The 144,179-nt window shown below is 44.0% G+C and overlaps 1 protein-coding gene across 1 annotated transcript; it reads left to right on the top strand.

Moving 5' to 3' along the window:
- The first annotated feature begins 66,159 nt into the window (after nt 1-66,159).
- On the top strand, nt 66,160-134,818 carry hs2st1b (heparan sulfate 2-O-sulfotransferase 1b). Its single transcript, XM_084307284.1, has 7 exons — nt 66,160-66,681; nt 83,559-83,806; nt 102,893-102,978; nt 115,077-115,215; nt 115,812-115,909; nt 116,855-117,012; nt 132,193-134,818. The coding sequence occupies exons 1-7, from the start codon at nt 66,558-66,560 to the stop codon at nt 132,417-132,419; spliced, it is 1,080 nt and encodes a 359-aa protein (XP_084163410.1). The 5' UTR covers nt 66,160-66,557; the 3' UTR covers nt 132,420-134,818.
- The last annotated feature ends 9,361 nt before the right edge of the window (nt 134,819-144,179 follow it).

Raw genomic sequence — 144,179 nt, 5'->3', positions numbered from 1 at the left:
CGCAGCATATCATGCATGATCCGGTTAAATCTCTCGCAATGGCCGTTCCCCTGGGGGTGGTAGGGCGTAGTACGGCTCTTGGAGATCCCGTAGAGTCTACAGAGTTCTTTGATGACGCCAGATTCCAAATTTCGACCTTGGTCGGCATGGAGTCGAGCAGGGCAGCCGTAGTACACAAACCAATGCCGGATGAGTGCGGCGGCGGTGGTCTTGGCGGTCTGATCTTTGGTCGGGATAGCGATCGTGAATCGGGTAAACATATCGGTCAACACCAGGATGTTCTCATAGCCGACCGTTGACATCTCCAACATGGTAAAGTCCATGGCTAGGACTTCCATGGGCGCAGTCACGTTGGTGCAGGTCATCGGGGCCTGGGACTTAGGGAATACGTCCCGGGCAAGCGCACACTGTTTGCACTGTTGCACCCAGCCATTCACCTCTGCTACCATCCCTATCCAGAAGTAACTTCGCCTCATCAGGTCTATGGTCCCCCATCTACCGAAGTGTCCCCAATAGTTGTGTTGGGTCTCATATATGTGTTGCCACAGTGCCATCGGCACCACCAGTTGCAGGACCTCCTCCGCATCTCGGGGGTCGCTAACGCGTCGAAACAGTACTTGGTTGTGTAGACGGAAACGCTCCCACTGCCCGCATAACTTGCGGAGGCATGGGTTCACTTCCTGTAACAATGCTTTAGTGGGTGGGGTCCCACGGGTCACCGCCTGCCATACCGGTCCCAGTTCGGGATCTTCCGCCTGGAATTGTCGTAGTTCGTCCCAGCTATATCCGCTGTTTCCCTTCTGCGCCACTATTTGCCTTGTGACGATGGCCGGGACCCCCGGCGGGTCGGTCCGGTCCTCAGGGCCTAGGCGAGCCCGGACTTCTTCCGCCGGGATCACTACGAAGCCTTCGCTTTGGCTCACCTAGTCGGTTGGCCTTGCGCCTAGAGCGGGGGCCCGCGACGGGCCGGTCCGCACCTCGGGGCTCAGGCGAGCACGGACTCCTTCCGCCGGGGCCACCTGGCCTGGTTGCCTCGGGCCGATTGCTGAGACTTCCGGCGGCTCAGTCCATTCCTCGGGGCCCAGCCGAGTATGAACGCCTTCCGCTGTGATCGCTAGAAAGTCCTTTCTGTGTCCACTACTTTTGGTTCTTGCCTCATCGGGATGCGTGACAAGGCGTCGGCATTTTGGTTGAGCCGGCCTGGCTTGTAATGTACTACAAAGTCGTATTCGGCCAGCTGGGCGACCCAGCGCTGCTCCACCGCCCCCAGATTGGCCGTGTCTAGGTACCGCAAAGGGTCGGTGACCACGGTGAATTTGGAGTAGAGCAGGAGGTCTCGGAACTTCTCTGTGAACGTGCTGTAATTCCGGTCGTTTCTTTCGGACCCTCGTAGGCCCCTGCTCTCGAAGGCGATGACGCGCTCTACGCCCTCTTGCTTCTGGCTCAGCACGGCTCCCAGCCCCAAGTAGCTTCCGTCCGTGGTCACTACGAAGGGGAGTTGGAGGTCCGGATATGCCAACACCGGTGGCGTCATTAGGCACCTCCGCAGATGATCGAAGGCCTCCTGACACTTTGGAGTCTATTGGAAGGCCTCGGTCCGGCCTGTAGCGAACCCTTTCTTTTCTTTTCCCATGAGGGCATGCAGTGGTTGCGCCACTTGGGCGAAGTGGAACACGAATCGCCGGTAGTACGACATGAATCCGATCACTTGTCGCACTTCTTTCGCCGAGCGTGGTGCCGGCCCATCCTCCAGGGCCCTTACTTTGTCGGTGTCGACTTGGACCTTGGCCGCAGAGACAATGTGTCCCAGGAATTTTACTTCCGCCTTGAGGAGGAAACACTTCCGGGGCTTGAGTTTGAGGCCATGTTCGCGGAGGCGTCCGAACACCAGGTCCAGCTTCTGACAGTGGCTCTCGAAGTCCCGTGAGAACACCAACACATCGTCCAGGTAGACCAACAGGACATCGAAAGCCAGGTCCCCTAACACCGCGGTCATCAACCGCTGGAACGTTGCTGGCGCATTGCACAGCCCGAAGGGCATACGGGTCCACTGATAGAGGCCGAAGGGCGTCGTGGCGGCCGTCTTTTCTTGATCCTCCTCCTTCACCGCCACCTGGAAGTAGCCAGCCGTGAGGTCGAGGGATGAGAAGATTTTGGCCTGTCCAAGGGCATCTAGGGACTCCTCTATGCGGGGTAGAGGATACGCATCTCGGTGCATCACATTGTTTAGTCGACGGTAGTCGCAACAGAATCGCACAGAGCTGTCTTTCTTCATCACTATCACTGCGGGCGACACCCATGGGCTACAGCTCTCCACTAGGACGCCCTGAGTGACCAGGTCCTGCACGTGTCGTTTCACCTCCTGAAAGCTGTGAGGCGGTATCCGCCGGTGCCGTTGTTTGATGGGGTGCGCGTCCCCGGTGGGGATGTAGTGAGTGATCGTGGTAGTGTATCCATAGTCTCCGTCGTCGAGGGAGAACACCGTCTTGTGTTTCTCCAATACTTGGTTTAGTCGGCCCACTTGCCCCTGGGTGAGATCTTGGAGGTTCGCTTGTACGGGCACGGCTAGTCGTCGGGCATTCCCGTCGGCGGCCGCCGGGGTCGGGTTGTCTCCGGCTTCAATCGCTGTCACCCTCAATCCTCCGGCAACTTCTTCTACGGTCACCCTCTCCTTGGGCAGTATTTGACGAGGGCGGTGGAGTTCCGCCAGTCGGGACCGGGGCCAGAGCACGATGGCTGTGTCGGTCGGGTTTAACAGCCGCACGGGCACCCTCCCATTTAGGGCGTGGGTCACTACATTGGCCACCAGTAGGCCGGGGGGTAGGTTGGCACTCGGAGTACTCTCGAGCATTACGGGGCGTTGTATCTTCGCCGACGTCTCGCAGCGGCCACTTCACTGCGGGGGGGAATGACCACCGGGTCTCGGCCGGCCACTTTCACGTACCCCCTTCTCCCCAGGGCGGTGCACCCCTGTTCCTCGTGAGCAACGGCAGCGATGATGCGGCACAGGGCAGCGCTCCCGGCGTCGGAGTGATGGCAACCTGTTGGGCGTATCCCCTCCATTCCGGCGAAGAGGTCGTACACCCCGCTGAGTATGTTCATCCCCAGGAGGCCCGGGACGGCTTTTCCCGCAGAGCTGCAGTGGGGGTCGTCTTTTACTATGAACACACATTTTCCGGGGAACTTCATCCCTAGACACTCCACATCAGCGAAGAGGCACCCCACCACAGGGACTTCTAAGCCGTTGGCGGCCGTGAGGGTGACCCAGGTGGCGGAGGACAGTCTCTTCTTCTGGAATTGCTGCTTGAAATGGGTTTCGGTCATGGTGGTAACCTCGGTTCCGGTGTCTAAGAGGCAGCAGGTCTTGACGCCGTCTATCTGCACATCTAGGGTGTAACAGCCCCCGTATACATCTTGGGTCTCTGGGCCCGCGGCTACCGAGTCGACGGCTCCTGCCGCAATGGCGTCGATCGCCCCTCGTGTTCTAGATAGGTGTCCCGGTGGGCCCGGAGCTTCGGGCGCGGGGGAACGTGCTGGGCATGCTCCGCCGGCCTGGAGTCTACTGATATGTCCCGGCTGCTGACAGGCGTAACAGATCAGTCTTCCATCTTCGCTCCAGCGGGGTAGTCTACGCGGGGTAGCGGGCATGTCTCCCCTGGGTCTGCGTCCAGTGAAGCTTCGTTGGGGCACGTCTCGCTCTGACTGCAGGGCCCGGAGTAGCAGTTCTTGGCCCGCGACCAGCTTTTGGATGGATTCCTGTTGTGCGGACACGTTAAAAGGGGGTTCGTGTCGCTCCGTGGCGGCGGCGTGTATCGTGCCCCGGGCGGAACTCTTAGCGGTGGACAGTACCTCCTCCTCTTCGGACCAGTCGATCGTGGCCAGCATTAATTCGAGGAACGTCAGCGTCCCTTTCTCCCTTTGGTACCGTCTCATCTCTCGTCGCAGTGCGTCGTCTCTCAGGCCTAGGACGAATTGCTCCTGTAGCAAGATGACGGTGTCTGGGACCCGTGTGGGGGCCCGCCGCTGTAGACACCGAAGCATCTCTTGTAAATTATACGCAAATTGTCTCACGGTCTCACCGGCTACCTGCTTGCGGTCGTAGAACACGCCCAGACGGACGCTGACAGGGGCTTTGTCCCTGTAGGTCGCTTCTAGTACCTTGAACAGGGCGTCTGGGTCCGGGAAGGGCTCTTCCATCATGAATCTCACCGTCTGCTTAGCCTCGCCTTTCAGGTGTAGTAATACCTCCACCTGGTCTTCGGCTGGCACTTTGCTAGCTCGGAAGTGCGACTTCATCGCCCGGATCCAGTCCTCTACCGACAGCTCTCCCCTCTCTTTTCCCCCTCCGAACTCGCTGCATTTTCGGTCCCGTTGGACATACACAGTCGAGGGGGTCGCTTGGGGGTCGCGGGCGTGTCTCTCGAGGACGGACTTGGCCAAGGCGAGGGCTTCTCGCTGGTCGCTCTGGGCCTGCTCCATGTACACCGCCTGTCGGTCCAGGAGGCCTGCTTGGTCGTGGAATCAGTCCTTCATAGCCTCCACTTGTGCGGCCAAGTCCCTCATCGCTTCGGTTTCTTCTTCTTTTACCTCGGGGGAGGCGTGCCGGGCACGTTGTTGCTCCAGTAGCACCGCCTGGGCCTTGCACTCTCCTTGAAGCGCCTCATTCTTCGCCGCCGTTTCCGGCACGGGTCTGTTCCTCGGACATCTTTAGTCTCTCTCCAGGTCAAGTCAAGGAAGCGGGTTAGGATGTTGATCCTGTTTGTGGCGCCAAATGTAGAAGGGTGGATTATCCCTACTTTATGAGAGTAGATGTGCACTGTCACCAGGTAGTGGGAACACAGGAGATCTGGGTCCGGCTGAGTCCCCGACTGTAGTGTAGGGGTATTAGAATTGGGATTTAACAGAGAGAGCGGATGGGGCCTAGGGTTTACTAACCTAGGGGTGATGCGCTGGTCCTTCTTGCCCTCCAGGGCGACTTACAGTAATTCCCCAAACACCCACACTTCCCCTAATACCTCCCACACCCTCCCACACCCGGTGGCAGTAGTGATAGATGATATCATTTCTCCCCAAAGCAGTACCTTTCCTTGTTGACGAATGGAGACCTGTCCCAATAGGCCGTGGGTAGGAAGGGGTTAAACAATAATGTACATTAACCGAAAGGAAGGGGTTAAACAAGAATGCACATTAATGGACACGCACACAGTGATCCCATTTGTACGCCTCTCTTTTTATATAGATTAGCATAATCAATACAAGGCACGATGCATAGCACTTAGATCTTACAGGTAGAAGGGTTCATATGCTTTACACTCGTCCGCAGGGAGAGAGAGAGAGGGTACTGGCGAGCTCCGCGAGCTACTCAATGGGATTTATTATTATTAAACACACGTGCCGTCTGCACACCTTAACCACATAACCCATGTAACCAAAAATACAGTGGGCCCACAATTGAAACAAAAGTTATAGTATCTATTCTCTTCGCCCTTAGAGGGCACGCTCTCGAAAAGGAGAATGTTCGCCGATAAAGTTCCAGTGCTCGGAGCGCTAACTGTACCTGGTGAAGGAAACGGGTGCTTTTGGGTGTTTTTCAATGTATGTGATGTATAGATTGGGGGGAGAGGGTAGCATCTAAAGGTGCCAGGTCAGAGAGGTCGAAATGTGCTTGGCTTAGAAGACGGTGATAGAACGGTGGTTCAGGATAGCAGCACACTGCCAGCGAGGGAATGTTGACATTCCTTGTAAGAACAAAGATAACGGAGCGGTACAGAGCGAGGGAGAGGGGTGACATCTTTAATGCAACAGTACTGAAACGTTTTGAAATGTGTGAAAGGTTATTAGCCGTTGTCATGACAGCACGTCGCATGACAACCAGAAGGCGGGGCCGTCGTTGTTACGACGAAGATCTATAAGTCGAACGGTGTTTCCGGGTGTAAGGCAGACCAAAGAAACGAATCCCACAGGAGGGAAGAGACCAAGAGACTCTCTCCTCTCATCACAGAGGGGGCGGGGGGGGGAGGAAGGATGCCACATCATCATTAGCTTCGGCTACCACGAGGATGGTCTTGGCTGACGACCAGGCCTGACCACCAGTGGACTGAATAGCAAAAGGACAATAGACTGAACACACCGAAAGATCATTAGAATAGACTCTTCAAGGACAATACAATCTGTTAACATCTGAGCTGAGGTTTCTGTTTATATCAATAAACAACGCTTTTCCTCATAAGGTATTACGCTGTGTCGAAGTGACGAATTCTTACGGAGGTGGAGAATTATTATGGTTTGCGGATCGTACTAACGGGGAGAGATAAGGATTATATTCAGCCAGTATATGAGACGCCAGGACCATTAAAATTACACAACGCAGAGGAATTGGATGGAGAGAGGATAACACAAGAAGACGTGATACTGGCCAGATTGATCAGGATCTAACAGTTGGTTGCCGATGACAGCCGGATTTGCAAGAGATAAGAACAACGGAAAAAGACTTTTTCAAGGGTCCTACTAATCACCCCAAAGTACCAGAAAATACCAGAAAATACCAGAAACTACCCCAAAATACCCCAAAGTATACCCCAAAATACCAGAAACTACCCCAAAATACCCCAAAGTATACCCCAAAATACCAGAAACTACCCCAAAATACCAGAAACTACCCCAAAGTATACCCCAAAATACCAGAAACTACCCCAAAATACCAGAAAATACCAGAAAATACCAGAAACTACCCCAAAATACCCCAAAGTATACCCCAAAATACCAGAAACTACCCCAAAATACCCCAAAGTATACCCCAAAATACCAGAAACTACCCCAAAATACCCCAAAATACCAGAAAATACCAGAAACTACACCAAAATACCCCAAAGTATACACCAACATACCAGAAACTACCCCAAAATACCCCAAAATACCAGAAAATACCAGAAACTACCCCAAAATACCCCAAAGTATACCCCAAAATACCAGTACCTACCCCAAAATACCAGAAAATACCAGAAACTACCCCAAAATACCCCAAAGTATACCCCAAAATACCAGAAACTACCCCAAAATACCATAACATACCCCAAAGTATACCCGAAAGTACCAGAAAATACCAGAAAATACCCCAAAATACCCCAAAGTACCCCAAAATACCCCAAAGTATACCCCAAAGTACCAGAAAATACCCCAAAATACCCCAAAGTATACCCCAAAGTACCAGAAAATACCTCAAAGTACCCCAAATAGTGTGTAATAGTGTAATAGTGTAATAGTAGTAATAGTGTGTAATAGTGTGTAATAGTGTAATAGTGTGATAGTGTAATAGTGTGTAATAGTGTAATAGTGTGTAATAGTGTAATAGTGTAATAGTGTGTAATAGTGTAATAGTGTAATAGTGTGTAATAGTGTAATAGTGTGTAATAGTGTAATAGTGTAATAGTGTGTAATAGTGTAATAGTGTGTAATAGTGTGCTAGTGTAATAGTGTAATATTGTGTAATAGTGTGATAGTGTAATAGTGTGTAATAGTGTGATAGTGTAATAGTGTGTAATAGTGTAATAGTGTAATAGTGTGTAATAGTGTAATAGTGTGTAATAGTGTAATAGTGTAATAGTGTGTAATAGTGTAATAGTGTGTAATAGTGTGCGTGTGTGTGTGTGCGTGTGTGTGTGTGTGTGTGCGCGCATGTGCGTGTGCGTGTGTGTGTGTGTGTCTCCACATTATGGCTGTAGTGACTGAGGCACTCTGTACTCTGGCTGCATCCAGGAAGGGATTAACGCAGTAAAGGTTTAGTGAGACAAAGAGTGAGACATAAAAAACGTAGAGGGCTCAGGAGGTAGAGCCGAGCGCTCGTCTGGTTAATCAGAAGATTCCCGGTTCGATTCCGGCTCCTCCCGGCGGCGTGTCCGAGTGTCCTTGAGCAAGACACTTAAGCCCTGCTCCTCCCGGTGAGCAGATTGCCACTTGGCATGGTCGCCTCCGCCGTCGGTGTGTGAGTGAATGTGAGGCATAAATTGTAAAGCGCTTTGGATAAAAGAGCTATATAAATAGCTCCTTCTCCCCCTCTTCTCCCTCTCTCTCTCTCTCTATCCATCTTTCTCTCTCCCTCCCTCCCTCTCTCTCCCTTCTTCTCTCTCTTGCTATCTCTCCCCCTTCTCTCTCTCTCTCTCCATCTCCCCCCTCTCTCTCTCTCTCCATCTCCCTCTATCCCCCTTCTCTCTCTCCATCTCCCCCCCCCCCCTCTCTCTCTCTCTCTCTCTCTCTCTCTCTCTCTCTCTCCCTCTCTCTCCCCCCCTGGTTGGTTTCCCTTGTTCCACAGCTCCTCCATCAAGATGCCATACAAGTTGGAATCCATCTTGATCAGGATCTAACAGTTGGTTGCCGATGACAGCCGGATTTGCAAGAGATAAGAACAACGGAAAAAGACTTTTTCAAGGGTCCTACTAATCACCCCAAAGTACCAGAAAATACCAGAAAATACCAGAAACTACCCCAAAATACCCCAAAGTATACCCCAAAATACCAGAAACTACCCCAAAATACCCCAAAGTATACCCCAAAATACCAGAAACTACCCCAAAATACCAGAAACTACCCCAAAGTATACCCCAAAATACCAGAAACTACCCCAAAATACCAGAAAATACCAGAAAATACCAGAAACTACCCCAAAATACCCCAAAGTATACCCCAAAATACCAGAAACTACCCCAAAATACCCCAAAGTATACCCCAAAATACCAGAAACTACCCCAAAATACCCCAAAATACCAGAAAATACCAGAAACTACACCAAAATACCCCAAAGTATACACCAACATACCAGAAACTACCCCAAAATACCCCAAAATACCAGAAAATACCAGAAACTACCCCAAAATACCCCAAAGTATACCCCAAAATACCAGTACCTACCCCAAAATACCAGAAAATACCAGAAACTACCCCAAAATACCCCAAAGTATACCCCAAAATACCAGAAACTACCCCAAAATACCATAACATACCCCAAAGTATACCCGAAAGTACCAGAAAATACCAGAAAATACCCCAAAATACCCCAAAGTACCCCAAAATACCCCAAAGTATACCCCAAAGTACCAGAAAATACCCCAAAATACCCCAAAGTATACCCCAAAGTACCAGAAAATACCTCAAAGTACCCCAAATAGTGTGTAATAGTGTAATAGTGTAATAGTAGTAATAGTGTGTAATAGTGTGTAATAGTGTAATAGTGTGATAGTGTAATAATGTGTAATAGTGTAATAGTGTGTAATAGTGTAATAGTGTAATAGTGTGTAATAGTGTAATAGTGTAATAGTGTGTAATAGTGTGTAATAGTGTAATAGTGTGTAATAGTGTAATAGTGTAATAGTGTGTAATAGTGTAATAGTGTGTAATAGTGTGCTAGTGTAATAGTGTAATAGTGTGTAATAGTGTGATAGTGTAATAGTGTGTAATAGTGTGATAGTGTAATAGTGTGTAATAGTGTAATAGTGTAATAGTGTGTAATAGTGTAATAGTGTGTAATAGTGTAATAGTGTAATAGTGTGTAATAGTGTAATAGTGTGTAATAGTGTGCGTGTGTGTGTGTGCGTGTGTGTGTGTGTGTGTGCGCGCATGTGCGTGTGCGTGTGTGTGTGTGTGTCTCCACATTATGGCTGTAGTGACTGAGGCACTCTGTACTCTGGCTGCATCCAGGAAGGGATTAACGCAGTAAAGGTTTAGTGAGACAAAGAGTGAGACATAAAAAACGTAGAGGGCTCAGGAGGTAGAGCCGAGCGCTCGTCTGGTTAATCAGAAGATTCCCGGTTCGATTCCGGCTCCTCCCGGCGGCGTGTCCGAGTGTCCTTGAGCAAGACACTTAAGCCCTGCTCCTCCCGGTGAGCAGATTGCCACTTGGCATGGTCGCCTCCGCCGTCGGTGTGTGAGTGAATGTGAGGCATAAATTGTAAAGCGCTTTGGATAAAAGAGCTATATAAATAGCTCCTTCTCCCCCTCTTCTCCCTCTCTCTCTCTCTCTATCCATCTTTCTCTCTCCCTCCCTCCCTCTCTCTCCCTTCTTCTCTCTCTTGCTATCTCTCCCCCTTCTCTCTCTCTCTCTCCATCTCCCCCCTCTCTCTCTCTCTCCATCTCCCTCTATCCCCCTTCTCTCTCTCCATCTCCCCCCCCCCCCCTCTCTCTCTCTCTCTCTCTCTCTCTCTCTCTCTCTCTCTCTCTCTCTCTCTCTCTCTCTCTCTCTCTCTCCCCCTCTCTCTCCCCCCCTGGTTGGTTTCCCTTGTTCCACAGCTCCTCCATCAAGATGCCATACAAGTTGGAATCCATCTTGAGTGCTAGAGACCCACACACACACACACACACACACGTACACACACACACACACACACGCACACGTACACGCACACACACACATACACACGCACACACACACACACGCACACTATTACACACTATTACACTATTACACTATTACACACTATTACACTATTACACACTATTACACTATTACACACTATTACACTATTACACTAGCACACTATTACACACTATTACACTATTACACACTATTACACTATTACACTATTACACACTATTACACTATTACACACTATTACACTATTACACTATTACACACTATTACACAAAATTACACACGCACACACGCACACACACATACACACGCACACTATTACACACTATTACACTATTACACACTATTACACTATTACACTATTACACTATTACACACTATTACACTATTACACACTATTACACTATTACACACTATCACACTATTACACTATTACACACTATTACACTATTACACACTATTACTACTATTACACTATTACACTATTACACACTATTACTACTATCACACTATTACACTATTCATTATATAGTGTAATCATTATATGATATTCTGTTCCCGCAAAAAGCCAAAGCAAAAGGCTGGCTGTCACAAAATGGTCACATCTAGAGACTATTCATTATATAGTGTAATTGTTGTGAAGGGCCAGATTAAACCGAATATATATATTTATTTATATATATATATTTAATTGTATTTGTATATTCTCTAATATTCCCTGATATCCCTTGTATATTCCTTGTACAATATGCATTGAATATCCATTCTAGCCTACTGAACATCCCATAATAGTCTCCATTCTACTATTGGTCGAGACCTTGGTGCCAGGCTGCCATACCCCTCAGACCCAGTTCAAACGTACCGCTCCACATGTACGAACAAGTCCTAGTTCCGCGTAGGAATCTAGCTACCGCACCACTAATGGGACTATTTGTTCATAGTGCGTATATATACTGCGCTACTAAAGTAGGACTTCCTTTTCAGTCCAGTTTCTTACCCTCCAATAGAGTCACAGACGTAAAGCCTCCCCGCGACGCCACGTGTGGGAGTAAGGCCAAGTTCGCCTACCATCGGTATTGAGACATCGTGTATATTAATATTTGAATAGTCATATTTGGCACTATATCGTCGAGTTGGACGTAGTCTATTAAGCTAATAATAGTCTGTTAATATAGTGCTTTGTGCGGTGAGAATACTACCGTAGTCAGTACCCCATCGTTTCGGGCAGAGAACTGGCTGCTTACCCAGGGTGGTTGACCCCACGTGAAGCTGCACCCGAGGAGCCCCAGAGCCGACGAGCGAGTGGACCTGTATACCGGATTATTCTACCGACGACAGCCCGCCTTCCCAGGCACGGATTATGCTTTGTATACTTTGATTATTCCATGGATAAAGACCCCCGACACTGCCGTGTGTTGGAACCCCCCCCCCTGGAGAGGACGCAAGGTGAGGAGACGCTCTGCAAGACGAGGTCGCTTCACGTCTCTCCCCCGTGGACCGGAGAGAGCCGGCCCACAAAGAGTCCATCTGCTTTCATCTGTGGTCCAAGGATCGCCGGCGCATTGAACGGCACTACAGTGGGTTCACCTGGGATACCCTTGGCCGGATGAGGCAGCCGGATTCTACCCCCCCCCCTTCCTACTCCTGTCGGCTTACAAGCGACCGGATTAACCCCCCCTAGTGTATCCAGTATATAATCATTAAAGTATCATTGCTGTTATTCCTTAAACTATTCCAGGTCGTATATGTACCACCTGCGCCTTCAGAGATTGGACATTCTCTATTGATATACCGACGAATACTCTTGCCATAAAAGTGCATACTAATTTCCATTCATAAATGTGATTGATTTGATTAAGTGCTTGCTCTACACACCATCGCTGTGTAGAAATAAAGACCTATTTCTAATTCGTACATTTGTGTTGGATCCGTTTCATCTACGTGACAGTGTTCATCATAATATATTTATGCCGTGTACTGGGTGGCCGAATATTAAGTACAAAGGTAGTGGTAGTAAGTATCATATCTAGTAATACAGTCAGGGAATTGTACCCCTCAGTTACAATTGGTCCTTCGAGCCGGAGGGTAATTAGTGTAATATTAATATAGTGTTATTAATATTGAAATGGCCTATGATGAACACTCCACGAAACGATCCTCCTAACCAACGCCCGCAGCGCGAACGACGGCTCCCTCAGTATTTAGAGGCCTACGCTGTCAGTCAACAACCTAGTCTTCTACTAACAGTAAACGCGGTAAAACTAGAAAGTAAAAGTATGTCTAACCCCAACGCCCAGACTACCCCGACCATAGAGGCCCCTACGGGCTCTAATGTAACTGACCAAGTTCACGGTGGGGACCAGTGGGAACCAGACATGACTTCACACCCCGCCAGTACTGAAGAAGTAGTCCCCGATGAGTCCCGGGAGGAATACAACGCTACCAAGAGAGAACTCGGCACGGAAGAAGACGGGGAGAGCACCGTGGAGATAGAGCTCCAAGGCTCCGCAAGGAGTACCCCGATGGAAGGCTCCCCTATACAACCGCCTTCTCCCAGCGAGGCAGAGAGGACCCTACAGCAGGCCTTCCTCATCAGCCTGAACGCCGCTGCTGAACGCGACCGACTGCAGATCCAGCAGCGGAGCGAAGAAGAGCATATACGTCTAGAACTAAGACGCATTCAGAGAGAAGAGAATGTGGCCCGAGACCGAGCAGACAGCCAGCGAGCAGCTGCTGGTGCTCTACGGGACGCAGAGCGCGACAGACAGCAAGCGCAACTAATAGAACAGCTGATCAGACGGACAACACCCTCTCCCTCCGCCAGAGGCTCCAGGAACTCGTCTAGACACACCTCCAGGGCGGCATCCCCTAGCCGAGTAAACAACCCTGAACTTGACCAACAGACGAGGTCTATACCCCCCACAGACCACCTCCCCCCACCGGTCCAAGCGAGACCTAGCAACCGGGAAGGAGCAGCATATCCTGTGGAGAGGCTAAACCAGAGACTACAAGCACTGGATGACCTAACTGAAGACGAAGAGGAAGAGGAGGAGAACCACGCCCGACGACAGCACAGTACTCTACCGGACCAGGAGGTCCGGTACAGCCCAGGCTATACTCCCGCGGAGCTGCGCTACAGACCCCCGACTCTATACACGGGTGAGCACGACGCACGACCCGCACCGAGGAACAGCACCTGGACAAGCGGGCCATGGTACACTGCCGGTACCAGCCCATACCAAGGAGCGGGAGGAGACTCGCCTAGGAGGCCTCTCCCCCAACGCTCGCCGATGTATCCACAGTCAGCGTCATACATTGGCACGCCTATGGTACCCGACTTCACCCAAGAGAACCGGGCCCAGTATACAGAACTCCGCATGTGTCTGGAGACCATGTTGGTGGATGTATTGGATGAACGCCATAAATACGCCATCCTACTGAAGCACTTAAAGGTGCCCCGCGCACATAATATAGCGCTCGCCTACGCGACTTCCACCACCCCATACACAGCAGCGCTGGTAGCATTGGACCAGAGGTATGGGCGCATATGGGATTACGTGATCCAGGAGATCCGACACATCGACCGCTTCCATCAGAGTGCAGTCCCTGGTAGGGATGTTGGGAGCGCAGAGAGAGAAGGGGAGGCATGAACTTTACGCCAACTCAAATGTGGAAAGGATCTTGGAGAAGCGACAGAGGGACCACCGAGACCCGAATGGCCCCGAACCGAACCTCCTCGATCTAGCAGACTTCCTGGCGAGAGAAGTCAGCAGCCTACGGCTAGATACATTCGGACGGAGCACCCCTGGCTCCAGAGAAGGAACCAGACGACTAAATGATGGAAGAAGATCGGTGACTGTGATGCACCAATCGGAGTCAGTACCGAGCAGCAGGAGCCACAGTACCCCCTCCAGAACGGAGAAGTGGAAGATAGTGTGCCCCTACTGTGAGAAAGAACACTGGCTAGCGCAATGTGACTCCTTCCCCAAGCTGAACGCGGAGGAAGCAAGTCAATGGATAAAGTCCAACAAGCGCTGTTTTCGCTGTGCGCGCTCACACATGGCAGCCGAATGCCGCTTAAAGAAAAGGTGCACCAAGTGCGATGGAGCCCATCTGGACATACTTCACGACAGTAACAGACGGCGCCCTTCACCCGCACCATCCAGCCGCAAAGCGAGCGTCATGTACATCGATCCCGCCAGCAGCAGTGGAGCCCGAGTACTCCTAAAAGTAGTGAGTGTGACACTAAGCTACCAGAATAAAGTCCTGGACACTTACGCCGTCCTCGATGACGGGTCAGAGAAGACCCTGCTGCTCGCCTCCGCTGCGGCCCAGCTAGGGCTGCGGGGAAGCGAAACCCAAATGACAATTCGGACAATAAGACGAGATTTGAAGACGATAAAGGGCGAGAATGTCTCATTCTCTATCGCAGCAAGCGGCCAGCCTGAGCGACGGTACCAGATTACAGACGCTTTCACCAGCCAAGAAATAGGACTGTCGCGGTACACATACCCCGTCGCCAAGCTGATGGAGAAATATGCACATCTGCGCAAGTTACCGATCCCGCTCATAGACAATGCTATGCCGACCCTGTTGATAGGCTCCGACCATGCAGACCTCATTGTCCCGATAGACCGGGTTCATACGGGACCCCGAGGCTGTCCTGCAGCAGTCGAGACCCGTTTGGGATGGACTCTCCAAGGCCCGCTCGCCAAATCTCTCAACCGAAGTACAGCCACTAGATGTCTCCACTCCCGAGTCACAGAGGGAGAAACCGCACTCCTGCAACACGTAGAGCGGCTATGGACCTTGGAACAAATGCCCTTTAAGAACGGAAAGAAAGACATTCGCTCTAAAGATGACATTTACGCCATTCACCTCCTCGAGACAGGGACCAAGAGAGTCCCGGTCAACGGCGTGTTGAGATACGCCACGCCACTCCTGCGGCGAGAAGGAATGCCTACTTTCCACGCCAAGACAGACGCCACAGAACGGTACCTGCTGAACACGGAGCGGTGCTTAGCCAAGAACCCCGCCCAAGAGAGTGTATACCGCGCTGAGATTGAGAAGCTCATCACAGCGGGACACGTCACAAAGATGGACATTAAAGAGGCTGACCAGACCACTGAATCGTGGTACGTGCCTCACCACAAGGTCCATCACAACGGTAAAGACCGCATAGTATTTAACTGCAGCTACCAGATCGGATCCCAAAATCTGAATAAAGAGTTACTGCCCGGTCCCACACTCGGCCCCTCCCTACTCGGCGTTCTGCTCCGCTTCCGCCAGGAAAAGGTGGCCATCAGCGGGGACATTAAAGGAATGTTCCTGCAGGTGAGACTAGTAGAGGCGGACAAGCCCCTGTTACGGTTCCTATGGAGAGAGAAGCCAGGAGATGAGCACCCAGCCATCTACCAATGGGAAGTCCTCCCCTTCGGAACGACGTGCAGCCCCTGCTGTGCTACATTTGGACTACAGAAACATGTAGCAGAGGACCCAGCAGCGGACGAAGAGGTCCGACACAGCGTAAAGAACAGCTTCTACGTAGACAACTGTCTACAAAGCCTTTCAACCCAGGAAGAAGCCGAGGCTCTCCTGATTAAACTCCGCGCCTCATTGATCAAAGGCGGCTTTGATCTCAGGCAGTGGGCCAGCAGCGATCCGCAAGTACTGCGCAGCCTCTCCTCCGAGGACAAGGCAGCCAGCAGCGAGACCTGGATGGCTACAATCCCGGGAGAAGCCCAGGAGATGACCCTGGGATTGGTGTGGCGATTCAAAACAGATTCGCTTCACTACAGACACAAGCCCCTGACTACGGAGCAGGGAAGGCCGGCGGCGGCGCCGACCACCAGACGGAGTGTGTACACAACACTCGCCCGACAATATGACCCGCTAGGATGTATTCTACCGTACACCACCAGGGCAAAAATGATTGTACGAGCATTGTGGGACAAGGACCAGGGCTGGGACGACCCCATTCCCGCACACCTTGCATCCACCTGGAGAGAGTGGGAGATGGAGCTCCACTCACTCCCAGGCGTTAATATGCGCCGAAGCTACTTCCCACCCACGGTGAGGCCAGAGACATGTAAAATGGACTTACACGTCTTCAGTGACGCCTCAGAGGTCGCATACGGATCAGTAGCCTACTTGCGGGCCCAAGAGAAGGGGGGAGAGATCTACACAGCATTTGTCCTCGCCCGCTCGAGAATAGCCCCACGCAAGCAACAATCTATCCCACGCCTAGAGCTCTGCGCAGCCCTAGCCGGAGCGCACCTAGCCACGCTCATCCAACGTGAGCTCACCATACCGGTGTCTAGAACAATCCTGTGGTCAGATTCCACGACAGTACTCGCCTGGATCAAATCGGACTCATGCAAGTACAAAGTCTTCGTGGGAGTCAGAGTCACCGAGATTCAAGACTTAACCGAAGAGTTAACCGGAGAAACAGAGTGGCGCTACGTTGATACAAAACAGAACCCAGCTGACGTCATCACCCGGGGGATGCCCCTGGATGACCTCACCCGTCGCAATGTCTACAGTGACGGCCCAGCACTCCTGGAGCTCCCGGAGGAAGAGTGGCCCACGCCTGTCCCGAGGGAGGCCGGTCAGGAGGAGGCTGAGAATAAGAGGCCTGTGTTCTGTGGATTGAGCACTGTTATCTCCACCGACCCTAACATAGACGATTGCACGTCCATAGAGAGTGCACAACAAAGAACATTCCTGCGGTACCACCCGGAGTGCAAGTCCCCCGCTGATATGTCAGCAGCTAACTACGAGGAAGCAGAATTGCTTCTACTGCAGCGAGCCCAGAGAGACAATTTGACAGAAGGAACAGTCGTCATGATTATTGATCAATCACTGCCCAGAGCTATGTGGCCGGCCGGCCGCGTAAGCAAAGTGATCACCGGTGCCGACGGCAAGGTCCGAGCAGCTGAAGTGCTCGTCCAGGGTCGCACTTACACCCGTCCCGTGGCGAGGCTCATAGAACTGCCTCGACTCCCAGACACAATCGATGATGACCATGACCCTATAACCCTATGACTTTGTGAAGTTGACTGACCCCTACAGCAAACCCTTATGTGTTAATAGACAACACGATTAATCTGTCTCTGTTTAACTGATTAGGTCTGGGACCAATCAGGGGGTGGCTGTTGTGAAGGGCCAGATTAAACCGAATATATATATTTATTTATATATATATATTTAATTGTATTTGTATATTCTCTAATATTCCCTGATATCCCTTGTATATTCCTTGTACAATATGCATTGAATATCCATTCTAGCCTACTGAACATCCCATAATAGTCTCCATTCTACTATTGGTCGAGACCTTGGTGCCAGGCTGCCATACCCCTCAGACCCAGTTCAAACGTACCGCTCCACATGTACGAACAAGTCCTAGTTCCGCGTAGGAATCTAGCTACCGCACCACTAATGGGACTATTTGTTCATAGTGCGTATATATACTGCGCTACTAAAGTAGGACTTCCTTTTCAGTCCAGTTTCTTACCCTCCAATAGAGTCACAGACGTAAAGCCTCCCCGCGACGCCACGTGTGGGAGTAAGGCCAAGTTCGCCTACCATCGGTATTGAGACATCGTGTATATTAATATTTGAATAGTCATATTTGGCACTATATCGTCGAGTTGGACGTAGTCTATTAAGCTAATAATAGTCTGTTAATATAGTGCTTCGTGCGGTGAGAATACTACCGTAGTCAGTACCCCATCGTTTCGGGCAGAGAACTGGCTGCTTACCCAGGGTGGTTGACCCCACGTGAAGCTGCACCCGAGGAGCCCCAGAGCCGACGAGCGAGTGGACCTGTATACCGGATTATTCTACCGACGACAGCCCGCCTTCCCAGGCACGGATTATGCTTTGTATACTTTGATTATTCCATGGATAAAGACCCCCGACACTGCCGTGTGTTGGAACCCCCCCCCCTGGAGAGGACGCAAGGTGAGGAGACGCTCTGCAAGACGAGGTCGCTTCACGTCTCTCCCCCGTGGACCGGAGAGAGCCGGCCCACAAAGAGTCCATCTGCTTTCATCTGTGGTCCAAGGATCGCCGGCGCATTGAACGGCACTACAGTGGGTTCACCTGGGATACCCTTGGCCGGATGAGGCAGCCGGATTCTACCCCCCCCCCCTTCCTACTCCTGTCGGCTTACAAGCGACCGGATTAACCCCCCCTAGTGTATCCAGTATATAATCATTAAAGTATCATTGCTGTTATTCCTTAAACTATTCCAGGTCGTATATGTACCACCTGCGCCTTCAGAGATTGGACATTCTCTATTGATATACCGACGAATACTCTTGCCATAAAAGTGCATACTAATTTCCATTCATAAATGTGATTGATTTGATTAAGTGCTTGCTCTACACACCATCGCTGTGTAGAAATAAAGACCTATTTCTAATTCGTACATTTGTGTTGGATCCGTTTCATCTACGTGACAGTGTTCATCATAATATATTTATGCCGTGTACTGGGTGGCCGAATATTAAGTACAAAGGTAGTGGTAGTAAGTATCATATCTAGTAATACAGTCAGGGAATTGTACCCCTCAGTTACAGTAATCATTATATGATATTCTGTTCCCGCAAAAAGCCAAAGCAAAAGGCTGGCTGTCACAAAATGGTCACATCTAGAGACCTCAAAACGTACTCTAGCGAGGCCTTTAACCTTGAACTGAAGAGTCTGGACTGGTCAGATGAACTCAATGGTACACTGGTTGAAGAAACCTGGCTTGGCTTCAAAACCAAATTCTCAACAATACTAAACAACATGGCCCCCCTAAGAACCACCAGGGTAAAAAATCGCGCTGAGCCGTGGATGCACACTGAAATACTGACCGCTATGAAAGCCAGAGACAAAAAATGCTCTGAATTTCATAAAAGTCAGTCAAAGCTTACCAAAAGCACGAGCAGTGAACTCCAAGCCCACGTGACTGAACTCAAACTAGAAAGAAACAGACTAAGAAATGACGTAAACTCCATGATAAAAACTGCAAAAAAAAATGCATCAATGACAAAACTGAGGAAAATAAACCACGTGAACTTTGGAAATTACTCAATAATCAACTAGGCTGCAGTAAAAAACTTAAAACCAGGTTCTCAAACATAAACATAAAGACGGACAACACGCTCATCACAGACAAACTGGATGTAGCCAATTACTTAAACACTTTCTTCACAAACATAGCCACAACACTGGTAAACAAACTACCCTCCCACTCAGGGCAGTATGGGGTAGATCACATAGTAGCATACTACAAGAACCTAGGCGTCCACAAAGACGATTTCAAACTGGAAATGGTAACTACAGATGAGGTACTCAATAAACTGAGCGCCCTCCAACCGAACAAGGCCACTGGCCATGACAACATCCCCTCCAAATTCCTCAGAGACTCAGCAGCCGCCATCACCCCAGTCATCACACACATAATAAACCTCTCCATAAAACAGGGACACGTCCCCAAGGACTTCAAAATAGCGAGAGTAACACCCCTGCACAAAAAGGGCAGCAAATTAGACCCAGGCAACTACCGCCCTGTTTCTATCCTTACATCCATCTCGAAAGTCATGGAAAAAATAGTATACGAACAGGTCGAAAAGTACCTTACGGATAAAAATCTAATCTACGAATTCCAATATGGCTTCAGAACATCCCACTCCACTGACACATGCCTTCTCTATTTGAACGACCACATCAAGCAAGAGGTGGACGCGGGCAAATACTGCGGCATGGTCATGCTAGACCTACAAAAGGCCTTCGACACTGTCAATCACACCATTCTGATTGACAAGCTAAAAGCAATTGGTTTTGATAGTTTATCAGTGAGCTGGATACAATCCTACCTGGAGGGGAGAGAACAGATGGTGGAGGTAAACGGTACCCTATCCCCCCCCCTCACAGTGAACTGTGGTGTTCCACAAGGAAGCATACTAGGACCACTACTGTTCCTAATTTATGCAAATGACATGTCGTCAGCTTGTGACTGCAACTTGTTCCTGTTTGCGGACGACTCAGCCCTGCTGGTCTCTGACAAGAACAAGTTACAGGTTGAAAAAACCCTCAGCTCGGAACTAGGCAAAATCTGCATATGGCTCGCCGACAACAAACTATCATTACACATGGGCAAAACAGAGTCCATTCTCTTCGGTTCAAATAACAAACTCAGCAAAACAGACGGCTTCTCAGTTACAGTGGGTGACAATATTGTCACAAGGAAAGATGAAATTACCTACCTGGGTTCCATCCTAGAGGCTAATCTTTCCTGTGACAAAATGGCATCCAATGTAATAAAAAAAGTCAATCAACGAACTCGATTCTTGTACCGGATCTCCTCCCTGGTAAACAAGAATACCCTGAAGACTCTGGCAGGAGCACTCATTCAAGGGTACTACGACTATGCTTGCACCTCATGGTACCAAAGCACCTCAAAGGCACTAAAAACCAAATTACAAACATCTCAAAACAAACTAGTCAGACTACTGCTTGACCTGACTCCTAGAACCCACCTCACCCCTGCACACTTTGCCAACCTAGGATGGCTTAGAGTAGACAACAGAGTACAGCAACTTGCAATGGGCCTGGTCTACAAGATACACTACACGACCAAGGTACCCATGTACATGTCAAAATACTTCCCAAAGGTCAGTGAATACCACGATCACAACACCAGAGGGAGCTCCACAAATCATGTAAAACCCAGATTCGGCTCAAACAAGGGACTAAACACGTTTCGCAATTATGCCACAACAATGTGGAACGCCCTACCCAAAGCTGTAAAGGAATGTAAATCACTACCCACCTTCAAAAACACTCTCAAAGAACACCTACGGGAGACTGCAATTCAAAACTGGCCCCTACAAATGTCCTAACCCAGTTGTACAATAAAGACCAAGCATGGCTTTGTCAGTATTCCAATGTACAGCCCCACCCAACCCCACCCCACCTACCCAACCTCCTCCAATGTACAGTTTCCATGTCAAATGTATGTCAGTATTCCAATGTACAGTGTCCCGTCCCCCCCTACCCAACCCCCCCCCCCCCCCCCCCACCTCCAATGTACAGCCCCACCCCACCTACCCAACCTCCCCCAATGCACAGTTTCTATGTCAAATGTATATACTCTTCTTCTGGATTTTTTTAGTATCACAAACAGTACTGTATTTGAAAATCTGGTATGTCATAAATGTATAGATGTAGCAGTACTGTCTATCTGTATGTCATGTGTGTCATATGATGAATTGAAAATGGGGGACCCTGATGGAAACAAGACGAAAGTCTTTCTCAGGTCTGCATCCTCTTAACAATTGTATGTATTGAGCTGTACTGTACTGTACCCATTCTGCAATCTGTTAATAAACTTTTCAATCAATCAATCAAAACACACTATTACACTATTACACTAGCACACTATTACACTATTACACACTATTACACACTATTACACACCATTACACTATTACACTATTACACACTATTACACTATTACACTATTACACACTATTACACTATTACACACTATTACACTATTACACACTATTACACTATTACACTATTACACACTATTACACTATTACACACTATTACACTATTACACTATTACACTATTACACACTATTACACTATTACACACTATTACACACTACACACTATTACACTATTACACTAGCACACTATTACACTTTTACACACTATTACACACTATTACACACTATTACACTATTACACACTATTACACTATTACACTAGCACACTATTACACTTTTACACACTATTACACACTTACACACTATTATACTATTACACACTATTACACTATTACACGATTACACACTATTACACTATTACACTATTACACACTATTACACTATTACACACTATCACACTATTACACTATTACACTATTACACACTATTACACTATTACACACTATTACTACTATTACACTATTACACTATTACACACTATTTGGGGTACTTTGGGGGTATTTTGGGGTATTTTCTGGTACTTTGGGGTATACTTTGGGGTATTTTGGGGTACTTTGGGGTATTTTGGGGTATTTTCTGGTATTTTCTGGTACTTTGGGGTATACTTTGGGGTATTTTAGGGTATTTTGGGGTAGTTTCTGGTATTTTGGGGTATACTTTGGGGTATTTTGGCGTAGTTTCTGGTATTTTCTGGTATTTTGGGCTATTTTGGGGTCGTTTCTGGTATTTTGGGGTATACTTTGGGCTATTTTGGGGTAGTTTCTGGTAGTTTCTGGTATTTTGGGGTATTTTGGGGTAGTTTCTGGTATTTTGGGGTATACTTTGGGGTATTTTGGGGTAGTTTCTGGTAGTTTCTGGTATTTTCTGGTATTTTGGGGTATTTTGTGGTAGTTTCTGGTATTTTGGGGTATACTTTGGGGTATTTTGGGGTATTTTCTGGAATTTTCTGGTATTTTCTGGTATTTTGGGGTAGTTTCTGGTATTTTGGGGTATTTTGGGGTAGTTTCTGGTATTTTGGGGTATACTTTGGGGTATTTTGGGGTAGTTTCTGGTATTTTGGGGTATTTTGGGGTAGTTTCTAGTATTTTGGGGTATACTTTGGGGTATTTTGGGGTCGTTTCTGGTATTTTGGGGTATACTTTGGGGTATTTTGGGGTAGTTTCTGGTATTTTCTGGTATTATCTGGTATTTTGGGGTATTTTGGGGTAGTTTCTGGTATTTTGGGGTATACTTTGGGGTATTTTGGGGTAGTTTCTGGTATTTTCTGGTATTTTCTGGTATTTTGGGGTATTTTGGGGTAGTTTCTGGTATTTTGGGGTATACTTTGGGGTATTTTGGGGTAGTTTCTGGTATTTTGGGGTATACTTTGGGGTATTTTGGGGTAGTTTCTGGTATTTTCTGGTATTATCTGGTATTTTGGGGTATTTTGGGGTAGTTTCTGGTATTTTGGGGTATACTTTGGGGTATTTTGGGGTAGTTTCTGGTATTTTCTGGTATTTTCTGGTATTTTGGGGTAGTTTCTGGTATTTTGGGGTATACTTTGGGGTATTTTGGGGTAGTTTCTGGTATTTTCTGGTATTTTGGGGTATTTTGGGGTAGTTTCTGGTATTTTGGGGTATACTTTGGGGTATTTTGGGGTAGTTTCTGGTATTTTCTGGTATTTTCTGGTACGTTGGGGTGATTAGTAGGACCCCTTTTTCAATAATGGGCTCACAGTGAACAACAGTCATCGTGTGTGGGAGAATCATGATCGAGCAAGGCCGGCCAGCCCTGGGAGAGAGCGGCGAGTCGAGCGGTCAGGAGGCGAACCAGCGCTGTAGGAGAAACAGCGCTCCGGAGAAAGATGTGAGTTCATTGTGCACACACGGTTGTTGTGATCTTTTAAGCCAAATAAAAACGAACAGATAGTGCATCCGTAAATAAGTAGCGACAGAGAATGCCAGCTGTAATAGTGTGTTTTGGGACAGAGCAGAGCGGCACGGTTTTTGTTTTGAAAATCAAGGGTTTTATCTACAGAGAAGGAAAACAAAATGGGGCCGGTGCAGAAGGAGTGCTGGCAAGAGAGAGGCAGGCTGCAGGGTTTTTGGTTTTGGGAGTGTAAATGCGAGATGAGGAGTGGGGGGGATGCTGAACCAGACTGAAATTTGTTATGGCGGGATTGTTATGACAAGACTCTCGCCTGAGACGGCCCACCTTAAACTGGTCGCTGTGGTCTCAAGACGGCCGGAATTTGTCGTGGCGGGAGGAAAGTCGAAATCGGGGGTTTACCTTAAACTGTGTATTATGTCCGATAAGCAAGAGTTTAGTCCGGGAGAAGCGTCCCCTGATAGGGATAGGAAAGAGAGAAAAACAGCGGCGTTTTTAGGCCTTGGAAGGAAGGGCAGCGGCCGTTTGTTTGAGAGAGTAGCCATTATGAGCGAGACAAGATGGCCGCAAGGAGCCACGAGGAGGATGAGACAAGATGGCAAAGAGCCACGAGGAGATAACAACAGATAAGAACCAGGAAGTGACACGTCAACTAAAACACCATAGAGGAGGAGTAGGTCGCCACCTAGTGGCGGAGGGGGGGTAGTGCTGGGGAGTTTTCATTACCCATAGGGGAATATTTAGATATAGGTCTGTACTACCATCTAGTGGCGGATTGGGGGAGTGATTCAAGTTAGAGAATAATGAGCACAGAGAGTAGATCTATTATAATATTGATATACAGGTTAATTAAATAGAGTTTAATTATACAATGGGTTAAATAAGAATTGCACAGAGAGATGCGGTGCAGCTAATTAAGTTTAATTATGATATAAGAGGGAGTTTGATCTCCAGTGGGGCCTTCTCACACCTGATAGATAGGCAGGGTCTTCAGAAGACACGTCACCAGAAGAACTGGCGCGCGCTGGGGGTCAACCTGGGATGAACAGATAGGGCGACGGAAGTGGGAATCGGTTAGCTGCGGGTGTCACGCCGGAAGACAACAAACAGGGAACAGCCCTGTAGGACAGATTATGGGTGTGGAGAAGGTGGTAGACTAATAGCAAAACAAGGGAAGTCGAATGTACAGACGACTGCTGGTGTTGTGTTTCTGCTTTCAGTGGGGGGATACACCGACAGCGGTGGAGACGACCAGGAGACAGACTGGAGGAGGAGGAAGCAGCAGGGGCCAGGCACCGCAGCCTGGTACACAGATCATCCACGACGAGAGAGAGGAGACGGCGGCGGTGGAGGAGCAGACCAGATGAGAAATTTTTGCCTAGGGGACCGCGCCCTGGAATGGGGACCAGCTCAGGAAAGGAGCCGTCACTGAAAGGGGCCCTTGCCCTAGAAGACGGGACCGGCCCAAGATGGGAGGTGTACTGTAAGAGGGAAGGGAGCGCTCTGATTTGGACGTGGGGTGTACCTAATAGGGGGGCCGAAGGGTTTAGGTGTGTTGTCTGAAAAGTTGCAATCTGTGTTTTTCTCTGTCTCTCTCTCTCTCTCTCTCCTCCCGGACCGTTGTTTATCCTTTCTGGTTTAGGTGTGATGTGTGTCATGGAAAACCATAAGGCAAAACAGCAGACGGAGGGGCCCTAATTGTTATGAGTCTATTTTTGGGTATAATTAATTGAAAAACCAAGTAGTCTGTTGATTCTGAAGGTTGATTAAGAATCAAAGGGGGGAATGAAGGAAACGGGTGCTTTTGGGTGTTTTTCAATGTATGTGATGTATAGATTGGGGGGAGAGGGTAGCATCTAAAGGTGCCAGGTCAGAGAGGTCGAAATGTGCTTGGCTTAGAAGACGGTGATAGAACGGTGGTTCAGGATAGCAGCACACTGCCAGCGAGAGAATGTTGACATTCCTTGTAAGAACAAAGATAACGGAGCGGTACAGAGCGAGGGAGAGGGGTGACATCTTTAATGCAACAGTACTGAAACGTTTTGAAATGTGTGAAAGGTTATTAGCCATTGTCATGACAGCACGTCGCATGACAACCAGAAGGCGGGGCTGTCGTTGTTACGATGAAGATCTATAAGTCGAACGGTGTTTCCGGGTGTAAGGCAGACCAAAGAAACGAATCCCACAGGAGGGAAGAGACCAAGAGACTCTCTCCTCTCATCACAGAGGGGGGGGGGGGGGAGGAAGGATGCCACATCATCATTAGCTTCGGCTACCACGAGGATGGTCTTGGCTGACGACCAGGCCTGACCACCAGTGGACTGAATAGCAAAAGGACAATAGACTGAACACACCGAAAGATCATTAGAATAGACTCTTCAAGGACAATACAATCTGTTAACATCTGAGCTGAGGTTTCTGTTTATATCAATAAACAACGCTTTTCCTCATAAGGTATTACGCTGTGTCGAAGTGTCGAATTCTTACGGAGGTGGAGAATTATTATGGTTTGCGGATCATACTAACGGGGAGAGATAAGGATTATATTCAGCCAGTATCTGAGACGTCAGGACCATTAAAATTACACAACGCAGAGGAATTGGATGGAGAGAGGATAACACAAGAAGAAGTGATACTGGCCAGATTGATCAGGATCTAACACTGGCTTGAGTGTACCAACCGAGTGCTGGCCTGCTCCCGCAACGAATGTTCGTGTTGCGAGATGGCCGTCGAACGGTCCCGTGGTTGTCACCTGTGATAGCAAGGGGCTGGCGGGGCGGATGTTTAGGCAGGCGACAGCTGGACCGGCTGTCGGCTAGGCGAATGCTGGAGGCGGGTGCGGTCCGGCGACGTCTGTTGCGGTGTCTTCTGGGGCGCTGGGAGACGGTGGAGCGATGCGCAAGCTAACTGTGCTACTAGGCCTATACTGGAAGCTAAGCTGTGGGTCAATGCAACCCCCTAGCCTTCCGCCTATACTTTAGCTAAAACGCAGCGCGTGCAATATCCACAGCGCTCTCCGGCAGTAGGACGTCTTCTTGTTGGTTCAAACGTACCCTAAGCACTAACTGGGAAGCTAAACTATCGCATACGACATTACAATCCCGCACCGTGACGGGAGTCGTATTCCGCGTGTCTTTAGTGTCGGGAGCTCTCGGTCCACACGTCTGCTTCCTTCAGTGGAAAACGATGAAGAGGTCGTCCCGCTGTAAGAGCTCCACCTTCAGCCAGCCTCTTCTTCACCTGCCGTCACTAGCCCAACGTCGCCCCAGCTCCCCCTGGCGGCAGTCCAGTGCCATGTCCCACTACTAAATGTCAGTATTAGGAGGTGGAGAATCAAGACGGGTCAGCAAGTTACACAACGTTATCATGAACACAGTAGAGTACAAGGAATTAGAGTTAGACACATTGAATTATTGTTAGACTGCAGGTGTCTACATACAGTATAGTCTTTTAGCTTATTTGACACCTGGTAATGGTAATACTGAAAATACCTTGTTTCAAGTTACAGACAGATATGCTTTTATTTAGAAGTTTAAAGGAAATATGCAGCCTATGTTGCAAATTTTCAAACATGAAGTAGTATTGTGCTTGTTGTTGGGGACTTGGTCCGTTGTTTTCTCTGCTATATGTAAAACCTGCAAAAAAAAATCCTCGCCAGCAGGCCTTAATTGAATGACTACAGACCGGTGGCACTCACCTCTGTGGTCATGAAATGTTTTGAGAGGCTGGTCAAGGATTACATTTGTGCCTCCCTCCCCAGTGATATGGACCATTTGCTATTTGCATACAGGTCAAACAGGTCCACTGACGATGCAGTCTCTCAGGTACTACACAACACCCTCTCTCATCTAGACAGCCAGAAGGGGGGCTATGTGGGACTGTTGTTCATTGACTATAGCTCAGTGTTCAACACCATAGTCCACACCAGACTGGTGGACAAGCTGATTGAGCTGGGTCTGAGCTCCGCTCTGAGCGCCTGGATACTGGACTTTCTGAGTGAAAGGCCTCAGGCAGTCAGGGTGGGGGGTCAAACCTCCAACACCATCACCCTGAGTATCGGGTCCCCCCAGGGCTGTGTTCTGAGCCCCCTGCTGTATTCAATCTACACACATGACTGTGTGGCCAGGTTCAGCTCCAACTCCATAGTGAAGTTTACGGACGACACAGTGGTGGTGGGGCTGATCTCTGACAACGACGAGAAGGCCTACCGGGAGGAGGTTGATGTACTGGCACGCTGGTGTCAGGACAACAGCCTGATCCTGAACATTGGTAAAACCAAGGAGCTGATCATGGATTTTAGGAGAACACAGCAGGGGACACACACACCACTGTGGATAAACGGGGCTACCGTGGACAGGGTGAGCAGCTTTAAGTGCCTGAGGGTCCACATCTCAGAGGACCTGACATGGACAACACACATAGACTCAGTCGTAAAAAAAAGGCGAAGCAGCGCCTCTACCACCTGAGACAGTTAAGGAAGTTCAAAGTATCGGGAAGATACTCAAGTCCTTCGACTCCGGAGCTGTAGAGAGCATCTTGACTGGAAACATCACTGCCTGGTATGGAAAGAGCAGGACAAGGCCCTACAGAGAGTGGTGCGCTCAGCTGAGCGTACTACGGGTATTGCACTACCACCCCTGCAGGACTTATATAACAAGAGGTGCAAATCCAGAGCCTGCAGAATAATGAAAGACCCTCACCACCCCAACAACAGCCTGTTCAAGCTGTTGCGGTCAAGCAAACACCTGCAAACGCCTGCACACACCAGCAACTAGGACAGAGAGACTTCGGCTCAGCTTCTTCCCCCAGGCCATCAGAGTCTTGAACACTGAACTCTCCACACACAAGCACACATGAGCACACACACAACACACATACTGTATACGCTCACACACTAACAGTCACTTTAGCATGAACACACACACACACACACATGCTGTACACGCTCACACTAAACGGTCACTTTACCAATGAAAAGGTTACTTACATTTTTTTTTAAATGTAATGTTTTTTAAATTTTTGTATAGAAACAGATGGATATAGCAAGATAGAATAAGGATATATAGTATAACTGTATATTGTATAGTATTGTATAGTAGTGCACATAAGACCCAGTGCCTCATCCGTAGCTTAACACTGTATTGCACTATCACAGGACCTTAGCATGTCTTTTACCATGCATTTTTTAAACTTTATGTACATTATATCTGTTATGTCTTATTCTTATTACTTGTATTATTGCACAATCGCTGCGGGCATGACCACCCGCATTTCACTCTATGCCTTGTATGCCGTGACAAATAAAACTCTTGACTTGACTTGATGAAGGAGAATAAAACAAAGAGTTGAATTATAACCACTACACAACACATACATTACACACAGATACATTATACATTACATACATAATATTATTATCCACCCTGCTCACAAACTACACACATTATAGCCTTGAACCTGTACACACACAATCGCATACACATAGCCTTCACTTGTATCTCAATGTCATGTCCACATCTCTCTTGTAGTCTGTACATCATATCTATAACTCATATCATGCATGTCAGTGCTCCACTTATGTATCTACTGTTGTGTATAGATACTCTGTTATCGACCCAGTCGATAGCGATCCCTGATCCACCCTCTAATCAGGATCCTGTAGTGGTTATCAGGTTATCAAGGAAACGAACACATCATTGCTATGTTCAAATGAATGTGCTCTCGCTATATCTCTCTCTCTCTCATACGCAATTTTTTTTTCTCTCTCTCACACATTTTTTCTCTGTCATCAGTCGAGCAGTATGACTATGATATATGCATGAAAATGATTGCTTTTTCAGCAGATCTATACGTTAAACAGTGTTGTTGTGTTTATGTGAATTATTTTACAAACAATGGACCTCATGATCGAAAGTGTATGTAACTAAATTGTTCTATCTTTGTAAGAACAAATTTACGAAAGATCTCCTCGGGATGCCTGATCAGTCGCAAATTGCGTTCACACTACTGTTGAATCAGTTTGTACACAGTCCTTGCATGCCCTATAAGGAGCTGGTGGTGCGTTTCTGTATGCAAATACCGCTGTACGAGAATTCGCTTTCAGTTTAAAGGAACACGTCAACTTTGGAAGAAATTCACTTATTTGCCATCTACCCCGGATTTAGACAAGCAGATACAACCCCTTTTCTTCTCTGTGCATGCAGTAGGAGTAGGAAGACCCGCACTGTAAGCCTAGCTAGCGTCATTCACTGGAAGTAGGTTACTCCAGCTAGCCTTGTTCCTAGCCTAGTTGTATTTGGCATGAAATACACTCCAAATACAACTCCAAAACGTTCCTGTAAACATGTTTAATGATGAATGAATGAATGAATGAATTTATTCACACACACACTGTTAAAGTTAGAGGTTATATGCAGTGGTGCAGTGGCAAATTGACAGTAGGTCAAACGCTCCACGCGCGTGCGCGTGCGCGCATGCATAGTTTTTTTTGGCTGCTCTCGTCCTGCAGCTGGATACTATTGCCTCACAGCGCGGCCGTCAGCGCGCGGCCCAGAGAGCGCCGCTGGCTCTGCGGCTCTGCAGCTGCATGCTTCTCCGGGAGTCCGGTTGGATAATGCCATGTAAAAAGCGATTGCGCGTACTTCAGCCTCAGTGACCGAGGTATAACGCCGTTATACCGAGTTATACCAGCACTGCACCATTGCAAGTAACTGTCTAACTGTACATAACGGTTTCCACTGACTGTACATAACTGTTTCCACTGGAGGGCGCTATAGGCAGAGCTTTTAATGTTACCGCCAGGTAGAGTATAAAAGCTGATGCCGACTCCCCCTTCTGTCTCTTCCCCATCTACCTCTCACGGAGAGGAGACCTCATGTGCTGCTGTACTATGAACCAATGTAAATAATAAACCAAGCCGATTAAGGACTCAAGGTAGAAACCATGCCTCATGAGTAACACGTCCAATCTTTCGCCGTCGACTAAAGACTCACTTCTTCAACCATTATCTGAATTAAAAAAAAAAAAAAAAAAAAAAAATCTAACCCTAACTAACCATACTGTCATGCACTTGTCCTAATAAACTAACCTACACTGTAGCACTCAACACTTTGATGAACATTGTTACTCAGCTGATAGAGTTGTGCTCTTCCTGATGGCTTGTCGTACAGAACTTGTAAGTCGCTTTGGATAAAAGCGTCAGCTAAATGACTAAATGTAAATGTAAATGTATATTATTGTCGCCCCATAGCCAATTCTGTCAACAGGTTATGGGCCCAGATCACGCAGGGGCGAAATAATAAGGGTAGCAAGTTTAGCTGAAGTATAAGCTAGTTTAGCGCCGGGAGCACCGCGTGACTAAAGGCTATACCAACAAGAGCTAAAGCTACGGCCACCATCAAAAGAGCAACATGGAATCCAACACGACGATCCTGCGCGTCAAGAGGAAGCGGGGCACCGACCCCACCGACGCGCTGCTGCTGGAGTGCAAGCGGACCCGCCCGGAGAGCAGCGCGCAGAGCCCCGGGGAGGCGGCACCGGGGGAGACGGAGCCTGCTGAGCCCAACGGAGGCGAGGGGGAGAACCCCGTCTTCAAACTCGTGGCGACCAAGGGAAGGGGCAAATGGCCCTCATTCAATGGAAAGGCAGAGGACTATGAACTCTGGGAAGAGCGCATGTTATGCTGCATGCACGGTGTGGGACTGAAGACGACGATCTTGACGGCCCCCACGGGAGACCTGACGGCGGAAGCATAAGCCCTGGATGACAAGCGTAATGCAGATGCATACTGTGAGTTAGCACCACTGCTCGACGACACAAGCTTGGGGCTGATATTCCGCGACACTAAAGACAAAGGCAGAGAAAGCCTGGGAGTGTTGAGAGAACATTATATCGGGCAAGGAAGACCCCGAGTCGTGGCCCTCTACATAAGTCAAGTCAAGTCAAGTAAATTTTATTTATATAGCACATTTCCAGGCAGCGGTCAGCTGGCACCAAAGTGCTTCACAGGCAGGTTGATAAAAACAAAATAATGTGATGCAAGATATAAGATTAAAAACATAATAAAGCAATGAAAGTAATAAAAACTAAATAATATGATGCAAGATATAAGATTAAAAACATAGTAAAGCAATGAAAGTAATAAAAACAGGTAGGACACAGTAAAACAAAGAGGATAGAAGGGCCAGGGGTCTAGTGGTGATTAAGTGGGGGGGAAGGCCAAGGAGAACAGGTAAGTTTTTAAAAGTGATTTAAAAGCCTGCACGGTCTGGGCGGTCCGTACGCTGAGGGGGAGGCTGTTCCACAGTCTAGGCGCTGTGGTGGAGAAAGCTCTGTCTCCCCTAGTCTTGAGCCTAGTTCTAGGCACCACCAGTAGCAGCTGGTCAGCTGATCTGAGGGATCGGTGGGGGGTGTGGCGGTGCAGGAGTTCGGACAGATAGGGAGGAGCCGTGCCATTTAGTGATTTAAAAACATTTAGGGCTAATTTAAAATCGATCCTAAAGCGGACAGGCAGCCAGTGGAGCGAGGCCAAAACTGGGCTGATATGTTCATGTTTTTTTGTTTTGGTGAGGAGGTGCGCGGCTGCGTTCTGCACCAGTTGTAGGCGGCGAAGCAAGGATTTGTCGATGCCCGTGTAAAAACACTAACAGCACTGAAGAAGGGGCACACCGAGACTGTGACCGAATACGTCATCAGAGCTGAGCAGATCATGACGGCATTGAAGAGAGCAGGAGAAGCACCAAGCGATGGGCTAGTGATGGCGATGGTGATGAGGGGACTACCGGAGCTGTACAAACCGTTCACACTCCTGGTAACACACGGTTCAGCGGACATGACGCTGGGAAAGTTCAAGGCCAAGTTACGAAATTTCGAGGCCTCAGAAGATATCCACCCAGCCGCCGCGGAGGCGGGAGAGAGGGTGCTGAAGGCCCGAGCGACGCAGAGGGAGAAGACCAGGCCCACGACGGAGCTGGCGTGTTGGCGATGCGGAGAAAAAGGCCATCGGAAAGGTAAGTGCACAAAGACTGTCTGGTGTAGCTTCTGCAAATCCACGAGGCACTCAGACAGAGCGTGCATGAAGAAACGCGACCAGAGCACGCAATACGCGCATGGACAAGATGGCGGCCATGGACAAGATGGCGGCAGTGGACAAGATGGCGGTGACGGTAGACATGAGACGAATCGAGGCCCGGAGAATAGCAGGAAAAGAGGGCTTCACCCTCGGGGCGCAGACAGCGTACGTCACCAGGCCAACGCAGCTGCAGCAGGCCCAAAGGAAGGGACTGATCATGGACACAGGTGCGTTGTCTCACGTCATCAACGACAGCAGTCGGTTCAAGAACTTTGACAACACTTTCCACCCGGAGAGACACAGCATGGAGCTGGCATACGGGAAGCGCACATATGGGTTGGCGCAAGAGAGAGGAGACGCACAGGTATGCCTCACAGACAGTGAGGGGCGCCGGTGTACAGTGACGTTAAAGAATGCTCTCTACGTACCCTCGTTCCCACAAGGACTATTCTCTGTAATAGCTGCTACTGCGAACGGTGCCAAAGTATTCTTCAATGAAGGTAAAAAATGTCTTGTAGAACGGTACACGATTTAACATAGAGGTGTACCAGAGAATGTATTATCTACAAACAGAGTGTAATGACAACGACATATTCAGACATGGCATGAGATTATGGGTCATTGTAATTACGAGGATTTACTGAAACTGCAAGCAGTGACAGAAGGCATGCACATTGAAGGTGAAAAGCGTAGACCTGACAGAGAATGTGTAGTGTGCATAAAGGGGAAGTTTACTCAATCGAGAAACAGAAATCCCACAGAAAAAGTAAAGGTACCACTTGCGCTAGTTAACACAGATCTACCCGGTCCAGTAAGAAACGAGTCCATAGGAGGCTTTAGACATGTACAGTCTTTTACAGATGTGTGCACAGGGGCAGTGTTTGTTTACTTTCTCAAAGCAAAGAGTGACACACTCCAGGCCACGGAGAAATTCCTGGCAGACGTAGCCCCTTATGGTAACATAAGATGCTTGAGGTCCGACAACGGAACCGAGTTCACAAACAGAGAGTTCCAATCACTGTTGAGAAGGAACAAGATAAGACACGAGACGTCATGTCCATATTCCCCACACCAGAACGGAGTGGCAGAGAGGGAATGGCGCACTCTTTTCGAAATGGCTAGGTGTAAGCTAGTAGACAGTAACTTACCTAAGAGTCTATGGCATTATGCGGTGCAAGAAGCCGCTTACACCAGAAACAGGTGCTTTAATAAGCACACAGGCACCACCCCGTATACAGCACTGACAGGAAAGAAGTGTAATCTAGCTAGAATGCACCAATTTGGATCAGTGTTATGCTTACCTGCAGGACAGAGGAAAGCTCGAGTCCAGATGTGAAAAAGGACTCGTTGTAGGGCACGACAAAGGAAGCCCCGCTTTCCTAGTTTATTATCCCAGTAAAGGGGGAGTGCAGAAACACAGGCTAGTCAAGTTTGTCACAAAGACAACATGTGACAACGAGACACAGACAGAAGAGCCAGAGCTGGATCTAGAGCAGGGGTCTCAAACTCAATTTACCTGGGGGCCGCTGGAGGTAGAGTCTGGGTGAGGCTGGGCCGCATCAAATATTCCACAAAAAAATGGTTTCAAGTATTCAAAAGAAAAGTACAACTGATCCAATCTTCTCAATCTTTAGCAATTTCAGAACATGAACAGTTCTTCAGAACATGAACGGTTCTTCAGGCTTCTCAGTGGTGTCAGTGGACTCATCCACAGCTATGGAAATACACTGTGCATTTTTTTTATTCTATCACAAAGCTGTTTATAAAAAAAATAGGTAAAAACCATATTATGCGTTTTCATCAATAAATAAATGCCCCAAATCTTTTTATAGATTGGGGGCCCCACATTTTTTAATAGATTGGGGGCCCACATATTGATTCTTTCATGGGGCCCAGAATCTCCAGCTACGTCCATTCACCTTTGAATTGCAGTCGACTTTTCTTTTACTGACCATCTTTGAAAATGCCATATTTTTCTGCTGGCTGCCTGCTGGCGAAAATAGGCTAATAGCTACATTTATCTCACAGAGATAAAACTGGGAGTGAGTTTACTGTAGATGCGCTTTCAACTCTGCTCCGATTTGAACTGAAAGAGAGAGACGACATGCAGTCCGTGAAGACCCGCCCTACTCCCCTACTCTGCCTCTGATTCGCAGACTGTGGCTGAGGGGGAAAAACGCTGACGGGACGCGTATGTGATTGGACCAGACCCGTACACACAGACAGACATATGTGGCAGTGCAGGCGGACAGCGTGCAGCACTGCTCGCAGAGGAGAGAGAGCGAGGATGCATTTGCTTCCACTTTACTTGATATCATATCACTCCGGAATCACGTTTCAACCAAGTCACTAACATTATGTTGCTGTCATGAGCCTGCGCTATGGTAGCCAGTGGTGCAGTCGTAATATGGCAACTGGTTCAACTGCTCCCGCGCACGCGCATACATGTTCCCTCAGTTGCGCACAGAACAGATGATTATTATGCATAACAATGGAGATCAAGCAGCCCCCCACCTTCTCGTAGGTTCCTATTATTATGCAAAGTCTAGGTGAGAAGTGCCGGCCGCCGGCCGGGTAGCTTTCTACAACGGCCGGGTACTTATCATTGCACGCACTTCTGCCCTGAGTGACTACTAATAACACGCCGTGTAACCGCGTGTGTGCACGACTGCACCCCTGATGGTAGCCTACAAGTGATCAAATAAATAAAACGTCCAACTCTCGCGCAACGACTCGGCAAACAGTAGTGCACGGGCCGCATTAACACTACACTTTGATGTCCAGTAGGGGGCCGCAAAATATCATCCCGCGGGCCGCAATTGGCCCGCGGGCCGCGAGTTTGAGACCCCTGATCTAGAGTAAGGTGTGAAGAAACAGAGACACCTCAGCCTAGTGTACTTAGCACGGTCATGCAGACAGACAGTCAGCAACCCCCAGAGGGCGATGACGAGGAACACCCGAGGGTGACGTCACATGCCCCAAGCAGTGGGAGGTATCCCCCAAGGGAACACAAACCCCCAAAGTATCTGACAGACTATGTCCGGAGAGGAAGTGACGAGGATGACAGTACACTTACCACCATTGATTACTGCTACAGAGTAGTCAGTGGGGTACCTCAGACCTTTAAAGAGGCCATAGTGTCCCCTGAATCAAGTAAATGGGAGAGAGCAATGGATGAGGAGATGAGGTCCCTAGAGGACAAACACACCTTTACTCTAACCAAGTTACCAGAGGGCAGACAGACAGTGGGAGGGAAATGGGTGTACTCAATCAAGGAGGGTATTGAAGGCCACAACAAGTACAAAGCGAGATTTGTAGCTAAAGGTTACAGTCAGAGGGAGGGGATAGACTACGGTGAAACATTCTCCCCCACAGCCAATCTGACCAGTGTAAGGGTAGTGATGCAGAAAGCAGCTGAGGACAATTTGATTCTACATCAGATGGATGTGAAGACAGCCTATCTGCATGCACCAATAGATAGGGAGATATATATGGAACAACCTGAAGGTTACAAAAGGAAAGGAGAGAAGCTAGTGTGCAAGCTAGAAAAATCCATTTACAGCCTGGAACAGCGAAATTGGAACGAGATGCTTCACACATGTCTCATTGAAGATCACTTCCTACAGAACCCAGTAGACCCCTGTGTTTACTCAAGGGAGTCAAAAGAGTCAGGAAAAGTGATAATCGTCATTTGGGTGGATGATTTGATCATCACAGCAGACAACACTAGAAACCTAGAACAGGTGAAAGGTATGCTCTCCACCAGATTCAAAATGAAAGACCATGGCAGGTTAAAGCATTTTCTAGGCATGTACTTTGAACAGTCTGCCAGTTGTGTAAAAATATCCCAGAAGAGATATGTGGAAAAGATCCTGAAACGTTTTGACATGCAAGAATGTAGATCAAGGGAAACACCATGTGATCAAAAACTAGACTACCAGGAGGATGCTCAGAAACCGACAGATGTAAAAATGTACAGAGAAGCTGTGGGTAGCCTCATTTATTTGACAACATGTACTCACCCTGACCTATGTTTTGTAGTGAGTAAATTGTCACAGCATTTTGCTGACCACACAGAGGAGCACTGGATTACAGCAAAACATGTTTTTTGTTATCTCAAAGGTACAGCAGATAAACAGCTTTGTTTCAGAAAGAGCAGCGAGGGCTTAGCGCTTAAAGCCTACAGTGATGCAGACTGGGCAGCTGACACCACAGATAGAAGAAGTACCACAGTCCACAGGATATTGTGTGAGTTTGAGCACAAACAGCTCACTGGTTTCATGGAAAACAAAGAAGCAGCCCACAGTGGCACTATCAACTTGTGAAGCCGAATACATGGCTCTAGCTATGACAATACAGGAATGTATGTATCTAGAACAACTGCTCGAAGGGATGGATACCTATGTATATCAGAAAACTGTTGTTTACGAGGACAACCAGGGAACCATTGCGATTGCTAGAAACCCTGTGTGCCGACAGAGATGTAAACATGTCGATATAAAATATCATTTCATCAGATATGTCATCAGAGAAGAAAGAATGACACTGATTTATTGTCCAACAGACGACATGGTAGCAGACGCTATGACGAAACCTGCTTCCAAACTGAAATTGAAAAGATTTGCAGAGGTCATGTTTGGTGTGTAAATATTGACTGCCGTATTCTTTTTGATGATTCTGAACTGTATTATTTTCTTTGTAAATTGTTTTTGAAGAAGTTATACAGTGTGCTAGAGTCTAGACAACCCTAAGTGGGAGTGTTAAAGTTAGAGGTTATATGTAGGATTGCAAGTAACTGTCTAACTGTACATAACTGTTTCCACTGACTGTACATAACTGTTTCCACTGGAGGGCGCTATAGGCGGAGCTTTTAATGTTACCGCCAGGTAGAGTATAAAAGCTGATGCCGACTCCCCTTTCTGTCTCTTCCCCATCTACCTCTCACGGAGAGGAGACCTCATGTGCTGCTGTACTATGAACCAATGTAAATAATAAACCACGCCGATTAAGGGCTCAAGGTAGAAACCATGCCTCATAGTATATTATTGTCGCCCGATAGCCAATTCTGTCAACACACACACGATACATTACATGTAAATATCCTCATGTGATACAACAATGTCGCAATTGTGTGCATGTGCCAGGTCTCCCAAGAAGCTATTTAAAGCTTTTGGAGGGAGCCTGAACACAAATATAGACAGAATATAAACAACAAAACAATAAACAAAAACAAAACATACAACGTGGGTAGGTTTACACACCTACCTACTAACTGACATATAACATAGATACATAATACAGACAATTTATATACCTAAGTTATAATTTTAATTAGAGATATGATTTAAGCAGTTCCTCTTTCAGTGATTTTTTCAATGTTTTAAAGGATTTAGACATTTTCAGATTCTCGTCAAGCTTGTTCCAGATCTGTGGGCCCCTGCATGCTAGCTTAGGCTAGCACATTTGAGCCTTCTCCTCTTGCCAAATATATGATGCCTATTTCTTGTGTTATGGATGTGCAGTGGTTGGCAGACTGGGACAAGCTCAGACAGTCTGTGATTCATGTTGTTGACAACTTGATACACAATTGATGCGTTTTGATGAATGTTAAATTCAGCGAGCCTCAGGAGACCAAAGCGATGGAAGAGAGGTTGTGAGGTCGCTTTATACCCGGACCATGATAGTACTCGTAGTATTTTTTTTTTGTAAGCTTTCAAGTTTCTTGAGATGGCTGGGGTAAGTGTTGCACCATATGACATTACAGTAATTAATGAGGGGTTCATACAAGGTTTTATATAGAGTGAGAAGGGCAGGCAAGGGAAGAAAATGACGTATTTAGCAGAATAAGCCAACATATTTGGACAGTTTTGTTTGTAGATATTTCATGTGGCATTTGAAATTGAGTGACTCATCAATGACGACCCCAGGAATTTTGTGGACACCACTCTTGACAGCTCCTTTCCATTTATTTTTATGCACATGTGATGTGTGCACATCCAATTTGAGTGGAAGACAATAAAGTTTGTTTTGCTGAGATTAAGTGATAATTTGTTGCATTTAAACCAGGTGTCCACTTTTTGTAGTTCTGTGTTGAGTAGATCTTGTAGCTCGAGTGGATTTTTATGTGACAGAAACAAATTAGTGTCATCAGCGAATATTACTTTGTGCAGAAGTTCAGATGAGTTGACAAAGTCATTTATATATAGAATAAATAGTAAAGGCCCTAGAATTGACCCCTGGGGGACCCCATATTTGATGTCCATTTTTATTGATTTGTGATTGTTTATATCGACATACTGTTGCCTACCATGTAAATAGCTACTGAACCAGTTGAGAGCCAGACCCGGCTTATGCCATAATGGTGCAGTTTCCCAAGTAGAATAGTGAAGTCAATGGTGTCAAAGGCCTTTGATAAGTCCAAGAAAACGCCCACCCCACAATCGCCCTGATCAATGGCATTATTTATTTTTTCAATGAGGTCTAATATTGCCATGTATGTTGTTCTCTTTTTCCTTTTTTTTTTGAACAAATGTTTTTAATTTTCCCTTTTTTTTTCTTCATAAAACTAGACACACAATACATTAACAGTAGAAATCCACAATAAATCACAGGACTATGACCGACATAATAATAACAATAATGACAGTCCAGTACTTAAATCAAAATAAATGTAGATTAAAAGATATACACATAATAAATACAATACAATACATATTCTTGCTTGTTCTCTTTTTCCTAAAGCCGTATTGAGAACTGGTGAGTATATTTAGCTTGGTAGTGTATTCGCTTAATCTGTTATACACAACTCTCTCATACACTTTGGATAGAGCTGGTAACACGGATATTGGACGGTAATTATTAATACTATTTTTGTCACCTGATTTATATATGGGTATTATTCTCCCAATTTTGATGTTTATTGGCACCACACCATGTAGTAAGGACAAATTAATACAGTGTGGCCAGTAATTAAAGTACATAACTAAGTAGTGGTTTAATAATACCATACTCTCAATACAGTCAGGGAATTGTACCCCTCAGTTACAATTGGTCCTTCGAGCCGGAGAGTATCTGTTACAAAGGGTCAGATTAAACCGAATATATATATTTATTGCTTGAGATCCCTTGTATAATATTTGTATATCGTTTGATATCCCTTGTATATTCTTTGTATATATACACGGAATATCCCTTTACCTGGGTACAAACCAGACCATAATATTCGTTCTCCTATTGGACAGCGACCCCTAGGCGCCAACGGCCATACCCCCAATGGCAAGTTCAAAGGCAACGCCAAGGCATGTCTCAACATGTCCAGGTTTGCGCAGTAATACGAGACAGAACTGAGGTTGGCACTAGATTATTCACCTTACGTATAAATACGTCGCAGGTGGATACAGCAGTGGTCTTATCCTAAACGTTGAAGCCTTCACCACGAGACAACGTGCCGTGAAGTGGGCCTCTTTGCCCCTGAATAGAGCCTTGAGAACCGCGTGCGAATATATAGCTAAAGTGTCAGAGTTTAACGCAGTATCGTTGAGTTCGACTTATTCTAATGTGAAGTAATAGTCTATCATTTATAGTGTATCGTGCGGCTACCGTTCTTCAGTGACCAGCATTACCACCGGTTCGTCGTACCTATAGCTAGTGCACTTATCCAGGCTGGGCGGCCTAAACTCGTGCCACCACCCGAGGAGTCCTAGATGAGAACCGTTGGATATGTACACCGGAGAACCTACACCGGCGAATGCAGAGCCTTTTCTGGCTGGATTATATTGCTTTGGTACCGTGACTGCTGGAGCAGAGAACCGTCTACCCCACTATCGTGTGGGATCTACCCCTGTGAGGAGCACCCTCGAGCCCGCCTCTAGGACCAGAGGCTGGCTAGCTTTCATCCATGCTGTCGGGCATACTGGATTATAGCTGTTGCTTTGTCTGCGGACCAAGGGAGTACTGCACTGGCTCCTGTATCTGGAGCCTCGTTATTCCGCGTTGACCCAGACTTTGCACCCGAACATTCCTCTACCCTGCCGGCTTACAACCGGAGGGAACCCCCCAGTGTCTCCAGCTGACTACTAGTGTGCCTTATGTAATTGCTATGCTACAGGTGGCGTCAATTATACCCATCTTACTATTCTCATGGACTTACGCTCTTGACCTACTTTAAGTGTTCTTCGCCTTACAAGCGCAAGTATAATTCTCAATCTGTAACCTACCGTTGCTTGCTCTAAGGATAATAAATCCCTCTAACTAGAACTTTATGTGTCATTGCCGTATTCTTGTGTGGGTGTTCACCAGATATATTCATGTACTGTATGGCCAGTAATTAAAGTACATAACTAAGTAGTGGTTTAATAATACCATACTCTCAATACAGTCAGGGAATTGTACCCCTCAGTTACAATTGGTCCTTCGAGCCGGAGAGTATCAGTGTAATATCTAATATAATATTGATATTAACCATGGCCAGCGGTGAACACTCCCCAAGCGGCTCTCCCAAGCTAGAACGCCCGCAGCGCAGACGTCAGCCACCTCCCTATCTAGAGGAATACGCTGTCAGTCTAATACCTAGCTTTATACAGACGTTAAATGCGGATAAAGCGGATAGTCAAAGCATGTCAAATCCTACCGACCAGGCGACCCTGCCAGTAGAGACCCTAGTGGGTTCTAACGTAACTGACCAAGCTCACGGGGGGGACCAGGGGGGACATGACATGACTATACCCCCAGACAACGTCAACGGGACGGCCCCCGGAGAGCTCCAGGATAAAGAAAGCGCTCCAGGGACAGAACCCGACACACTACCAGAAGAGAAGCGCGCCCAGGAGATAGACCTCGGGGCGCGCCAAGAGAACAGATCTCCAACGAGCACTGTCAGAAGCCGATCACCTCCGTCAGTGTCTTCCCCCAGCGAAGCGGACCAGATGCTGGCGCAGGCATTCATCGCCACCCTGGCAGCCTCCACTGAACGCGATCGACTCCAAGCACAGACGCTTAGTGAGCGCGAACATTCTTCCATGGAACAAGAGCGCCTCCGGGCGCAACAACTAAGTGAGCGCGAACACTCTACCATGGAAAGAGAACGCCTGCAGGCTCAACAGACGAGTGAGCGTGAACAATCTGCAGACCAACGAGAGCGCCTTCACGCGCAACTCCAAGTGCAAGCCCTTAGTGAACGCGAACACTCTGCAACCCAGCGAGATCGTTTCCAGGCGCAGCAAAGGAGTGAAGACGACCGCATACGACTGGAGACCAGACGCCTCCAGACGGAAGAGAACATTGAAAGAGACCGCGCCGATGCACAGCGCGCAGCCGCCAATGCACAGCGCGACGCCGCCAATGCCCAGCGCGACGCACAGCGCGACACCGCCGATGCACAGCGCGCCGCCGCCAATGCACAGCGCGACGCAGCCCAGGCCCAGCGCAAAGCAGAGCGCGACATCGCCCACGTCCAGCGCGAAGCAGAGCGCGACCGGCTACAGGCGCAGATAATGGAACAATTGATTGCCAGGGCGACACCCCCTCTCTCCGCACGGAGCTCCAGGGCATCATCACGACAAAGGTCTAGGGCACCTTCCCCTACCCGACCAAGTGACCCGGAACCCGGCCAACAGAAGGATCCTATCTACGTCTCCGAACCCCCTCCCCGACCGGTCCATACGAGACCCAGCAACCGGGAAGAACCGGCCTATGCCGCCGAGAGACTGAATAGAAGACTTCAAGACCTAGAAGACCTAGCAGAGGAAGAGGAAGAGGAGGAAGGTCAAGCCCACCAGCAGCAACGTACTCCACAGGACCAGGAGGCCCAGTACAGCCCAGACTTCACCCCCGAGTCACTGCGCTACAAACCCCCGACTCAACTCAAGGGTGAGTTTGACGCACAGCCAGCACCGAGGAACAGCACCTGGGTACCCGGCCTCTGGTACCCACCAAGTACCAGCCCACGACAACACGTACAGGGAGACTCGCCCAGGAGGCCTCTTCCCCAACGCTCACCAATGTGCCAGCCATCCATGGCATCGTACCTTGGCACACCGACGTTCCCGGACTTTACGCACGAGGACAGAGCACAGTACACGGAATTACGGATGTGCTTAGAGACTATGATGTCCGACGTCCCTGATGAGTCGTACAAATATGCTATCCTCCTCAAGCATCTCAAGATGCCCAGAGCGCATAATATAGCGCTGGCATATTACAACTCAAGCACCCCATACTCCGCGGCTCTAGTGGCCCTCGACCAGCGTTATGGACGCATATGGGACTACGTGATACAAGAAATAAGGAATATTGACCGTCTCCCCCCAGCCACAGACAATAGAGCATTGGATGACCTCTCTATCAAGGTACAATCCCTGGTAGGGATGCTGGGGTCCCAAAAGGAAAAAGGGAGAAATGAACTATATGCTAACTCTAATGTAGAACGAATACTAGAGAAGCTCCCTCCAGCCCGCCAAGAGCGCTTTCGGCGGCAGAGAGACCACCGTGATCCCGACGGTCCCGAGCCATCCCTCCTAGACCTGGCCGACTTCCTCGCGAGAGAAGTCAGCAGCCTACGACTGGATACGTTCGTGCGGAGTGGACCAAGCCCAAAAGATGGACCTCGGAGATCTAATGATAACCGCCGGTCGGTGACTGTTATGCACCAAGCCGAATCAGTACCGCGGCACAAGAACCACAACACCCCCTCGACGAAAGAGAAGTGGAAGATTGTATGCCAGTACTGCGAGAAAGAACATTGGCTGTCTCAATGTGACACTTTCAAGAAGATGACCGCTGACGAGGTGAGTCAGTGGATCAAAGCCAACCGCCGCTGCTTCCGCTGCGCGCGCAGCCATATGGCAGCCGAGTGCCGCTTAAAGAAGAAATGCAGCAAGTGTGACGGCGCCCACTTGGATGTCTTGCATGACAGCAACAGGAAGAAACTCGCACCCCCAAGTAGCTCGAGAGTGAACGTCATGTATATCGACCCCGCCAGCAGCGGGAGCTCCCGAGTGCTCTTGAAAGTGGTCCGAGTGATATTAAGCTACGAGGACATGGTCATGGACACTTACGCCGTCCTTGACGATGGGTCAGAAAAGACTCTCCTCCTCGCATCCGCTGCAGCCCGGCTGGGTCTGCGGGGGAGCGAAGAAACAATGACAATTCGTACTATAAGAAGAGACCTGAAGACCATAAAGGGTGAAAATGTCTCCTTCACTATCGCAGCAATCGGGCAGCCCGAGAAGCAGTATAGGATTACTAACGCTTTCACCAGCCAAGACATAGGCCTGTCACAGTACACCTACCCCATCCCCAAGCTGATGGAAAAATACGTGCACCTACGTCAACTACCTATACCGCTCATCGACGGCGCCACCCCGACCCTGCTCATAGGATCCGACCACGCACACCTCATCGTCCCAACGGACCGGGTCCACATCTGGCCCAGAGGCTGTCCAGCAGCAGTCGAGACCCGCCTAGGATGGACACTACAAGGCCCCCTCTCCAGGTCTCCCAACCGACCAGCAGCCACTCGCTGCCTCCACTCCAGCATAACAGAAAAAGACACCACCCTCTTACAGCACGTCGAGAGGCTATGGACATTAGACACAATGCCCTTTAAGAATGAAAAGAAACTTGTTCGTTCAAAGGAAGACACTTATGCCATAACCCTCCTCGAGCAGAGGACAAAGAGAGTCGAGGTCAATGGAGTGATGAGATACGCAACTCCACTCTTGAGGCAAGAGGGTATGCCCACCTTCCACGCCTCAAAAGAAGTGACGGAGCGATATCTACTGAACACAGAGCGGCGTCTAGCCAGAGACCCCACTCAAGCCACTGTGTACCGCGCTGAGATTGACAAGCTAATCACAGCGGGACACATAAAGAAAATTGACATTCAAGAGGCCGATCAGACGACCGAATCATGGTACGTGCCCCACCACAAGGTCCACCACAACGGCAAGGATCGTATTGTGTTCAACTGCAGCTACCAGATCGGACTACAGAATCTGAATAAAGAACTCTTGCCCGGCCCAACACTCGGCCCCTCTCTACTAGGCGTGTTGCTACGTTTCCGCCAAGACAAGGTGGCCATCAGCGGCGACATCAAAGGGATGTTCCTGCAGGTGCGACTAGTGGAAGAGGACAAGCCCCTGCTGCGGTTCTTATGGAGAGAGAGGATCGGGGATGAGCAACCATCCATCTACCAATGGGAGGTCCTCCCTTTCGGAACCACATGCAGCCCATGCTGTGCTACGTTCGCACTGCAAAAACATGTCGCAGAGGACCCAGCAGCTGACGAGGAGGTCCGACAAAGTGTAGAGAGGAGTTTCTACATGGACAACTGTCTGCAAAGCGTCTCGACGCCAGAAGAAGCCGAAGCCCTCCTACTCAAGCTCCGCGCCTCCCTGATCAAAGGCGGCTTTGATCTCCGGCAGTGGGCCAGCAGCGACCCTCAAGTACTTCGCAGCCTCTCCCCAGAGAACAAGGCAGCAAGCAGCGAGACCTGGATGGCGACCATCCCAGGTGAAGCCCAAGAAATGACATTAGGACTAGTCTGGCGCTTCAAAACAGACTCGCTCCATTACAGACACACACCCCTGACCAAGGAGCAGGGAAGGTCGATTTCACTACCGACCACCAGACGGAGTGTATACAGAACACTCGCCAGACAATATGACCCGTTGGGATGTATCCTACCTTACACCACCAGGGCAAAAATGATTGTACGAGAGCTGTGGGACAAGGAACAGGGCTGGGACGACCCCATACCCGACCACCTTGCTTCCACATGGAGAGAGTGGGAAAAGGAACTCAACTCGCTCCCAAATGTGAACATACGCCGCAGCTACTTCCCACCCACAGTGCAGTTGGAGACGTGCCAGATGGACCTGCACGTCTTCAGCGACGCCTCAGAAGTAGCCTACGGCTCGGTGGCTTACTTGCGGGCCCGAGAGGAGGGAGGAGAAATACACACCGCCTTCATCCTGGCTCGCTCAAGGATAGCCCCCCGCAAGCAACAATCGATCCCGCGGCTAGAGCTCTGCGCAGCTCTAGTAGGCGCGCAACTCGCCACGTTAATCCAACGTGAACTCACCATCCCGGTGCAAAGAACAATCCTGTGGTCAGACTCCATGACCGTACTCACATGGATCCAGTCCGATTCGTGTAGATACAAGGTCTTCGTGGGAGTCAGAATCACAGAGATCCAAGACTTAACAGAATCAGCATGCTGGAGGTACGTGGACACGAAACAGAACCCAGCAGATGTCATCACACGGGGGATGTCCCTAGATGACCTCACACGTCACAATATCTACAGTGACGGTCCCGAGTTCCTCAAGCTCCCGGAAGAAGAGTGGCCTAACCCCACCCCACGGGAGGCTAGTCAAGAGGAGGCAGAGATGAAGAAATCTATGTTCTGTGGGTTGACGCACACACCAGTCCCCACCGACCCTAACATAGACGACTGCCCCACCCTTGAGAGTGCGCAGTTAAAGACATTCCTGTGGCACCGCCCTGAGGTTCCCTCCACTACTGACATTAATGCAGCTAATTACGAAGAAGCAGAACTCCTTCTGCTACAGCGAGCCCAAAGAGACTCGTTCCCCGACGAGCTAGACTGTCTGCAGGGATCAAAGCCAGTCCCGTCAGACAGCAGACTGCTCCACTTAGCCCCTGAGCGCGACGCCCATGACCTCATCAGAGTGGGTGGTCGTCTGAGACGGGCCCCGGACTTAACGGATGACGTCAAGTTCCCTATAGTCCTCAACAGCCGACACAAGGTCACCGAGCTCATCATAAAGAAATACGACGAGGATGTGCACCACGCTGGGGCAGAGAGAGTCTTCGCTGAGATCCGACGTCGCTATTGGATACTGCAAGGAAGAGAAGCAGTACGACGCTTCCAGCGGACCTGTCTAGACTGTCGCAAGTGGCGAGCACAGCCCAGTATACCCAGGATGGCTGACCTGCCTCCCTGTCGCCTCCGACTTGGCGACAAGCCCTTTCACTCCACCGGCATGGACTGCTTCGGCCCGCTGTACGTGAAGAAAGGAAGAGGGACGGAGAAGAGGTGGGGCATTGTATTCAAATGCATGACCACCCGAGCAATACACATAGAACTCCTTCCGACCATGAGTACGGACTCATTCCTTATGGCCTTCCGGAGATTCACAGCGCGAAAAGGAAAACCGTCTATATTATTGTCTGATCACGGGACAAACTTCAAAGGCGGAGAAAGAGAGCTGAGAGAGAGCTTCCAAGCTATGGGCCCAGAACTTAAGACCCACCTCGCTCCCTCTCAGATTGACTTCCAGTTTAACCCCCCGAACGCCCCTCACTTCGGGGGAACCTGGGAACGAGAAGTACGTTCAATAAAGACAGCCCTGTACGCCGTGCTTGGGGCCCAGACCGTGGCTGAAGAAGTCCTCACGACAGTCCTCACAGAGATCGAGGGAGTATTGAACTCAAAGCCCCTCGGTTACGTCTCAAGTGATGTAGCAGATGTCGACCCAGTCACCCCCAACACTCTCTTGATTGGGCGGCTGGACCCCGCGCTCCCACAGACGGTGTACAGACCTGAAGAAGCGAACGGCCGAAGAATGTGGAGGTACAGTCAAGTATTGGCTGACAAGTTTTGAAACAGTTTCCTCCTCCACTACCTACCGTCTCTACAAACCCGCCAGAAATGGGTAAAAGATAGAGACAACTTGACGGAGGACACAGTCGTCATGATCGTGGACCAGTCACTACCCTGAGCTATGTGGCCGGCCGGCCGCGTAAGCAAAGTGATCACTGGTGCCGACGGAAAGGTCAGAGCGGCAGAAGTTCTTGTCCAGGGACGGACATACACCCGACCCGTGGCGAGGCTGATAGAGTTGCCAAGGCTCCCTGACTCCCTTGATGACGACCATGACCCACTGACTTTGTGAATTGCCCTACTCCCCACAACAGACATTGAGTAGTTGACAAGACGGTTAATCTGTCTTTGCTTATCTAATTAGGTGCGGACTAATTAGGAGGCGGCTGTTACAAAGGGTCAGATTAAACCGAATATATATATTTATTGCTTGAGATCCCTTGTATAATATTTGTATATCGTTTGATATCCCTTGTATATTCTTTGTATATATACACGGAATATCCCTTTACCTGGGTACAAACCAGACCATAATATTCGTTCTCCTATTGGACAGCGACCCCTAGGCGCCAACGGCCATACCCCCAATGGCAAGTTCAAAGGCAACGCCAAGGCATGTCTCAACATGTCCAGGTTTGCGCAGTAATACGAGACAGAACTGAGGTTGGCACTAGATTATTCACCTTACGTATAAATACGTCGCAGGTGGATACAGCAGTGGTCTTATCCTAAACGTTGAAGCCTTCACCACGAGACAACGTGCCGTGAAGTGGGCCTCTTTGCCCCTGAATAGAGCCTTGAGAACCGCGTGCGAATATATAGCTAAAGTGTCAGAGTTTAACGCAGTATCGTTGAGTTCGACTTATTCTAATGTGAAGTAATAGTCTATCATTTATAGTGTATCGTGCGGCTACCGTTCTTCAGTGACCAGCATTACCACCGGTTCGTCGTACCTATAGCTAGTGCACTTATCCAGGCTGGGCGGCCTAAACTCATGCCACCACCCGAGGAGTCCTAGACGAGAACCGTTGGATATGTACACCGGAGAACCTACACCGGCGAATGCAGAGCCTTTTCTGGCTGGATTATATTGCTTTGGTACCGTGACTGCTGGAGCAGAGAATCGTCTACCCCACTATCGTGTGGGATCTACCCCTGTGAGGAGCACCCTCGAGCCCGCCTCTAGGACCAGAGGCTGGCTAGCTTTCATCCATGCTGTCGGGCATACTGGATTATAGCTGTTGCTTTGTCTGCGAACCAAGGGAGTACTGCACTGGCTCCTGTATCTGGAGCCTCGTTATTCCGCGTTGACCCAGACTTTGCACCCGAACATTCCTCTACCCTGCTGGCTTACAACCGCAGGGAACCCCCCAGTGTCTCCAGCTGACTACTAGTGTGCCTTACGTAATTGCTATGCTACAGGTGGCGTCAGTTATACCCATCTTACTATTCTCATGGACTTACGCTCTTGACCTACTTTAAGTGTTCTTCGCCTTACAAGCGCAAGTATAATTCTCAATCTGTAACCTACCGTTGCTTGCTCTAATAATAATAAATCCCTCTAACTAGAACTTTATGTGTCATTGCCGTATTCTTGTGTGGGTGTTCACCAGATATATTCATGTACTGTATGGCCAGTAATTAAAGTACATAACTAAGTAGTGGTTTAATAATACCATACTCTCAATACAGTCAGGGAATTGTACCCCTCAGTTACAGCTATGCTTAGTGACATATGAGTAAAGAATGATTATTTTCTCAGCCTGTAATGACAATGAACAGTGTGTTCACATATTAACAGGTTTACCTGTTTAACTGGCCGTATTAAGGGTAAAGTAGGAGGGTTGTGTTTCCCCCCGGTTCCCTGGGGACTTCTTCATCCTCCTCTCAGACATGTTGTGACACTTTATTGTGTCACTGTGTGGTATGGATACGATGTAACCCTTAGCTTAGTTGTTGGGGTTGTGCTAACCGCTTGAGAAACTTTATTTTCCTACAGAAAAGATTGTTTGGTAACTTTTTCGTGTGTGCTTAGCAAGGCCTGTGGCCGATACTAATCGAGAATTGTGTATTCTCTCATTATGAAAAACGGCGTTCCTCTGTAGAGTGTTTTTGCCATTTTTTGTAGGTGATAATGGGTTGTGTGTCGTGTGACCTACAACTGGGTTGGGCTGGCCACAGAAGCACATGTGTAAGTCTGGTACCGGGGCTCTTGCGAGGGCCCTCTCTGTTCTGTGTTTTTTCCTTAGTAAAAATCAGATAGCAGGTTGGCACATGCGCTGTGTGAAGCTGTTAGACGCTTCATGGGGCTGACTATGACTGCGTCATACTCTTTTTGTCATTACATCGTATCATGGGTGTGGGGTCGTAAAGGGGTGAACTGGTAACCTTTCCTCCCCCTTTTTTTCTGTTGGTCAGGGGTAAACCCACCTGTCCTTCAAGGTTCCTGTCACGTTGCGGTTCGGCACATTACAGGGTGAGGGGGGGGGGGGCGGGGAGGGAGTTTCCTGGTCCCACGCCCTGGAATATTGGGTGTGTGCACCGCAGAAATTCCCCCGCCATAGAGTACGTCACTGTGCGCGTCTCTGTTGGTAGGACTTCCGTGTGCTGTTCAGGTCCATATGATGGATCTGTTTCGGGGGGTGGTCAGGGCTCCTCCTCACGAAGCTCCTATTCGGGCCTTCTGTGAGTTGGGACTCTCCTTCCATGTGAGGGAGCCTCCTCAGAGTACAGAGCCTCCTCCTCAGATTGTCAAGGTGAGTGGAACCTCAAGAAGGAGTCCTACTCTATTGTGTGTGTATTCGATTCAATTCGATTATTGAGTGTGTATGGGTTCAGTGCCTCCTCCCCGGAGAGCCCTAAAACCAAACTTTTACATGGCTCAAGGTGCAATATATTCTTTTCAATCTGTACAGCTCGCGTGGGAAGTCTCTCTGGGGATTTCCGTCTCCTCCCTATGGGAGGGTGGTGGGATGTAAAAATGTGAAAAAAATTTACCTCCGGCTGTGTAGACTGGGATACATACTGTTGGTGCTTCCTTCTTTTCTATTAAGAAGAGTTGGAGTTAGGAAGCATCACACCCCTCTTGTCGTTCCCCTGGGCGCCTTGGGGATTCAATGACAGGTCTAAATAGCCTGTTCATTGATGTGGTTGTGTCCCGACGCACGTATAGTGCTAGCTCGGGGTGTTCTGTAATCAGGCGAATGACTGGCACGCCTTGGTTGCTTGAGGTTAAAACGGCGTTTTTATAAAGCAACTGGGATGGAGGTTTTTCCTCTTCCGATGACCTGTTTTGGTTGTCGACGGATTCTCGTTCATATCTGGGGGATGATGACGGAATGGATCTGAACATATGTAGAGGGGTCTCACGCCCTGGGGGTGGGCCACCGGGCGCGGTTCGCACCGAACGTCTGGGTGGCGCCTTCTTTTCATGTTTAAGATCAACACGCATATCTGCCCCTTCTCCTGGAGTAGGCATGTCGGCGTGGTTAGGGCACGGGACTGGTTCTGGTCACACTGGTCCGGATCAGTTAAACCCGTTGTCCGCCGGGGATGCAGATCTGCTGTTCTGGTACCCTGAGGGACTTGGGCTTTTTCAGGGGGAAAATGCCAGGTCGGTCCGGGTGTCACAGGGTTAAGCGCTAAGGAGACCCTGGTTGGGTACATTTTGTACTCTGCACTGTCGTAATGGCTTACGGCCATGCCAACCTGTACACGCTCGATCTCGTCAGATCTCGGCCGCTACGCAGGTTGGTCCTGGTTAGTACTTGGTTGGGAGACCGCCTGGGAATACCAAGTACGGTGTGCTTGGGGCTGGTTCTCCATTATTTTCGCTCCTCTCTCACGCATGGCGAAGAGGGGCCTGTTGGGGTGGTCTTTGACCTCCTCTGGTGACCCTGTGCTTCCCGTATCGCCGGGCCCGGTCCGAAGTAATGTTCGTCGACCCGTAGGCCTGGGTTAACCCTTTTTTGGAAACTGAAACACTTGTACTGCGGTATAGCCGGTGTATAACCGCAGGTGTGTTTTGGAGTTTTTTCTTGAGGGGTTATAGGAACAACCACCGCATTGGGTAACACCAAGGTGGTTGATTCCCTGGTGTGTTGGAGCAGTGTCAACTCCCGGGTTACCCGGTTGAGGGTGCCCCTGCACGTTCATGACGTCTGCCAATCGTGTCAGCCTTCTCTGCCTCAACCCCTCTGGGTGGGTTTTTTTTTAAATGGAGGCTTGGTCATGCAACAACGCCAGCATACGCCCCTTCCGCCGGGGCGGCTGTTTTCAGCTGGCTCCTTTGGCGCCTGTCTCGTCCGCAGTGCTCCAGGCTCGGGTTACAGCCTGTTGCCTGGTTTTCCCCGGTGCGCTGCTTGCTTCCGTTGGTTAACCTTTTTGTGTGCTTACGGCCATGCTGACTGCCTGTTCTGCAGGGTCAGTGTGCCAGGCGGTGTACTATTGGGGGGGCAGGGCCCGCTCGGCTGAGGGGCCTTTGTCCGAATACGCTGGCGATGTGGGGGGCGGGGTCACTAAGTACCCACCTGGTGGGGTCTTGATGCTGGCATCATGGACTTCTCCGGGCCCCCGTTCCAGGGGGTCCAGTCCCTTTGGTGGGTCTGGGCCTTCCTTCGCGCTCCGCTGCTACGGCCTTGCCACGGGGTTGGGTTTGCCCTTGACCCCGTGATTCTGGGGGCAGTAACGAGGTTGTTCCCTCCGTTCGTTCCCGGGTGGCATGCGGGTTGTGCGTGTGTGTAGTCGTGGGGTCAGGCCACGGTCTGCTCACCCTGTGCGTTGAGTTGCTTGAGTGCCTCTTCGCACGGTCGGGTCCGTCGCCCTCCCGGGAAACCTCCAATAGGGGGGGTGCCCTCCATTAGGGGCGGTCGGGGGGGCTCGGCCCTCCCTGTTCTGATGGTTGTGGGGGGCCTTCAGCGGGGTGTATTTGTCGGCCGGTGGCTCCCGCTCGGCCTCCCTTGTGCATGAGTGACGCCGAGCGGAGCCACTATGAATACAGAACGATAGGTTATGACTATAACCAAGTTCTGTTAATAGTGGTGACGCTCGGCGTCCGACGCCGCTGCAGCCCTTGATCTCACCTTGTGGTGAAAGCTTGGGAAGGAGGCGAGTATGTGGCCCCACCCCTGCTTATGTAGGTAAGCTGATAGGGGTGTGGTCAGACAAATATTGGCATATAAAGGTACATTGTGGTCTTTATTCAGTGCGCGTGCACGTGTGCGAGGACAGTGCATGAGTGACGCCGAGCGTCACCACTATTAACAGAACTTGGTTATAGTCATAACCTATCGTTTTAGGAGTAAGGCCAAGCAGTAGTCTGACCAGTTTGTCTTGTGATGTTTGGAGCCTTGTTTTAGGGCCTTTGAGGTGCTTTGGTACCATGAGGTGCAAGCATAGTCGTAGAAACCTTGAATGAGTGCTCCTGTTAGAGTCTTCAATGTATTCTTATTTACCAGAGAGGAGATCCTGTACAAAAATCTTGTTTGTTGGTTGACTTTTTTGATTACATTGGTTGCCATTTTGTCACAGGAAAGATTTGCCTCTAGGATGGAACCCAGGTAGGTAATTTCATCTTTCCTTGTGACAATATTGTCACCCACTGTAACAGGTAGCCTGAAGCGACCCACTAGACTAGATACTCATCGCTCTCTGCGAATAGGTCCGCATGGTCGCGGTACTGGCGCTCCCTCCTCAGTGCACGATCAGCAATATCTTCCAGCAACGATAGATATGCCATATTTTGTGTGTATGTAGGCCTAGCGCTGAGCGCAGCTGCCCAGGAGCGTGCAGCTCCATGTGCATCCTCCCCAAGTTGCTTGCATCAGGCTGTTGCATGTTGCTAATAAACTATCGATTTCTATGGAATCTGTTAAATGTATCCTTTGTGTCTATTGTAATTTGTGTGGGTTCAACTTATGAACAGTAAAATGAGCAGTGGAGTTTAGTTCTTATTTATTTATTCATTTGCAGTGTTTGTGTAGCTTTTATTTTTGTTTTTATTTTTTTTATTATTTTTTAAACAAACATATAAACAAACATGACAACACACGATAAGATATACAAGCATTAATTACATAAATTACATCCAATGAAATGACCATTTAGTCAAATGTCTTATACAGGATATACCCCTAATACCTGTTATCTAAAAACCTACACACATATGCTCCAGCTCGTACCCCCCCCTCCCGGACCCCCCATTGGATAATCCAACCATTATAACTAGTTCCTAACCAGACACTACCATTATATGCTATGTTTGTGTAGCTTTTATTTATTTTCTGACATCACGATGCCTCATTGAGTAATGACAATAAATGTAAAACGTAATTAATGATACAAATATTGTCATATTTATTATTATTATAATTATTTAGTACGAGGATGTCTGTAGAATCGACGTGAATGCAATCATGATTTCTCCCAAATGAACCCCTTAAGAACACGGACACACACACAGCAGTATGTCCTATCTACGACTGCCTTTCCGCGTTCGTAAATCTTGTTCCTAGCTATGAACGAATCTCCAAAAAGAAACTGTTCGATCATGCCAAAATCGGCCCAAGAAGTTTGTAAGTGGAGTCACTTAGAAATGTGTTCGTAACTTTCTGGTAAGTCCGTTCGAGCATGAGGTCCAATATTGTTAACATCCCCGATTAACTGGGAGAAAATGCATGACCCTCCCCTAGGGGTGGCGTCAGAATGGGTGGGGGGGTATCTACTACAGTGCATGTTGTGGAGGGGAGGCATAGTGCTGTTTAATGAATAAAACAGAATAGAATGGAAAACCATAAAATACAAATATCCATATTGAATATACACAATATGAGCGATAGGTAGGTAAGTAATTACCATTACATAGTTTGGAAACTACATGTGTACTCCATCATTCCACTCCACAACCCTATTAATAATTTACTACAAACGACACACGTAAAAGGCACTTTTAAAGCTATAAATATCACCCCATTACATGCAGAAATCGACACCAACCATTGTGTGTTACACAATGAGTGTACAGCCGCACATTAAAAGAAACATGTGTCTTAGGCCCCGTTTAGACGGAAACGCTAGCAGGTGAATCCGCAAAAATATTTTTGCTGATGTGCCTTTCGTTTCGGAAACGGCGTTTTTACGGGGTGAAACCGCAAAAAAGTGAGACTACCTTCCAGGGTGGAATTCCTAGAAACGCAAAAGCTTTGCGATCTCGTCTAAACTATCAAAACGTATAAATCTGTTAAAACGATGACGAAAGGGTTGTCACGGCTCTGGTCGCGCGTACTGCTTACGTCACAGGTAGCAAGTATGCGCCAGTAGCCGAGACGTAAACAAAGCAAGTATGTCTGACTTATATCAACGGAGATCACCTGAAGGCTACATTGGCAGTACTTTTAACCCTTTCACTGCCACACGACAGAAGGTTAACCCTTACTATCACACAACCGGCTGTCGTGTGGCAGTGAAACGGTTAAATACACAAGAATCTGTCCCGCGGCGTGACTGGACCCTCTGTCTGTGAGTGACTCTGCTTTGGTGCAATCACATTCCCCATCCACAGTCTGCGAATCAGAGGCAGAGTAGGGCGGGTCTTCACAGCACGTCATGTGACATATGCGCCAATCGTGTGACAGTGGGGCTCCGTCGTCCCGAGTCGTTACAGCGTCGTCTGCACGCAGAATTCCATCCCAAAACGCTCGTCTAAACGTAAAATTTTAAGTGAAACCGCAAGATGACTTTTGCGGTTTCTGTTCACAAAACGCTCGTCTAAACGGGGCCTTAGCCTACTTTGTGGTCAGTAAGTGGTGCTGAAAGTCTAGTAGCTTCACATAGCTTTGCTCGTTTTGCTGTGTCTCTCCGTTTGGGTGAAAAGGCGACAAAACATGGTGTTCCCAGTGTGAAGTATCTATTGACCGTTGTTTTTCTGGGTAGTCTCACTCTCCTTCCTGCAGCATCAACCTACTGTGCTGAGCCGTGCGTAATTGACAAGATATTTGCTTGGATCCTGATTGGCGAAGGCTTGACCCCCCCACCTCATCAATACTCATTGTCCAAATGAAGGACAAACGGGGAGTTTGGAGGGGCCATTGTCTTTCGTGCAATTGCATTGAATAACTTATCCCTGTAACTAGTTACTAAGTAACTAGTTACTCTAATCTGATAACTTTTTTCAGTAAATAGTCATCTAACTTGTTACTTTTACAAGCCAGTAATATGATTACAGTTACTTTTCCAAGTGGCTGTGCGTTACTATTTAGTTACTATCTCATAATGCTGATAAGAGAGCCAGGGATACAGTCAGCTACCTCTCCAGAACCCAGACCGGAGATGGGACGTGAGCTTGCGCACGCACGCACACAGCCACACACACGTGAAAGACCCCAGGCGGTCAGGGTGGGGGGTCAGACCTCCAACACCATCACCCTGAGCATCGGGTCCCCCCAGGGCTGTGTTCTGAGCCCCCTGCTGTACTCACTATACACACACGACTGTGTGGCCAAGTTCAGCTCCAACTCCATAGTGAAGTTCGCAGACGACACGGTGGTGGTGTGGCTGATCTCGGACAACGACGAGAAGGCCTACCGGGAGGAGGTGGAGGTACTGGAACGCTGGTGCCAGGACAACAGCCTGCTCCTGAACATTGGTAAAACCAAGGAGCTGATCGTGGATTATAGGAGAGGACAGCAGGAGACACACACACCACTGATGATTAACGGGGCTACCGTGGACAGGGTGAGCAGCTTTAAGTACCTGGGGGTCCACATCTCAGAGGATCTGACATGGTCAACACACATAGACACAGTAGTAAAGAAGGCGAAGCAGCGCCTCTACCACCTGAGACAGTTAAGGAAGTTCAAAGTATCGGGGAAGATACTCCAGTCCTTCTACTCAGGAGCTGTAGAGAGCATCTTGACCGGAAACATCACTGCCTGGTATGGAAACAGCACGGCACAGGACAAGAAGGCCCTACAGAGAGTGGTGCGCTCAGCCGAGCGTACCACGGGTATTGCACTACCTCCCCTGCAGGTTCTATACAACAAGAGGTGCAAATCCAGAGCCTGCAGAATAATGAAAGACCCCCACCACCCCAATAACAGCCTGTTCCAGCTGCTGAGGTCAGGCAGACGCCTGCGAACCCCAGCTACTAGGACAGAGAGGCTTAGGCTCAGCTTCTTCCCCCAGGCCATCAGAGCCTTGAACAATGAACATTGAGTGCCACAGAACACTGGACTATCCACACACAAGCACACATGAGCACACACACGACACGCACGCTGTGCACGCTCACACACTAGCAGCCACTTTAACACTTTAACATGAGCGGGCACACACTCATGCCGCACACACCCACACTTATGGCCAAAAGGAAAGGCCACTTTAAATTAATATAACAACAGTAACAGTGTATTGCACTACCAAAGCTACCTAGCATGTCCTATATGCTCTGTAAATAACTATGTACAGATACCGAGATGTCACACCATGTTACCTGTTACCTGTTTATTGCACAATGTTGTTTTTATTGGATTCTATTATATGTTGTACCACTGTATTGCACATCGTTGCGGGCAAGACCACCCGCATTTCATTGTATACTTGTATGCAGGGACCGAAACTAGAGAGCGCCACCCGCCATTTGCGCTCAGTTTTTACGTTTGGCGCCTCCCACTGAGACGTCTGAGCGCCGTGTGACGGGCAATCAAATAGTCATGTGAAAACCGAAAATCATGATCCAATTCTTTAGCGGAGTTCTCACTCGCTGTCTCAGCAGACATGAAGCGTGCACCGCGCACTGCTGCTGCTACCCCCTCCCCACCTGTTTCTGTATGCCTGCATGTAAACAGAGGCTATTGCCTCCGAGTCACCGTGACGTTAGTTAGCACTGCTGCTCCTACCCCTGTATGCCTGCATGTAAACAGAGGCTATTGCCTCACCGTGACGTTAGTCTAGTCAGTGTGGGACCTTCGTGAGATAACGTTAGCTACCGTTACAAAATGACCCAGTCAACTATTCACTTAGTTTAATACACGAGGCATTGTGTAACGTTATCCAGCCGGCTAGCTACGGATAGCTCCCGACATCAACAAATCCTCCAGCAATAGTCCAGTGCATAATACCTCCGTTGGCTAGGTAACTAGTCACTACGGAATGTCGCAGTAAACTAAATAGTTCACTGAGGCGTTGTCCCAACGCCATCCAGCAGTAGCTACAGATAGCTCTTGGCATCAATGTCCTACAACAACAACATGCGTATTCGAGTCCCTGGTTTACATCGCATGAGTGAGGGCTGCTGACTAGGGTCCAGGTGCAGCGCCGGAGAATTCTTTTGCATGCTGAATGTAGCGTTTAGGGTCCAGCTGCACCCCCGGAGAATCCTTGCTGGAGCTGGAGGCCACTCGAGTATACACACAGACAGTGGAGCTGTTTGCAGACAGCGAGGTGGCGATGTCTCGCAGATAACACAATCACAAGTATGATTATATAATATATATATTTTATTAAAAAAAAATCTATATAAAATAATAATTAAAAAAAATTTATCAAAAAAAGGTTGGCGGGTAAGAAATATGCTTGGCGGGTAGATTCTTCCCATCTACCCGCCACTGGCCGGTGAGTCAAAAAGTTAATTTCGCTCCCTGCTTGTATGCCGTGACAAATAAAACTCTTGACTTGACTTGACATGTTTAGGCTTATAGCTGATTTTAGAATAGCTTCAGCATGAAGTTAAATCAACTATCCAGTTCATTTTATAGTGTAATTTGGCTACTTGAGAGAGAGTGAGAGCGTGAGAGTGAGAGAGATTCCTGTTACGCAGTGCCTGAGCAGTGAACAGCTGCAACCTTATATGGCCTGATGGCTGATGACGTCTCATGATGACCTGTCTGAGCAGCCAATCATGATTTATGACATTATGCACTTTCAATAAAGCATTCTTTAAAAAAAATAACTGTTGTCATTCTTATGTTGTGGCAGCAACAGGGGGGACGGCGACGACTTAGTAACCTAGTTACTGCTGCAAACTGCTGCAGATGTTCTACCAGTCTGTGGTGGTGGGTGCCCTCTGGTCAAAAAAGCAAGCTCTGTGGTGGGAGCGGACCTGGACAGTCTGGAGGTGGTGGCAGAGGGGAGGACGAGGAGGAAGCTGCATGCTATCCTTGAGAACCCCTGCCACCCCCTCTATGATGAGCTGACCGCAATGCGGTCCACGTTTAGCCACAGACTCATCCCCCCCGACATACCACAAAGCGCTTTGGGCAGTCCTTTGTGCCGGTGGCAATCAGGCTCCACAACCAAGCAGGGCCAGGACGGGCTAACTGCTGTGGACTGGAGGAGCTGCGCTGTGGACTGTAACAAATTAATTTAATTATTTAACAACACATTCATGATTGGACTTGTTTCTTTTTCACCACTTTTTTAGCTCTTTTTAGTCCTATTTTAGCTATTTTTATCCCTGTGTACTTGTCCATCTTGTTTTTAACAAATACTAATAAGTGTTATGTATGTTATGTATAAACAGTTTTTTAATTGCTGTTTTTAAATTGCTGTTACGCTGTTTATGCTGTAAAGGACATCTTAATCTCCCCTCGGGGATAAATAAATGTTTTCAATTCAATATATAACACAGTGGCGTGGCTATGCTCCCCCTCGTTCTTTCATACGAAAGGTTTGGCTCATAGGCCCTCCGCAGTTTTGGAAGATAGTTAGTTTAGTTTAGTGATGGCAACACCACCCCCAAAAAAGTCCTTTTCAAGACTCCCCCAGCGCTTGTTTTCCACCGCTCGTCGTGGGGATTCCCTGGACCGGCTGTCATGGCAGTCGGGGGAGCCCTCATGGCGTTCAATGGAGAGTTTGAGCCGCCCGGAGGTTGAGGCGGGTCCCCCTCACGTGGGCCCGCGGAGTCCAGCCTGGGTGCGTGAATATTAAAGGCAACCAACTTGTGTTCGGCTTTTCTCTGATTGGCCGCGCCCCCCCCCCCCCCCCCCGCGCCGGTGGCCTACGCAGGCTGCGTGAATATTAAAGGCAACCAACTTGTGTTCAGCTTTTCGTTCAGCGTTTCTCTGATTGGCCCCACGGCCAATCAATCAATCCACTAGCACACGCCCTTGCGGCAAGAGAGACGCGGCAGAAGCGCTGGTCGAACCAGCAGTGTTCTGTTGTGTGACTGTACTAAACTCTTCCACCACATGACCGACATTTGACATACAGTACACCTCCTATCTATGTTGGGATTATGTTTGGTCATGACAAAACAATAAAAATCGCTACTGTTTGTTAGTAATGCTGCCACCACCCACTTCAATGACAGAGCTCTCATATTTGCGAATGCATAAACTATATCTTAAATTATGGCGATGTGTCTAATATGGCTGTCGCGAAGTCATTGATAAGCGACAGCCATATTAGACACATAGCCATAATTTAAGATATCGTTTATGCATTCGCAAAATATGAGAGCGTGCCGCTGTCATTGAAGGGCTTCTACAACGGAGGAACGGCCGCTGCTGCTGCTGGAGCTGGACCGAGTCAAGCCGTGGGCGGCGCACGGAAGCCGGGGATAAACCACCGCGTCGCCCCGCTGCGCTTCAGGCTCAGCAGCCTCCACGGGCGAAATAACATATAACGTTACAGTTCCACACTGATGTACAGTGAGTGTCTAATATGGCTGTCGCGAAGTCATGCCTCACCCTCTGAAAGCCCATCCACGCTGTGTATCATAGAGACATAGAGCACTGGGTTTTATCACTGGAGATATATTTCTCACTCACCATTGTATTTTGCGCCATCTGACAATATCATAATGATGTGTTTTCTATATTATATCCACAATCATTCATCTAAAAAATTGTATGGGCTTTGATTAAACATGTAACCTACACCTACTGTAACTTACTGTACCTCTGCTTCCTACAGCACAGCAGGTAATGACGTTAATCAATGGAACGCGAAACATAATAACGTTACGCTTTCTAGTTCAGCGCATTTCATAACTGTATGGGCTTTGTTTATACACGAGTGAATCTGGTAGTTGGTTGTTAAAAACGCGAAACATAATAACGTTACGCTTTCTAGTTCAGCGCATTTCATAACTGTATGGGCTTTGTTTATACACGAGTGAATCTGGTAGTTGGTTGTTAAAAACGCGAAACATAATAACGTTACGCTTTCTAGTTCAGCGCATTTCATAGTGCTCCACTGCTACCGCAGCTGAACACAAGTGCGTTGGAACAGCAGCCCAACACAAGTGCGTTGGTACACAAGTTGGTTGCCCGCGCTGCCGCTCGCTTGCTCCTTGGATTTCATTTGGGACGTGGGACGACTGCCGCTTGCCTGCGCGTGGGGGCGCGGCCAATCAGAGAAAAGCCGAACACAAGTCGGCTGCCTTTAATATTCACGCGTCCTGGCGTGGCTGTAGCAGAGCGATGTGAGGGGGTGCGACCCCGGTAAGAGACTGTCTGCACCAGGCAGGAAACGGTCAGCGTCCCACTTCAGACACCAAAGAATGTCATGGATTTTGACTATATCATTGGTTAATAAATGCAGAATAACACAGGACAGGCCTTATGAGCGCATCTAAATGTACAGACCACGATGGTTCTCGGCCGGCATTACAGCAAACAGTAACAAGATCAGACAAGAATCAAGTAATCAAATGAAGCAAGGAGATAAGGCCCTGAATACTCACGATGGTTGGTTTATTTGAAAAAGAAGGCTTACATCCATGGAAGGACTCTCAGTTTGGCAGAGTGTAATCAAGGTACATGAACACAGGTCTGCCAGAGCGAAAGCAAACAAAAGCATAGTGTGTTTCGTTATAAGCATAGCGAATAGAGACGTATCATTGGTGCGTTTTAGTTTTGGGAGGGTCATTTCTGATTGGGTTAGGCTTTATATGGTCATCCGGAAGACAGGTTTCTGAAGAGGTGCAAACGGGCCCCTCGCAGGAACACGCTGACCTTCGACTGTATCAAGCCTTATCAAGCCTGATGAATGGGTGCAGTGTTTTAGCAGAAAATAAGCCTGACTCACAAAGAGAGAATGTGAAATTACACTCACAGATGGTAGATTCAATACACCAAGCTAACTTTACACAGTGTGTAATGATAGATGGTAGATTCAATACACCAATCTAACTGTACAGTGTTTAATGAGATATGGTAGATTCAATACACCAATCTAACTGTAGTACACAGTGTTTAATGAGAGATGGTAGATCCAATACACCAAGCTAACTGTAACAGTGTTTAATGAGAGATGGTAGATTCAATACACCAAGCTAACTTACTGTACACAGTTGAGTGTTTGATGAGAGATAGTGGATTCAATACACCAAGCTAACTTTACACCGTGTTTAATGCGAGATGGTAGATTCAATACAGCAAGCTAACTGTAATAGTGTTTAATGAGAGATGGTAGATTCAATACACCAAGCTAACTTACTGTAGCCTACACAGTTGAGTGTTTAATGAGAGATAGTGGATCCAATAGACCAAGCTAACTGTAACAGTGTTTAATGAGAGATGGTAGATTCAATACACCAAGCTAACTTACTGTACACAGTTGAGTGTTTAATGAGAGATAGTGGATTCAATACACCAAGCTAACTTTACACAGTGTTTAATGAGAGATGGTAGATGCAATACACCAAGCTAACTGTAACATTGTTTAATGAGAGATGGTAGATTCAATACACTAAGCTAACTTACTGTAGTCTACACAGTTGAGTGTTTAATGAGATATAGTGGATCCAATACACCAAGCTAACTGTAACACAGTGTTTAATGAGAGATGGTAGATTCAATACACCAAGCTAACATACTGTACACAGTTGAGTGTTTAATGAGAGATAGTGGATTCAATACACCAAGCTAACTTTACACAGTGTTTAATGAGAGATGGTAGATTCAATACACCAAGCTAACTTTACACAGTGTTTAATGAGAGGGAGCATGTCTATGTTCCCCGGGTCCTATGTTCCCCGATTGATTGATTGATTGAACATTTTAGACCACCAGCCCTGATTCCAAACTCTAACCTTAACCAACTTCGAAAGAGGGCCTAAGCTTAACCAGTTCGAAACAAGGCGGACATTAATAATGAATAAAATAATAAAAATTAATAAAATGTTCAATCAATTAATCAATCAATCGGGGAACATAGGACCCGGGGAAAATAGGGATTGATTGATTGATTGAAAACTTTATTAACAGATTGCAGAATGGGTACAGTACAGCTCAATACATACAATTGTTAACGGGATGCAGACCAGAGAAAGACTTTCGTCTTGTTTACATCAGGGTCCCCCATTTTCAATTCATCATAAATAATAAATATGACATACATGACATACAGATAGACAGTACTGCTACATCTATACATTTATGACATACCAGATTTGCAAATACAGTACTGTTTGTGATACGAAAAGAGTCCAGAAAAGAGAGTATATACATTTGACGTAGAAACTGTACATTGGAGGAGGTTGGGTAGGTGGGGGGGGGACTGTACATTGGAGGTGGTTGGGTGGGTGGGGGGGGGGGGGGTTGGTAGGAGGGGTGGGTGGGGGACACTGTACAAGCAAAACTGTACATTGGAATATTGGTAATTTACTTGGTAATTTACTGTACATTTGAGGGGGTTGTGTTAAGACATTTGCAGGGGCCAGTTTCGGATTGCAGACTCCCGTAGGTGTTTTTTGAGAGTGTTTTTGAAAGTGGGTAGTGATTGACATTCCTTTACAGCTTTGGGTAGGGCGTTCCACATTGATGTGGCATAATTGCTAAACGTGTTTAGTCCCTTGTTTGAGCCGAATCTGGGTTTAACATGATTTGTGGAGCTCCCTCTGGTGTTGTGATCGTGGTATTCACTGACCTTTGGGAAGTATTTTGACATGTACATGGGTACCTTGGTCATGTAGTGTATCTTGTAGACCAGGCCCATTGCAAGTTGCTGTAGTCTACTCTAAGCCATCCTAGGTTGTCAAAGTGGGCAGGGGTGAGGTGGGTTCTAGGAGTAAGGTCAAGCAGTAGTCTGACCAGTTTGTTTTGAGATGTTTGTAATTTTGTTTTTAGCGCCTTTGAGGTGCTTTGGTACCATGAGGTGCAAGCATAGTCGTAGTACCCTTGAATGAGTGCTCCTGCCAGAGTCTTCAGGGTATTCTTGTTTACCAGTGAGGAGATCCGGTACAAGAATCGAGTTCGTTGGTTGACTTTTTTTTATTACATTGGATGCCATTTTGTCACAGGAAAGATTAGTGTATCATAAGTGTCAAATGAACCTTTGGAAATTACTCAATAACCAACTAGGCTGCAGTAAAAAACTTAAAACCAGATTCTCAAACATAAACATAAAGACGGACAACACGCTCATCACAGAAAAGCTGGATGTAGCCAATTACTTAAATAGTTTCTTCACAAACATAGCCACAACACTGGTAAACAAACTACCCTCCCACTCAGGGCATTATGGGGTAGAACACATAGTAGCTTACTACAAAAACCTAGGGGTCCACAAAGACGACTTCAAACTGGAAATGGTAACAACAGATGAGGTACTCAAAAAACTGAGCGCCCTCCAACCTAACAAGGCCACTGGCCATGACAACATCCCCTCCAAATTCCTCAGAGACTCAGCAGCCGCCATCACCCCAGTCATCACACACATAATAAACCTCTCTATAAAACAGGGACACGTCCCCAAGGACTTCAAAATTGCGAGAGTGACCCCTCTGCACAAAAAAGGCAGTAAATTAGACCCAGGCAACTACCGCCCTGTTTCTATCCTTACCTCCATCTCGAAAGTCATGGAAAAAATTGTATACGAACAGGTCGAAAAATACCTTGCGGAAAAAAATCTAATCTACGAATTCCAATCTGGCTTCAGAACATCCCACTCCACTGACACATGCCTTCTCTATTTAAACGACCACATCAAACAAGAGGTGGACGCGGGCAAATACTGCGGCATGGTCATGCTGGACCTACAAAAGGCCTTCGACACTGTCAATCACACCATTCTGATTGACAAGCTAAAAGCAATTGGTTTTGATAGTCTATCAGTGAGCTGGATGCAATCCTACCTAGAGGGGAGAGAGCAGATGGTGGAGGTAAACGGTACCCTATCCCCCCCCTCACAGTAAACTGTGGTGTTCCACAAGGAAGCATACTAGGTCCGCTACTGTTCCTAATTTATGCAAATGACATGTCGTCAGCTTGTGACTGCAACTTGTTCCTGTTTGCGGACGACTCAGCCCTGCTGGTCTCTGACAAGAACAAATTACAGGTTGAAAAAACCCTCAGCTCAGAACTAAGCAAAATCTGCATATGGCTCGCTGATAACAAACTATCATTACACATGGGCAAAACAGAGTCCATTCTCTTCGGTTCAAATAACAAACTCAGCAAGACCGACGGCTTCTCAGTTACAGTGGGTGACAATATTGTCACAAGGAAAGAAGATATTACCTACCTGGGTTCCATCCTAGAGGCAAATCTTTCCTGTGACAAAATGGCATCCAATGTAATAAAAAAAGTCAACCAACGAACTCGTTTCTTGTACCGGATCTCCTCACTGGTAAACAAGAATACCCTGAAGACTCTAGCAGGAGCACTCATTCAAGGGTACTACGACTATGCTTGCACCTCATGGTACCAAAGCACCTCAAAGGCGCTAAAAACAAAATTACAAACATCTCAAAACAAACTGGTCAGACTACTGCTTGACCTTACTCCTAGAACCCACCTCACCCCTGCCCACTTTGACAACCTAGGATGGCTTAGAGTAGACGACAGAGTACAGCAACTTGCAATGGGCCTGGTCTACAAGATACACTACACGACCAAGGTACCCATGTACATGACTAAATACTTCCCAAAGGTCAGTGAATACCACGATCACAACACCAGAGGGAGCTCCACAAATCATGTTAAACCCAGATTCGGCTCAAACAAGGGACTAAACACGTTTCGCAATTATGCCACATCAATGTGGAACGCCCTACCCAAAGCTGTAAAGGAATGTGAATCACTACCCACTTTCAAAAACACTCTCAAAAAACACCTAAGGGAGACTGCAACTCGAAACTGGCCCCTGTAAATGTCCGAACACAACCCCCGCCAATGTACAGTAAATTACCAAGTATGGTCTTGTCAATAAACCAATGTACAGTGTTGTTTGTACAGTTGTACAGTGTCCCCCACCCACCCCTCCTACCCCCCCCCCCCCCACCCCTCCTACCCAACCCCCCCCCCCCAACCACCTCCAATGTACAGTCCCACCCCCACCTACCCAATCCAATGTACAGTTTCTACGCCTAATGTATATACTCTTTTCTTTCTGGACTCTTTTTGTATCACAAATACAGTACTGTAATTGCAAATCTGGTATGTCATAAATGTATAGATGTAGCAGTACTGTCTATCTGTATGTCATATATGTTACGATGAATTGGAAATGGGGGACCCTGGTGTAAACAAGTCGAAAGTCTTTCTCTGGTCTGCATCCCCTTAACAATTGTATGTATTGAGCTGTACTGCACTGTACCCATTCTGCAATCTGTTAATAAAGTTTTCATTCATTCATTCATTCATTCATCCAAAAGGAACAAATCGTTCACGAACCGCACATGATATCGTGTCCAGCGCCACATGTAGTTCTCTCTCGTCTCCAGCTGGAACTGTGTCTCATCGTGTATTCAACACTACACCACATGAGTGGACTCCGGTTACAAAGCAAGACCGAATCATGCTACAGAGTAGGTAGCTATGTATTTTAATGTTAGCAAGCTAGATAGCTTTAGATTAACTAAATAACGTCAGCTATGTATTTGTATGTTAGCAAGCTAGCTAGCTTTAGATGAACTAAGTTAAATAACGTTATTAGCTAGGCAGCGAGGACATAGCATAATGGAACACCCGTTGGCCGTCAACGTCGTTACCTGAATCACGAGTTGATTAACATCGTTAACTATTTAAAGTTTAAACACATTAGCATAGTGTTACCGAATATCGTAAATAACTTAACAGTCGGGCTAGCTAGCTAGCTCACTTACCAAGAAGACACTGGCAGGAGGCGACTGCTTCAATGTTTTGATTGCATTCGCGGCATGACTTGTTATCATCTGGTTGTTTGATGGGGCTCTTACGGATCATGATGCCACCCAAGTTTCAACTATTGGCTCTGTTGACATTCGGAGTGGCCATGGTCTTTATTGAGAACCAAATCCAAAAACTGGAGGAGTCGAGAGCCAAACTGGGTAAGTTTTAGATAAGATAGTGGCTGGTATTAAACAGACGTGTTTTTTTGCCTCATTTGAACTGTAACGTTAACCATACCATGTTTCGCATGCCGATGCTAGTAATATGTCTCCCCGCTTGACGCCATCCTGCCAAGGACCTAGACCTAGCTTTTGCCCCTGGCTTGCACATCGCAGTCACGGAAGGGGACACCAAGGACCATACTTACAGATTGTTGTTTTTTCCCATGTTGATTGTTTTCCCCGTACAAAGCCCCTAATCGAGACAACTGTTTGGCAATGTGGTGGGTGGACGCGTAACGTTTAGTTACAGAGAAAGACGTTTGTCTTGGACCCTGATGTAAACAAGACAAACGTCTTTCTCTGGTCTCCATCCCCTTAACAATTGTGTGTATCGAGCCGTACTGTATTGTACCCATTCTGCAATCAGTTAAATACAGTTTTCATTCATTCATTCATTCATTCATTCATTCATTCATTCATTCATTCATTCATTCATTCATTCATTCAGTCAATACGGCATGGTTGTCTAGATTAGGGGCTACATCATAATTTTCAATCAATCAATCAATTTATGGTGGTAGCAAATGCCTATACAACCTCTGTTCGCAACGGTGACAGTCATGGTCTAGGCCAGGGGTAGGCAACCTTAGGCACGCGTGGGCATTTGCATAGGCACAGGGGGCAGCAGTAAAAATATATATATATATATATATATATATATATATATATATATACTTTTTTTTTTTTTTTTTTTGCTTTGAAATATTATAGTGAAATATTTTGCACTGTTGTCGCATTTATCTTGTTGAAATCCTCCCACAGGTTCTTTTTACTACCACATATTTAATTGAGACCCTTTATTTGTTTATTATTTCAATTTAGCTGGAAATACATTGCTACATCATTCAGTAACATTTGCAGAGCCTTATAACAAAAACATTATTACGGTCACCATTGTGACCAGTGGGATTAATCAACTAATTTTATTATTTATTTTTCTATTTCATTGAACATTGCACATGTTAAAAGCCATATTCTTTACTCAAAATGTGAGTATTACCAAGTCAACTTGTGTTCTTAAAACAATGACAATAAACATAGTTTTATTAGGTTGAAATAATGTGGTTGTGTACTTATTTTTCTGGATTATTATGGATTGAAAACTGAAAACCTTAATGCACAGTAACTGAACTCAATATTTTTAAGTTCTGGTAACTTATTATTATATATTTTTTACAGTGTAGTCTTGCGATCAATCAACTTATTTACACGATATACCTCACATTCACCCTCCATTCACATCCTGGTGTTCTCCTGGTGTTCTCCATTAGGCCTGTAGGTGGAGCTATGACAGCCCACGTACAGTACACACACCGATGGTGTGTGATGTGTCCAAAAATGAATGGGCAAATGTGAGTGAAATGGTCGCACTGTATGCAGCTGTTTGTCTGCATTGCATCCCCCCCCCCCCCAACTCAGATTTAGGGTTGATACAACCATCATAATAATATTGTTAATAATAACGATAATGATGTAATAATGTAAAAATTATCATTAAAAATACCTGATTATGAGAAATATTTACGATGCATGGAATATTGTTGAGGCACACTAGTTACAACTATATTTCAAACAGGCACTCCATGTCAAAAAGGTTGCTGACCCCTGGTCTAGGCAAACAGCCTACTGATCAACTACCAACATAATCAAACTGACTGATATATTATGATATAATCATTAACGCTACATGGCATTTCGTGACTGCGATGTCCATAGGACCTGACCTACTACTTGAAAACACGTTTGCTTTTAGTTGGCAGAGCAGCCTCAATTGTTGCCAAGAAGAATTTACTTGATGATATCCTTTTGTTGTATTGCAACGTCTAAGGAGCACTCTTTCAGTTCACTTAATACTATCAAGTGACACCTTAAGCTGTGCACAAAAGCACAATGTATACATTGGATACTTTACAAATCTCAAATGTTAATAACAGAGGTGTGTGTGTGTTGTATACATCATTGGCCAATATAGAATGAATCCAACACTGCTCAGTATGCAGCTTAATTGTGCATTTCATTAGTAAAAGCCATTTATCTTTTAGCCATAGTAATAATTCATTAGCATCTCCCTGCTGTGTTCATCGTGCTTTGCTCACCAAAAATGTTGGCAGCAATTGTTTTTAGCGTGATGAAATGCAGCATTGAAAGATTGCACCTAATATCTAACTGACAAGCATACGAATACGTCAGCCTGCGATTACGGTGGAGGGATTCAGCCTGTCTCTGAATAGCTTGCCGGGCCCCTCAACCTGTGCTTTCCCATACTGTACTGGGAAGGAGAGAGCCTGCCCATGTCACGTCACATGTATGTTATTATCACATCGGAAAATAATATTTTACAACATTCTGAAATTGAGTTCACAATACTTTGTGCCAATGTCCATGGCCCAATGAAAATGCCTGCATCAATAAGGCCAGAGTAGTCGCTCATCCAGTAGACTGAAGAGCATGCGGGTGATCCTAGTCATAATATTCCTAGGGCACCTCAGTAATCATACGTGACCCCAATTGAGGCAGCTGTTTCTCACAATTATTTCGTTAGTAGTGATTAGCATTTGACCTCGCCCTCTCTGAGATTAATTTATCAAAACCATGCCGGATGAAGCATGTTAGAGCCACAGTCACAGAGTCTTTGAGCTGGTTTCTCCGGCTTTGCTTTGACCATATCCTGTAGGACCAGAACCAGGCAGCCTGTTTAGAATAATGGTTAGAAGCTACGGATGTCCCAATCGGATTGGACAGATCGGAATCAGAACTGATCATCACAGCATATTTTAATTGATCAGTGTTGGGTATATTAAACCCAATCAAATTCAGATTTTTTTTGTTAAATGAATGAAAACTATTAAGGGAAAGCTGTGATGTAGTCCGTTTTTTTCTTTTCTTTTTTAGTCCAAATAGTAAATGGTGCTATAAATACATAGCATTTTTATCCAAAGCGCGTTATTTTGTTCCTCACATTTTACCCATTCACTCAAACATTCACACACCGACAGCAGAGGCAACCATGCAAGGTGCCAACCTGCTCATCGGGAGCAGTTAAGGGTTAAGTTTCTTGCTCAAGGACACTTCAACATGCTGCCCGGGAGGAGCGGGAATCGAACCGGAAACCTACCGAGCCATAGATAATCTAATTATCTATTCAATTACCAAGCACATTTGACCTACATTTAAATTGTTTGACTAACTTTAATATACTTGAAGTGTGCACTGTGCTGCTATATTATCTAGGAAAATACAAATATCAGATCAGGACTCGGTATCGGCAGATACTCAATATTAAATTACTCTGATCGGGATCAGGGGCAGAAAAACTTGGCAGATTCGATTGTTAAAGGTGGAGATTGTTCTTACAAAGTCCTTGTGCCACAATTCAAATGGCGCAGTTTAATTTTCTACCATATTATGCATTTTATAATAAACTACAGTGTAGGTTCGAGACCCGTCTGTGTGATTTTCATAAAGGAATTGCCACTTTCAAAAAGTAGAGTGACCTCAACACCAGTGACATCAGACGGGGAGGAATGAGATGCTAGCCTCTTAGGAAATTAGTCTGGGACCTGTGCCTGGTCTCCAGACAGCGTGTCTTTTCCCCCCTCCAGTATTGGGTTCGAGTGCTGAAATTGGAGTCAGTCTATTATTAAATGGACCCGGCATCGGAACAAAACGATCCTTTCTGTAGTTTTATCCATTTGCAACAGATGGACAGACCATCATATAGACTCAGTCTCCAACCATCTGATGATTGTCCAATCTCTCCTAAATCCATTTGTCTAATCAAGTTAGATAAAGCCATCATTATTTTGCTGATAAATAATCCCTCCTGACAGATGCCTGCATTTGGCATGCTCTTCGATCTGCAGCTGAGATGGAGGTCTAGTCTAATGTGTGAATGAATTGAAAATGGGGGACCCTGATGGAAACAAGACAAACGTCTTTCTCAGGTCTGCATCCCCTTAACAATTGTATGTATTGAGCCGTACTGTATTGTACCCATTCTGCAATCTGTTAAATAAAGTTTTCATTCATTCATTCATTCAAGCAAGATCTAGCGCTCTTTGTGAGCTCACGGAATGTGAAGCGGTAGATGGAACAGATTGTCATTAATTTGCTATCTGCTCTCTGTGCACGCCATGAAAAGCCTAAGTGCATGGGTTTGTCACATGTGCTCTCTGCTCTGTGCCTCTGTGTATTATCTGAATACTTGGCACAGCTACCAGTAATTTCATCCAAATTCAATGGTGTGGCCAAGATTCCTGTTATATCTGTATTTTGACTCTATACCAAAACCAGAGCTCTAGACCAGTGGTTCCCAAACTGTGGTGCGCGAGCGCCCTCTAGGTGGTGCGTGACATGAAAAGGCTAATGGTGGTAAAAAAAAAAAAAAAAGTACAATAAAATTTCATAAAAATCTTAGTCAAACCTTTAGTATTATGGATATTAAACATGCTGGCAGAGTACATGCATCCATGTTGTCGTGAACATTTTAATTAAATAAAGAAATTCCCTATCCATAGTCGCCGTGGGAAGAGATTAAATAAAAAATAAAATCTGTGCACGGAGACCAGCAACAATTTTTTCTAACAGAAACCCATTGGGGGGTGCATCAGCTAGGTCGGGAGGTGACAGGGGGTGCACGGCCAAAAAAGTTTGGGAACCGCTGCTCTAGACTGCTAAACCTTTCAGCTGGTAGTGCTGGTACCACTAACATTTAAAGACTATTTGTTTAACTATTGATTAAGCTTCAAATTCTGACAAAAAGGAAAAACATCATGATTTGGATAAGCTCTTCTAGCTCAGTGGTATAAGTTGTCTTGCTTGTGATTCGCCTACATAAAACATCCAAATCGTCTGAAATTAATTGCTGTTTCATCCTGATAGTATATCACACAGTCTCCCAGAGGGGTTTGAAGAAGATCTGTCTACTCACGCCATATTTCACAGGAGGAACATTATGCAGGAGAGTGTTAGGTAATAAATTCTACTAACACCTAACAAAATAAATGCTTTGGTTCCTGATGCCGACCGACCCTGCCGATTTAGGTGCGACCCAAATTTATTTTATGAGTAAAAAAAAAAGAAAAGAAAAAAACACTTTTTTTTTAGCAATAACGTTTAGTTAAATCTTAGTCAAAAAGTGCAGTCCATGTCAATAATGAGAATATATAAAAAGCAAGTATTTCATAATATTTGCACAGCTCTCTGACGTCAGGATATTTAGTGAGTAGTATTTAGGGGTGGCATTTTTAATACTACTACCTTTGTACATTGTACTTTTGTAGTACAGTGTCTTTGTATTTAAAGTTTTTAACCTTTAGTATTATGGATATTAAACATGCTGGCAGAGTACATGCATCCATGTTGTCGTGAACATTTTAATTAAATAAAGAAATTCCCTATCCATAGTCGCCTTAAAATTTTTTAATAATTACCTACCTAGTACCTACCCATGGCCTTAACACAATGGGGACGAACAACAGATATCTCCCTGTTTCGATTCCACCCGTTGTGGACAGAAGCACGGATATATCCTTGGCAAGTTGTTATTGCTTTTATTCCATTTTAATAACCTATTCAAGGTCGCAGAGCGGCACTGCAGATTGACCCTACTCTTTGAATTCGAGAAGGTGCAATACCGGCCAGATCCTCTTAGGGGCACTATCGCGATAATGTGGCTGAACGGATCATTATTTTTTTTGACTTTCAATGGAGATTTCAGTTAGCAGGATTCTAGATGTGCAGCATGTAGCTTGGATTACGTTTTGGATTGCGGATTTCACTATGCAATAAGGGGATTTATCATCAGCCAATGGACATATCGATCTACCAGATGGCGATCGATAACGGGGAAATGCTCGGGGGGGATCCCACCGGCCCACGGTAAGATCTTTTTCACGTAAAGTACATCCCGATCGGGCCTTGTTTTGATAGCCATCCATCCGATCGGCCTATGTGGCTAGTTAGACGAACACGGTTATTGGTAATCAATAATAAGAAACGACGTTCCCCGCCCCCCCCCCCCCTTTCATGCATACATGCTTGAGGATCGTGCCGATCATATGCAGTTTGAGTTTTAACTGTAGCATTTGTAAAACGGAAATGCCATTGGATATAACGTTAGCAGCTATTAGCCCTATAGCTAGCCTTCCAGAAAATATACTAGACCAAATCCCGTATAACGCTTATATTCACGGCGCTATAAAATGAGACCATATTGACATTTGTTTTTCTTTAAGCCATTTTGAAGGGACGGTTTATGGACTCAAATGAGAATGGACAGATAGCAATACTATAAAGTATAGATTTAGCTCTACAAACAGCCCCACGTCTGTTTACATTTCCCGGTCCTCTTGAGATTAATTAGACTCATCCCAGTGGCCGCCAATGTGTTAACTGACAACCAACGTGAACCAAACAATTTATTTTGTTAGGCCTAATCAAAGTTTGAAGCACTGCAGGGATACTGGCCTGCAGACATGATGGTCCCGCGGGTCCCTCCCTGCCTTTTTCCTATAAGAATGATTATCATCTGCCATTTGGTTTAACAGTTTAATTCAAAGCACCTGCACTACCGCGAGTGCATGCATTTCTTTTTAAGTATGGGTGGACCACCAGTAATCTAACCACGCTCTAGCTAAATGGGAGCGTTTGGCAGAGGGCACTAGGGCACAGTGTTTGACTGTTGTGGCCGGTTTGATTGATGTGGCTGGTTTGACGTTTGTGGCCGGTTTTGACTTTTGTGGCTACATTGTAGGACATATGCGAGCAATATGAGATTTTAAATACTGCCTCTGGAAATTGGAGCGAGACAAAGGGAGAGAGGAGGGCGTGAGACCATTCAATCTGCTGTGAGATGCAGTCTGACAAGCAAACCTCCAGGAGACTATGCCTGCTACCTGACCCCCTGAAGTCAATCCTTTCCCAGAGAGACTGCCAGTCATGGGCTGGATGGGCAGCAGACTGCCAACGCTGCACTCCCCAAGAGATACCCACAGGAGATTATACCCACAGGAGATACTCACAAGAGATACTCACAGGAGATACTCAGAAGATTATACTCACAGGAGATTATACTCGCATGAGATTAGGGATGGGTACCGAACCGAAACACGTCGGTACTACCGAGTATCGATTCAAGTGAGATACAGAAAAAGAAATTACTTTTTTCTTTTCATGACAACGTTCACACGCACATATGCTTACCTAGGATTTGACTTGATTCAACAACAAAGCAGTCGGAGCAATGGCAAGCCGAAAACGGTCGAAATTGTAGTTATTTGAAGTTTGCATTTTTTTTCACGACTGAGGTAGGTAAATAACATTTCTTGAGACTAAAGTACCGAAAAAAGGTACTGTTGGGTACCGGTATCGATTCACAGGTACCGGTACCGTATCGGTTCAAATGTGAAAGGTACCCATCCCTATGAGATACTCACAGGAGATTATACTCACAGGAGATACTCACAGGAGAATGAGGATATACTCACAGGAGATTATACTCACAGGAGATACTCACAGGAGAATGAGGAGATACTCACAGGAGATGCTCACAGGAGATGCTCACAAGAGATGCTCACAGGAGATGTTCACAGGAGATGCTCACAAGAGATGCTCACAAGAGATGCTCACAAGAGATGCTCACAAGAGATGCTCACAGGAGATGCTCACAAGAGATGCTCACAGGAGATGCTCACAGGAGATGCTCACAAGAGATGCTCACAAGAGATGCTCACAGGAGATGCTCACAGGAGATGCTCACAGGAGATGCTCACAAGAGATGCTCACAAGAGATGCTCACAAGAGATGCTCACAGGAGACGCTCACAGGAGACGCTCACAGGAGACGCTCACAGGAGACGCTCACAGGAGACGCTCACAGGAGACGCTCACAGGAGACGCTCACAGGAGATACTCACAAGGCCATAACTGCAATTAGCTCCCTTTAGACCAGGGGTAGGCAACCCAAGGCACGCGTGCCTGCATAGGCACACGGGGGCATTTGCATAGGCACAGGGGGCAGCAGTAAAAAATTTTTTTTTTTTTTTTTTTTTTTTTTTTTGCTTTTAAATATTATAGTGAAATATTTTGTACTGTTGTCACATTTATCTTGTTGAAATCTTCCCACAGGTTCTTTTTACTACCACATATTTAATTGAGACCCTTTATTTGTTTATTATTTCAATTTAGCTGGAAATACATTGCTACATCATTCAGTAACATTTGCAGAGCCTTATAACAAACATTATTACGGTCACCATTGTGACCAGTGGGATTAATCAACACATTTTATTATTTATTTTTCTATTTCATTGAACATTGCACATGTTAAAAGCCATTTTTTTTACTCAAAATGTGAGTATTACCAAGTCAACTTGTGTTCTTAAAACAATGACAATAAACATAGTTTTATTAGGTTGAAATAATGTGGTTGTGTATACTTATTAGTAATGAATAAGCAAATGTGAGTGAAATGGTTGCACTGTATGCAGCTGTTTGTCTACATTGCATCCCCCCCCCAAACTCAGATTTAGGGTTGATACAACCATCATAATAATATTGTTAATAATAACAATAACAATAATGATGTAATAATGTAAAAATGTTCATTAAAAAGACCTGATTATGAGAAAAAAAATTACTATGCATGGAATATTGTTGAGGCACACTAGTTACAACTATATTTCAAACAGGCACTCCATGTCAAAAAGGTTGCTGACCCCTGCTTTAGACGGACAGTGGGAAGAAAAGAGAAACATGGTGTAATGATGCCTTTTCTCCTCAATATTATCATCAAAGGCTTAATCACCTGGAATGGTGTTGGTGTGTGTTGTGAAGCTAATTAAGTTATGCTAACAAGACATTCACTGTCCTAATGCGCCCCCTCCTCCCCATCCCCATCCCTGGTTTATTTTCAGATTTGTTCTCTCCTGTAACAAAGCTTTAATGCACTTGCAATTACTGCATCACTGAGCATCCACACAACCAGAGTCAAGTGAGAACATAGTTGCAGGTGGAGGGTTTTTTTTGTCTGCAAGAACTCCTCCCCCTCAGAGGACAGAGCGATCACTCTGAGATTTTATCACCTCAAACATATTTCCCGTATACACATACACATGAGTAATTGCGATGGCGATGGGGTCACTGGGGATTATTCTTTTTGGAGTACCTTCTGGCTAGGGATGGGTACCTTTCACATTTGAACCGATACCGGTACCTGTGAATCGATACCGGTACCCAACGGTACCTTTTTTCGGTACTTTAGTCTCAAGAAATTTAATTTACCTACCTCAGTCGTAAAAAAAAAATCCAAACTTCAAATAACTACAATTTCGACAGTTTTCGGCTTGTCATTGCTCCGACTGCTTTGTTGTTGAATCAAGTCAAATCCTAGGTAAGCATATATTGTGTGTGTAAACGTTGACATGAAAAGAAAAAAGTAAAAAAAAAAAAAAATAATAAAAAACCTTTATTTTTTTTTATTTTTTTTTCGGTTTCTCACTTGATTCGATACTCGGTAGTACCGACGTGTTTCGGTTCGGTACCTCAAAAGTACCGAATTCGGTACCCATCCCTACTTCTGGCTAAGGTAAGGTCCATTCTATGTCTATTTTACCGAACCTGAAACATGTTTTTGTACCCCCCCCTTGATGATTTTGTGAAGACACATATACATATGTACATGGTATATACCTTTGATTTGGAAGTATTTGGGGTTTCAGGCGAGCAACCCGAACGATGTGGGCATATTGCAACCAAGTGCCCTAAACCATGCGTTCTCGGCTAACGAATTCATTAAATTCTTTACCATGAAAATTGATCTCATAAGAGATGAAATTGTTGGCTTACTCAACAATCAGAGTCCCTCCCAACCTCTGATGGGCTTTCCCCCCGACTTTGAATCCAGCCATATGCTATGCTGCCTTGAAAACGTCTCACTTAGTGCCCTCTCTAAACTGGTTGGCGCGGCTAAACCCTCAACCTGTCTGTTTGACCCTCTTCCAGCAACTCTCATCAAAAAGCTCTTCCCAACTCTAGGCCCTGCCCTACTCAATATCTTCAACACCTCCTTGTCTACTGGCGTGGTGCCCCTGGCTTTTAAATCAGCCATCATTAAACCACTACTTAAAAAACCGAACCTCGACCCATCTCCAATCTTCCGTTCCTATCCAAAATATTAGAACGGATTGTCGCAACGCAACTTACTGACCATCTATCAAACAATAATTTTAATGAATCTTTTCAATCTGGCTTTAGAGCCTTACACTCCACCGAAACGGCGGTTACCAAAGTCACAAATGACTTACTGCTCTCTCTTGACTCAAACCTAACTTCTGTGCTCTTATTGCTTGATCTTAGTGCAGCCTTTGATACTATCGATCATTCGATTCTTCTAGGTCGGCTTGAGAATCATGTTGGCATTCGGGGTCACGCACTTGCTTGGTTTAAATTGTATTTAATTGATAGAACACACTGCGTGGTCTATAATGATTTAACATCTGAGACCCTCCCAGTGCAATGTGGGGTCCCACAAGGCTCTGTCCTGGGCCCTTTTACTATTTTCGATTTACATGCTACCCCTCGGCAATATCAATCATACGCAAATTTGGCATAAACTTTCATTTACGCTGATGACACCCAATTATATATACCTATTAAGCCAAATGATTCCTCCCAATTACAAAATCTTGAGGCTTGCCTGCTTGCCGTCAAAAAGTGGATGTCGCAAAACTTTCTACTCCTTAATGCAGATAAAACTGAGATGTTAATTGTTGGCCCCCCAAACCACAGAGGCTTGTTTCAGGACATCTCCCTCAACTTTGATACTCGTCATGTATCCCAGAGCTCCACCATAAAAAACCTCAGTCATTTTTTATTCCTCCCTCATTTAATGCACATATAAAAAATTTCACAAATTGCCTTCCATCTTCATAATATCGCAAAAATTCGCCCCATTTTAACTCTGGCTGATGCTGAAACCCTAATTCATGCTTTTGTCTCATCACGTCTAGACTACTGTAATGCACTTTTTTCAGGCCTACCTAATTCAAGCATCAAAAATCTTCAACTCGTGCAAAATGCGGCTCCACGGATACTAACTAAAACTAGAAAATGTGATCACATCACACCAGTTGTGTCCGCCCTACACTGGCTTCTTATTCAAGCCCGATCTGACTTTAAAGTGCTACTCCTCACCTACAAAATTTTAAATGGGCTTGCACCGCTCTATCTATCCGATCTCGATACTCGCCCGCTCTTGCTCTGCGCTCACAAAATGCGGGGCTTCTATTGATTCCTAGGGTTAAAAAGAAATCCGCCGGCCACAGAGCCTTTGTCTACCGCACTCCCTACCTGTGGAACAAATTACCTGCCGTCGTCAGCGGCGCCTACTCTGTCGAAACCTTTAAATCCCTGCTTAAGACCCATCTTTTTTCTCTCTCCTTCAACCTACCCTGATCTCACCTGATCGGGGTGCGTCTATGCTTTTACCAACGCGTTTGTGTTTCCGTGTTGCACTCTGATTGGCCACTGACCTACGCTAGTACGCCCCCCTCGCTATGAGCGTAGCAGGACGCTGAAATGCAAATGCGTATCACAGTACTGCCTCCAGGAACCCCTGTTTCCGCGTGACTTTATGTGCGGGCTCGCTCTGAGGGAAGGAGGCCGTTCATATTAATTTCTACATGTTATACATAATATCCCAGCGTTTCAACCAGCTGCACATTATACTCACATTATGTGCTCATTAGAAGAAAAAAATGTACGCATATTGGTCAGGAAATGGCGAAACGCTAATGTTATAAAATACCCTGACATTGGGTAGAAATGTAGCAGGGTTAGTGACCTATTGACGGGTCTGGGAGAGAGATGCGGGGGGGGTGGGCTGCCTCGCGCTGACGCTGCCCGCCTCGAGGTGCACACAAGCGGCCGCACGTCTCACATCACCAGCCACACCTGAACGAATCTATCCCCCCCAAATCGGCAGCCCCTCTCGGCTAGAGACATTCGCCCTATATTGTGTCATGCAGTGTGCACTACCTACTATCTGTTGATACAATTATATAGAAAACGATATATTGTATATAATATATTTTAGGCAGTTTCGTGGCATGAATTGCATTTCGCTGTAGACCGCAGCAGCTGGTGATAGAAATATAGGCTATATTTCTATCACCAGCTGCTGCGGTCTACAGCGAAATGCAGCCGAGAGGGGCTGCCGATTTGGGGGGGATAGATTCGTTCAGGTGTGGCTGGTGATGTGAGACGTGCGGCCGCTTGTGTGCACCTCGAGGCGGGCAGCGTCAGCGTGAGGCAGCCCCCCCCCCGCATCTCTCTCCCAGACCCGTCAATAGGTCACCCTAACCCCGCTACATTTCTACCCAATGTCAGGGTATTTTATAATGTTAGCGTTTAGCCATTTCCTGACTAATATGCGTAAAATTTTTTCTTCTAAGCACATAATGTGAGCATAATGTGCAGCTGGTTGAAACGCTGGGATATTATGTATAAAATGTAGAAATGAATATGAACGTCCTCCTTCCCTCATGCACATAATGTGAGTATAATGTGAAGCTGGTTGAAACGCTGGGATAATTATGTATAAAATGTAGAAATGAATATGAACGGCCTCCTTCCCTCAGAGCGAGCCCGCACATAAAGTCACGCGGAAACAGCTGTTCCTGGAGGCAGTACTGTGATATGCATTCGCATTTCAGCATCCTGCTACGCTCATAGCGAGGGGGGCGTACTAGCGTAGGTCAGTGGCCAATCAGAGCGCAAAACGGGAACTCGGAAACACGAACGCGTTGGTAAAAGCATAGACGCGATCGGGGTCTGACCCTTAGATTAATCTGTCTAGTTTAGTTAGGATGTCTATTTGCTCCCATGTCTGGTAACCCCCTGCTATTGCTAGGTTTTAGTGAGTTTTTCCTTTTCCTTACCTTCGCGTGGGGTATGTCTGGGAAAAAAGACTGGATTATTTTGGAAAGGGGCGATGTTTAGCGTGTAATAGTGCACAAACTACAGTATGTAGAAATTAACTGGTTAGTCAGTGATGGACTATGAACAATGCCTGTCAAATGTCTATTGTCTCCATAGCTATAATACAGAACACACGATGGGTCTGCAAACATCACTAAAATGGTCAATAACGCTGGCGCCATTGAGTAAAGATGGGAAAAGAGCGTGGCGGTCAATGAGTTAATGGAAATTATTTTTTTATTAAATGATTAATTCAATTAAGATTATTAAAGCGTGTGGGAGGAGGTTTTGCCCCCAAATCATTCATAATGTGTGATGTAAAATGTATCCAAACATAAAGCTTGAGTTGGAATTTTATTGTAAAAAGCAGCTCTCCCGTGCTTAGTTGGCTCCTTGAACATTGAGTCACTTGGAAATAGTTCCCTCATACTGTAATTGACCTCCTCCCTCTGGACCTGTGAAGTATTGCAGTCTATATTATGTTATCATAGGCATAACCACTACTTAGTAACTGCTGATTTTATGAGACACATTTTCCATTTAACAAACTATTATTGTATATACAATGTATATACAATAATAGTTTGTTAAATGGAAAATGTATATTATACATACCTAGTCTGTAGATACTATATCTCTATATATCCCATACCTACTCTTATTAGCCTAGTTATACCACTGGCCAGTATGGCTTACTAGTTACTACTACCATAGTGTATTTATACTTGTATCACTGTACATAATAATAATACTTTACATACATTAGATTAGCATATCTACTCAGTAGCTTTAGTTATATATATATATATATATATATATATATATATATAGTCCATATAATTACTGTATATCGTAGGGCTGTCCCAGACCGAAATTTGCCGATAGTCGACTGGTAACATAATTATTTTTTTTATCATTCCATTTGGGCTGTGGGGGGTGCTTAATGTCTGAAGGAGTCGACTGAAGGCTTCTTGTCCTCTGCGAAAGCATGCAATTGGTCCACTGATGGATACATCTTGATATTTGTCTAGTCTAGTGTGTTCATTAGATGGGTGAAATCCTCTTTCAGTGCCTCTGTGCCCGTTTTCTTAGACCGTTAGCATTCCTGGTATGTGCGCCATTAGTGTTAGCCACGCTTCTAGGCCTCTTTGCTTTTGGAAATAATTCAAACAAAATAATAAAAAATATATATTTATGAATGTTTTTTTTTGTTTTTTTTGCATTAGACATAATAAAAGAAAAAATACTAATTTAATCAGATTAATCACTATTTAAATTGAGGATTTAGTTTGAGTATATACAAAAATGTATTAATTAAAAACTAAGGTTCGAACGTCCGTTCGCAAAACCCTGACGAAGTTCGAATCCCAAAAACAGGCTTCGGGGACAGCCTTACCCGACGGTACCTTTTTCCGGTACTTTCGTTATAAGAACATTTTTATTTCTGTTGTAAAACTAAACTAAAGTCTAAACTTCTCAATTTAAACATTGTTATCACACCACACAAACTAAAACCCCTCCCTCTCCCAAACCGTTCCTACAACGATTTTTTTTTTATGTTGCATGATCATGTTATTATGTATTATTTTTGAAGTTTAAATATCAACATTATCTGGCCATCCTCAGTAAATACTAGGGCTGACCTTCAAAGCTTTTTTTGGCAATCGAAGCTTCGGGGCCGAGCTTCGATTTTAATTCGAAGCTTCAAAAAAAATTTATATATATTTTTTTTAATCTTATGTTGTGGGACTTGTACAGCACTTTGGTAAACTTTGTTGTTTTTATGTGCTCTATAAATAAAGTGGATTGGATTAATGAATTAAGTAGCCCCTTTCGTGACTGTGACGCAGCCAAAAAGGTTTCACTCGGCTGCGCTGCCTGGGTGCAGTGGGGCTGCTCTCACAGCCAACGACATGACATTACATAATTATGTTGCAACCTTCGTCTATCAAGCAAACAATTATATTATATTTAATTTATAATTTATAATTATATCAGACAATGCACCTACAAAAGCAGATGATTACAATTTAATTAGCCAACTTGGTAACATATTAGTCATAGCAGCATAGGCATAGCCTTATTAACATTTTGTGTGGCGTCGCCGTCGTGTACAACGATACTTACGTTTTTTAGGTGATTTGACAAAGTTGTTGTAGAGTTGTGATATGCCATTTTCTTCTGGCACTCGGCTTTTTGGGCATTGTCTTTGCATATTTTAAAGTGTAACCACACGTCTGATGACTTCTTCGTCGACATGTCTGCTGCACATGTCCTTGTTGTTTTCAACACAGATAATCTCCACGTGCTTGTTGTTGAACTTTCGTTTCATTGGAATGGAGGTGCAAGATTTTTTTTTACTTCGATTTTCTTTTTCTTTTTTCGTAGCTTGTGCCATCGAACGAAGCTTCGAAGTATTTAAGACAGCCCTAGTAAATACTATGAAACTCCTCTGACCTCATCTGGTCTTTCCAAAGACAAGAGATGGGACATGCACGCACACACATACAAAGGGAGAATGGCTCATAGTTAATGATTTTAGAATATTTCAGATAATGAAATTAAATGTTTATCATGAACTATCCAGTTAGTATTTTATAAATTTTTGTTATACAATTTTATTTAGTATTTATAGTGTAACGTTTGGCTACTTTAAATCGTTGAACGTAGAGAGAGAGGGAGAGATGCTCAGCCACCACCGCCATGATGTATTACGTTTGAGTTTGAGCCTCTTGGATGCCGTAGTTGATTCGAGTGATGTCACAGTCACTAGGAAGTCAACACACGGAGTTGTATGGCGCGCAATGCATGAAGCGATATATATAAATGAACAGCCAAAAAATGTGAAGTTATCTTTTAACCTCGGTTGTCAAGCCTTGTCAATATAACACCCAACCCCCCTTTCCTCACTAATGGAAGTGGTGTCATGAAGTCACTCTAGTTAGCTTAGCTTAATTAGCGGCTAACGCTTATCTTAGTGGCTAATGTGGACATGGCAAGGATGCAAAGCATGTTAGACACATTGGACATTGCTCGCGCTGGTCTGTGTCTATGAAATGACTATTGCGTGTCATTTAAGGTCCACGCTAATCTGTGTCTATTATGAAATGACAATTGCTTGTCATTGAAGGTCCTCGCTGGTCTGTGTCTATAATGAAATGACAATTGCGCGTGCCGTCATTGGAATTCGGATTATTTTATAACTGGGCACAGATTGATCTAACGTGAATCGATACTCGGTAGTACCGACGTAATTCGGTCGATACCCTTAAAAGTACCGAGTTCGGTACTGTGGATTGTACTTGTGCTGTATAATGACAATACATTAGAATCCAATCTAGTAATCTAATCTAATCTCATCTCATCCAGTTTGATTATATTAGTTTAATTTCCTTCATGTTTATCGCAACGTCTCCAAGAGTAGAGTCTAGGTTTGACGTCCCTTAGGGTTGGGCACCGAGAACCGGTTCCAACAGGAACCGGTTCCCAACTTCCGGTTCCGGAACCGTTAAGAAGATGCTTGCATTTCGAAAAAATAAATAAAATTTAAATGTATATATACATTTATTTTTTCATTAATACCCTAGTTACAGTACAGCAACCAAATTAAACTATCAAGTCAACTGACAATGTGAATAGTATGAAAAAAATAAAGGATTTTTCAAATACATTTTTTCTCCTGCTAAATAAGCTGAGACCTGTTTTGACCTGCACCTCAAAGAATCGGAATCAAGAATCGTTTAGAACAGGAATCGAAATGGAGAATCGTAATAGTTCAAATCCAAACGATGCCCAACCCTAACGTCCCTCTATTGTCCCTTCCGTCTCCCCGTCCAGAGCGCACCATCGCCCGACACGAGGTGGCCGAGGTGGAACAGCGGCACAGCGAGGACAGTGGGCGGGACACGCCGCCGGCACCGCCGCTGGCTGAGGGGGACGACGCGGTCATCATCTACAACAGGGTGCCCAAGACGGCCAGCACCTCCTTCACCAACATCGCCTACGACCTGTGTGGCAAGAACCGCTTCCACGTGCTGCACATCAACACCACCAAGAACAACCCTGTCATGTCTCTGCAGGATCAGGTGAGGATCGCTCGTCCCTTTTCGTTTAGCAGACGTTGGTTCCTGGGGTCTTAGCAGGTTTTTGATTTGATTTGTTTTGATTTAATTCAGGTCAATTAAGACTTATTCTTTTGCCTTGTACAAATTATTTCCTGGAAATGAATAAGCACTTCAAGTTCAAGTTTTGTTTTATTTGTCACATTATAAGGTACATGTACATTACAGTGAAATGCTCGGTTCTGTATGAGCCTCCTGAGAATGTGCTTCATACAGTAAATTTTAAAACAAAAGAAAGTACAAAATCCAAACATTTGGTAGAAAGGTAGTGCAAATATGTTATTAAATAGATAATAATAATAATAATAATAACTTTATTTTGTATAGCACTTTTAAATATAAATATGGTGTAGTGTTAAAAAGTGTTTAAGTGGCTAAAGTGAATGTTAAATGTGAGTGTGTGCATGTGGATGTGTGTGCAATGCATATTGCACAGGAATGGATTGTTTAGTGTTGCTTTGGTCTTTAACGGGCACTCAATTAAATAATTGCTTTTGTTTGTTGGACAATAATGTGGGAATCTGAAACAAACAATAACAATTGTTCAGATTTGTTGATTAGAATACATATGTGATTACCGGTAGTAGACGGTATACATTTCAAACCACAAAGAATTTCTTTAGGTATTTCTCTTGCCTGGTTCTAAGGCTATGAATGGAATACATAACACACGGAACAGGATGAAACTGGTTGGTAAGAAACAAACACTGGCTCATTGACCTGTACTGGATGTTGCAGCTTTTCGTTCAAAGAACCACTGTTTTAGAAATCTAATAAGATCATTAATGTGTGACGACCCGTACTGTGCAAAAAAAGTAGGCTACAATATGAAAAAGTTGTGTTTGGTAGGAAAGGAAGTGTGATGGTTGTGTTTTGAAGCTCATTTTGATCTTGCATATTATTGATGGAATACATCAAAAGAATAAGGAATAACACCTTGTGGTGGAGGTGTTGGAGAACATTGCAAGTACAGTGCAACAACATGTTTGCATCTACTGTAACCAGAGTGCAAAGTAAAAGTGTATAGCAATATATAACGTAATATGTATACCTGTTACCTATCCACTTCGTGCCTAGTGGCACATAAGGCCTTCACAGAGCGTTTCCACTTCTCCCGGTCAGCTGCCGTTGTTCTTGCTTCAGGCCATGAGCTCCACCCTGCCTCTTTTCTTTCTTTCTCTACTGTGCGTCTCCAGGTAGTCTTTGGTCTTCCTTTTCTTCTTTTCCCTTCTGGTGCCCAAGTCATTGATATGTTGCAGTCGTTGTTGTGGTCTTGCCTCAGTATGTGTCCTATCATCTTCCATCTTCGCCACTTCACTTCCTTGCTAAACGGCTTCATATGGAGTATGCTAAGCTAATGTATGTACAGTATTATATACAATGGTACAGGTTAGGGGTGGGACGATACATCGATCCAGATCGATACATCGATGTAATTATCAACAATCGAATCGGATCGATGAGATGTAATAAGATCGATTCATATCGATACTCTTATTTTGAAAATCCTGTGGCGAGTCTCATATCCGCCCAAGAACAACAGCAGTAGCTCCGTGTGTGTAGACGTTACAGCATAGCATTCTCCCTTTCTGTGTGTGTGTGTGTGCGCGCGTCTTTGGAAAGACCAGATGAGGTCAGAGGAGTTTGATGTTTAAATGTTATTTAAACATAAACAATATAATACATAATAAATGTAGGCCTATACATGATCATGCAACATCAACAAATTGTTGTAGGAACGGTTTGGGAGAGGGAGGTTGTGAGTTTTGAGTTCCAAAAAATTTAGCTTAAAGTTTAAAGCTCAATATATAAAAACGTGGCACTTTACAGTGAACAGGAGGTCTATTTGTATTAAAAACAATAGATTGATTTTCCTTTAAATGTCTGGAAGAGCTCAAAAATACAAATGTCAAATGATATTTTCATTACCTTTTTTTTGTTGATCTAAATGTTACCGATTGTGTTAAATGGGCATATGATATCATCTCATATCGATCGCAGGCACCTGAATCTAATCGTATCGTATTGTATCGTGAGAGACTTTGTGATATCGGCAAATATCGTATCGTTGTCCAAAGAATCGATATCGTATCGTATCATGATGAAACTGGTGATTCCCACCCCTAGTACAGGTTAAGGCTGTCCCCGAACCCTGTTTTTAGGGTTCGAACGTTCGCCAGGGTTTATCGAACGAACGTTAGTTTTTTTTTAATTAAAAAAAAAAAATAAAAAATGTTATTGTATTATTATAGATCCTACGGAGGGCGGCATTGCATAGTCTATTGGTGAAAAACATGTTGTTTACAGTGGTGGCTGTTCATGTAAACATGTAATTAAACAAAGCACTCGGAAGAAAATAAACAAGCTACTGCATCAAAGTTACTACTTATGATAAACAATAGCCCTTGCAGTCACGTAAGGGGCTAGATAAACAAAGGCATTTGTTTTGTGGCATTAACGTTATATAGTTAGTGTTACACGTTCAATAACAGGTATTCACTCTTGGTCGACGGAGAGGGGAGCCGGGAGGAGAGGCGCACGCCTCGGCTCCTCAACAGACCCGTCCACCGTCTACCTCGGAACGGTGGTAGGGCGGACGGGCTCCCAACACGCCTGCCGCCCTACCACCGTTCCGAGGTAGACGGTGGACGGGTCTGTTGAGGAGCCGAGGCGTGCGCCTGCTGTTGTTTCCAACGCAACCACCTCCCGCCATGAAGCTCGCGCTCCGTGGCCGAAAAAGGCTGGTATTCATTAATGATCCTTCTGCAGGTTCACCTACGGAAACCTTGTTACCGATTACTTCCTCGGCGGGGAGCTAACTACGGCTCCCCGGTAGCTACGGTAAGTCTGTTGAGGCTTCTCGCAAGCAGATCAATGGCGGCATTGCCTGAAGTAAAAAACGAATAAACGCTTGCCGATTGGTGGTAACAGCAGAGGCGGGTGCAAGCGGTGTGACGTAATTGGCAGAATCGCCTGTCAATCAAAATAGAGCTCTGGTTGAGAAATAGTATCCCGCTGCAGCCCGGCAGACCATACTGGTTGAGCCGAGCGCCTCGGGGGACGCGCCGCTTCACATCACCTCAACCCCGTGCGCATCCTTTATTTTTTTTTCACCGAACGTTCAAACCTATTAATTAAAGTCCGAATGTCAGCGTAACGAACGAACGTTCGAACGTTCGGGCTCAGCCTTAGTACAGGTATGAATACACTTTGGTAGTAAACCATGCTAGCTAGGGTTGGGTACCGTTCACATTTGAACCGATACCGGTACCTGTGAATCGATACCGGTACCCAACGGTACCTTTTTTCTGTACTTTATTCTCAAAAAATGTAAGCTACCTACCTCAGTTGTAAAAAAAAACGAGTGCAGGGCTCTACGCTAACCTTTTTCCCAAGCAGCACATGTGCTCCTAAATGAAACATTTTTGGAGCACACAAAGAAATTTAGGAGCACACAAAAATATTTAGGAGCACAGTGAAAATATTTCAAGTAACAGAGTTTATTATTTTTTTCAAAAATAAATGTATATTTGTACTGTGCGTGCATGTGCAAACGGGAACGGGACACACATCTGTGCAATAGCACATACCACCAAAGTCACTGGCCCACTGTGTGCGTGTGTGTGTATCTGCATGTGCAAACGGGAATGGGACACAGACAGGGGGCGAAATTAAAGCTTGCCACTGGGGGGTCTGCCCGCCGTGTGGCGTGTAGACGTGTAGTTCATAACGATACTCTTATTTTGAAAATCTGTGCGGGTCTCATTTCCGCTCCAAGCGCAGCTCCAGTCATAATATCGATGGCTCCGGCAGTTAGCAGCATTCGGTTCGTATGATATTCTTATTTTGAAAAAAACCGTGGCAACGAGTCATATCCGCCCAGCCGGGCCAGCCCTGCAGCGGGATACTATTGGCTTCTGCTCGTATCAACACAGACACAGAGGCAGTCTGCTCTAGTCTAGACCGGACCTCCATGAGCTACCGTTACTGTTTAAACAATGACCCAGTCAGCTATTCACTTTTAGTTTAATACATGACGAGGCATTGTCTAACGGTATCAAGCTGGCTAGCTACTGATATCAACAAATGCTCCAGCAATAGTCGACTCGAGTGCACGTTAGCTAGCTCACGTTAGATCTATATGTCCCAGTAAACTAAATTGTCTTAACGTTACCTAGCGGGCTAGCAGTAGCTACAGATAGCTCCTGATATCAATGTCTTATAACATTGATTCAATGCGTATTGTAGCTGAGGGCTTTATGAATGTGATTGACCAAAGAACCCTAACATTATACCAATAGGGTCCCGCTGCAGCACAGGAGAATCCTTTTTGGAGCTGGAGGCTACTAGAGTACACACAGACAGTGGAGCTGTTTGCAGATAGCGAGCATTTTGACTTATTGCGAGGTGGCGATGTCTCGCAGATAATACAACTACAAGTATGATTATATAATATATATTTTATTTAAAAAAAAATTATATAAAATATATATATATATTTTTTTTTAATCAACAACAATTTTGGCAGGTAAGAAATATGCTTGGCGGGTAGATTCTTCCCATCTACCCGCCACTGGCCGGTGAGTCAAAAAGTTTATTTCGCTCCCTGGACACAGACATTTGAACTATTAAGTGATTAATGCCTACTGTGGCAAAGTTGTAGCCAACAACTAGGCCTAATAAAAAAGGCAATGACATTAAACAAAAAGGAGACACTGGCATTACCACCAGGGCCATCAGGTGCCTTTTCGGTATACTACCTTTGCTAAAACTGTGTTCTCTGTTAAAGGTGGTAACTACTGGAATAGCCTACCAGTTGTGATTAGAGAGTGCCCCACATACTCCATGTTCAAGACTCATATTAAACTGCATCTTAAGGCAAACCAGAACTGTGATAATTTTTTATCTGATTTAGTTTATGTAACTTCTTTCTTGTTTTTATTGTTGTTTTTATCATTGATTGTCACAATGCTTTTACCCTAAGCAGGCTATTTATTTATTTATTGAAAGAGTTTTGCTGTCTCCTGGTGTAAATTAGCTCCTGCTACAACCCTGCATGTTTACATTTTGTATTTTGTACTTGATGTTCATTAACATGTGCTGTCCCTATCAAATAAACTATCAAATCAAACTACTGCTACAAAAGTAACAGTCACTTAACTTTAGCTTTTGCCCCTTTTATGCATACAATGCCTATGTTTTGGCTAGTGTTGCTCTTCTAGAAAAATAATCCTTTCAGGGTTGCCTATTGAAATACTGTACACCTCCAGTACAGAAACATTGTTTGCGTGTCAGGTAGACCATTGATTGACAGTCGATTCTGCCAATTACGTCACACCGCTTTCACCCACCTCTGCTGTTGATAACGCTAGCCAAGTTAGCATACACACACGCACAGTGGGCCAGTGACATTTGTGTAGGGGTGTAACAATGCATCGATCCTAAGGGGAAAATTCAACTGCATCGATTTGAAAATGTTAATCGATTATCGCAATTTTAATGTGTACACAGTGTTATGTTATTGTCATGTCCATTACAGCCAACACAACGACATACGCTACTGCATCAACGTTATGATTAACAAAGCAAGGCATTCGTTTTGTTGCATTAACGTTATGTTACTATTGCTATCGATAAATCTAGGTGTTCTAAAATCTATTGCTATTGGTAAGACTAGAATAAGTTACATTAATTTAATGTTACTGTCTCGGAAAACTCTCTCATATCGCAATGGCGGACTTTCAGGAAGTAAAAAAGCAAATGAGAGCTTCCGATTGGTAATTTCCTTTATTTCCCTTGAAACCAGTCACGTCACTCTACTGTGATTGTACCATTGGCTTAAGTGCAATGTGGGACTGGTAGTTTTTTAACGATTTATCAGCGGAGGAAAAAAAAGCACGACTGAGGCTGTAATCTTCACTCTCACACCGTGCGAGTAATTGCTTTTTCCGGTTTGCACACGCATATTTCTAGGGGCAAATGCGAGCAATATGGTGGCACTGTAGAGCCCTGTAGTGCTGTCAATCGATTAAAATATGTAATCGCGATTAATCGCATGATTGTCCATAGTTAACTCGCGATTAATCTCAAATGAATCTCATATATATATTTTTGTATCTACCTTAAACGGATCTTTTTCAAGTTCCAAGTTTTAATACTCTTATCAACATGAGAGTCAACATATAATTGCTTTATCCAGCCATTTAACACAAAAGGATGACCCTCATGCATTGTAAATTTGCATCAAATTCAAAACGGAGTGATGCACAAAATAACTTGAAAGAAAATAATAATTTAAAACAATGAATAAAGTGTGCATGAAATAATAGGGGAAAGAAAACGTTAGGAACTTGTTACATTCACCCACACACATTTTTAAAGTTAATCATGAGTTAAAAAAAATTGTGGCGTTAATAGAATCGGGCAATAACGCGTTAATACCGCGTTAACTTTGACAGCCTTAAAAAAAAATAGTGATCGCTTCTCTTTTTGAGTCGTGGTGGGAGACCAGCTGAGCCTGGTTGGAGGATCTTAGGCCATGGTTACACTGGGGAAAAACAGAAACGTTGTATTTTCGAATGATTACGTTTGCATGTCCAAGTTAAAAGGAAACGTCGTTTTGGCAGGAAAACGTGTTTTTCTAGCGGCAACGCTGAAAGGGTGTTTTCGTTTTGAAAACTCGCCGACAACAGTAGGGTTGGGCATTGTTTGGATTTGAACGATTCCGGTTCAGATTCTCCATTTCGATTCCTGTTCTAAACGATTCTCGATTCCGATTCTTTGAGGTGCAGGTTAAAACAGGTCACAGCTTATTTTGCAGGAGTTTTTTATATTTTTTTTCCATACTATTCACATTGTCAGTTGACTTGATACAGTTTAATTTGGTTGCTGTACTGTAACTAGGGTATTAATTAACAAAGTAAAACAAATGTAAGAATCGAAATTAAGAATCGAAATGCAAATATGTTAGTTAGGAACCGGTTCCTATTAGAACCGGTTCTCGGTGCCCAACCCTAGACAACAGTGCCATGTAATTTGCGCAGATCAGATACAGAGCCGTTCTGCCCAATGCCCATGCGCAGTAGAGACAGACGCCAAATTCTCCCTTGGCTGGACCTCGACTCCGTCCATTAGTCCAAACATCAGAACTATTTCTGGGAGTCACTTGCAATATTGCGCTATAATTAATATAATTTGCTGTCTCCCGACACCAACCGGCCATATGGGGAGGCTGTACAGGATATCAGCTGCATCCTCCTTAGATTGCTTATTCATGTGTAACACGCACGGTTATTTCCAGTGTTTACAGCAGAGCTGTCCCAAGTAGCTGTGGCTACCAACGTGTTGTCAAGTTATTGTTATAAGGAGCCCAGTCCAAACTACAACAGTCTGCATACCCTTAACAATTGTGTGTATTGAGCCGTATTGTATTGTACCCATTCTGTAATCTGTTAAATAAAGTTTTCATCCATTTCTACTAGCGTTAACGTTACTACGTTAATAGCCTCAATGCTAACTATATACATGGAGAATGCCATTCACATTAGCATGTAGCTAACAACATCGGAGATCTTTTTGTGAGACTAAACTATCCGCTCTTGGTGGTAAATTGTGTTGATGTTGGTTTTGTTTCATCAACAAATGAGAGGCAGAACACACAGTGAATGTATCCATTTTTGTTTATTGCTCTTTGTTTTCTTGCTGAAAAATAAATGCTATGTTGGCTAAATGGCTCACGCGAGGTATTTAAAGATGGTGGACTGTTGTGTTTTAGCAGGAAGTCTAGTGGCACGTTCAACCTTTCTGATTGGTTGAAAATGGCCTTCATGTTTGAACTACATCGCCACCTACTGCTTTGGCATTGTACTACATGTATATACATCACTCTGTGCTCAGGAGGCAAAACGATGTCTAACTTGCCTGCCATTACGTAGCGTTCTAAACTGAAACTAATCGTTCTGGCCCTAATGTAACCGCAGCCTTAGGCTACGTTTAGACGGAGAGAGTCTGAACAGAAACCGCAAAAGTCGTCTTGCGGTCTCACTTTTAATTTTGCGTTTAGACTAGTGTTTTGGGATGGAATTCTGCGTGCAGACGACGCTGTAACGACTCGAGACAACTGAGCCCCGCTGTCACACGATTGGCGCATATGTCACATGACGTGCTGTGAAGACCCGCCCTACTCTGCCTCTGATTCGCAGACTGTGGGTGGGGAATGTGATTGGACCAAAGCAGAGTCACTCACAGACAGTGGGTCCAGTCACGCCGCGGGACAGATTCTTGTGTATTTAAAAGTACGAGGTAGAACGCCTGACTTGTCAGCATAATATCCATATTTTTACTGTATCAGAAACCCACCTTGAACCCTCATTTGGTAATGAAGAGGTGTCAATACAGGGCTACAATATATTCAGAAAAGACAGAAATAGATATGGTGGTGGTGTGGCAATATATATTCAAAGTCATATCCCTGCTGAACCTATGAATGATCTAACTATAGATGATATAGAGGCACTATGGGTCCTGGTACATCTACCACATACTAAGCCATTTCTTATAGGATGTTGTTATAGACCCCCTAATGCTGGCATGAATTATCTGTCAGATGTATGCAGCATGGTTGATAAAGCCTCTGATGGAAACAGAGAAGTATACTTTTTAGGTGACATGAATATTGATTGGCTTTCTGATAAGTGTAATATGAAAAGCAAGTTATTATCTATGGCTCAAACATGCAATATGACACAAATGGTATCGCAGCCAACACGAATTTTTACCAATAAGCACGGTAGAACTTCTTCTACATGTTTGGACCTTGTATTTACCAACTTTCCAGAACGCTGTTCTAAAGTAGTCTCTATAGCAGTGGGATTTAGTGATCATAATTTGGTTGCATTATCTAGGAGTACTAAAATCCCAAAAGGAGGTAATAAAATTATCAACAAAAGATCCTACAAACACTTCAATAGGGAAGTATTTGTTGGTGAGGTAGACAAGGTAGACTGGTCTATAGTGTGCAAAGAGAACAACCCCGAAATAGCAGTTAATGTATTTATGAATCTGCTCATGGAAATTGTGAACAGGCATGCACCATTCAGAAAATGTACTGTTCGGTCGAAAGGTGCTTCATGGCTGGATAAAGAAATCCTTGACCTAATGACTCTGAGGGATAATGCAAAGAAAACAGCACATAAACTAGGCTTGAAGTCAGATAGACAAATCTACTGTCAATTAAGGAACAGAGTGACGAGGCTAAATAAAACGAAAAAGAGAGTATTATAAACATAGGATTAGTGAAACAAAAAATGATGGGAAAAAACTATGGTCAACACTGAATGAGATAATGGGCAGGAAATCAAATACATCAATCTCCTTCATACAATCTGAAGGTAAATTCATAACAAAACCTCATGACATGGCAAACTACTTCAATGATTTCTTTAAAAATAAAGTTGATAAATTAAGAGGATGTCTACAAAGTAGTGATGGTTCACTATCTCATTCACTAATAAAGAAAGAAATAATGAAAGGCAAAAACTGTCTCTTTAGCTTTAATGAGATTGATAGAGCAACAGTTTTGAAATTAATTATGTCTCAAGCTGATTCCACTTCCTCCGGTATAGACAACTTAGACAGCAAAATACTTAAACTTGTGGTTAACTCTGTAGCTACTCCTATATGTCATATATTCAACCAGTGCTTAATCAGTGGGGTTCATCCTACAGCATGGAAGGAAGCTAAAATCATCCCACTTCCGAAAGACAAAAATAAAACATTTAACGGTCCAAATAGCCGTCCGATCAGTATTTTACCATTGCTAAGCAAAATAATAGAAAAAATAGTATTCAAACAGGTCATGGATTACTTTTTCAATAACAATCTGCTCTCAGCCTTTCAGCATGCATACAGGGAAGGTCATTCTACGAGCACTGCACTCTTGCAAATGAGTGATGACTGGTTATCAAGTATGGATGACAAGAAATTAGTAGGTGCCGTTATGCTGGATTTCAGTGCAGCATTTGATGTAATTGATCATACCTTGCTTGTAGATAAGCTAAAGTGTTACGGTTTCACCTCCAATGCACTATCATGGTTTATTAATTATCTCTCAGGGAGACAACAGAGCGTCTTCTTTAATGGCAGCTTTTCAAAATGGAATCCCATTAACTGTGGGGTTCCACAAGGAAGCTGCCTAGGGCCTTTGTTATACTCCATCTTTACCAATGATTTACCGTTGGCTGTAAAAAATGTTAAAACAATTATGTATGCTGATGACACAACATTATACAGTGCAGCTACAGCTGAGCAAGATGTAACTGACACCTTAAACAGGGCCTTAACAGACATTTATGAATGGATTGAGTGCAACAAGTTGGTGTTAAATATCTCTAAGACAAAGGCCATTGTGCTTGGATCTAGACACATGTTGGGCATGCATCCTCAATTAAAACTGTCAATTGGCACCACACAAATTGAACAAGTGAACACAATAAAACTTCTCGGAGTTACTATTGATAGCTCCTTATCTTGGTCTAAACATATAAATAATATTGTCATTAAAATGGGTAGAGGAATTTTTATGACTAGGAAATGTTCTGCTTTTATCACTCCCTCCATAATGAAATCTGTTATTCATTCTTTGGTTTTGTCTCATTTAGAATACTGCCCTGTTATCTGGTCGTCAGCTACAAAATCGAATTTAAAAAAGTTGCAGGTTGCTCAGAATAAAGCGGCTCGCCTGGTACTAGGCTGTTCATACAGGACAACATCTGGCATGGCTGATGGTTGAAGATAAAGTATCGATGAGTCTTCTAATGCTGCTGCGGAACATTATTAGCACTGGTAAGCCATCTAACTTGGCTCAGCAGTTAGAAATGACTTCTGAGCATGGTTACAACATTAGAGGAGCCGCTTCTGGTAACATCAGAACAAAATCAGCACCAAAATCAAATTTTCTCAAACTCACTGGCATATATAGGTCAATAGCACTCTGGAATGCTCTGCCGAAAAACATCTCATCCACAATACATAATAAAATTACTTTCAAAACAAATATTAAGAGATATCTTGCAAACATGTCAAGTATGTAACTGTTATCTGTGTATTATATATATATTTTTTTGTTGTTTGACAGGAATGTTAGATTTTATAATGTGAATTTGTATATTTGTATTAATTTTTAATTTGTGTTTCGTTTAAATTTGTATTCGTATTCTTCGTTGTACATTTGTAATGTATTTTTTTTGTCTAGGACCCCAGGAAGACTAGAGGCCCTTTCATGGGTCTCTAATGGGGATCCTTTAATAAACATAAACAAACATAAACTGCCAATGTAGCCTTCAGGTGATCGCCATGGATAGAATCAGACCTGCTTTGTTTACGCTTCTAGGCTACTGGCGCATGCCTGTGATGTAAGCAGTACGCGCAACGAGAGCCTTGACAACCCTTTCGTCATCGTTTTATGCGGTTTGACAGTTTAGATGATAGCGTAAAGGTTTATCGTTTCTAGGAATTCCACCCTGGAAGGTAGTCTCACTTTTTTGCGTTTTCACCCTGTAAAAACACTGTTTCCGTATAAACGAAAGGCACATCCGAAAAAATATTTTTGCGGATTCACCTGCTAGCGTTTCCGTCTAAACAGGGCCTTAGTGACCTTGGTGCTGAGTAGGGGGGTATGAGCTCCTTACCGGAACGACAGATCTTTTTAATTTTGGTGTCAAACATTATCTTTTGATGTACTATCAACTACTGTTGAGATATAATAAAACATTTTAAATGTTGCCAAAAGAAATCGCCAATTGATTATTTAATCAGCCTCTCTCTCATACTGTCGTAGTATGTCGTACCCTCACTGTGGGTACATTTGTATTCCTGCTAGTGTATCATAGAAACACAGAGGGCTAGATCCACAAAGAATGGATTGCACGGTGCAAGTTGCACCCTTACTTACAATTCATTATGAATTGAAAATGGGGGACCCTGATGTAAACAAGACAAAATTCTTTATCTGGTCTGCATCCCCTTAACAATTGTGTGTATTGAGCTGTACTGTATTGTACCCATTCTGCAATCTGTTAATACAATTTTCATTCAATCAAATGAAAATTGTAAAAAAAAAATATATATATAATTAAATATCGATACTTGGCGTCCCTGTATCGATACAGTATCGCCACGCAAAGTATCGCGATACTACTACGTATAGATTTTTCCCCCACCTCTAGATCTAGCCCAGAGTGTGATTGGCCCCACAGCTAGTGTTACTGTATAATGATGTAAATTAACAACATAACATCCCATCTGCCGTCTCATACCTTCAATCTTCTAAAAGAGTCCTGTCACCTGTGCTGCTGGTAGAGCTTAGAGCCATATGGAATCCGCGATCACGGAATCGTGGACGGAATCGCGGAATTGAGCAATAAAAATGGAATCAACTATAAAAAAAAAATTATTAAAAAGTTTTTTTTTTACTTTTTTTTTTACTTTTTTTTTTTTTTTATGTTGTGGGACTTGTACAGCACTTTGTTCAACTTTGTCAGTGCTGTAAAGTTTAAACCTTTTTAAATCTTAGACAAACTAAACACTTTGCTTTCATGAAATATTGTAAGCAGTCATTTGAGGCTTCATAAAAGCAGCACAATGAACACAAATCTGTCAGTGCAGAGTCCGACCTCATCTTAAATAACAAACAGCATTGCTTGTTGTAGTTAACAAAGAGAGGCAGAGTTGATTTTGCAAAAATATATATACCTTTTTATTTTTTTTTATTTTTTTAATAATCAAATTTTATTTTCATATTCGAATCCCATGCCCATCGAACGAAGCTTCGAAGTATTTAAGACAGCCCTATTAAATGGATTGTTATATCTTATTAAATTGTGGACATTTATTCATTCCCACTTATTAGACACTATTTCTGATGGTAAAATGAGCGTACAAAGCAAAATACAGAATTCTGAAATATTAAAACGGAAAAAACGGAATTTGGAAAAAAATTAAATGGAATTTGGAAAAAAATAAAACGGATTTCATATGGCTCTAGTAGAGCTTCTTCTACCACACAGAGACAAAGAGAGAGGGAATTGGGAGTTTTGCGTTTTGTATGCAACGTAAGAAACTGAACGTGAGCTCATTTGATTTGAACTCATTCTTGGGAGAATTCAAATTGTATCCTTTTGTGTAACTACAGGGTTTCCCATTACATTACCTAAACTGTGGCGGCCCGCCACAGTATATATGAACCATAATGAGTATAATGAACCAAAAAATAAATTTAATAATAAAAGAAAATTCAAAAAAATATATATATATTTTTTTTTACTATTGTGGTAGTAGTGGTAGTAGTCGTAATAGTAATCCACTATATATATATTTTTGTCTAAAAAAGAAACCAGTTCAACACAGGTAACTACTTTTGCTTTATTTCTTTGATGGCTCAAATGTATGCTCTAGTCCAGTGGTTCCCAAACCTCTCCTCGAGACACCCCAGCCATTCCATGTATTTGTTCAATTCCACCACCAGCACACCTTGATTCAACTAATAAAGGGCTAGTTAAGTTGAATCAGGTGTGCTGGTGGTGGAATTTAACAAATACATTGAACGGCTGGGGTGCTTCGAGGAGAGGATTGGGAAGCACTAGTCTAGTCGATTTTGTGTTTTGAGCACAAAGTTCATCATAGATCTAGCCTCTTTATTTTGCTCTCAAAGTGCACCAGATTGATGCATTTAACTTTAAAATGTACAACAACAAAAAAGTTCCGGGGGGCATGCCCCCGGACACCCCTAGAGGGTCGGAGGTTCACCCCCCATAGTCTCTGAAAATCCTGTGGGAAACACTGAACTAGGTGCACGGTTGAGCTCGGCCTGTACGTGTGAGAGTGTAGGACTCTGTAGTCTTTATCAGTCTGGAACAGCAGAGTGCTGTTCAAAACATAAAACAATTATTGGCTTACAGAAATGTAGCCCGCAGCAAAACTTTTGGGACAGTATATATATTTGGGAAAATATATAGTTTTGCGATAAACTCATGATTTATTTATATTGTCAAAAGTAGCATTTCCACAGATATTGGATTTTTATTTTGCTTTGTTAAAATGTTTTGGGAAAAATAGCAGTTGTTGCGACTTGTACCTCCGCTTCCAGGTGAGCATAATCACTGGGATGCAGTATTTCTTTTGATAATTTCTCTTCTATTCGTTCCTCACAATACTGCAGGTGTGTGACGTTTGAGACCTATTTTTAGTGCCACATCCTGATGGCTTCCTTCCACACTCTGATTGCAGTCTCTTGCATCTTAATGCAACTCAAGGGATTTCAGTATAATGGATTATGCCCTACTTGGAATCAGAGAAGAATAGGCTACATCAGGGCTATTCAACTAAATTGTTCAGGGGGCCACATTGTCAGAAACCCAAGGGGCCAGGGGCCGGACTGCCACGGCGCCTCCCCGTGCTATGAATATATGTACACTTGACACAACACGCAACCACATTTTCACAACTTTTATTTAACTACATTGCAAAAGTAGTATACTTTTCAAAAAAAGTGCTTCATTTGTGTGCCACATCTGCAACATCTCCTGCAAAAAGTGCTTCATGTATGACTGTGCAACAACTGCAACATCTCCTCTTCAACATTTCAATATAAAAATAAAATAAAAAACAAACGAGTGCATGATGTGCATCTGAACATTCTAACAAAAAACACATTTATAGTGCAGCTGAGCTTATGAAAAAGTGCTTCATGTCTGTGCAACAACAGCAAATCACAGCATCTTATTAGCACTTATTGTCCACTCTTAACTCTCAAACATCAGGGGGGTGGGGGGCAGACAGGCCTAGCCTACATACACACATCTAATGAGAGCGATTGCACTTCTTTGACTGGGCATTGGCAGAGAAAGAGGGTTCATAGGAAGTGAGGGCTACCCGCAAACAGTGATGCAAATGCTAATTTGTCAAGGAGGCACGGTTGCTTGTTTTAATGGCATTCATGTGAGAGAAACTGGATTCACAGGTGTATGTTGAGCCAAACATTGTTAGCACAGATATTGCCAGCGTTTTTATTTTGGGGAATGTGTTGACATGAATACACTTTATCCAAAATGTTGTGGTGGATTCATTCTCAAGTGCCTGCTTCAGAGCAGATGATGCTTGCATGTCAATTATTTCAAGTTGCAGGAGACCTTCATCAATGTGAAGTGATGCAAGGAACTATTGTCCTTTTGTGGAAATAGCAGCTATATTGGCAAATGGGTTGCTCACAAAATGCATCAATTCTCTGGGCATGTCAAATTCATCAAATCGACTTGCAAAGTTTTCCCTCAATTTATCAATGAAATCTGTCATTAATTGAGTGACTTTTGGCTCAATTGTGCGTGTGAACGTTGACACGAAAAGAAAAAATTTAAAAAAAAAATTTAAAAAAAATATTATTATTTTTCTTCTTTTTTTTTTTAATTATCATGTAATCTTTTGCGGGCCGGTCAGAATCATCCCGCGGGCCGGATCTGGCCCGCGGGCCGCCAGTTGAATAGCCCTGGGCTACATTAAAGGTGCTGTAAGTGTTTTTTTTATTTTTTATTTTTTTAATAAGTGGTCTACGTGTTAAAATAATAGCTCTACATTCCGACAGCCATCACTGATATAGAGTGTCTGGTCAGTAACATGGGTCTCTCAGTCCTTCCAGTAAACAGAAAATACACTTTATCCAATCAGGAGAGAGAACTCCACACTGAAAAGAATGGTCTGACAAAAATAAGAAATACATAATAGTTTTAAGCAAATATGTGCAACAGAAAGATTTCTTGAAATTTGTAAACAATATCTAGGACTCTCCTGATTGGATGAAGTGGAATGGGATAACAGAAAAAGTCTGTTTACTGCAGAGCTGAGGTACTGGGAGACCCATATTACTGACCAAACACTCAGAATGTAGAGCTATTTAACACTTATCTATAGGGTTGGCCACCGAGAACCGGTTCTAATAGGAACCGGTTCCTAACTTCCGGTTCTGGAACCAGAAGTAACATATTTGCATTTCAATTCTTAATTTCGATTCTTTCTTCTTTTTTACTTTGTTAATTAATACCCTAGTTACAGTACAGCAACCAAATTAAACTATCAAGTCAACTGACAATGTGAATAGTATGAAAAAAATTTAAGATAAAATAAAAAAAAAAATCCTGCGAAATAAGCTGTGATAGGGCTGGGCGATATAACGATAACGATAAATATCGCGATATATTTTAATAATCGATATCGAATATCGGAGAAAAAAAAAAAAAAAACTAAAAATCGTTATATAGAGACAGTGGACAGACTTGTCTTTCTTGCCTGCAACTTAAAGTAATGGCTTTGCTTGTTCAAATGACAATACTGACCAAATTCAGATTTATTTTTCTCTTGTCCATTTATTTTGTTTGCTTTCTAATTTAAAATACATTTAGTAGGCTATGTGTGCTAGCAGAACTAGACTCCAGTCACGAGTCACAGTGCACATGTGCGGTGGTTTGTCCACCAAAAAAGCGCCAAAAGATCGAAAATAAACTAGCAGAGCCAGAACTGTTCAACTCCTCTGGAGCCACAGCCAGCAGAGAAGCCGGTTTACTTGCTTTTAAACCAGCTGCAGCCTGAGAACTGGAGTGTGAGTGTGAGGGGATGTAACACTAAAGATGGCGGCAATGACAAAGAATTGCTGCAAAAGAAACATACATATGTTGTTAAAAAAAAAAAAAAAAAATTTATATAACACTATAATACTTATAACAATTCGATAATTATCGATATCGAGAAATAAAATAAAATTATCATATCGTTATCGCGATATGATTTTTTTCCATATCGCCCAGCCCTAAGCTGTGACCTGTTTTGACATGCACCTCAAAGAATCGGAATCGAGAATAGTTTAGAACAGGAATCGAAATGGAGAATCGGAACCGGAATCGTTCAAATCCAAACGATGCCCAACCCTACTTATCTACTATTTGTCAGATCTTCATCTTCATCATCAGCATGAACAAGTGGAAACCCTTTTCTTGTAGCACTGACATCATAGGACATAGGACATCAGAGAAAAGAACAATAAGAAGAAATAGCATTAAGAATTATTAAATAAATTGCTCTTAATTGCAATACACTAATTTCAAGTAATCACATTGGGTGTAATGTGTGCAAAGTGGTGGCAGAACAATGGCATATACATTTGGTCAGTCCTATAATCATAATCATTATCCTTATTGTACATTTAAGTAGTACTGGAATCTGGGCCACAACAAGTGCCATTTAAAGGTGCTGTAAGTGGTATTCTTTTGTTAAAATAAGTGTTAAATAGCTATACATTCCAACAGCCATCACTGATAGTGTTTGGTCAATAACATGGGTCTCCCAGTCCCTCTGCTCTGCAGTAAACAGAAAATACAGTTTCTGGTATCCCTTCCCACTTCATCCAATCAGGAGGGAGAACCCTACTTGTAGATATTTTTACTTATTTCAAGAAATCTTGCCAAGACAAATTTGCTGGCAGATTATTTTAGAGTTCTCCTGATTAGAAGTCAAAACGGGATACCAGAAAATGACTATCTATATATATATATAGACAATCTATATCTGTGATGGCTGTCAGAATGTAGAGCTATTATTTTAACATGTGGACCAGTTATTTTAACAAAGAAAAAAAAAACACTTACAGCTCCTTAAGTTGAATTGAGGAACAAGAGGTTGCGTTTGGGGTTTTGTGGTGATCTCATCTTAAAGGGAGATATTGTCTTTCCTGTCTCTGAAGTTTGCTGCAAAAGAAAAGAAACTTCACTTCTCTTTGCCCTGAGATGTACTGTCTTTGTCTTCGTCTCAACTAGGGCTGGGCAATATGGAAGAAATCAACATAATCATAAGGACTTTGTTTTTATATCGATATACATATATATCATGATATCGGCTCACATATGTGAAATTGCGGGTTATGTGATCCAGTTAATCTCATTGAACCGCATGGTACAGTGTGACATAAAAAAAATGAAAGAATTATTCAAATTACATCAAAATATTTCAGATCGCAATACGATCCCATTGAAAGAAATTGTCAGAAATTGTTAAATTGTCACATTGTCTGTTTGAGCTCATGTCGTCTGGCAGACGGTACTGCAGTCTCAGGTCCACATCCAAAAGAACATTGAACAGCTACTTCCACCCGGCAAACAGACTACTGACTTTTTTTTTTGTATCTACTTTTTCTCTCCATTTTTCTATTTTTCTCCCGTCCCCAATTTCGTATTGTCCAATTCTACCCTCCCCTGTCTCGAACGTTGTTATGCCATGCCTCCCACAAGCCGGCTGCAATGTGGACGAAGCCTTGCATCACGTGTCCCCTCCGGTACTCGAGGAGGCAGCCGTCGCATCTTTTCACCTGTACAGCGCGATCTCTCAGCGGCGAGGGTCTGCGTGGGAGGGACACGCCGCCCTCGTCGCTTCCTGATTCTACTGCGCTGTCCACAACGTCCGATCCCCACCCACCAGGCAGCTTCCCACCCCTAATACCAATTGTATTAGTATGAACGACCAGCCAAGCTGGTAGCAACGCCGAGAGCTGGGCTCGAACCCAGCATATCCTGTGTTGGTGGCGAGCGCCTTGCCCACTGCGCCACCTAGCCGCCCAGACTACTGACTTTTAATACATTTTTTATCCACAGTTTTTTTATACCTTGTATTGTATAACTTGTATATACTGTATCGTTGTATATTGTTTCTATATATATATATTGTTTTATATCTCTGTTGAGGAGCCGGGAAAAACAAGCATCTCACGTTTTTATGAATGTATGTACATTTAAAAAAAGAAAAGATGACAATAAAAATGATCTGAATATAAATCATCGTCCGAGGCAGCCCTAGTTTCCAAGTACACCAAGCCTAACCTACTGTCTCAATAAACAAAACAAAAAAACACTGAGGACAGGGGATAGCCATGTCTCTCACGTTAGAAAATAATCTTTACTTTTACGTGCTGACACTTGACTGACCGACTGATTGGTTGCCATTATCTCTTGTCTTCAGGTGCGCTTCGTCAGGAATGTCACCTCCTGGAGGGCCATGAAGCCTGGCTTCTACCACGGCCATGTGGCTTATCTGGACTTCTCCAAGTGAGACCCTTTCATTTTCTCTGTAACGCCATTAACGTCCAGATTAGTTACAAACACTTAGCGCAGCAGATAAAGGAGGCCCCCGCTATCGATTAGCATTGTGTGTTTTGGGTGTTGATGTATTGTTGTCCTTATCTCCACTGACGCTATCGTCTCGACGATCGGAGGTAATTACCATAATGGTGCGAGGGGTTATTCCTGTGATCAGAGGTAATTACCGTAATGGTGTGAGTATATTTTTTTCTTTCTGTGAGGGATGCCCAGTTTACTTGGTCTCAGTTTTTCCCTCTGATGCTGATATAGAAACGGACTACATAGAACAGCAACATCTTCCCAAAGTGGAGTCTAGTGTCCTTGAGGGGCTTCCAAGGGGTACCCAGGAAGAAGGGGAATAGTTTGATTTGATTAGATTCAAATGTATTATCATTATACAGCACTAGTACAGTGCAATGAAAAGAGGTTTGGCATCCAACCAGAGGGCAAAGTACAATAGTAATATACTAATGTACAGGTGATACTGGGGATAAAATATATCAATTAGTACTACAGAGTATAGTGCTAATCAGATGTATGTACAGAGTTGTAATATTAATATGTACAGTGATACAGGTATAAAGACACTGGTAGTAACTTATACTGGCCAGTAGCATAACTAGTAAGGGATATGTACAGATACAGATATGTATGTGCAGGTATGCACAGACAGATGTGGATATATATATATATATATATATATATATATATTAGTGCTGTCAATAGATTAAAAAAAAATTAACTAATTAATCTCACAATTTTCTGTAATTAATCTAGATTAAAAATAGCATTTTTCTACTTAACCCATTCTCCGCCAATCACGTGTTAAGGCGGGTTTCTCCGCCATGCGTTGTCTGCCAATCACGCCGTAAGGCGTGTTTGAGATCAATATTTCATATTTTCGTCATGGTATTCATATTTCACCCACAGAGTCTTGGCTGATGCTGTCTGAGCCATCACAACTCTGCAACGCTTCAATACCGCCACCTGGTGGCCGGCCGAGTTGCCAAACCGGAAGTGCCTATTGGAGCTCGGTCCGTCCCCTATTTTCGTCCGGCCACTCGTTTATCGTCCCGGGGCTCAATACAGACACCGTCGATATGGATCTTTGCCATAACTCAATAATCAACATGATTTGGACGTGTATTAGTAATATACAAACCGGAAATGGATCGCATCGATCAACATCCCAACATCAACATCTGTTTGCTCCACTCTCATCGCCCAACGCTACGAGGAGACTGGGGTGAGTTTCAGCGTTTTTCTTTATCATTTTCGATACAAACTGCTCTGATCAATATATCACCCATACTACATAAATCATTTAACGTCGGTCATTGAATTATAAACGATCCCCCCCCCCCCCCCCCCTCCGTTCACCCGCAGATGATCAGTCATGACGTTTAGGACAATGTACTGTTGAAATTTTTAATATAGCATGGATCGGTATCAAACTGCATTTGATAATCTAATATATGCATTTATGCCTATATCTCACGTTCTATGAAATACTGCAGAAAACGATAAAAACATATTTATACTCTAGACGGTATTTTAGTATGAATGTGTGAATGAAAAAGTAAAACGTTCCTACATCCTGAACGATAGATAATTGATGTTGAATGGGCCATAGTAATGTCAATTTAGCAATACAATTTAAAAAGTTATAGCCCTGCAAAGAAGGTGAACATCTCCATAGACAAATAGCGCTGGCAGAGGATGGTTTAGGACAGGGGTCGGCAATTAGGTTTGCCCACGGGCCAAATTTTCCCCAAGCCATTGTGTGGCGGGCCAATGATAGTGAACATTTTTTTACTCTGTCAAAAAAACGACATACCGTAATTCCTCTAATAGTAACCGGTATTCAATTAAAAACCGGGTCTCTATTAATGACCAGGTGCGCTGTTGAGCTAAGCAATTATAAGCCGGCCTCCTAATACAAGCCGGGTTTCATGTATATTAGAGTTATTGTTGTTATATGCTGGCCTGGCTGTGCAGTAAATACCATATAATGGTATGGTGTTAATGTTTACCAAGAGAGTAAGCCTACCTCAGAATTGTATAAAACGAAGTTATTATTATTATTATTATTATTATTATTATTATTATTATTATTATTATTATTATTATTATTATTATTATTATTATTATTATTATTATTATACCAGTATTGTGATTGCACTATTTTACTTTATTTAACTTTTTTTGACCACCTGTAATTGCACTGTTTACTACCGTATTTCATACAGTACTTGCTTGGTTTCAATAAATGAACCCAGTACATTTTACTGGGTTCAAACTGACACAAAATGTTGATTTATTCATTATGATCTATGATCTGAAATATAGGCCTCTCTCTTATACATGCCTCCTCCTAATACAAGCCTGGTATCCGCTACAGTTGAAACAAATACAAGCCGGGGTTACTATTAGAGGAATTACGGTATACATGTTTGCACTGTCTTTTTTCTATTATAAAGTGCCTCTCACACAGTGCATAACACATGGACAGATCAGTCATTTGATTTTAATGCAGGTGCTCGCATTATAAATCGAATGTATTATTAGTATAACACATGAACAGATCAGTAGGGTGCATTTGATTTGAAGCACCACGGCGGGTGTATTATACATCGAATGTATTATTATTATTAAAACACAACACTCACCATAATGCAGGCAGCCCTGCCCTGGGCTTATTATTGTTTTTGCTTCGGTCCTCCAAAATCCATGCTAGGTGGTTTGAAACATGTCAAATGTTCACTCGCGTTGAATGTCCACCAAACTTGAACACAGTTGCTTGCTTCATTGCCTCGTGTTGCCATTAGAGTTGTTCCGATACCGATACCAGTATCGAAATGCCGCCGATACTGCCTAAAATGCTGGTATCGGTATCGGTGAGTACACGTAAATTCTAGCCTCCGATCCCATGACTTATCTCCTGCGGAGAGTGAGGATTATAAAATGAACGTGTTTTAAAGTGTGATGCTGTTTGTCATTTTAACAGCAGGACGGGATGTGTTTTGCTTGCTGGTGTTATGATGGCATTAGCTGAAAAGCTAGCTAGTTGGAACAACATCCGCTTTAACGTTACATCAAATCAGATGATCGCCTGTCCTTTCTCCAGAACCTGACACTGGCCGTCTATCAACAATAATGCACCCACGGCAATGTTCCCTCTAATTTTTTTTCGGTCTGAGCAAACACTCAAACCTCCTGAGCAGACATCAGCAACTACTGAGCAACATACATCACCTGCCGATTAACCGGTTAGTTGATAAGCGGCGGTTTGTAAAAAATCTGAGAATCTTAATTTCCCTCAATGTCTAACATAAAAATATACAAATTTTGCTGATATACCGAGAAATAATACAAAAAGGCATATTATATTCCTTAATCAAATATTTATTTGACCATTGATTGACGATACAGAGCAAAGTCCTTACTTTGGCGGCGGCGGTGTGAGTCGTGTCACTAACTTTTGTCTTTTTAGGAGGCTGACTCGTCATTATTTTATTAAGTGAATTATAATGCGACTTCAAGGGTGACCATATTGTGATTTTTTTTTTAAAGAGGACACTGCCTTCAGCCTCAAGATACTTAATGATACTCAAAGTTTACTCAAAGATGCCTTATCATTATAATATATTTAAAGTATGCCTCCTCTGTATGGATATAAAATTATTGTTTATTATTTTATATAACTAAATAATATCTCTCTATAACCAAAGTTACTCAACATGCTGTATTATGCCTAAAGTAATCTATCTGACAAATTAGAGAAAATAACAATCAACCTATGACAAAATAATATATATTTTCAAGTCTTACTGGACAAAATAAATAACAAGAAAAATATGAAGTAATGTTCTAAATAATACCTCTTCTGTATTAGAAAATCCAGCTTAAAAAATATATCTTTGTATCTTTTCAATGTAATGTAAATTATAAAACAGTAACCTCACAAAGATACTAATTTAAAAGTGCACTATGCAGTTTCAGATTTGTTGCAATTAGTGTACTAAACTAATTTATTACACACATAATCCTTAGAATGATTGTATCATAACAAGCATTTTATCAAACCAAAACATCATTTTGAGGCATCAAAATAGTTTTCAATTATTTTCTTTCTCTCTGTATAGCTGCATGCAACTTTGCCATCAAACTCTTGCCTCGCACTGCTTTGTTTGTAATGTTTTTCTGTGTCCATGTGAGCTTTGAGATCGCCACCACTTTTATTAGACACAGAAACATATGGTCAAGCTTTGCATGCGTTGCACTCCGCTTCCAATTAGTCTCGACCAGGACGATAAATTGGGAATTTTCTCTGCAGTTAATCTGTAATGTACATTTTCGCGTTTGCACTGAGGAGCCAGCGATGCTGGTCCGATCTGTCCGCTTCCTCATCTGTTGTGTGTGTGTGAGCGCAGTAGCTCCGCCCACAAAGCACTGAAAGCGAGGCTTCTCTTGGTAACGTCACATGCAACAGGTTACCGTAGTATTCGGTGCAACGCACCAGTCAATTTAACTACATGCATATTTTACACAAACGTTTCTGTGCGCGACAGATTTCAGGTGTGCGCGGGAGCGTTTTGCCATGTGCGCGCGCATGCACGGGCGCACCTTAGGGGGAACATTGACCCACGGTGAATCGTATTTAAGTCAAGTAGCTACTGACTAGTGTTAGCTGACTAACGTTATCAAATGTCAATGCGGGGAAGACGAGCTAGGCCAGCTAGCTTAGCTTGATAACGATACCGTGGCTAAAGTTGGTGCTATTCATAATCCAGCAATAATGGCTGCAGACCTGCAAGCAAAGCACAGCAAGTTCCAAGTGCCAAAGGATAAGAGTCTGAGGCGGAGTCGCAGAAGAGAATGTTGAATATTTATTTTGCATCGAAAATCACAACATTAACGTTAATACTAGCCAGAGCATCTCCTAGTAGCTTACAGACTGGGTAGCGAGTGCAACAACGTCTTAACGTCCGTGCGGATCATTGGAGTAGGGTATATCTGCAGTGCCGCAGCCCCATACTCATTGATTAATGATATTAATACTAATCTATACAATCACCTGTTGTTGAATAAATACCATTACTTTCTAGTTATTACAAAAAAACTGTATATATAAAACAGTATCTGTAAAAAGTATAATTTATATATATAATATATATTTTTTTAACACTTTCTTCGCCAGGCTTATGTACATCATTATACCATCCTCTGCCAGCTCTATTTGTCTATGGAGAAGTTCCCCTTCTTTGCAGGGCTATAACTTTTTAAATTGTATTGCTAAATTGACATTACTATGGCCCATTCAACATCAAGTATCTATTGTTCAGGGTGTAGCAACGTTATATACTTTTTCATTCACATATTCATACTAAAATACGGTCTAAAGTATAAATATGTTTTTATCGTTTTCTGCAGCTTTCTGCAGAACGTGATTTATAGCCCTAAATGCTAGAGATGCCCCGATCGATCGGCCACCGATCGTTATCGGCCGATACTCAGTATAAATATGCAATCTGTGAATTCCGATAATTAGTCATATTCGCCGATAGCGGAAACCGATCAAGCGAAGCTCTCACTCGCTGTCTGTCTCAGACACACACGACCTGCAAACTGCCGCTGCTCCTCCTCCCTAGCCCCGCCCGCCCCCGTGTAGAGTTTGTAAACAAAGAGGTGCGGCTCCTCTGCTCGAGTCTGTAGTGCACTGCATTCGACCTGCGCTAACGTTAGCTACCTAGCTATCGTTACTGTTTAAACAAAATTACCCAGTCAACTATTCACGTTTAGTAGGCATTGTCTAACGGTATTTAGCCGGCTAGCTACCGATGATCCAGAAAGTCTAGTAGTTCATGTTCATACCTCAGTTAGCTTGCGTTAGCTGACGTTCGTTTACTGTTCAAAACGAAATGTCCCATTGAACTAAAGTTCTGTCTTAACGTCATCTAGCCGGCTAGCAGTAGCTACAGATAGCTCTTGATATCAATGTCTTATAACATTGATTTAATGCGTATTCGAGCTGAGGGCTTGCTGAATGTGAAATGACCAAAGCACTTAACGTTACCAATGGGGTCCCGCTGCAGCACCGGAGAATCCTTTTTGGAGCTGGGCTACTAGAGTACACACAGACAGTGGAGCTGTTTGCAGATAGTGAGCATTTTGACTTGTTGCGTGGTGGCGATGTCTCGCAGTCGCAGATAATACAAGTACAAGTCTAATTATATAATATATATATTTTATTAAAAAAAAAAAAAATAATTTATATAAAATAATTTTTAATTTCTTTTTAATCAAAAACAATCGGTATCGGATCGGTATCGGCCGATATGGCTCACGACGATCGGTGATCGGTATCGGTGGCAAAAAACGTGATCGGGGCATCCCTACTAAATGCATTATATTGATGATTGTATACAGTTTGATAGCGATCGGCGCGAGATAAAAAAAATTCAAATGGACATGCTTCTAGAAGTTACTACTTATCATCTGATGTTGACCGGATGGGGGGGGTGGGTCGTTTATAATTCCGTGGCCAACGTTAGATGATTCATCTAGTGTGGGTGATATGATCATTAGAGCAGTTTGTATCGAACACGGTAAAAAAAAACGCTGAAACTCATCCCAGTCTCCTCGGGCCGTTGGGCGATGAGCGTGGAGCAAAAATATTCCTATTATGGGATGTTGAAATATGCGATCCATCTCCAGGTTGTATAATAGTATATACGTCCAAATCATGTTGTTTATCGAGTTATTGGTAACGGATTGCTATCCATTGTGTCTAGCTTGAGTCCCGGGACCTATAGCGAGTGATCGGACTGAATTTGGATGAGCACCAGTTTCCGTTTCCGGTTTGGGCGAGCCGCCGATCGGCCACCAGATGGCGCTCTTGAACCATTGGAGAGTTGAGAGGGGATCAACAGTAGATCTCAAGTCTCCGCGGGAGAAATATGATTGCGATCACAGATTTTTGAAATATTGATCTCAATGACGTGTTACGGCGTCATTGGCAGAATTAGCATGGCGGGGAATGACAGGTTTAGGCGTCCTTGGCAGAGAAAGTTAATGTATGCACTGGTATTGGATCAGTATCGGTATTGGCCGATACCCAAAGCTTAGGTATCGGAATCGGATCGGGAAGGGAAAAATGGTACTAGGGATGGGTACCGAATTCGGTACTTTTGAGGTACCGAACCGAAACACGTCGGTACTACCGAGTATCGAATCAAGTGAGAAACCATTTTTTTTTTTTTTTTTTATATACTTTTTTCTTTTCATGTCAACGTTCACACGCACAATATATGCTTACCTAGGATTTGACTTGATTCAACAACAAAGCAGTCGGAGCAATGGCAAGCCGAAAACTGTCAATTGTAGTTATTTGAAGTTTGGATTTTTTTTTTTACGACTGAGGTAGGTAAATTAAATTTCTTGAGACTAAAGTACCGAAAAAAGGTACCGTTGGGTACCGGTATCGATTCACAGGTACCGGTACCGGTTCAAATGTGAAAGGTACCCATCCCTAATCGGAACATCTCTAGTTGCCATGTCAACACGCGAGAGTCACCGGGTGCTTATTATTGTTTCGGTCCTCCAAAATCAAATGTTTGAAATGTCAAATTTAAGTATGACTCCTGTTTATTAAAAGAAGCTTTATAGGTCGTAGGCTCCTCTTCTGGCTCATCAGTTGGTATTTCCCAAAGAAGTTATCCAAAGACGTTTGTTTTGTTTTTGCAAACGTTCTCTCCATGATGGCATCCCAAATGCGGAAGTGAAAGTGAAATTCCATTGGTTCTCCCAGTCCACGTGACCATTTCTAGCATTTCAATTGGCTATAGTGACCGCCATAGATATGATTAATAGATATATACAGCTTCACAAAGACACTCTGGCGTCACGACGAGTGAATATTTCCTGCGCGTAAAATAAACATATTCTCAAAATAACCTGACGGGCCGGAAATTATTGCTGGCGGGCCCATTTCGGCCTGCGGGCCGCCTATTTGTATTTGTATTTATTGGTTTAAAATACAGAGACCGTGCATATTAAGGAACATTTGACTGTAAATATGCCAGTTTAGCCAAGTTGGCTAATTTTCAACTGTAGTCTCTGGGGCAGGTGACATGAGCACAACAATAATTAAAACATAGTACAATAATTAAAAAACAGTAGGAATCAATATAGGTTACAATACACTAAAATACATACAAATAAATACATTAAAATACAACCCCTCAGTTAAAAAAAATTGTACAATAATTAAAACACAGTAGGAATCAGTATAGGTTACAATACACTAAAATACATACATTAAAATACAACCCCTCAGTTAAAATGGTCGCACACTTGACCATCTCTCAACCATGATTTTAAGTTAGTTTTAAATGAGATGTAACTTTGATACTCCCTGAGCCGTGTTGGCAGACTGTTCCAGGTGTGGGCTGCTCTCACGGAAAAGGCTGTCTGACTAAAAGCAGACCTCCTGTTTGGGACTACACAGTCCCCTCTATTGCCGATCCCTGGTTTAGGATGATCAAAGTGGTGGCAGAGAATGGGTTAAGACCGAAGCTTGTAACAGATATTTACTTGAGTAAAATCATGGAATTAATGTAAAATCAACACAAAGAAAGTATATTTCGATTCAAAGACTATTTTAATAGCTTTCTTTGAATACAGTTTCTCTCCTGTGAAATACAAATGTTCAACAAAACCATCAACATTGACTCAGCTAGACCTCTTTCTTATATCCGCGGCGCTAAGATTGAAGATTTTTCACTCCATAGATTAATCTAGATACATTTATTTTAATGGTTTAAATCAGTGGTTCTCAAACTGTGGTACGCGTACCACTAGTGGTACTTGGTGGTACTGCTGGTGGTACTTGAAAACATTTACAAAAAAGCAAATTTTTTTTTTTTTTTTTTTTTTTTTTTGCAGTCAGGCCACTGAACTTAGAAGCAGGCCAGGCCAGTGTTTCTGGTTGCGGCGGCGCGATAGTTAGATAACCTAAGTGGGGAACAACCAGGAGATCACTGTGACAGAGAGTAGTGCAGTCTAAAGTTTCTAAACAGTCATAAATATTTAATTCAACTTCAGCCCTGATCATAACCATTTATCTTTTTTTAATTTTTGTAATGTCAGATAAAAAATGAAATACTCCCACTTTTCTGAAAAGAGTTGTTAAATGTGTTAAATCTGACATTACAAAAAATCCAACATTGAATATGTTTTTTCTTTTCTTTTTTACAATAATTTGTGATGCCCATCACAAACACTGGCATTTAAAGGGTAAAATTTCAAAAATTCCTGCACCAGAATGCAGGAAATTAAGTTTTTGTAACAAAATAAGTGTGTGTGTGTGTGTGTGTGTGTGTGTGTGTGTGTGTGTGTGTGTGAGAGTGAGAGTGAGAGTGAGAGAGAGAGAATGACGGACAATTGCTTGCTGTGAGAGAGATAGAGAGAGAATTAAGTACATTTGCTGAAATACAGTTCTTAATTTTCTCACTTGCTATGTGAGAATGTTAGTTATTTTGTTCTCAATTCCCCTTGCATTGTATGAGTTGTGTGGAAGCGTTTGCTAGTTCTAGTGCTATCGCTTTGTACATTGTGGCTGTGTCTGACAAAAGTTAACAATAAATAATGGTATTAGGAATACATTTGCCTCCTGCGTGAACTGTGCATGAATAGACTTTTAACGCCGTATTTTAACGCCGGTCATATGGTGGTACTTGGAGAGCCAGCTACATTCTCAGGTGTTACTTGGTGTAAAAAAGTTTGAGAACCACTGGTTTAAATAATTTAAATTAATCTCAAGTTAAAGCATTAATTGACAGCCCTAATATATATATATATATATGGTAAGAATAAATATATGATTCACAATTATTGATTTCACAATTGGTTTACTCACTAGATGTTAGTGTAATGAGAGGATGTGTAGGAATGTCAATTTAACACTTTGATTGCCTAAGGCTAAATTCATGATATACCATCCGTTGCCATCTCTATTTGTCTATGGAGAAGTTCCCCTTCTTTGCAGGGCTATAACTTTTTAAATTCTATTGCTAGATTGCCATTATTAGGGCCCATTCAAGGTCCTATATGTATTGTTCATTGTGTAGCAACGTTAAACTTTTTCATTCACACATTCATAGTAAAATATGGTCTAAAGTATAAGTATGTTTTCATCTCTTTCTGCAGCTTTCTCCAGAACGTGATTTATAGCCCCAAATGCATTATATTGATGATGAATTACAGTTTGGTAGGAATCTGTGCGAGATCAAAAATTTCAATTGGACGTACTTCTAGAAGTTTCGACGTATCATCTGATGATGACCGGATGGGCGGGGGATTGTTTATAATTCCGTGGGCAGCGTTATATCATTCATCTAGTGTGGGTGATATGATCATCAGAGCAGTTTATATCGAACACGTTCAAAAATAACGCTGAATCTTACCGTATCTTCCTCGCGCCGTTGGATGATGAGCGTGGAACTGAAATATTCCTATTATGGGATGTAGAAATACGCGATCTATTTCCAGGTTGTATAATAGTATATACGTCCAAATCATGTTGTTTATCGAGTTATTGGCAACGGATCGCTATGTATTGTGTCGAGATCGAGTCCCGGGACCTATAGAGAGTGCCCGGAAGTAATATGGACGATCAGCACTTCATCCACATGACTTCCTGTTTGGCGCTTCTGCCGATCGGCCACCAGATGGCGCTCTTGAACCGCTAGAGCAGGGGTCAGGAACCTTTTTGACTGGGAGAGCCATAAAAGCCAAATATTTCTAAATATATTTCATTGAGAGCCATATAGTATTTTTAACGTATAATGAATTAAATATGTCTTACTTTTAATGCGACTTCTGGTGCTGCATGGTTTTGCTGATGGCCTTGTAATCTGGTTCATACGTGGTGAGGTTGAGCTTCATGCAGGCGTTGAGGCTTCCATCAGTTAAACGTGAGCGTAGGTTGGTCTTAATGTTCCTCATATGCGAGAATGACTGCCCACATGCATATGTAGAGCCAAACATGGTCAATACGGCAATACTCACGCTGCATTGTGTGGTATGTCACAGGAAGCTCGTTCCAAGTTTTAAGAATCAGCTGGTCTTCAGGTTGAAGATTTTTTATTTCTGTCCACTTGTGTTCCCTCGCCAGCTCTGCTCGCTATATCTTCAGCTACAGATACTATTAGCTGTATCTTCAAAACTAATTTCTGTTTACTTTTAAATGACACAGTATTATTAAGAAATATCACAAGTATTAAAAAAAAAAAAATTTTTTTTTTTTTTTTTACTCAAAAAATTCTGGGAGCCATATGCTGTCACCAGAAGAGCCATATATGGCTCGCGAGCCATAGGTTCCCGACCCCTGCGCTAGAGGGTTGAGAGGAGGCCAGCACTGTGTCTCAGGGCTGCGGAGGAAAAATATGATTTCGATCACAGATTTTTGAAATATTGATATTAAAGACGAGTTAGGGCGTCCTCTGCAACTTTAGCATGGCTAGGAAAGACGCCTAAACACATTTTCGGCACTTAAAGTGTTAAACTCTTAACTTCTTCAGTAGTTTCTTACCTCTTATTAGTTACAGAAATAACCAGCACTCATGGAGCTGTCCTTTTTTAGGTACTTTTATTGAGCACGGGCAGAGATGAGTTTCAGCTATAATGGATATTTGAGGCTGATGCTGATTATAGGAGAGTACAAAAAAAATGGATAGCAATACATCGGCCAATATTTGCAAATTTTTAGCAAGGATCCCTCAAACTTGGTTATCACAGAGTTGTGACAAGGATGTACTGGGGGCGGGATAGTTTAACAAAATAATGAATATGAAAGAAAATAAATGTATATGTAATCGTCTCTGCTCATACTCAATAAAAGGACGGTTCCGTTAGTGCTGGTTATTTCTGTATTAAAGGATGTATAGGAAACTGGCCGTTTATACTCTTCTCCTGCTATAGTATAAACAGTCATGTACCAGGTCCATCCAATAGCCGATAAAAGAAAACATGTGATTTTGAGTGTAATCTCTTTGTCTCTTCAGATTTGGGGTGAAGGGTCAACCGATGTACATAAACATGGTACGGGACCCCATAGAGCGGCTGGTGTCGTACTACTACTTCCTGCGTTTTGGAGACGACTATAGGCCCGGCCTTCGGCGAAGGAAACAGGGGGACAAAAAGGTCTTTACTGCTGTACTTCGTCAGAAAGATTAGTTTGTGTCAATTCAGTGTTTTTCCCATAAATGTATTCCTCTGTGGCAGCCCCCCCATAGCATGGCACCGATCCATCGCAATTAGATTTCCACTCTGATACAGTAACTTATTAGCAGGAGTGCTTCTAAAACGTACACACTGACTCACAGTCTTTTGTACTGCCAGACTGTGTCCTTGGCCACAAAAAAAACCCAAATGAACTTGTGAGAAAACACACTGCAGTTGCATATTTAGATCTTCCTATTAAAATGGCTGTCAATGTCTCAAAAGTAATTCATTAGCATATATATTTAACCCTTTCACTGCTGCACTACCAAACGGTTAACCCTTTCACTACGACAATACACATAAGGTTAACCCTTTCACCGCCACACAACAGCAGGTTAACCCTTTACTATCACACTACCGACGGTTACCGTCGGTAGTGTGATAGTAAAGGGTTAACCTTCTGTAGTGTGGCAGTGAAAGGTTTAAGGTTTGCCTGAATATTCCACTTGTGGATGTCTTGGAGCGGTGTGTGGTCTGCTCTCCTCTAGTAGGTGTTATTTGTGTTTGTGTTGCAGACCTTTGATGAGTGTGTGGGGTCGGGGGGCTCTGACTGTGCCCCGGAGAAGCTCTGGCTGCAGATCCCCTTCTTCTGTGGACACCACTCAGAGTGCTGGTGAGTGTCCTCCTGCAGCGGCTGCATCTCTATAGAAAAGAGCCGATAATAGTTTTTTGAGGCTGATGCTGATTATAGGGGAGTAAAGAAAATAATCTTGATACAATCGATAGATGGGCCAATGTTTGCACACATCTTTAGCAAGGATACAGCAAACTTAGTTATCAAAGGGTTGTGACACAAATATCTACTGGAGGTGGGATATTTTACAGTTTAACAAAATGTATGTATGGGGGAAAAAAACACAATAATAATATATATATATAATTCTGTATGTGATTAGCATAAATGAGCCTGGCTGTAAAGAGGATTCTTATTTGTTTCTATTGAGCCCATGCAGATATCTTGAGGTGAGAAGTCAAGGGACCCCTTTGAAAATGGCCGTGCCCATGGCATTTTCCTCCCATCAAATTCAAGCTATCTTAAAATAGCTTAACTTTGAAGCAAAACCTACCCCCTTTGCCGCTTAGGAGTCTCTCTCTCTCTCTTGTTGGTCTCTCTATCTCTCTCTCTCTCCATCTCTCTCTTGGTCTACACTGAGGAATGCCGACCTTGAACAGATGACCTGAGTTGCCTAGGCGACCCGCCCCACTATCTATTGTTGCGACTTTGCTATCTCTCACAGGCACAGGCCCTGAGCTCCTACAGAAATGGAGTGAAATGTGTCTGTCTAATACAGATTTAGACTAAACAGTAAACACCACGTTGCCAGAATTAAAAGGTGTTTACCTACCGTATGTACTTTCTGTTATAACCATATGAAAATGAATCATATCTTTCGATGTAAACCAGATGAGACTGAGACAGGGTATTTACATTTTTCATCTGTTTGTTTTGCTTTTCTTGAAAATATATTTTTTTGAGATATTCGTTACTTTTGGATACTGTATTTGCCCCTACATCTGCAGTAATAAAAACTAGTTTTCCTGTTGCTTTGTGCTGTAGGAATGTGGGCAGCAGGTGGGCTCTGGAGCAGGCCAAGTACAACCTGGTGAACGAGTACTTTTTGGTCGGGGTGACGGAGGAGCTGGAGGACTTCATCATGATGCTGGAGGCTGCGCTGCCACGGTTCTTCAAAGGCGCCACAGAGCTCTACCGTACAGGTACCAGAGCGTGACCCCATTCCTCCCCACAGAGCTCTACCGTACAGATACCAGAGCGTGACCCCATTCCTCCCCACAGAGCTCTACCGTACAGGTACCAGTGTGACCCCACTCCTCTCACAGAGCTCTACCGTACAGGTACCAGAGCGTGACCCCATTCCTCCTCACAGAGCTCTACCGTACAGGTACCAGAGCGTGACCCCATTCCTCTTACAGAGCTCTACCGTACAGGTACCAGTGTGACCCCATTCCTCCCCACAGAGCTCTACCGTACAGGTACCAGAGCGTGACCCCATTCCTCTTACAGAGCTCTACCGTACAGGTACCAGTGTGACCCCATTTCTCTTAGAGAGCTCTACCATACAGGTACCAGCGTGACCCCATTCCTCCCCACAGAGCTCTACCGTACAGGTACCAGCGTGACCCCATTCCTCCCCACAGAGCTCTACCGTACAGGTACCAGTGTGACCCCATTCCTCCCCACAGAGCTCTACCGTACAGGTACCAGTGTGACTCCATTCCTCCCCACAGAGCTCTACCGTACAGGTACCAGTGTGACCCCATTTCTCTTAGAGAGCTCTACCATACATGTACCAGCGTGACCCCATTCCTCCCCACAGAGCTCTACCGTACAGGTACCAGCGTGACCCCATTCCTCCCCACAGAGCTCTACCGTACAGGTACCAGTGTGACCCCACTCCTCTCACAGAGCTCTACCGTACAGGTACCAGAGCGTGACCCCATTCCTCCTCACAGAGCTCTACCGTACAGGTACCAGAGCGTGACCCCATTCCTCTTACAGAGCTCTACCGTACAGGTACCAGTGTGACCCCATTCCTCCCCACAGAGCTCTACCGTACAGGTACCAGAGCGTGACCCCATTCCTCTTACAGAGCTCTACCGTACAGGTACCAGTGTGACCCCATTTCTCTTAGAGAGCTCTACCATACAGGTACCAGCGTGACCCCATTCCTCCCCACAGAGCTCTACCGTACAGGTACCAGCGTGACCCCATTCCTCCCCACAGAGCTCTACCGTACAGGTACCAGTGTGACCCCATTCCTCCCCACAGAGCTCTACCGTACAGGTACCAGTGTGACTCCATTCCTCCCCACAGAGCTCTACCGTACAGGTACCAGTGTGACCCCATTTCTCTTAGAGAGCTCTACCATACATGTACCAGCGTGACCCCATTCCTCCCCACAGAGCTCTACCGTACAGGTACCAGCGTGACCCCATTCCTCCCCACAGAGCTCTACCGTACAGGTACCAGTGTGACCCCATTCCTCCCCACAGAGCTCTACCGTACAGGTACCAGTGTGACTCCATTCCTCCCCACAGAGCTCTACCGTACAGGTACCAGTGTGACCCCATTTCTCTTAGAGAGCTCTACCATACAGGTACCAGCGTGACCCCATTCCTCCCCACAGAGCTCTACCGTACAGGTACCAGCGTGACCCCATTCCTCCCCACAGAGCTCTACCGTACAGGTACCAGTGTGACCCCATTCCTCCCCACAGAGCTCTACCGTACAGGTACCAGTGTGACTCCATTCCTCCCCACAGAGCTCTACCGTACAGGTACCAGTGTGACCCCATTTCTCTTAGAGAGCTCTACCATACATGTACCAGCGTGACCCCATTCCTCCCCACAGAGCTCTACCGTACAGGTACCAGCGTGACCCCATTCCTCCCCACAGAGCTCTACCGTACAGGTACCAGTGTGACCCCATTCCTCCCCACAGAGCTCTACCGTACAGGTACCAGTGTGACTCCATTCCTCCCCACAGAGCTCTACCGTACAGGTACCAGTGTGACCCCATTTCTCTTAGAGAGCTCTACCATACATGTACCAGCGTGACCCCATTCCTCCCCACAGAGCTCTACCGTACAGGTACCAGCGTGACCCCATTCCTCCCCACAGAGCTCTACCGTACAGGTACCAGTGTGACCCCATTCCTCTTCTTACAGAGCTCTACCATACAGGTACCAGTGTGACCCCATTCCTGCCCACAGACCTCTACTGTACAGGTACCAGTGTGACCCCATAACTCTTACAGAGCTCTACCGTACAGGTACCAGAGCGTGACCCTATTCCTCCCCACAGAGCTCTACTGTACAGGTACCAGTGTGACCCCATTCCTCCCCACAGAGCTCTACTGTACAGGTACCAGTGTGACCCCATTCCTCCTCACAGAGCTGTACCGTACAGGTACCAGTGTGACCCCATTCCTCCTCACAGAGCTCTACTGTACAGGTACCAGTTTGACCCCATTCCTCCTCTTACAGCGCTCTACCGTACAGGTATCAGTGTGACCCCATTCCTCTCCACAGAGCTCTACCGTACAGGTACCAGTGTGACCCCATTCCTCCTCACAGAGCTCTACAGTACAGGTACCAGTGTGACCCCATTCCTCCTCACAGAGCTCTACCGTACAGGTACCAGTGTGACCCCATTCCTCTCACAGAGCTCTACCGTACAGGTACCAGTGTGACCCCATTCCTCTCACAGAGCTCTACCGTACAGGTACCAGAGTGACCCCATTCCTCCCCACAGTCCTCAGCAGCAGCCCTGCCAGTCCAGAATGTTTGTTTCAAATAATACCTTCTGTATAAAGCCCAGGTCCACACTGCCAGCGGAGCGGCTGCCTCGCTGCACTGCAGCTGCTCACACACGTGACGGTGTCCACGGCGCCAGCGGTGTCATCGGCAGAACTATTCTGCAAAGTGCCTCGCAGCTCACGCTAGGAAATAGGCTCGGTGCCAAATCTCTAGGATGACACTGCTGCCACGCAGCCCCACGCTGCCCGTGCCAGCTGTGTGGCTGGTCTAATCTGTTAACATGGCAAGACGTGTGTGTGGACCTATAGGCTAGGTCTTTGGATTACATTATTATTTAAATGATTGTATTCTATTCAATTTGATTGACCATTATTGTAAATGACTAAACTCATGAGTCACGTGAACCATTTGAGACGGGGTTAGAAATAAAAAAAAAAAAAATCAGGGCTTTCTTTGCCCCCCATAATTGATTTTCGGGGGCTTTTTTTGTATTTCGGGGGCACTGAACTTTTATGATAAAGGGTTATTAAACATCCTTATCATTTAAAAAATACAACTCAATTAATGACCTCATTTTGTGGCTGTCCTGGTGGCGTGTAGCCTTTTTACAACGCATCCGCGTTTCCGGCGCTCTGATTGGCCAGGTCATGTGACATGTGCGCCCATTTTCCGCGTCGAACAGCCTGCAAACTACCTGGCGTTCTATCGCCATGCTCTAAGACAAACTCTAACTTTAACCAACTTCGAAAGAGTGCCTAAGCTTAACCGGCAAAAGAACTTGCTGTCATGCTCTAAGACAAACTCTAACCTTAACCAACTTCGAAGAGTGCCTAAGCTTAACCAGTGTAGAAACTTGCCGTCCCACGATTGCCGCTCATGTCACATGACCTGGCCAATCAGAGCGCAAAACGGGAACCCGGAAACGCGGATGCTTTGTAAAAAGGCTTCAAGCGTCCTGGTGGTGCAACACGCTGTATTTATTTACAGTCTTCGTCCCGCCGACAAAAACATCCACGCAAACTGCTCCTTGCACACTACCAGCCAGGCAGATTTTTTACCAGCCAAAAATTCTGAAACGAATTTGTGTCGCATATAGGGGTGGGAATCATCAGTTTCATCACGATACGATACGATATCGATTCTTTGGACAACGATACGATATTTGCCGATATCACAAAGTCTGCCACGATACGATACGATACGATTCAATTCAGGTGTCTGCGATCGATATGAGGCGATATTATGTGCCCATTTAACACAATCAGTCACATTTAGATCAACTAAAAAAAGGCTACGGAAATATCAATTGATGTATTTATTTTTGAGCTCTTCCAGACATTTAAATGAAAAACAATCTATTGTTTTTAATACAAATAGACCTCCTGTTCACTTTTGTTTTTATATATTGAGCTTTAACACACACACAGACACACACAGACACACACACACACACACACACACACACACACACACACACACACACACACACACACACACACACACACACACAGTCCCCCACAGCCCCCACCCCTCCTCCTTCCAAGTCCCCTTTCCACTCTCCTGTTCTCTCTCACGGTTAGCTGCTTAGCTTTTAGCAGCCAACGCGACGTTCATTTAGATATTTAACGCGACGTTGGCATAAAGGAATGGCGACGATGCAACGCCTGTTATATGCATTTGACCCGTTGCGGGGAAAAAACTGCACAGACTTATATCGGCTCGCAAAATAGACGCTCTGTAGTGCTTTACAGCAGACGCAAACACTGCTGTAATTTCTACACGGAGTTTCACAATACTGGGCGCCGGCGGATATGACTCGCGGGGATTTTCAAAATAAGAGTATCGCAATATGAATCGATCTTTTTACGTTGCGTCGATCCTATTTGATTATTGATAATAGATCGATATATCGATCTGGATCGATGTATTGTCCCACCCCTAGTCGCATATATATAAAAAATGTCAGTACATTTCAGGTAGATAAGGTATTACGTTCAAGTAGATAAAGAATACACACTTAAATAAGAGGCCAGAGTAACATTTTAAGCAAATTATTTTAATATATTGATTAATCAATACAAGTCAATCTTAAGCTTAAATTGTAACCTAACCTAATCCTCAGACTCCTCACTCTAGCCTCTTTGCAGGATTTAACAGAACATAATAAAATGTGAAGGTTTTGTAAACTTAACTTAAACCTCCTCAATCATGTCCTCATCAGAGTCCACAATCTCATTGATTTACTACCGATGACTGTGGTGTTATGTTAATGTGTGTGCGTTATACGACAGTGTACAGGCCACCGTACTCGGGGTCAAGGGGCAGGTACGGGAGGGGCGAGAGAGATACACCTGTGTGATGTTGCTACGGAGTTAAGCTAATAAAGGATACTCACAACCACAGCAGAGGACTCTCACCTATTTGTACTGTGAAGTAACACGACAATGACAAACGTGTTGTTTCTGTTTTTCTTTTTGACATACTTGCAGCACACGGAACAAGTTAACAACTCACCACTGTCTACAGCCCCCGCATCATACTGTAGTCTAGCCAGTCTTCAAACTTCCACTGCTCTGGAAACTTTCTTTTGTCAGGTGGTCCAGCTCATCCTTTTCGTCTGAGAAAGCCACGGTTGGTTTTCTTTTTAGCGGCCGGCTTACTCCTTCCATATGGTTCCACATATTTATAACCCATTAACGTTATTAAGCTAACATTAGCTAATCGGGCGTAACGTTACAGTGCAAGCAGTGTAAACAAGGAGAGATTGACACGCGAGGAGAGATTGAGGGCTGCAAAAAAGGCGACTGTCCTTCATTTCACATGACTATTTTGTTCAAATCTGCCCGCCATTGGCGCTTTGCCGGTGCTTATTTTGTTCCCTGTATATATATATATATATATATATATATATAATTGGTAAACTGTCTGGGGCTTTTCTTGCCCCCCTTAACAGATTTTCGAGGGCATTTGGTCCATTTTTGAGGGCAGTTTGCCCCAAGCCCCCATTAATTTCGAACCCTGATTTGAGATCACCCTATATCACACCTGTGTGAGATCATCAGACTAATGAATGAACCTTAAACAATTTTTTTTTATTACTGCTATCACAAATGCTTGATTTTGCAGAGGCGTTTATAAAAAAAATTGCGGTGCAATTTGCGAGGCTTTATGTAGATATTTTTTTTGGGGGGCAAAAATATTGCAATATTTGAAAAAATAAGGCAGTCAGTAGTCATTTTAAAACCTTAACAATTAACACTTTCAGAGCCCAAGCTTAATTCCTTTTTACCTCCTTGAATGCCCAGCACCACTTCAATGTTAACGTTAATATCGCCTAATCTGTTTTAAATTATGGCTATGTGTCTAATCTGCCTGTCGCTTATCAAAGACTAATTTTCCAGTCAACATTGTCGTAGCAGATTGTTTTTTTATCGCTTCATTTCCGTTTTCTAGCATTTTGAAAAGCACTCGTTTTCACATGGAAAAAATAAGACATTCCACGATAATCGCCCTTTACTGGAATATTCTAGAACGTTGTCATTTTTCTGCCTATTTATGAATCTTTTTCAAATAAACGCTAGATTATCGATAGTATATGTGTACGCATGCACGCTCTGGCCGCGAGCTGAAAATCGATTCTCCTATTTCCTGACCGCTCGCACAGTCAATCAGCCATATCACATAATCATATAAAAGCTTATATCTCCGTGAAAACGAGTCTGATTATCCTAAGACTGGTAACATAGATTCCTTACCTGAAATCAGATGGTATCCAAATGGATTATTCCAATTCCTGATCACCATTCGAAAAAATCGATCCTTTTATTGATCCACTGTGTATACTGTAAAAACACATAATCCCCGCTGCTCTGAGGCTCCAGAGTGGAGCTGATCAACCCCGGCTGCGTGAGTGAGAAGTAAAATGTGGAGTCTGGGATTTTTTTTCTCGTTCATTTTCATTGAGTTCAATCCAAAAGGGTGAATTACCATCTGGGAGACGATAGGGGGCGCTTTTTTCACATCTGAGCGCCTGGAGTGGCTGAATTTCCAACGGTAGACTCGGTTGATGAAATATGATTTCAGATCGCTAATAAATAAAAAAAAAAAAGAGAAAATACAAGAATTCTCGTGAGTGGGCATTCAACCCGCGGGGGGTAAACCCGAGAAAACTCGGGTTGGGCAATCAAAGTGTTAATCATGTTACCCTTTTTGTTTGTTTACATTCCTGAATCACATGCAACACTGGTTTCATTACACATATGAGTGCTTACCAACTGTTTCGCTTGTTTTATTGCAACACTACTATCACCGACATCTAAGAAGGGAGATCCCCCCTTGAACGGCCCTTCTAAGGTTTCTCTCCTCCACATTGCCTGTGGTGCATTTTTTCCTATTGCTAGGTTTTAGTGAGTTTTTCCTTACCTTCGCGTGGGGTATGTCTGGGAGTGTTGCATTTATTTTAAATGATTTGGACTCGTGTTTTTGTTTTGTTCTTGATTTATTGTGATGTTTCTTCTTGACTTGACTCATTCTGCGCCGGAGCTTAATGCGCGATATAGGTCTAGAACGCCACGCTTTAATCAATGGGGGGACTGCGAGATTTGCGAGTGCTTAAAATATATCTTAAATTATAGCTATGGGTCTAATACACCCGTCAATTATCAGTGAGTTGCTTTCAGTCAACATGTACAAAACGGATTGTTTATTCATCGATACATTTCCTTTTTATACCGTTTTGAATATGAATATAGTTTGGTGATTCTGAGTAATTCCAGGAAAAGACGCGATAATAGCCCTTTAGTGCAATACACTAAACACGTTGTCATTTTTCGCCTGATTACCGAATCTTCCTGAAATCAACGCTAGATCATCATTATTATCCTTCCTTGTGCAAGAATGAAAAGAGCCCTGGACCGTGGGGCTCCCCCAGTCGCCTCCTGCACTCAACGGCACACAGCCACACACACACACACAGTGACAGCGTCGATCGGGGTAGAAATAAATATCAGATCAACGATCAAATTTATATATAGTGTTCTTACCTTGTATCTGATGTAATGCAAAAGAAAGAATCCAATTATCTGATCGCCATTCCAATTATTGCTTGTTGAGGTCCGTCCCACATTACCGACTGTTACATATGATACGGGCGGGCGGGGTTACTGTAGAGCCATATGAAATCCGTTTTATTATTTTCCAAATTCCATTATATTTTTTCCCAAATTCCGTTTTTTCCGTTTTAATATTTCAGAATTCTGTATTTAGCTTTTTATGCTCATTTTACCATCAGAAATAGTGTCTAATAAGTGGGAATGAATAAATGTCCACAATTGAATAAGATATAACAGTCCATTTAATGTTTTTAAGTGCTGCAACTCAGAAATACAGTTCAATTTTACACAATATTTTTCAAATAATATTGTGACAAAATAAAAATACACATTTCAAGTGTAAACAATAGATACAGCTAGCTACTACTGACATCACAATGACAATGTCAGTAGCCTAGCTATATCTATTATATTGTGATGAAATATAGTAATGCATAATTTAGGCACCTTTAGTTTAGTTTATTTCGTTTAAAGGGCAGTGTATAATGACAATCGTTTGCATTAAACAAATGGATGGGTGCACTAGATTTAGCTAGAAGCCATAATTTCCATCTATAGTCCTATGTACTGTAACGTTACATAGCTATTTAAGTTTATTTAGATTATAAAGGGCAGTGTTTAATGACAATCGTTTGCATTAAACAAATGGATGGGTGCACTAGATTTAGCTAGAAGCTATCATTTCCATCTATAGTCCTATAACGTTACATAGCTATTTAAGTTTATTTAGTTTATAAAGGACAGTGTGTAATGACAATCGTTTGCATTAAACAAATGGATGTGTGCACCAGATTTAGTTAGAAGCTATCATGTCCTAACGTTACATAGCCATTTAATCACAATAGTGTCGCAAGTGTTTTTGCGGGTCCAGTCCACGGAACGTTGACAGCATTTGCAAAACACCTTATCGACTGAAGCATAAAAGTCATTAGGATACTGCTCTGCTCTGAATTTAGGGCTTATTGCGGAATTTCTTAGCTTCTTGACGACGTTAACACCGAAGCAGCCAGACGCTTGAGCACTGCTGTGTTGTGTGTAACCCGCTCTAGCGTCCCCACCTCCCCGGTCGCGTGTGCACCAAACGTTCCACCCAAAAATGGAATCTGGAATTTCAGTCCAGATTAGGCCAAATTCTGCAATATTCCACGTTTTGCAGTTGATTCCATTTTTATTGGTTAATTCCGCGATTCCGTCCGCAATTCCGTGAACGCGGATTTCATATGGCTCTAGGTTACTGTTCCATGCCATCGTTGTTGAGGCCTACCTCGCCTGAGTATTTAAACCCCGCCTGCACGGCTCTGATCGTTCCAGAAAAGAAACTACACCATTCCCAGTGGAGTGCAATACCAGCTGGAAGGTGTAGGCAGCCCTTTTGCGAGCTCAGACCCATTCCCAACGATAATATCAGGCTGGATGGATGAAAATGAATGGATATCGCTAATAAAAGAAATAACGATTAAAACCTGACTATACTCGTGATTGGCGCTCAAGCGATGGCGAGTTAACCCGACTATCATCGTGACTGGCGCTGAATGAGTTAAAGAAGACGTGTCCGGCCCATGGGGACATTAACGTGTGTTGTCAGGCCTTACAAATAAATTTGATTTGATTTGGTGATTCCAATATAGTTCCAAGATCCACTACCCAAAGCAAAGGTAGAGGTAGTGCACACACAAATCTTCAGGACAAAAGTTAATCTAAATCTAAATTACACTCATTTATTTTGGCCATGTTGACAACAAATATTCAGAAAACTAACTTTTAGTTGACATGGCCAAAATCAAACAATTGATGTTTGTCAATTCTGTCCTGAAGATCGGTGTGAAATGTGAATACCGTAATTCCTCGAATAGTGACCCAGGCTTGTATTTGTTTCAACTGTAGCGGGTACCAGGCTTTTATTGAAAGGAGGCATGTATAAGAGAGAGGCCTATATTTCTAATTTTCAAACGGATCATAATGAATAAATCAACATTTTGTGTCAGTTTGAACCCACTAAAATGTACTGGGTTAATTTATTGAAACCAAGTACTGTATGAAATAGTAAACAGTGCAATTACAGGTGGTCACTGGTCATTTCAATGTTTTTAAAGTGACATCAAGTAACTTTACCTGAGTAAAATAGTGCAATCACAATACTGGTATAAACAATTCTGAGGTAGGCTTACTCTCTTGGTAAACATTAACACCATACCATTTATATGGTATTTACTGCACAGCCAGCATATAACAACAATAACAAAATATATTGCCTATGGTACAGTAAATACCATAAAAACATCAACACAGTGCAACAGTGTCAATTTAACTTGAAATATAACTTCAACTGAGGTAGACTACCACAATACTGTGGTCCATCCTATTTATTGCCCATTCAAATACCTGTATATAGGCCTATATACAGTTAGGCTAATAACAGTCAAGTTCAGCTGCAAATAATAAAATTAAAATAAAAGATATGGTACAGTATTAACTATAACATCATCAATGCAGCTTACACAGTGTAGAAACTTCTCTAGCCAACCTTTACTGGCCACAAACGCCTTGCCTCCATCACTCACTGTTGGGTAGATTTCCATTGCTTTTCTTTGTATCATTTTGCGCGACACACGGTTGTGTTTGTCGCGCAATGCATAAATCCACTCGGAAAGTAGTGTCTCCATCTCATATATATATATATATATATATATATATATATATATATATTTTTTTTAACAAAGTTTGCTTTTATTGCTGGTTGATTCTCCTCAGCTTCTCTCTGGTACTATAAGATACATATAACTAAAACCATTTGTTTATATTTAGATCAGGACATTTAAAAATAACTAAATTATCTAATCTAAATCAAACCCCTCTTAAAAACAAAAACCTGTTAACCTAGCCATCTATAAAACATCATGCTAAAACTGTGAAACAAACTCTCTTAAAGAAAGAAATACATAGCAAACATGACTCAGTTATGCAATAGTGCTGCTGCTTTTGATTTGGTTAAAACAACTACAACAATTTTCGAGAGAGAGAGAGGGAGGGAGAGAGAGGGAGGGAGAGAGAGGGAGAGAGAGAGAGGGAGAGAATTTATTAACGTTACATTTTCAACAAGATTGCTGCTACTTAAACACTTCATGGAAACGGGGTAACGTTATGTCGATTTCATACGTGTAGTTAGTATGAACTTGACTTACGTTACTCCGTTTCCATGAAGTAATTATAAAGGTGGCCAGCTAGCTAGCATAAGCTAACGTTAGCTAATAGCTGTATCGTTGGCACTGCTCTGTAACAACGCTTGCAAATGGGCATTGTGGCATCTTTAGCTTTTCCCGAAACGGGGTAACGTTATGTCGAGTTCATACGTGTACTAGTGTAGTTAGTATGAACTCGACTTAACGTTACTCCGTTTCCATGAAGTAATTCTAAAGGTGGCCAGCTAGCTAGCATAAGCTAACATTAGCTAATAGCTGTATCGTTGGCACTGCTCTGTAACAACGCTTTAGCTTTTCCTTCGTCGTTTACTTCAAACCCGAAGTACTTCCAAACAGCACTTCTGCTGTTTTCTTTATCCACAAGCACAAGTTGCGGAGGCTCTGCACTGGCCATATTCGGAGCTAAAATCTTTTGTTTACAAACTGAAGACAGGTCTGCGAGGGGGAGGCCTGCAGCGGAGGAGGAGGAGGGGCAAGCGTGCTCTGCAACAGCGTGCGTCTGTCTGTCAACAACTTGCGGTAGAACACTGCGAGCAAGCCAGCTGGTATCGATACTGCAGAAAGTATCGATATTTCGGGAAATGAGTATCGAAATTGTTTTAAATATTCAGTATCGATATGTATCGATATTTTTGACAACACTAATATATATATATATATGTATTAGGGGTGTAACGGTACGCGGATACGTACTGTACCGCCTCAATGTGGTCCTCCGGTACAGTATGCGCTGTGCACCGAACGATTGCAACGGTATGGAACCTTTTTTTGCTGAACTTAAAATCCCCCCGGCCCTAATATAACGTGCACAACTAACCGGATGTTGTTTGTTCATCCCACGCAGCTACACTGAACGAGAGCTGTAATTCAGCATAGCATATTAGCCTTAGTATGGCGAGTCAATACTAACTGACCAGCCAGAGCTAGAAGATGCTCCCACAACATTCAAGTCTCCCGTTTGGGATCATTTCGGATTCCCAGTTAACCACCGTAATGGACAAAGACAGGTGGATCGCACTAAAGCTACGTGCCAGCTAGCCCCTTTCGTGACTGATGCACACTTGTGATGCAAGCCTTGCATCACAGTCACGAAAGGGGCTACGTTGCCGGCATTGTTCAACTTTATTGCAAACTTTATCACGCATTTGAAACGGCATCACCCTAATGTGAATATCACAGGTACACCGAAGAAGCAAACCCAGCTCCCCGTGGCATTCAAGCAGCATCTCGCTATTAATTCAGACCGGGCCAAAGCAATAACAAACGCCATATGTGTTTTTATAGCAGCAGATCTGCGACCATACTCCGTTGTCGAGAACACAGGGTTTAAGCACATGTTAAAAGTAATAGAGCCCCGCTACCTAGTTCCCTCTCGTCCGTAGCATCCCAGCTCTGTATAAACTAGCCCCTTTCGTGACTGTAGCAAGCCCTGCCCCTGTATTCAAGCAGGGCTTGCTCATGAAAGGGGCTCTGTATAAACAAGCACACGCTACAGTTGTCCAAGGCATCTGCTATATAATAATCTTCAGATTTACATTAACTCTTTAAATGCCATGCCTGGTTTTCCATTTTACCGCTTGAATGCCACCATCCGCGCCAATGTTAACGTTAATATCGCCTAATCTATGTTTTAAATTATGGCTATGTGTCTAATCTGCCCATCGCATTATCAAAGACTATGTTCCAGACAGTGCTGTGAAGGCAGATTGTTTTTTTATCGCGTCGTTGCCGTTTCAGAGCAGTTAGAAAAGCCCCCGTTTTGATATAAAAAACAACTCATTCTGGAGCATTCTATGAAAATCGTCTTTTAGTGGAATATTCCACAACGTTGATATTCGTCGGCCTTTTTATGAATCGGTTTCAAATAAACGCTAGATGATCAATATTATACGTGCACGGACGCACATTACGGCCGCGCGCGGACAATCGCCTTGTTGATTTCCTCTCGGACTTTTACAGTGAAAACGAAAGAAGAGATTTCACAAAACAGCTTATAACTTCATCAAAATTACTCTGATTATCCTACCACTGATAACATAGAGTCCTTACCTGACATCAGATGGTATCCAACTGGTATATTCCAATTCCTGATCACCATTCGAAAAAATCGATACGTGTATGGATCCAACGCGACACAGTGGTTCTCCATGATCCGCGGAGATCTGAGGCTCCAGAATGAACTCTAGTAACCCCGGCTGGATCAGTGAACTGGAAAATGTGGAGTACCGGATTTTTTTCCCCATTCATTTTCATTGAGTCCATTCCAAAATCACTTATGTCATCTGGGAGACGACAGGGGGCGCTTTTTTCCACAGTGATCACCGGCGCAGCTCGGCAATACTCGGGTAGGCTCGGGTGATGCAATAATTTTTCAGATCGCAAAAAAAAAAAAATAAAAAAAATTCCGAGAAATCTCGTGAGTGGCTAGCAACCACCTATAAAAAAACACGAGAAATCTCGTGAGTGGCACTGAAAGAGTTAAGTGGTATTAGTAGGTTACAGCAGTAAGCATTAGTTTGCTCAGTAAATTATGGCCAATTCGTTTTATATTGTTTAACACTTTGATCGCCATGGGTTAAATTCATAATTTACCATCCCTAGCCAGCTCTATTTGTCTATGGAGAAGTTCCCCTTCTTTGCAGGGCTATAACTTTTTAAATTCTATTGCTAAATTGCCATTATTATGGCCCATTCAATGTCCTATATGTATTGTTCAGGGTGTAGCAACGTTAAACTTTTTCATTCACATATTCATACTAAAATATGGTCTAAAGTATAAGTATGTTTTTATCGTTTTCTGCAGCTTTCTTCAGAACGTGATTTATAGCCCTAAATGCATTATATTGATGATCAAATACAGTTTGATAGCAATCGGCGCGAGATAAAAAATGTCAACTGGATGTGGTTCTAGAAGTTACTACGTGTCATCTGATGATGACCGGATGGGCGGGGGGCCGTTTATAATTCCGTGTATAATTCCGTGGGCAGCGTTAGATGATTCATCCAGAGTGGGTCATATGTTCATCATAGCAGTTTATATGGAACACGTTAGAATATAACGCTGAATCTTACCGTGGCTTCCTCGCGCCGCTGGCAGATGAGCGTGGAACAGAATTTTTTCTATTATGGGATGGAGAAATGCCCGATCCATTTCCAGGTTGTATAATAGTATATACGTCCAAATCATGTTGTTTTTTCGAGTTATTTGCACCGATCGATGTTCACTGTGTCAAGACGGAGTCTCTCTAACGATAGCGAGTGCCCGGACCACATATGGATGAGCACTTCCGGTTCAAAGGGTCATTTCCGGTTGGCGATCTGCCGATCGGCCACCAGATGGCGCTCTTGAACCGCTAGAGAGTTGAGTGGAGCTTTGCAGTGTGTCTCAGGGCTCCGGAGGGGAAATATGATTTCGATCACAGATTTTTGAAATATTGACATCAAAGACGAGTTACGGCGTCTTCGGCAGAATGAGCATGGCTAGGAATGACGTCTTAACTCGTCATCGGCGATCATAGTGTTAATACAGTTAAATAGATAAATGAAAAGCTATTTTCGTTTTACTGTACCGAAAATAATACCGAACCGTGACTTCAAAACCGAGGTACGTACCGAACCGTGGATTTTGTGTACCGTTACAGTATATATATATATATATTGTGATAAGGGACGGGTTATGCCTGTCATCGAGCCATGATTTCAGGCCCGCCGTTTTAATTGCCTGACACAATTCATTACTACATAGTTCAGTCTTTTCACAGGTTTTCAGCAACTATTTTCTATTTTCACATGTGTAATGTGTTTAGAAACAATTTAAACTACTTCTATTCAGCTCTCTAAGAAGAGAAGTCAATGAAAATCTTTGGAAAAGCTGAACCACTAAGCTACTGCACCTCATGTGACACTGTGAATAATGTGAATATTCCTCAGCTAGTCAGATAGTAAATTATATTGACCATATTGATCAAATTGTTTACACTGCCTGTGTTGTCTTTTACTACCTGTATACTGTGTTGTTTTACTACCTGTACCCCTCCCCCCCTCCCCCCCATGCTGCTATGATGCCTGAATTTCCCCAAGGGGATCAATAAAGGAATATCTTATCTTATCTTATCTTATCTTAATTCAGACCCGGCAGTTTTTGCCTTCATATCATACCATACACAGAGTTCTATGCATTACTAATGTAGTTAATTGGCAGTAACCCATCATGGCCTCTCCCCTGCCACAGTGCAGTGGCCCTGCTATAGCCTGTAGAGTAGACGAAGGGACTCATTAGCCTGTTGTGTGTTTTTCTTTTTCTACCAGGGAAGAAGTCACACCTGCGGAAAACCACAGAGAAGAAGCCCCCCACCAGGGAGTCCACCGCCAAGCTGCAGCAGTCGGACATCTGGAAAATGGAAAACGAGTTTTATGAGTTTGCACTGGAACAGTTTCAGTTTGTTCGCGCCCATGCTGTCAGGGAGAAGGATGGAGAACTTTACCTCCTGCCCCAGGGCTTCTTCTATGAAAAGATCTACCCCAAAGGCAACTGACTAAAGCGTGGACACGGACACGTGGCCTAAGCTATACAGGGACCTTGCGAGGGGCTGGACTTGGAGTCGTATACACTGGTGATGAAGAGAGGAGCGCTGGAGGAGCTGTGTTCTAGTGACTGGTTTACTGGTGAAGAAGAGAGGAGCTGTGTTCTAGTGACTGGTTTACTGGTGAAGAAGAGAGGAGGAGCTGTGTTCTAGTGACTGGTTTACTGGTGAAGAAGAGAGGAGCTGTGTTCTAGTGACTGGTTTACTGGTGAAGAAGAGAGGAGCTGTGTTCTAGTGACTGGTTTACTGGTGAAGAAGAGAGGAGCTGTGTTCTAGTGACTGGTTTTCAGGAATGCTTTGCTGGGTTCATTGCCATTTCAAGAGACAAGTTTTGCTTGGTTCTCCAACCCCATTCTGGTTCAGTGAAGACCTGATGAATTCAGGAAAATGGTTAAGATTGCACTGTGGCCTTTTTGAATTCAGTACTAAATAGAGGTGTATTATAGATATGGCATGGAAATGGACTTTTAAATCTATACATTAAAGGGATAGTTCAGAATCCCGTGGTCGGGAGTTCTGACCGGGTTCTGTGCGAACCAAAAGCAAGCGGTTTAATCCACACCACAACATGTGGGCAAAAGGGTTACCTGTTTCTAATGCAACATCATCGTCCTCCAGCACTTTGGATTCTGCTATCACGTATAAGGCTGAGACCACTTATCGATTTATCGATAACTGCATAAAATCGATAAAAGAAAAACTTTTTTCTTAAAAAAAAAATAAAATAAAAATAACGTTAGTTTGTGTGTGTGTGTGTGTCGTGGGCCAACTAGAGCATTGCACAAACTACAGTGAGTGCACGTGATACACACACACACAAACTAACGTTAAATACTTTAAGAAAAAAGTATTTGAAACGTTTTTACATGCAAAATAATAATAAAGAAAAAACAATTTATAGAAAACATTTTCCCGATTTATCGATTCTTCAAAATGGCATATCGTCTCAGCCTTAATCATCTGGCACTGTTTTGTGACAGTGTATCTCCACGCACTGGAGCTGTTTCACTGGTATCACCTGGCACTGTTTTGTGAAGGTGTATCTCCATGCACTGGAGCTGTTTCACTGGTAATCACAGCTGTTTCTGGAGGGCCGTGGTTTTGTTTTGGAGGTGGATAAGCTCCTGCATGATGGTGTGATGAAGGGTTTCGCTCAGACTCTGTAAGTGAGCTGATAGCTTTGCTTCGACGACACTACTGGCAAGTATTCCTTACAACTCTCAAAAATCCCAACTATCCCTTTAACATACATCCCAATTGGGATTTCAAAAGAAAATATCTAAAGAATTCTGGTGTTTTTTTTGCTGGCGCAGCTGCCAAGGAAACGTTCCCGTTCCCATTAAGGACAGACTTCCACTGTAAGGCTTAGTAAGAGGGGATTTCCTACCGAGACCCGAGCTGAATAGTTTGATACAACTTGGATACTTGAGAAGAGAACGAAAATGGTCCTGAATTACAAGTGATCTGTTCAGCTTTGAGGCTGTTTAAAAGGTCTGGCAAAACGGTAAATTAAGCAAATTAATTAAATTGCATTCAAATTCATTTTTGCCCATGTTTGTTCCTTGTAAGTGTGAATGAGCAACTACAATTGGAACTGTGATGGTTGAGAATTCAGTTTTAATTTGTTGTTGTTTTTAGATTCTGTACATTTTAGATGCACGGATAATTGTTTACACCTTGAAGAAATGCTAGGGGGAAATGTTTGGGAGGGGGAAATGAACATTGAAGCTGCATTTGTTGTACATATTGTATTTACATGCAGTACATAATATTAAGTATTTGGACCAAATGGTAGTAAAGAAAATATACTTTACCATTGCATCCTTCGGTGCGTGACTTGTAAGATAATAAAACTAAAGTGTCATTTTGTATTCCAGTGAAAAAAAGGGTTTTACATTTTTAAGTATCTGTTACATGCTATCATTATTTTAACATAAATATAAATGTTCATCCTCTAGAATATTTTGTAATAACGTAAACACATCGTTTTTCCCTCCCATTTTTTACTGTTTTGAGCCTGTGAAACAAACTCAAAACGGCATTCTGTCACAATGGTCTTGGATCAGAAATGTATGAATGGCGCAGATACAGGGTTTTACCAAAAATGACACATTTGAACAGTTTTGTCTTAGTGCTGTATTTGGTCACAGGGTGACGTCCAGGTAGCAAAAACCATAGGGACAAAATCTGACTTTCTAGTGCCTTCATCACCATTTAAAGATAAAACGGTAGCTATGTTTCTTTTATATTGGATTTCAAGTGATCCTGCTGTCATGTTAATGTCGCCGATTTCTTTCACCATGTGTAAATCTGTTCATCTGTTTTCTTTTTAATGTTTTCATACTAATCATCTAAACAGCCTAAAAATAAATACTTACGTAACTGCAAATGTATTGGTTCATTTTTCCTTTATATTTTGCCAACAGTTTTTGATTGCATTGAATAGTGCCTACAGACCTGAGTGGCCTGATTTAAAGGCATGATTTTTGGCAACATTTTAGATTTCTTATTATATCTTGACTCGAATCGATGAAAAAAAAAAAAAAACTTTTGACACTGAAGTGAAAAAAATCAGTTGTTCCAGTAAGGGACGTCCAATCAAACAAACGACCAAGTCAAATGATTGGAACGAGCGAGCTGTCTATCAAACCCTCTAGTGCCACAAGCTTGTTATGCGTATACCAGTAGTGTGTGTACACAAAGGCTTGCTGCTAACACATAGCTGCCTGCTAGCTACCTAGCGGGGTGTGGCTTTGGAGGCATCCTGATTGGGAAGGGCGTTGTCGAATTTGGATTTTAGGATTTCAAAATATTTCAAAATTGTCTGCCCAAAATCGACGGCTGCCTACTGATCCTTTTAATATAAAATGAATGAAAATCTGTCTCAATAATCTAACAAACTAAAAACATCCAAAGAGAAGAAATACAGACAACCATCAAGGCCAATTCACCAGTAGAACCGTCGGGGCGTGGGCTAGGGGGTGGCTACTTGGGCTCAAGCCCCGAATGTATTTTAAAAAATTAATAAAAAATTTAATTTTTAATTTTTTGGGACAATTAATCATTGTTACATGAAAATATGTTTGCACCAGATTTAGCAGTAACTAATTTCCATCTGTAGTCTATCCAGCTGCTAACTGTATTTGAGTGAGTTAAGTCTTGGTAAGCTTTAAATCACAATCAACAAGTTGACAAAAACATAATTCTTCCACCTTAGAAACATAGCTAAAGTACGGCCATTTATAAATCAAAAGGACGCTAAAAACCAGATCCATGCCTTTATCTCAAGCCGACTCGACTACTGTAATGCACTCTGTAATATGCATACTGTAATATGATGAATTGAAAATGGGGGACCCTGATGTAAACAAGACAAAAGTCTTTCTCTGGTCTGCATCCCCTTAACAATTGTATGTATTGAGCTGTACTGTACCCATTCTGCAATCTGTTAATACACTTTTCAATCAATCAATCAAACTCCTTACCGGCCTCCGGTTTATTAACTATTTTATTGCACTGCACTATTTTACTTTGTATCAGTGATAATCAAACCGTAAACAAAGACTCATATTAACACTTTCAGCGCCAGATGGCGCTGTTTACTGTTACTGTTGAAAGGCCAACGCTGGCCTTTCAACATGGGGATACGTGGCTGTGTTTGCAGGTGTAGCCGGTGTGATCTTACTGCTCTGCGTTGTGTTTTAGTCGATTCGACCCCTGTTAAGGGATCGCCCTGAGTGGGAGTTGAACCCCGATCTCCCGCGTCGCAGGCGGCATCACAGACCACTATACCAAGAAGTGAATTCACTTCTTGCTTCCGGGTCTGGATGCCTCGGGAGTGAGTTTACTTGCAGTACCGCTTACCATCCACAGCCACTGAACTACTTGTACCATCGTGACTGTGGATATACTGCGGTACCTTCGTTACACTCACCCCCCTAAATTCACTCCACCCAGGGCATCCGGGTCTAGCGGCACCACATGTAGCCGGTGTAATCTTACTGCTCTGCGTTGTGTTTTAGTCGATTCGACCCCTGTTAAGGGATTGCCCTGAGTGGGAGTTGAACCCCGATCTCCCGCGTCGCGGGCGGCATCACAGACCACTATACCAAGAAGTGAATTCACTTCTTGCTTCCGGGTCTGGATGCCTCTGGGGAGTGAGTTTACTTGCAGTACCGCTTACCATCCACAGCCACTGAACTACTTGTACCATCGTGACTGTGGATATACTGCAGTACCTCCGTTACACAGGCCTAAAGCTATATTATAGCTATGGATCTAATAATATAGTCTATTGTCATTGAGTTTCTTCCGGTCAAGATGCAAAAAACAGATCATTTTCCATCCATACATTTCCGTTTTATACCGTCGTGAATATGAGTGTAGTTTCAGGGTGGTCTGGTGTAATTACCAAAATGACAGACGCCAAGCCACATCGTTTCAAATGGAGTGCAATAGCGGCCACAAGGTGTTAAGCGGCGGTATTGGACTTTTGAGATCTCAGACCCATCCCCAGTGATAACACAGGCTGCCGGCATGTCTTTATGAATGGAAATATCGAATAAAAAAAAAAACGATGAAAACCCGACTATACTCTGGTTTTCGGGGGTCCTGGCGCTCAACGTTCGGCGAGTTAACCCTAGATCTTAGATCCTAATAGTAATATGAAAAACGATGTGATTTAATGTTCTATGTCTTACTTTGACTTTGTCTATTTTACTGCTATCTATTTTATGCTTTATGTCTGCACTTTATGCATTGCTCTTGATCTGCCAATGTTGTGCTCATTTTATGCCTGTCTTTTTGTACTGCTGTGAAGCACTTTGAGCTGCAATTCTTGTATGAAAGGTGCTATACAAACACAGTGTATTATTATTATTATTATTATTATTATTATTATTATAAATTATTATAGTTTGCTTCATTAATTAAAGGGTGTGAATTTAAGTGTTCTCTAGTGCCTTTTGTCCGCTTTAAGGTGGTGGTATAAGTTAAAGGTTGTGGTGTCGAAGTAAAAAAATCTGTGCCCGCTAACGCGGGCACCTATCTGGGCTAAGCCCCGGATCTCCTACAATCCTAAATCCGCCCCTGGGCGACAGTATAAATACTTTATTCACACCTATGTACCAGGTCCCCGTTCCCCGTACCTGGATAACTGAGTTAGCCGGATAACTTTCGGTCAAGCCTGACTTAAGCCGGACCTTCCCATTCCCCGAAGCTGGATTGTCTAAATCACCATGACAACAGATCAAAAAGTTTGAGCCTGGTCGAGAGCAGGGTTAAGTTCAAGTTAGCCGGATGAACCATGGCCACGCCCCCGCAAAGAAGTGACAGCTCGTTTCCTGAAATGATTCTCACAGTCTAGGATCTGCATTATACCATTCTGAATTACGTTTCTGTGCTTCGTTTTTCCTAGAGGGGGCTTTTGAAATGTATAATAATAGAACTAAATGCTGATAATAAATCATATTGAGCCTATAGATTTACTTTGTCCTAAATAAAATAATGCACGTCATATACGGCGCTCGGAGTCGCGATACACGCTGCATGTGGTTATTTTAATAACGGCTCATTGCAAATGTGAATCCCGCGGGGATATTTTTAATGAATGAAACCTATCGGCCGTTTGGCTCTGATTAGTTTCATATATTAATCTCCGCTGTAGATTTGCTTAACGGAGCGCCGGATTGTGTTTCATTCAAGCATAAAATTGAAGTGTCTATGCGGGGATTGTGGTTTTTGTGTGATATTGTAACTGGGATTAAAATGTCTGATGAGATGCGCTGTTTGACGGATTTGAGAAATTGAATGAGCCGTTGACGTCACATTAATGCATTTGAGAATAAAGAGATACAACTTCATTTTTTGGTAAGAAGAATATTCTAAACACGGGTCTCTCGTCCATTAATGCATAAACAATGAGTATATCACGTCTGGCACAGTGGCGCAGCGGCTAGTGCTGAATCCTGGCAACCGGGCGACCGGTGTTCGAAACCCCGTGTTTCCAATATAATTTTTTTGGAATATAATATTAATGATTATACGCAAAAGTAGCCTAGTTTTAAGTTAAAATATTATAAATATACATGCATTGAGGATGTCCTTCTTTATATAGCTCTCAACGTGCACCAAATTGAATTATTCCTACATTGCAAAAAGAAGGAAAGGACTAGGAGAAGTGGGATTCGAACCCGGGCCGCCTGTGTGAAAGTCAAAAGCAGAAGCCATTACACCACAGTGTAGATAAGTAAAAGATCCACCATACATCAATCAATGGGTAAGAGAGCCGTATCCTTATTCTGCATAACAGTTTAACTAATTATTTTCGCTAGCAAGATCTCATTTGATTATCCATTCCATAAACCTACTGCCAGCAGGCAAGTTTAAAGAAATATAATCTGATTGATTGGGGTAATGAGGGACTTAAAATTAGCCTATAGATAACGCATTTAACTTGTCGGCGAGGCGATTGAGCCGTACTGCAACCTGTTAATAAAGTTTTAAATCAATTAATCAATCAATGCCGTTAGAAAATCAGGATCTCTGCTATCGATACGTGATGGCTTTTCAACTGAAGCGGCCGCGCGCACTTATCCTGGGTCTCAAGTCTGGTTTGAGTTAACGAGACTGAATCCACCTTCGAGGAACAGGAAAATCCCGGCTTCAAACATCGGGTTAACTGAATCTGGATAATGGGACTCTTGATCGACTTAGTTGAACCAGGTACGGGGAATAGGGCCCTGTCAGTCAGTTACAGATAAACAACACTGATTTATTTTGCACATAATCTCATAACTGTTTTCCACGCGCATAGGTGTAGCACGCGCGGCCCACCCCTCTTGAAATTGCAATGTATTTCCAATGGACACATTTCTAAATCGTCTTGTTTAAAACAAATAAAGCATGAACATTGGCATGGTGTACCTTTCTGTGTGTATTCATCCACAATCTATGCTCAACATGAAAAAATTCACAATCGTAAAGGTAGCAAAATAACAACGTTTATGTTTTCGTTCACTGAGGAACTACACTTCACTCTGGCGCTGTCTATTATATACCACTTTGGCGACCACAGTCTTGCTGCGATTTATGCCTCAGAGGACAGAGGTTTGTTTACAAACCGATGTACTTTCTAAGAGCTATATATATAATTTATAGTATTGCTATCTGTCCATTCTCATTGTCACTTGAGTGCATAAACCGTGCCTTCATAATGGCTTAAAGAAAATAAAAATCCATCGGTTGGTTGTCATTTTATAGCGTCGTGAATATAAGGTTTATCGCGCTTTTCGTCTCGTCTTTTTTCCAGGAAGCTAGATAATAGGCTAAACGTTGGCGCCGTTATATCAAACGCCATTTCTGCTGTATATATACGAATGAAATAAAACAAACTGCGTAGCATCAGGACTATTACAGAGCATCTATGGATGAAATGGGGGCGGCGGGGAACGCCGATTAGTATTATTGATTAGCAATGCAGTGTGCGTTCAGGTAGCCAATGTCAGTGATCAACCACGTTTTAAAACAATGTCCAATCCAGCTGTAATTTGGGGGAATAGTATCCTACCGTCAGGCCATGTGATCGCCGGCAGCATTTCTTCATTAGTCATCGGATTCTGGTAGATCGATATGTCCATTGGCTAATCATAAATCCCATTATTCCAGGCTGAAATATGCGTTCGGTAACGGGATCAAAGATGGAGGGTCTTCGTTTGGAATCGAGGCTCATATGATCCGCCCACAGACTGTAAAAGATTTTTTTTTTTACAATCTCCCTCAATGATACTGCAGTGGAGCGATGGCGCCCCTATGCGGATCTGGCCGATATTGCATGTTTCGAAAATCAAATATGTGGGTAGGTCATGCATCTCGATCGCGGACGTTAATAGCGTTATAAATATCGAATAAAACAATAACAACTTGCCACGGCTATATATGTGGCTCTGGTCCACAACACATGGCACCGAAACACGTATATTATACGTGGACGGTCCTTAAAGTGTTATGGCGATAGCGCTGAACGACAGGCGTTCTACTGGTAAGTGTAGTTATTTTTTAACAACAAATTAAACAAACTTATAACGAGGGGTGTAAAAAGTACCCAGAAATTATACTTAAGTGAAAGTATGGGTACCGTCTCAAAATCTTACTCAAGTAAAAGTCAGAGTATCTGGCTAAAAACACACTTGAGTAAAAGTCAAAAAAATATAATTATTGTAAGGGATAAACCAGGGGTCTCAAACTCATTCCATCGTGGGCCAAGTTTTCATTTTAACTAGGTGAGTTAGTTGAAAAGGTGAGCCAATTAGTGAAATCATCAGCTGGTGTTTAGGCAAGGCTGGAATGAAACCAAGCATACAGTACACTCACTCAAGCACCAATCGGCATGGGTATGGGCGGGTTAATTTTCCATTGATGGGGATTTGATTGGCTGTTTTTAAATAAAGTGCGACCGCAGGATTAATAAGTTAATAACGCTAACGTTAGTTCGGCCAGAGAAACAAATATACTAATTAAAATGGTTGGACCTGCGAAAGTTGTACTTTGTAGGTCTGCATTTTAAATGTAAGGAGTAAAAAGTATATATTTTTTCTCTGAAATGTAATTGAGTAAAAGTACAAGTATAGAAACCTAATAATACTTGAGTAAAGTACAAATCTCCCAAAACAGTAAGTATTGTAACGAAGTACAATTACTCAAGTACTTTACACCCCTGCTTATAACTAACTTTATTTCAACCAAAAATGCTTAAACAATAATATTAGTGATAGAAGGGAACATTTTAAGCTTGCCAATGTTCATGAGGCAGAATTATTACAATAGCCGCTGGTCATTCTACGAAAGCTTGCCATTTTCACTTTTTAATGTTTGATTTGAAAAGTATTGTTTTAAAAGTTTTGGATACTTTTTTTTAATTAAGTCGATTCTTATCTCTCAGAAAAATTTACCGTGCCATCTCAGGCTATTATATTTTGAATTTGTTTCACATTTAAACAACATGCATATTTGTTTTTTGTCAGCCCTGTTACTACATATCAATTACTGTTTGAAAAGGTTATAAATACATATTTAGAATAATTATGATATCATATGAAAGATAAAAGCCCCTTGTTACAATAGTGTGTTTGTAGAGTTAGAATATTGACAAGTTAACTTTTTTACCATGAATAAATATGCCCATTCACAATGGACCCTTTCACAGCATCTTTGATTTAAGAAAAAGTTATGAAAACAAAATAATAATATCCCAATTTCTTTAAGGGAGCCACTGGTTTCTATTACTTAACATATAAAATTAGTTTGTTTTACATTTAATTTTTTTAAATTACATCAGAATATTGTACAAGTAAGAGGGCTGACACCTCAGTAACAGGATTGACACAGTTACCAAAATGGTTATACTGCTTGTTTAAGTTACAATTGTGGGTGTAATGGAGTTATTTAAGAAAATGTTATGGAGATAGTTATGACACAGTCATAAGCCTTTAATTCAACATGTATATCAGAGTACTTTGTTGACAGATATGAGGTTTTAGTGTAGAAGATGATGAAAATAATTATTATGATACTGCAGATGTAGTAAAATTCAATCAATTGTTTTATTCAAAAACAAAACAAAAAACAATCAGGAATAGGAGGGGGGGGGGGGAAACGCCATCTCAGGTACCCTATCAACATGTGAACCTGAAATTCAACCTTGGCAACAAACAGCAGTGGAACAATGTTTCAAACATCTAACATCTTTTCAAACATCTAAACCCCCCTCCCTAGAATTGCAGAACAAAATCACCTAATGCACCATTTTGCCTACCCAACAAGTTTTGACCAGATGTCTTTCCGGATCTCTACATGTCGGGCTGTCACATTGACAGGAGAAGGAATCAACCTTAAAATGTCGTCAAACATGTACCAGATACAGTCCTCGCGGGATGGCCAGAAATATCTATTCTGGCCAATATGGTGCATGCACTTCACTTGGTCATATCCTTCACCTGTTGCCACAATGATTCCAGGGTACAGCTCCTGGTCATATGTAAGGACACACCATTGACCGATAATCCCATCACTACTCCAATAGATCTCCTGGGGTCCTTGAAGATCTTCAGTCAGCTGTTCTGCTGACTTCTGTGCTTGTGTGGTTGTCTGAGGTATGACTGGGGTGCTTGTGGTTGGCTGAGGTATGGCTGGGGTGCTTGTGGTTTGGCTGAGGTATGGCTGGGGTGCTTGTGGTTGGCTGAGGTATGGCTGGGGTGCTTGTGGTTGGCTGAGGTATGGCTGGGGTGCTTGTGGTTGGCTGAGGTATGGCTGGGGTGCTTGTGGTTGGCTGAGGTATGGCTGGGGTGCTTGTGGTTGGCTGAGGTATGGCTGGGGTATTTGTGGTTAGCTGAGGTATGGCTGGGGTGTTTGTGGTTGGCTGAGGTATGGCTGGGGTGCTTGAGGCTTGGGTTGCCTTTATCATTTGGGGGCCCATTATCAGTGGAGCAAAGATGAAGTGGTTAGTGTTGAAACATGTACAGGACAGGTTATTCAATGTGGCACACAGACAGCTGACATCCCTGATGATCAAGTGACCTTTCCTGTTGGTGACCACTTGGTGTATTTGCATTGTCCCAGGGACTAATGGGATATTTGCTGGCATGTTACGATAAGCATCCACAATGTTCTCAGTTTCCACATAAAAGAGCTTCACTGTCGTGCCAGTTGTAAGTAGTGCTCTGTAAAGTGTGGTGGCATCAGGAATGTCACGCCCTGTACTCACAAGTTGATCTGCCAGTTTTTTTAATACTCCCCCAACACCATCAGGCGCTCCCTTTCCGTGGCTTGCTTAAAGAAAATTCCATGTGCCACTCTCAAAGCCCCTCTTACTCAATTCAGTACTGAACAGGAAGAAATTACCCTTCTGCCTGTATTGAGTACAAGGACCGTCGCTGAAGAAGTGGAACACAGACACAGGTGGATGATTGGCTTGTACGTAGTCCAGTACTGGCTCAAGGTGTTGCCAGATCGCAGGGGGACCTTTTTGCTTGGATTCTGAGATGGTGCAGAAGCAGAGAGGGCGGGCATCTTCACCAACATACAACACACGTGTGCATTGATGCCTGTTGGTGCGAGGCACCGAAATGCACAGCCTGGATCTCAGCACTGTACTTACATAAGTAGTTTTCTGAGAAATCCACATGTATAATGCATTCGTGTGAGGACAGACTTCTCTTTAGCTCTCTGGAGAATGAGAACTGCTGCTTGATGTTGAACACAGGTTTCTTAAACCTGTGCAGCAGAAAAGTGAAATGCTCAATGAGCTCCTCTACAGAGCTTTCAATTTGTTTTTTAGCTGTCACTTTGAATGACACAGCCTTCTTTTCTTGTGGCATGGTCTTCTCCTCCATTACCCACTGTATGCAACACGCATGTTGGTGTCAGGAACAGTAGCCAGTGGGAAGCTTTTCAGTTTGCATGTGGGACACTCTCCATACATGCACTCTTTACTGTTTGTGCTGCAAGAGACCTCTTCAATAAGCTGCTCAAGGTTGGAATTGGTAAGCAAACTTAGTTGCCACAAAGAAAGAAGGTTCTCATGGATTTTACACATGCACGTATCTCTGTCCTGAATGGTGGGATGTACCACCCAGAAGGGTCGAAGTCTGCAAAAGAGACTGTAGGACAAAGCTCTGTGTGGATTTTGAGATAGGAACTTCCTGTGAAGATTTAGCA

This window comes from Notolepis coatsorum (assembly GCF_963971535.1).
Source record: "Notolepis coatsorum genome assembly, chromosome: 2".
Taxonomy (NCBI): domain Eukaryota; kingdom Metazoa; phylum Chordata; class Actinopteri; order Aulopiformes; family Paralepididae; genus Notolepis; species Notolepis coatsorum.
This window is presented reverse-complemented; position numbering and strand designations above follow the sequence as displayed.

Excerpts from the sequence above, each read along its gene's own strand:
- hs2st1b (XM_084307284.1), top strand. The coding sequence starts at position 66,558 with ATGGGGCTCTTACGGATCATGATGCCACCCAAGTTTCAACTATTGGCT. Across the intron at positions 66,682-83,558 it reads GGAGTCGAGAGCCAAACTGG|AGCGCACCATCGCCCGACAC; the intron begins GTAAGTTTTAGA and ends CTCCCCGTCCAG. Across the intron at positions 117,013-132,192 it reads CACAGAGCTCTACCGTACAG|GGAAGAAGTCACACCTGCGG; the intron begins GTACCAGAGCGT and ends TTTTTCTACCAG.